The 113,693-nt window shown below is 39.8% G+C and overlaps 1 protein-coding gene across 2 annotated transcripts; it reads left to right on the top strand.

Moving 5' to 3' along the window:
* Positions 1-11,954: 11,954 nt before the first annotated feature.
* Positions 11,955-61,294, top strand: LANCL1 (LanC like glutathione S-transferase 1). Of its 2 annotated transcripts, none has more exons than XM_049888085.1 (10): positions 11,955-12,007; positions 12,314-12,410; positions 15,684-15,801; positions 46,209-46,416; positions 53,804-53,939; positions 54,477-54,623; positions 56,666-56,848; positions 58,134-58,310; positions 58,741-58,813; positions 59,355-61,294. In XM_049888085.1, the coding sequence occupies exons 2-10, from the start codon at positions 12,330-12,332 to the stop codon at positions 59,429-59,431; spliced, it is 1,200 nt and encodes a 399-aa protein (XP_049744042.1). In that variant the 5' UTR covers positions 11,955-12,007; positions 12,314-12,329; the 3' UTR covers positions 59,432-61,294. The 2 variants fall into 2 exon arrangements, with proteins under 2 accessions (XP_049744042.1, XP_049744041.1); XM_049888084.1 differs by lacking the exon at positions 11,955-12,007 and adding an exon at positions 12,014-12,102.
* Positions 61,295-113,693: the final 52,399 nt, after the last annotated feature.

The raw sequence follows: 113,693 nt of genomic DNA, 5'->3' as shown, positions 1-113,693 counted from the left end.
AGAGAAGTGAGACAGGCGGCTTGAGCAGAGGGAGAAGCTGACACACAATGCACTTGGGACAGTTGCCCATCCCATCCCACGTGGAGCTCAGGATCTATCTAAGACGTCCCTTCAGAATTGTCCCAGCCCAGATGAGGCAAGGGGGACAGGCCCCTGTACTCCCATAAATAACCAGTCATTAGATGGTTTTCAAAAGAAACTGTTAAGAAAACAAAAAGAAAAGCCACAGCCTAGGAAAAAAAAATTTTGCTAATTGCATTTCTGATAAAGGACTTGTATTTAGAACATACAAATCTCTCTCAGAACTATTAAGAAAACAAATACCCTAACAAGAAAGGGGAAATCCTGGTGGCATAGTGGTTAAGTGCTACCGCTGCTAACAAAAAGGTCAGCAGTTCACATCCACCAGGTACTCCCTGGAAGCTACGGGGCAGTTCTACTCTGTCCTATAGGGTCACTATGAGTCGAAAACGACTCAACGGCCACAGATTTGGTTTGGTTTGTTTTTAATACAAAAGGGAAGCAAAGGATTTGAACAGACATTTCAACAAAAAGATGTATGGTTGGTTGGTAAATAGGAGCCATGGTGGTATAGTGGTTAAGAGTTTGGCTGCTAACAAAAAGGTCAGCAGTTTGAATTCACCAGTTGCTCCTTGGAAACTCTATGGGACAGTTAGGGTTGCTACGAGTTGGAATCGATTTGACTACAACAGGTTTTATTCATTTATTTTTTTGGTTGGCAAATAAGCATATGAAAAGTGTTCAACATCATTAGTAATTGTTGTGTGCTTTCTAGTCGGTTCTGACTCATAGTGAAAACATATGACAGAGTAGAACTGCTCCATAGGGTTTCCTAGGCTGTAATCTTTACAGCAGCAGATCGCCAGGTCTTCTCTCCTATGGAGCTGCTGGTGGGGTCGAACTGCCGACCTTTTGATTAGTAGCCGAGTACTTAACCACTGTGCCACTGTTGTTGTTGTTAAGTGCCCTTCAGTAATTCTGACTCATAGCAACCCGACAGGATAGAGTAGAACGGCCTCATAAGGTTTCTAAGGAGCGGCTGGTGGATTCAAACAGCCAACCTTTTGGTTAACAGCCAAGCTCTTAACCACTGTGCCACCAGGGCTCCATTGTGCTACTAGGGCTCCTTATCCATACACTAGGATGCATATGCCTAGAAGTAAAGTGATGACCATACCAAATACTGAAGAGGATGTGAAGGAACTTGAACTCTCATGTACTCCTGGTATGAATGTACATTGGTACAACCACTGATGAATAGCTTAAGAGTTTCTTAAAATTAAATATACATTTAACATACTACCCAGCCATTTCAGTTTTTATCCAAGAGATATAAAAGCATATATCCATACAAAGACTTGTACAGTGATGTTACTAGCAACTTTATTTGTAATAGCCAAAGACTAGAAATAACCAAACGCCCATCAACAGGCATACAATGGTACGCTACTGAACAATAAATAGGAATGAACTGTCCATACACACAACAGAGTAAATCTCAAAATAATCATGCCATTTACATAAAATTCTAGAAAATGCAAATTACAATATATTACAGAAAGAAAATCAGTGGTCTCCAAGGGCTAGGGGGGTAGAGGGGCAGGAGGCAGGAGTTGTCAAGGAGGGGTAGGAAGGAGGGATTACGGAGTGGCATGAGGAAATTTTGGAGGTAATGGACATAACCATAATTTTGATTGTGGTGATGGTTTCATGGGTGTATACCTAAGTCAAAACCTATCAAATTGTTAACTTTAACTATGCTGTTTAGTGCACGTCAAAAAAAAAAAAAAACTATTTAAAAACTCATTCCATGGTTCCTCATTTTCTTTAGGATAAGATGTAAGCTCCCTGCCATGTCTTATAGGAACTTCAAGGACCAGCTTTTCTCTGCAGTCTCTTCCTTCCAGGCCTCCACTCCCTTCTTCTTCCCTCCAGGTGGGTACTGGCGTTTGCTGAAAGTGTTGTTACCTTGTGCAAAGACTCCATCTTTGCATAAGTTGATTCCTCTGACTGGGATGATCACCCTCTTATCTTCTCTACTTAGCTCATTGCTATACTTCCTTCCCATGTCAGCTCAGGTACCACCTTCCAGGAACCTTCCTTACTACTGCCCCAGGCCTGGTTAGACACCTGTCTCATGAATTCTATAGTTTCCTGTACATCTATAGAGCATTTACTTATCTGGTAATCATCTGTTTTCTTATTCATTTTCTTCATAGAAACTGAGATACCTTATATCAGAAATCACACCTTTTATTGTTATATTCCCCAAACCTAGAACACAATAAGTTCTCCATAAACACCTATTTGAAACACCTGCTTGACGACTGAGTGGGTGTACGGGTGAATGAATAAACAAAAGAGCCAACAAATTCAGAGACATTTATAGAGACCCAACTCCTACCTATCCAGGCAGAGGCAACCTTGTGTATAAACAAGGTACATGGAAGCAGAAATAATGTGATTCTTGCAGGCAAATTTACAAAGTTTGTCTGCTGCCACGCACATCTCTATCAGTTTATTTGAATGCCATTCTTAAATATTCAGAACGAGGGTTCGGAGCAGGTTTACAGCAGAAACGATAGAAACAAATGGGGAATTTGTAATAGGTTGGGGTAGAGAGTGGGGCATGAGTAGCCAAGTGGCAGCACGGGAGTCTTGATGTCCATCAGCGGGAGGGTGGGTGTAGGAAATACTGACTACTAGAGCTGCCTGAAGAAGCCCTGATGGCACAGCGGTTAAGTGCTCAGCTGCTAACTGAAGGGTCAGCAATGGAAACCCACTAGCCATGTCAAAGGAGAAAGACGCGACAGTCAGCTTTGGTAAAGATTACAGCCTTAGAAACTCTTTCAGGCAGTTCTACTCTGTCCTGTAGGGTTGCTATGAGTCGGAATCAACTCGACAGCAACGGGTTCGAAGGAGCGCAAGTGGCACATTAGTTAAAGCAATAGACTGCTGCTAACTGAAAGGTTGGCGGTTCGAAACCACCAGTGGCTCTGTGGCAGAAAGATGTGGCAGTCTGCTTCCATAAAGATTCAGCCTTGGAAACCCTATAGGGTCACTATGAGTTGGAATAGGCTCGATGGCAGTGGATTTGGTTTGGTTTAGGTGGAAGTAGCCCTACGACAGGCAGTTGAACGTATTGGCTCTTGAGTCAGAAGTTTTGGCATCACCACTCGCTTGGTAATGACCTTGGAAAAGTTACTTAACTTTGTAAGTATTGGCTTCCTCAACTGTAAAAGTGGGAAATGCTCAAAATGGCTACAAGAATCAAAGGAAATAATCCAATGAAAGCGCCTGGCACACAGTAAAGGCCCTGTGAACAGTAGATGGTGTTTTTAGGAAAGGGCTTTGGACCAATCTTCCCTTCTTTGCCTTTTTGTGGTCCTGCCACAACACAGGATGCTTTTGACAGTTTATGAGCCTTTCCACACAAAGAGGCAGCAAGCTTCTTGTTAGCTTTACTCTACCTAGCCCCTGGCTTCATGACAGAGTTTTATTAAAACAGTATAAACTGAGCCAAGTGATGAAAGGATGAATTAGTCTGCCTGAAGAAAATAAAGCTACAGTTTTGAAACATATAAAAACTTGTCATGACTAGTTGCTCTCCACCCTGCTCAAAACGTGTTTAAACGTCTGGTTGAGACATTCGGTAATAAGAAATAATTGGAGACCTGGTGGCAAAGCAGTTAAAAACTCAGGCTGCTAACGAAAAGGTCGGCAGTTCAAATCCACCAGGCGCTCCTTGGAAACGCTATGGGGCAGTTCTACTCTGTCCTATAGGGTCACTATGAGTCAGAATCAACTCGACGGCACGCAACAATGGCAACAGAAACAAAAGAGATTGGAAACTCTAACTGACTTCCAAAAGGAGTTACAGATGCTCCTTCTTTGAAAGTGTTTCAGGTGAAGGAACCACCCAGAGATGGAGACTGGTTAGCGATCACAAGACTTCATATTCTTTCTTTGTCCCAGAAGATTCTACCTACCCCCCAAAACAAGAACCTGAAAATCAGGCAAAAGCTTTTCATTTTTATTTTTCAGGAAGGATCACATCTTCTTGTGGAGAAATACACTATTTCTTTTTCAGCTCAAAGAAATGTAAAGCAAGAGTTATCTCAGCTTGAGTTTAATATCACCACGCTGTTGGTTTAACATCCAGCTGGGACTGCGTAATACTGAAGCAATTTTCTAATCAAATATATCTTTATTTTTTTAAGCAGTGTATTAGTTTCCTAGGGCTGCTGTAACAAAATACTACAAAGTAGGGTGGCTTTAAAGAACAGAAATTTATAGTCTCACAATAACTTCTAGGGGCTACAAGTTCAAATCAAGGTATCAGCCATATTGATTCTTTCTGGAAACTCTGAGAAACTATTTCATGCCTCTCTCCTAGCTTATTTTTTAAAAAAAAAAAAAAAAGCATATTCAACAAAACCTCCTGAATCAGAATTGTTGGCAGTGAAGTCTGAGAATTTGTTTTTGAATAACCTTCCTGAGGTGAAACAATGTTTGGGAATCACTGTTCTAGAACTTGGAGTTTCCCCAGGAGAAAAGATTTGCATAACTCCTTAGATCCCAAGTCCTGTCCAACAGGGGGCAGGAGCTTAGGCCTAAGAATCTGACCCTCCCTTTCTTAGCCAGCTCCCAGAGCAGCCTGGACCCAGGTTTCTGACAATGGCAAAAGAGCCTGCTCCTCCCTATAACTATAACCCTAGCTGTGCAGCCACTGCAGCCCCTGACTGACCAGAATGTGGCCCCTGGAAGATCATCTTGCATGGCAGAAGCAGAATGAGCCAGTTGAATTCCTGAAGTTTCCTTCTAGGCCTGTAAGTTACACTGCAATATTCATCTTGCCCTGAAGTAGCAGCTTTTCCCATTTCTTATGATAAACTACAGCCTACTCACATAGTCACTCATCTTTATATTTGAACTCTTGGCTCTTATGGCCATCAAGGCTCCCTTACGGCAAATAGAAAGAAAAAATGAAGTACAAATAACATGGCTACTAGGCAAGTCAGAAAATTTTTAAGTTTTTCCTTTTAAATGATTGGATACCTGCCGTGAGGCAATTGTGAAGCTCAAAAGAGAGGCTGTGTGGGCCAGAATGTTTCTTTGTTGGCTATTTTCCCCTGCCAGGGGGAAGGACTGCCAGATATGTCAAAAGAACATCTCAAAATGGAACTTTCTTGGTAAAACATCATCTCATTGCATGGATGAGTTTTGTGTGGTTGGGTAGGGATAGAAGCAAACGTAATACATCTGATTATATGCTGCTGTGGAATCGATACCAACTCATAGCAACCGTATAGGACAGAGTAGAACTGAGTCATAGGGCTCCCAAGGAGCAGCTGGTGAATTCCACCTCCCGACCCTTTTGGTCAGCAGCCAAGCTCTTAACCACTGCACCGCCAGGGCTCCACCTGATTAATGACTTATTATTTTGGAAACCATTCATTGTCTTGGATAAGGGACACTTTCAATCTCTACTGACGTCATGCATTCTAAGTATATAGAGATGTGAGGATCTACATCATTTCCTTAACACCATGTAGGTACATGTTTTCAATAATAAAGAGGAAAGACTCTTTTTGCTTATAAAGCCATAGACTAAGGGTGTTGATCAAGTTACCTTCTCAAACGTTAAATGTAGAGAGCGGGGCAGAAAAGTTAAAATGTTTGTATATTTTTAACCAACTTTCTGTACTCACTGTCCTTTTAATCTCTCAAGGAAATCCCAGCACACCTGTGTTTCACATAATAGCGGTTCTTACCCAGCAGGTAGATTTAGAGAAAGGAATCTGTCAACACACTAATAACAGTCCTGGTAAGGGAGGAGGAAATGCTGCTGGCACCATAGGAAACACTGTCTTTGGGAAATTAAAGTGTATACCAGAGAGCCCGTGGTGTACGTCTGTTTATGTTCTTGTTTCCTCCACTGGCAATAAAAAAAAAATAGCTCCTGTCAATCCATGAATTCTACACTATGAGCAAAAAAGAAAATTGTTTCAGTATTACATAGTCCCAGTTGGATGTTAAACCAACAGCACGGTGATATTAAACTCAAGCTTAGATAACGCTTGCTTTACACTTCTTTGAGCTGAAAATGAAACAGCAAGAAGATGTGATACTTCCTGAAAAATAAAAATAAAAAGCTTTTGCCTGATTTTTGGGTCCTTGTTTTGGGGGGTAGGTAGAATCTTCTGGGACAAAGAAAGAATATGAAGTCTTGTGAACTGTCTACTACCATTGGCCAACAACCCAGCTACCAAAGCTTAAAGGAATATGTAGAAGGAAATAGAAGAGCCCTGGTTGCTGAGGTCACAGGCAGAGAGAACACCAAAGTTGATCCTCCCCTTTTCTCACAGCAGCAACTGCTCAGCAGAAGACTTATTTTCTGTGTAGTTAAAGGAGCCATGTGACTAAATTCTCCTGAGTGGAATAACAAGGGAAGTGACGAATTCCACTTCCAGGTCTAGGGCTGAAGACATCAGCTGTGCACTTCTCCCTGTTTTCCTGACTGTGGCAGTCTGCTTCTGTAAAGATTACAGCCTTGGAAGCCCTATAGGGCAGTTCTACTCTGCCCTACAGGGTTGCTATGAGTGGGAATCAACTCCACGGCAATGGGTTTGGTTTTTAAGTTTGGCTTTGTGACTACAACTTAGCTTTCACCTAACTAATATGACATTATTGAAATTGAGGTTTTAGAATGGAACTAAAGACCCTTCAGACGGTACGTCTCTGTTTGATATAAATCCTCCTTGATTTCTAGAGGTATTCTGTTTTAAAGGCAATAATACAATTTTTGTTTCCAGAAAGCCTACGCAAGAAGGAATGACAAATTCAACAAAGGAACATTATAATTTTTTTCAAAGAAAATCGATCTATTTATATTAAAAAGGGAAGGTCCTTGAAAAATTATCAACAGTCAAACCTGTTTTACTAACAAATGTGTTCAGCCACAGTAGCCACAGGTGACAGCAGAAGTTCTTAAGTTCAAACACTTTTTTTTTTTTTTTTTAGCAAGAGTCAAGGAAGAATTCTCTGTGTTGGTTCCCTAACAAAGAAAAATGAGCTCTATATGATTTCCAGTAATTTAAATACTTGGGTTTTTTCCACTAACATAGAGAAGACTTGTTCATGCTTTGACTGTATTTGAAATTTGAGTAACAACTCCACCTCCCTTCCCAAAATCATGCTGGATCCATGCCTTATGCTGTATCAAATTCCAGAGAGACTAAAGACTTAAGTGTAATGATAAGAAGCTACTAAAATAAAATGTAAGAGGTCATATTTACAGCCTATGAGTGGATAAAGACTTCCTGATGCCAAATCTTCAAATGATGGGCTTAACTAAATCAAAACAAAGGACTGTGGCTCAACGAAGGATACCATAGATAAAGTTAACGGAGTAGAGAAGATATCAGCAATACCTAAAGCCAATGGAGATTAATATGTAGAATACCAGCTAAAAACTGTTGCCATCAAGTCAATTCAGACTTATGGGGACCCCATGTGTGTCATAGTAGAACTGTGCTCCACTGCGTTTTCAGTGGCTGACTTTTCGGAAGTAAATCACCAGGTTTTTCAGTCTCTGGCTGGACTCAAACCACCAACCTTTTGGTTAGCAACAGAGTGTTAACCATTTGCACCACCCAGGGACTCCCAAAATAGATACCCTCCCCCAAGTAAAACAAAAACAAGTCAAAATGAATCCCTGTAAATCAGCAAGAAAAAAATGCAACACCTAATAGAAAAATGGGCAAAGGATATGAACCGGTAAATCTCAGGTGATGCCCAGGTGTTTAACAAGTATGTGAAGAAAAGCTCAACACCATTAACAATAAGAGAACTAAAAGTTTAAACATTAAAAATAAATCCACATTGCCCATTACAATGGCAAAAGTTAGAATGATAGATAATATCGAGTGTTAGAGAGAAGGTGAGAATGACAGAAATTATTAGGTACTGCTCCAAGGAATATAAATTAATCCAGTGGTTATAAAAAGTAACCTAACAGTACTGAGGAAATTAAGTAAGTAAATGTCCTATGATCCAGCAATCTGACTTCTGGGTATATAGCTCAGGGATACTAACATTCAGATTATAAAAGAATTGCACCTAAATATTACCGGTATTATTTCTAATGTGGAAGTTAGAGACAACATCCATCATTAGGGAAATGGATAATTAAAACGAGATGGAGGCATACTATGAAAATAGTGTAAGTGTACAACTATATGGCACAGTGGTTGAGAGCTACAGTGAGCTATGGCTGCTAACTAAAAGGTTGACAGTTTGAATTCACCAGCCACTCATTGGTAACGCTATACAGCAGTTCTACTCTGTGCTATAGGGTCACTATGAACAGGAATCAAATCAACAGAAACTATTTTGGTTTTTTTTTTTAATCTTTTTTTATTGTACTTTAGGTGAAGGTTTACAGAGAAAACTAGCTTCTCATTAAAGTTAGTACACATATTGTTTTATGACATTGGCTAACAACCCCACCACATGTCAACAGTCTCCCTTCTTGAACTTGGGTTGCCTATTGCCAGCTTTCTTGTCCCCTCCTGCCTTCTAGTCCTTGCCTCTGGGCTGGTGTGCCCCTTTAGTCTCATTTTGTTTTATGGGCTTGTCTAATCTTTGGCTGAAAGGTGAACCTCAGGAATGACCTCATTACTGAGCTAAAAGGGTATCTGGGGATCATACTCTTGGGGTTTTTCCAGTCTCTGTCAGACCAATAAATCTGGACTTTTTCTTGTTAGAATTTTTGTTCTACATTTTTCTCCAGCTCTGTCCAGAACCCCCTATTGTGATCCCTGTCAGAGCAATCAGTGGTGGGAGCTGGGCACCATCTAGTTGTGCTGGACTCAGTCTGATGGAGGCCATGGTAGTTGTGGCCCATTAGTCCTTTGGACTAATCTTTCCTTTGTGTCTTTAGTTTTCTTCATTCTCCCTTGCTCCCAAAGGGGTGAGACCAGTGGAGGATCTTAGACGTCCACTTATAGGCTTTTAAGACCCTAGATGCTACTCATCAAAGTAGAATGTAGAACATTTTCTTTATAAACTACGTTATGCCAATTTAGCTAGTTGGTCCCTGAGATTATGGTCCCCAAAGCCCTCAGTTCAGCAGTTCAGTCCCTAGGGAGTTTGGGTATGTCTACGAAGCTTCCATGACCTTGCCTTGTACAAGTTGTGCTAGCTTCCCCAGTATTGTGTAAATCTAAAACAACAAACTGAATGTACATAAAGCAGCATAGATAGATTTAAAACATAGGTTGTTGAATATTTACAGCACCATTCCACTTACTAAAAAATTCATACCCACCAAAACATGACATATTTTCCAAAGGATATATTAATTAAACATATTGTAGTGATTGCCCTCTGGAGGAGATGAATAAGTGGGAAAAGGGAATTAAGGGAGAAAAAGAAAACAGAATAGTCTCGCATGTACTGATGATACTGTACTAAAATAAAAGAGTGTAATTAATTCTGCATCTGAATTTTAAACACGCACACGTACACACACAACCTAAAAACACACAACCTAAAAACACACAACCTATTCCTCCTATATTCTTTGCAGCACAATATTCTAGCAAGCCACATCTGCAATGGGAACACTGGAATAAAACCGTCTAGACTTTTTTTGTGGTTGTTGGCTGCCGTCAATTCCAACCCATGGCAACCCCATGGATGCAGAGTAGAACTGCTCCATAGGGTTTTCAAGGCTGTGACCTTTCTGAAGTATATTGTTAGGCCTGTCTTCCCAGGATCCTCTGGGTGGGTTGAACGACCAACCGTTTGGGCAGCAGTTGAACGCTTAACCACTTGCACTAAACTTTTTTTTATTACATTCAGGGTTCTCATCAGGGCCACTTTTGCTCCACCCTCACCCCCAGGAGACATCTGGCGATGTCTGGATACATTTTTGATTGTCATAACTTGGGGGATGGGGACACAGGGGGAGTGTTATTGGCATGTAGCAGGTAGAGGTCAGGGATGCTGCCAAACATCCTACGATAAACAGGGCACCCTTCCCTTCCCCTGCCCCAAAAACGTACCAGTCCAAAATGTCAATAGTGCCAAGGTTAAGAACCCCCACACTATCTTAACCTTATGTGTTTACTTCTGTGGTCTTCGGAAAGCAGTCCTTCAAGTTGACCAAGAAGCTCCAGTTTTCCTTACTCCCCTGTTGTTGTTGTTGTCAGGTGCCTTCGAGTATTTTTTTGACTCATAGTGACTCCATGAGTCACTCCATGTGACAGAATAGATCTGCCCCCATAAGGTTTTCTAGGCTGCAATCTTTACGGAAGCAAATTGCCAAGTCTTTTTCCCGCAGACTGGAGCGGCTAGCTGGGTTCCAACCACCAACCTTTGTACTACCATTGTCCCACCAGGATTCTCCCTACTTTCTTACTTTCTTCCCACCTTCCTCTTCCACTTTTTTTTTTTTTTTGCATAAGTACAACCTACTGTCTTATGATGCCACACTCTCTTTGCTAGTCACGAATTTACTTAAATATCACACTCATTACTAATCGTACATATAAAGACTGTGAATGGGATAAACTGATAGTAAGGCTGCAATAATTAAAGAAAAATAATTGACAAAATACCTCTCACTTCTTTTACTTTAACACAACTGCTCCTCAGCAGACTCATCTTTTAGAATATGAAGCACATCCAACTGAAAATTCATTGAGAGCATCTATTAAATCTCCACAAATTTGGTAAAGAAAAAAGAAGCTAAGAAGTTTCCTGGGAGAGCTATAATAGTCCAAAACAGTTAAAAAGACCAACCGAGCCTGAGAGTGGGGTCAGAAATAGAGTCTGGGATGGCAACTACAGAGGGACAAACTTGAAAGGGGCGATTGAGCTTCCACAATTGGAGGTTTGGGGTTAGGCTCCTGCGTTGAAAGGAGGAAAGGAAAGAGAGGAAAGAGTGACTTTTTTTAACTGAACGCCAAAATTCTCAGAACAACAGAATGGGCCTTATCTGTACCAGGTAGGATTTAAGTTTAAAAGAAAGGGAAATTTTTCAGATAACAGAGATTATTAAACATTGAAATTGAATGTTGTGAACCTCCTGTCTTCTTTGTCTTATTTTTTAAAAGGGGTCAATATTCAGGATTATAGTCCAATTTAAGCTAAAGAACAGATTTTTTAGGAGGTGTGGTTTGTTTTCATATACAGTGAAACCTGTGAAAGCCGAAACCGGACAGAACTGCCTTATTTTTCCAGGTCTCACAAGTTTTCCGCCTTTAACAAGGTACAGTCTTACCACTTTTCTATCGCTCGTTTTAGTAGAAAACATTTGCGTTTTCCTTCTCTGACAAGTTTCTGTCTTACATAGGTTCTGGCTTTCACAGGTATTACTGTATTTTCCCTGAAGTTTTATCAATTGCCATTTGATATCCGTCCTCTTGAGTGCCCTTGAGTATAAATTGCCATTTGGTATCAGTCCTCTTGAGTGCCCTTGAGTATAAATAATCCCCAAAAGTCTTGTTATTCCTCTTTTCAATATACCCTGGTTTTTGTTGGTGGTGGTTTTGTTTTCCTGTATTTGCTTTGTTTTTAACAGAGGAAAAAAACGTTTGGAAGCCTCTAAAAAGAAATTATCCTTCCCAATTATTTAGTCCGAACAGTGGTAGTATTTTTCCTTCTCCAGGTTTAAAAAAAAAAAAAATTATTAGTAATCATCTGGACTTGAATATAAAATATCTTAAAAATAAAAAAAAAAGACAGGTAGGGAATATTTGGCACATTTCCACGTTGTTTTAAGACATGTCCCTTCTCCAGGTACGCAGGAATTCACCCTGCAACTACCTTTTAGAAATCATACTGCTGTCTCTTTAACAAACTGAAAGTGAGAAGGGGGTGGGCCTCCGGAGCTACGGAGGCTTTGATTGGTTCTGCTAGCGGGAAGTGGGCGGTGAAAGCGCCGCTTCTGTTGTCGTCCGAGGCTGCAGGGCCAGAGGTCCGGCTGGGTGGGGCTGCGTGAAGCCGAAGCCGTAGTTGCTTCAAATCGCAGGCGTGGGAGCGTGGGGTGTAAAACGGGTCCCCCTTATACCGGTGGGTGCGGGGCCCTGGCAGCCTTTATGCGGTGGTGCCGGGCCCCAGGGGCTGGACCACGATGGGCCCCGGGTCCACTAGGACTGCCGAGGCCGCCCCGTGGCCTGGGATCTGGAGGGAAGGAGGTGTTGCCCAGGCGCCGGCAGCCGCCCTCTCAGCTCCCCCACCAGCCCCATCTCAACCTGGGTTCTCTTTTTCCCCTGTTCTGCAGGTTCGCTTCCGGCGTCATGGCTCAAAGGGCCTTCCCGAATCCTTATGCCGATTATAACAAATCCTTGGCTGAAGGCTACTTTGATTCTGCCGGGAGGGTGAGTTTAGGATATATCTGCCTCTATCCCCACCTCCCCTGCAGTATTCAGAGAGGATCTTGATTTTGCCTAAAAGGGATGAGTATCCCTTTTAAAAATATGTATAATTTGGGGCAAAATATATAAAGTGTAGTATATAAAATACATATTAAATATACAGTTGGAACTCTGGCATAATGTTGAATTTCTATGAGGCAAGGAGTCGTTGCTAATGTTAGTGTTAATTAATAATTGAGGGAATAGCCATTGATAATATGAATTGTAAAAATTGGTAGCTACGCAGTTCACTGTGTCATTTTGGATTTTCCATCTATTCTGATTTGCTTCTTAAAAAGAACTGAGGAATCCTAGTGGTAGTCACACGTATTTCTTTATGATTCTACATGTTTATAGAAGTGCAGGTATGGACCAGGTAAGGACAAGAGTAAACTAAGGCAGGTGTAGGACATCCTTAAAAGGAAGGTGCTAAAATTTAGCACATAGGCCTGAAATCCTCTATAGCATTGACACTCTTCCCAGGACATCCCCACAGCTTAAAAAACTAGTAAACTGGGTAGCATCTCACAAGCCATTGTGCAAAAGAAAACCTGGATGTGAGATAGCAAGGGGCCTATGTTTTCTTGTGCCTCTTTGGGTGAACATAATTGCTAAGAGGGAATACAGTTCTTTTTAAGCACACCTCATTTCGAGAAATTCTAAGAGCTAGTTAGGTTGGAAGAGTGATCTGTAAGTTTTAGCATGCATAGTTCTTACTTTTACCAGCTTATATTTCTCAACTTGCCAGTCATACAAAAAAGCAGTTCACGTGTGATATAATAGCTTCACAGATTCCCTGTCAAGTTAACTTCACGTGGCTCTCTTAATTCTTTCTTTAAAACACTTGTCATTATAGTTTAACTCAGGACAGGAATGCAGGTAGGAAAGATGAAAGAGATGGAGAAGAGCTGTAGGCTAGATGGCCACCAACGTGTAAACGGAGTTAGGGGCAATCTCATTATTTTACAACCAATATCGGACTGCCCAAGCAAAGCTTTTTGCAATTATCTTGAGGTAGATGGCTTCCTCTTGGCCATATGAGGTTGCATTTTGCTAGCTCTACAAATTCTGAAGCCAAAGTATAGGTCTTTTCTTGTTGGAGGAGGACGTGCTGCTTCATGCCAACTTCACAAAGAACACTGGAGGGTGTGTCCTAATGATAGAGGCTTTCAGTAAAATGGAGCTCACAATTTAGGCTGCCTACAACTAAAATGCTTACAAATTTAACTCTTTTATTTCTGAGGGGTTAAAAAGGCATTCATAAATTTCAACTAGTGTCCCCTGACCCAGAATAAAAATAAAATTTATTGCCTAACACATGTTTTTTTTGACAGATCCTAAAAACTAGCATACCAGTTCTAAAATTGTTTGAAGTTGAACACAAAAGCTCGGACCCCAGAGATCTGTCCTCCTTAATTTGTTAACACAAAGATTTCAATAAGGAAATCTGTCTTGTTTTCTGGCATCTATCAGAAAAAAAGCTTTTAGAGGTTCTTGAAATTATTGCTAGAGTTTGAATAATTTGGTGGTCTGCCACAAGCAATCCATTTTCTCGGGCAGGTCACCTTTGTAAATGTAGTATATGCCAAATAGTAGAGCACACTTCCTTTCCTGAGGCATTCTCATTATTCTTGGTCTCTTGAAGAAAGGCCAGGCAAGATGATAAATTTACATGATCTATGTACAGAAGATGGCATGCTCTTATGTAGATGCACTTTTCTATCTAGTTGAGATTGAAAGACCTTTTATACTAACGTGGAAGTATATTGTAACTTACTAAATGAATTTTCAAGACTTGATGAAATCTTGACCTCTTGGCAGAAATGGTTAGATAATGAGAATGTGTCCCTCAAACCTTGTGGTTCCTTCTTCACATAGTGAAATATAAGAGATCATAGGAGTACTTGAGAATAAATGAGCCAACTGTCGTCTGCCTTATCAGACATTCTTCATGCGTGAAACTTAATCTGCTGTTTTTTATTGTTATTTATTAATTCTGATACTGCTTTCTTACTACTTTCAGTGTTATGATGCCCTTATTTAAAAATGAGATTCTGTTGCTAACAGATAGTGGTTAGGTTTGTCCTTGCAGTCCTTACGTGGTAAAATAAAATGTTTGTACCTTTGTAACATTTCCCTACATTGTTTTTGAAATTTTACTGCTTTATGAAATCCGAATCCGGGAACCACAAAAAATTCCTAAAATTATTGAGGAATACTTTAAGCGACCTTTTAAGACCTACCAAGTCAGAAAAATATTTTTAATCACTTTTAGGAAGATGAATATAATAAATGGGTGGACCTCTCGGTTTGCCAGCATCTGCTGGGCCTTCATAGGGATGTTTCTAGCCCCCAAGCCCCAAATCCAAATTATTACTTGGTTTTTTTTTTTTTTAGTAAATCCTTAGGCTACATTGGAATAGTAGAAATATCTTACATCCCCAGATGCCAAGTACCTGGGACACATCTCATTGGATCTTCCAAATACTCTTTGAGATTAGTGGGCAGGTGTCATTATTGTCATCATCATCCTGACTTCATGGAGGTAACTGAGGCATAAAGAAGTTATGCATTGAGCAAGGTCAATTAGCTAATACCGTTAATAGCCAGGTCCATTCACTGAGCAGTATTTATTAAACCCCGTTCTGTGCCAGGCATGGATTTTTGACTCTAGATCTGGCATTCCTTCCACTCTGCTTGAGGCTACCTGATAGCCATGAATTTGTTTTTCTTAGGATACCTCTTGAATTATTTTTTTTATTTTTTTTTTAATAATAAAAACAATCAGAATGTTTCTCTAGGAGATAAACATTACAGCTGCTTGAATACAAAAAAATGCAGTGGCTTGAAAACACCAAACATCTTCTAATTTTTGCTTAATTTAATAAAACTCATTATTGTACAATTCTAATAAAAAACACTGGTTGAAATAATAGATCATCCCCATTAGATGGAAAATTACTCTGAGCCAGTTTATCATCAGCAGTCCTTTTTAGTATTTAACTAAGAATCTTGTGTAAAACATTTAAGCTACAACATAATCTTTTGTGCCTTAAATGAGAAGGCATAGTAGTCCTTTTAATTTTTGTTGATTTGTGCTGCTTAGGAATAAGTAATTGTCCAGGTCTCCCAGCTAGAAAAATGTGGCCTGAGTACCCCCATATTTTTGCTAGTTTGTAGTCCAAGAAGTTGGCTGGCCTATATTTTTTGATACTGTTTTTCCCTTAATATCTACAGCTGACCCCTGAGTTCTCGCAACGCTTGAACAATAAGATTCGAGAGCTTCTTCAGCAAATGGAGAGAGGCCTAAAGTCAGCAGACCCTCGGGATGGCACTTGTTACACTGGCTGGTCAGGTATGAAGTGCCGGCCATGAGCTGAAATAAAGGGTGTATATGGGGCCAGAGCATTGCTTTTTGACAGCTGTGCAACTGAATGATACACTCTTAAATGCTTCTGGCATCTGCATATGAGTAACTGCTTCTGGAAGAGAGCCGCGCTCTCCACCTAGCCTTGGTATCTTAGATTTTCAACAGTGCCCTGAATTCCGGCCATGGCAAGCATGTTCATGGAGTTCACACCCGCCATAAATTTGGATTGTTGCTATATTGTGGGGAGAAAAAAATGAGGTTCAGCAATTACGTAGTTAATTTGGAGATGGAATTCCAGTGGAAAGAGCTGGGAAGAGTCCCAAAATGCAATGTGGGAAACAGAGGTAAAGAGGATTTATCCACAGAAAAGAAAACATGTCCAGAAGAATCATTTTTTTCAAGTTACCACGTAACTTTTAAAACAGGGTGAAGAAAGCCCAGTTTAGAGAGGCGGTGCTTGCCATTCATTTGACAAGTAGACAAGGCGAAACAAGTTTGCAGCTTAACATATTTGAATTTGAATGTAAGGCAATGGTATTTGTCATAAAAATGCAGGTAGGCTTCCTGGGCCTGATACAGGTGGCAACCTATGGAGGACCCTACTCTGAGGAATTGTTATATGAGAAATTCACAGTAGCAATCTCATGGCAGTCCTCCATTAATAATGGCAAGGGATTCTGCCTTTCCTTTTGAGGATGGGAAGGGCATTAAAATTAGAGTAAAATAATAATCTCAAGGATGTTGAAGGCCAGTATTTTTTAAAATAAGAAGAATGGACTAGATAATGTGTGGTCATCCTTCTCGTTCAGTAAAACCTGCCAAAGCTGGGACCTGTGTAAGGTGGAAATCTGTCAGAGACAGAAAACTCAAATATTTTCCATTAAAACAAGTGATAGAGAAGTGGTAAGACTGCACCCGGCCAAAGGTAGAAAACTTGCAAGACCTGGGAAAACAAGGCAGTCCCGTCAAGTTCTGGCTCTCGAAGGTTTCACCACAGTTTAATTTTATCATGTTTGTGGATTTTAGAAATTTAGCACAAGAAATGTTAAGATGAGAATAAAGTGAAAGTATTTTGCTTTAAGAGGGAAGTTATAACAACTGATTTATTGAGCATCTACTGTGTCCCAGGTATGGTGTTACTGGTAGATTAATCTCAGTGAAAAGTACTATCTGTTTAAAAGTACGGGGATTTGAATAAAGCAGGACAAGTACATGGTTGTCTTTAGCTTTCTTCTTGATTGCCACATTGTAATAATACATAAGGCCTGGACTTTTAGGTCTCTTCCTAATATATTTGGAGTTTCTTATTATCTTGATGGAGACCCTGGTGGCATAGTTGTTAAGTGCTACAGCTGCTAACCAAAGGGTCGGCAGTTCGAATTCACTAGGCGCTCCTTGGAAACTCTATGGGGCAGTTCTACTCTGTCCTGTAGGGTCACTATGAGTCAGAACTGACTCAACGGCACGGCACTGGGTTTGGTTTTTTTTGGTTTTATTATCTTGATATCCTTGGCAAAAAAAAAAAAAGAGACCAAGACAGATGGCTAGACTCGATTTCAGGACTGATGACAAAAAGAATGACTTAACCTCAAACTACCCATTGAGATGAGTTTATATTACTGTATATTATAAGGTACCTTGCTTTAGGGGGAGAAGAAATGAGGTTTATTTCAAGTTTCAATTAGTAGTTTGACCGTGTTAGGAAAAGCTCTTAGGCCCCTATATCTCTAAAGCTATTTGAGAAACTAAAACTTAAACTTTCCTTGGAACTAGAAAAGAAATTTCACTCCAAACTAAAACGCAGTTTTGATTGTCTTGCGTTTTTGGCAGCATGGGATTTATGGCATTTTCTGCTTTGAATGCTAATGTCCTTCAACCATTCATCCTTAAGCACCCGTGATACTCATTCCTGAGTACTAAAAGCAGCTTATGTAGTAACTGTCTGAGGCAAATTGACATTCTAAGCAGTTTAGGGTGTCTTCAGTTGCTGCTTGTTTTATGATGTAGCATAAACTGTTTTAGATAAATTTGCTAATGGCTTTCGAGGCAAGGTTCCTAATGTCTCCTAATCGAACACTGTTAAAAAGCCATTATTCCCACATAAAATGGACTGTCTCCTCCAGTGTTTTGATAAGTAAGATGCTTCCCTGTGCCAGTGTTCAGACAATCTGAATAGCAGGAAACTGAGTTGCATAAGAATCTAAAGCAGATTCCACCACAGAAATTCATAATTTCTCCAATTATCTGACATCTTACCAAGTATCATCTATTTGTAACTGCAACTTTATTGACACTGACAATGCAGTGACAAACATCTTAACACAAACTACTCAGCATTGTGTGCCAAAGCAGTCTTTATGTAATTAAGTGCAGATTTATATGTTAATTTGGTATGTGTTCCATTTTATCTTTCAAAAAAGGTGCTGTGTAGGAGACAGGGACTGTATTTGTTTAACTTTGTTCAGCAACAAATTCGGGGCCATGTTTTTATAAATATTAATTTATTGTTTGCTCTTGTTGCTAACTTGTTCAAAATTATATTACTTCGGTGGTGGTGTTGTGGCTCCCAACTCATGGCAACCCCATGCACAATGGACCAAAATGCTGTCCAGTCCTGTGCCATCCCCATGATCAGTTGTAGATCACACAGTTGTGATCCAGAGGGTTTTCATTGGCTTCATTTCAGAAGTAGATCACCAGGCCTTTCTTCTTTAGTCCATCTTAGTCTGAAACCTATTTAGCATCGTAGCAACACTCAGGCCTCCACTGAGAGATGGTAGCTGCGAATGAGGTGCGTTGGCTGGGACTTAAACCAGGGTCTTCCACATGGAAGATAAGATTTCTACCGCTGAACCACTGCCTCATAGGTCAGCTAAATGCAACGAGGATCCACAGAACCTAGGCAAGAAATTTCCCCTCCTGGATGAGGAAACTTCCTTCATGAGAAGGAACTGAAGTTAATACAAGAGCTACAGTAAATGTTGGATTTCTGTTGACATGATTATACTATATCATTGGTTAGTAATGTTGGCTTAGTTCTATAAGAATTACTGAACAGTTGTTCTCAACTCTTTTGTGGTCTTTTAAATCCAGATTAAATTAATTCCTTTGGGCATTTTTTTTTTTTTTTCAATATAAAAATAATTTTTGAGGTACCCCCACCACGAGACTGTGGCACCTGGACACCCATCTAACTCAGAACTGAAGCTACTCCCAAAGTTGAGCTTTCAGCCAAAGTTTAGACAGGCCTATAAAACAAATAACACACATGACAAAGAGTACTGCTTAGTTTAGTCAAGTAAGTACAAGACCAAATGGGCAACGCCTGCCCAAAAGCAAAGACAAGAAGGCTAGAAGGGACAGGAAAACTAGGCAAATGGACATGGAGAACCCAGGGTGAAAAGGGAAAGGGGGAGAGTGCTGACACATTGTGGGAATTGCAACCAATGTCACAAAACAATTTGTGTATAAATTTTTGAATGAGAAACTACACTGTAAACTTTCACCTAAAGCACAATAAAGTTAAAAAATAAATTTTATTTAAAAAACAAAACAAAATTATATTACTTTGGGAAACACTGACTGACTGTAGAAAACCTTTTAAACTTTATTTCCTTCTTCAGCGTTGGCGTTTATTGAACATGTATTGTCAGTGTACCATGAAAGCTTTTGCAATTACCATCATTATTACTCATTACAGGGTTTGTATGAGAAAACTGCATAATGTAGAACTAGTTAGAACTTTAAATTACCATCTTATTGTGTCAGATTTCATTTCCCAGTAGAAGTATGGCCTGAGAGTTAATGCAGTTCACTTAGGAGTATGATTAGGAATAGGATTAGGTTCAGTTGATATACTCATTTAAAAAAATAATTAAATACCAGTGGCTTAAATAAGATAGGTTATCTTTCTATCATGCAGAAGGTCACCAGGAGGCAGTCCAGGGCTGATATGGTGGCCTCAGCATGTCAGCAGGAACCCAGGCTCCTTTCTGCCCCATCATCCCACAGCTACTAGCTTCCAGCTCTTTGACAAATAGGCCTCTGAAGATAGTCATTACATCAGCATTCCAAACTGAAGGAAGGAAGACGCAAAGAATGCATTCCCTCCTTTTAAAAAGACTCCTGGGAGTCCTACCCAGCATTTCACTTGTGCTTACTTTTCACTGCCCAGAACTTAGTCACGTTGTCATACCAGTTAGCAAGAAATGACAATGATTATAGTCTCTTAGCTGGTGTTCTGTTACTAAAGGAATGGGGAGAGTGCATTTTGGGATGTTGTTGTTAGGTGCCATCCAGTCAGTTCTGACTCATAGTGACCCTGTGTGCAACAGAATGAAACACTGCCCGGTCCTGTGCCATCCTCATAACCGTTGCTATGTTTAAGCACATCATTGCAGCCATTGTGTCTGTCCATCTCCTTGAAGGTGTTCCTCTTTTTTGCAATCCCTCTTCTTTGCCAAGCTTGATGTCCTTCTCCAGGGACTGGTCGGTCCCTCATGATAATACATCCAAAGTACGTGAGCTGAAGTCCATCATCCTCACTTCTAAGAAGCATTCTGGCTGTATTTCTTCCAAGACAAATTTGTTCGTTCTTCTGGCAGTCCATTTTGAGATAGGATCTACCAAGCTCTGCTAAAAGTCCTGTATGACAGGAAAGATGATTTTCGTCTTTATTCCTACATTTTGCACAAGGCATTTGGATGGTGAACTTTAATTTTTCCATCTTCAAAAAGATCTTTAACTTCTGTCCACTTTGGGTGGATTTTTATAGGGATGAATTGACCAACCCCTATAAAATATTTGGAAATTTGGTAAGCAGTGTTTTACGGGCTCTTAGTTTCCAGGGAGACTCATATTTGGATTTTGATTCAAAGTACCTTTATTCTCTTGTTTTTTTTTTTCATTTTAATAATTGTCTTCATAAAGCTTGCCATAGTAAGCAAGTATTACAGAAATGCCAAAATCAGAAATAAATATTCTAGTGGTAACTGTAACTTAAACGTAGGAAGGGACTGCGGTTGACTAAACTAAAATGTGAAACATTAATATTTCCTCAGCTTGGTTAAACAGCTCTCCACCTCCCCTTTCTGCCCCAAACTCTTTCTCTCAAATGCTTGTTTGCTTGTCATAGGATAATAAAGTCCTTTGTTTGCCTGTAGCATGTATCAGTCCTACTCAACCCCATAGTCAGCTGCGTTTCTAGTTCCTGACTCTAAAACTACAAAACTAGGTTGCACAACTTCGTAATGCTTCATTCATTCATGGTATGTCTAGATTTGTCTCAGTTGATCTTGAAACTGAAAGGTTCTGGTGAAGAGAGAGAGCACCGCTGTGTGTCTCATGTTACATACATACTTGGCAACGGAAAAACTAGACTTCGTTATTTTTCCCATTTCTGTCTTTTCAGCAAAATCGAGACTAGTGGCAATAGGACACTTATTAGAATTTCTGCCAGAACACTTCTTTGTGTTGTATGTGCTTTGAAAAACACCCACATACAGAATGCTTTATTAGTAATGTGATAATTTTAAATAGAAATTTAAAAGAAGCAAATAATTGCTTTAAGAAGTACTTTAAACTCACTTTACAAACTATTTTACACTTGAAATTATCTTGGCTTTTATTTTAAGACAAAAGCAGAGGATACTATAAGGCAGTGACAGTGAGGTTAACATGGGCTTTAGTAGCATTCAAACATTATTTCCCCCAAAACCTGACATTTTTAGGCCTATGGGTTGTCACAGTGAGAGTTTACAGGCTGTATACCTGACTTTTACATTTTTTTATTCATAACAGAGGTGAACGCCCTGGCCCTAGAAAAGAAAGGACGGAGGAGTTTATGAATTACCACAGCGGTATCATGTTGTCAAATGAAGCAGTTATTAACATAAATTCCTCTCATCACCCTCATTTTTTCTCCATGAACAAGGTGTTGTGCAAATAATCAGTTTTTCAGACGGTAATTAATAGTTGCCAAATTATCGCTGTATACTAATGTTCAAAAACAACAATTCAGTAACTTAATAATAAACTGTTGAATGTAATGGTGTTCCCAAGGAAATCGAGGATCATCAGTATAAAGGTTCATGACCGTTTAATCTTTGCTGTAGAGATTAAAACACAGCTTCTGTTGATAAAATGTTACCGTGATTGACATTTCAATAACGAAAGCGAAAATGTATGTGCATGCATGCTAATAATTAACGTTACATGTCAGGCACCGTTCTAAGTGCTTCACATGAATTAACTAATCTAAACCTCCCGACAACTCTATGGAATGGATACTATTTGTATCCTCATGACACACGTGAGAAACCTAAATTAAAGCAAGGCTGAGTATCTTGTTTAAGGTGGTTGTTAGCTGCCATCGAGTCATCCCCAACTCATGGTGACCCCATGTACAACAGAATGAAATGCTGCCCAGTCCTGTGCCATCTTTACAATCAGTGGCCGAGTCTGTTGTTGCAGCCACTGTATATTTTTCACGGCTTCCAACCTGGGGGCTCATCTTCCAACACTGTATTGGACAATAGTCTATTGTGATCGATAGGGTTTGTGTTGGTTAATTTTCAGAAGTAGATCACTAGGCCTTTCTTCCTCACCTGCCTTAGTCAGGAAGCTGCACTGAAACCTCTCCACCATGGGAGATCCTGCTGGTATTTGAAATACCAGTGGCATAGTTCCAGTATCATAAGCAACATGCACGCCCCCACAGTATAACAAACTAGTAAATGACAAAGTTAGGATTCACCCCCAGTGAACCTGGCTCCAGAGTCCTGCGCTTTGCCCATGGGTATGTATGTGTGTGTACTCTCAACTTCCACATTTGGAACTATTTCATACATTTTATAAGTGAAGACAATATATTATAAGCTATAGTATGGGATAGTTTGAGCACTTATAACATGATAGTCATGTTTTACAAAACCTAGAAATGGCTAATTACTACTTAGATTTAAGTGTTTTATATAAAAGTAAGAATAAGCCCTGATTAAGCATGAAAGGAATTTGGAAAGAAAGAGGGGAAAGGTGGCTTGTTAGGCAGGAGTAATTACTCTTTAAAAGTCTGTCGTTGTTGTTGTTAGGTGCCGTCGAATCGGTTCCAACTCATAGCAACCCTATGACCACAGACCGAAACACTGCCCAGTTCTAGGACATGCTCACAGTCGTCGTTATGCTTGACCCCATTTTTGCAGCCACTGCATCAATCCATCTCTTTGAGGGTCTTCCTCTTTTCTGCTGACACTTACTTTACCAAGCGTGATGTCCTTCTACAGGGATTGATACCTCCTGACAACATGTCCAAAGTATGTAACATGCAGTCTCGCCATCGTTGCTTCTAAGGAGCATTCTGGTTGTACTTCTTCGGGACAGATTTGTTGGTTCTTTTGGCAGTCCATGGTATATTCAGTATTCACCAGCAACGTAATTCAAAGGTGTCAATTCTTTGATCTTCCTTATTCATTGTCCAGCTTTCATATGCATTTGATACAGTTGAAAATACCATGGCTTAGGTCAGGGATACCTTAGTCTTCAAGATGATATCTTTGGTTTTCAACATTTTACAGAGGTCCTTTGCAGCAGATTTGCCCAATGCATCTTTTGATTTCTTGACTGCTGCTTCCATGGGTGTTGATTGTGGATCCAAGTAAAATGAAATCCTTGACAACTTCAATCTTTTCTCCGTTTATCATGATGTTGCTTATTGGTCCAGTTGTGAGACTTTTTGTTTTCTTTATGTTGAGGTGTAATCCATACTGAAGGCTCTGGTCTTTGATCTTTATCAGTAAGTGCTTCAAGGTTGTGTCATCTGCGTAACACAGGTTGTTATTGAGTCTTCTTCTAATCCTGATGTCCCGTTCTTTTTCATATAGTCCAGCGTCTCGTATTATTTGCTCAGCATACAGGTTGAATAAGTTTGGTTGAGGGTACAACCCTGATGCATACCTTTCGTGATTTTAAACCTCACAGCATCCCCTTGCTCTATTTGAATGGCTGCCTCTTGATCTATGTACACGTTCCTCATGAGCACAATTCAGTGTTCTGGAATTCCCATTCTTCACAATATTATCCATGATTTTTTACGATCCACACAGTCAAATGCCTTTGCATAGTCAATAAAACACAGGTAAACATCCTTCTGGTATTCTCTGCTTTCAGCCAGAATCCATCTGACATCAGCAATGACATCCCTGGTTTCCACATCCTCTTTTGAATCCCATCTGAATTTCTGGTAGTTCCCTGCCGAAATACTGCTGCAGCTGCTTTTGAATGATCTTCAGCAAAATTTTACTTGCATGTGATATTAATGATATTGTTCAATTATTTCCACATTCTGTTGGATCAACTTTCTTGAAAATACATATAAATATGAATCTCTTCAATCAGTTGGCCAGGTAGCTGTCTTCCAAATGTCTTGGCATAGACAAGTGCGCACTTTCGGCGCTGCATCTGTTTGTCGAAACATCTCGACTGATATTCCATCAATTCTTGGCACTTGTTTTTCGCTAGTGCCTTCAATGCAGCTTGGACTTCTTCCTTCAGTACCATCGATTCGTGATTGTATGCTACCTCTTGAAATGGTTGAATGTTGACCAATTCTTTTTAGTATAATAACTGTGTATTTCTTCCATCTTCTTTTGATGCTTTCTGTGTCATTTAATATTTTCCCCCCAGAATCCTTCACTATTACAACTCGAGGCTTGAATTTTTTCTTCAGTTCCTTCACCTTGAGAAACGCTGATCGTGTTCTTCCCTTTTGGTTTTCTATCTCCGGCTCTTTGCACACGTCATTATATTTTGTTTTTTCAAGCCGTCCTTTGAAATCTTCTGTTCAGTTCTTTTACTTCAGCATTTCTTCCTTCCATTGTAGCTGCTCAATGTTCAAGAGCAAGTTTCAGAGTCTCTTCTGACATCCATTTTTTTTTCTTCTTTTTTTTTAATTGTGCTTTAAGTGAAAGTTTACAAATCAAGTCAGTCTCTCATACAAAAACTTATATATCTTGCTATATACTCCTAGTTGCTCTCCCCCTAATGAGACAGCACACTTCTCCTCTCCACCCTGTATTCTCCGTGTCCATTCAGCCAGCCCCTGTCCCCTCTCTGCCTTTTCATCTCACCTCTAGACAGGAGCTGCCCACATAGCCTCATGTGTCTACTTGAGCCAAGAAACTCACTCCTCACCAGTATCATTTCCTGTTTATTGTCCAGTCCAATCCCTGCCTGAAGTGTTGTCTTTAGGAATGGTTCCAGTCTTGGGCTAACAGAAGGTCTGGGGACCATGACCTCCAGGGTCCTTCTAGTCTCAGTCAGACCATTAAGTCCGGTCTTTTTACGAAAATTTGAGGTCTGCATCCTACTGTTCTCCAGCTCTATCAGGGATTGTGTGTTGTGCTCCCTGTCAGCGTAGTCATCGGTTATATCTGGGCACCATCTAGTTCTTCTGGTGTCAGGCTGATGTAGTCTTTGGTTTATGTGGCCTTTTCTGTCTCTTGGGCTCATAATTACCTTGTGTCTTTGTTGTTCTTCATTCTCCTTTGCTCCATGTGGGTTGAGACCAATTGGTGCATCTTAGATGGCCACTTACTAGCATTTAAAACCCCAGATGCGACTCACCGAAGTGGGATTTTGTGACATCCATTTTGGTCTTTCCTTTCTTTCCTGTCTTTTTAATGGTCTCTTGCTTTCTTCATGTATGATGTCTTTGATGATATAATTCCACAACTTGTCTGGTCTTCAGTCACTAGTGTTCAATGGGTCAAATCTGTTCTTGCGATGGACTCTAAATTCAGGTGGGATATACTCAAGGCCGTAATTTGGCTCTCGTTGACTTGTTCTCATTTTCTTCAGTTTCAACCTGAACTTGAGATAGGAGCAGTTGACGGCCATTCCACAGTTGTAACTGATGAATATCGAGCTTTTCCATCGTCTCTTTCCACAGATATAGTTGATTTGATTCCTGTGTATCCCATCTGGCGAGGTCTGTGTGTACACTCGCCGTTTATGTTGAAAAAAGGTATTTGCAGTGAAGAAGTCGTTTTCTTGCAAAATTCTATCATTCGATCCCTGGCATCATTTGTGTCACCAAGGCCATATCTTCCAACTAGTAATCCTTCTTCTTTGTTTCCAACTTGCCCATTCCAGTCACTAGTAATTATCAATGCATCCTGATTGCATGTTCAATCAATTGCAGACTGCAGAAGCTAGTAAAAATCTTCAATTTCTTCATCTTTGGCCTTAGTGGATGGTGTGTAAATTTGAATAATGGTCGTATTAACTGGTCTTCCTTGTAAAAAAAAGCCTATTGCTGTCAAGTCGATTCCAACTCGTGGCAACCCTCTATAGGACAGAGTGGAACTGCCCCATACAGTTTCCAGGGAGTGCCTGGTGGATACGAACTGTCGACCTTTTGGTTAACAGCTGTAGGTCTTAACCAGTATGCCACCAGGGTTTCCAAGGTGTTCCTTATAGGCGTATGGATATTATCCTATCACTGACAGCTTTGTACTTCAGAAAAGATCTTGAAATGTTCTTTTTGAGGATGATTACAGCACCATTCCTCTTCAAGTTGTCATTACCTGCATAGTAGATCATATGATTGTCCCATTCAAAATGGCCAATATCAGTCCATTTCAGCTTACTGATGTCTAGGATATTGATGTTTATGCATTCCATTTCATTTTTGACAATTTCCAGTTTTCCTAGATTCATACTTTGCACATTCCAGGTTCCAATTATTAATGGATGTTTGCAGCTGTTCCCTCTCACTTTGAGTCATGCCACATCAGCAAATGAAGGTCCCAAAAGCTTGACTCCACGTCATAAGGTCAACTCTATTTTGAGGCAGCTTTTCGCCTAATCATCTTCTGAGTGCCCTCCAACCTTGGGGGGCTCATCTTCCAGCACTATATCAGACAGTGTTCCGCTGCCATTCATAAGGTTTGCACTGGCTAATGCTTTTCCGAAGTAGACTGCCGGGTCCTTCTTCTAGACTGGAAGCTCAGCTGAAACCTGTCCGCTGTGGGTGACCCTGCTGGTATTTGAATACCGGTGGCGTATTTTCCAGCATCACAGCAACACGCAAGCCCCTACAGTACGACAAACTGACAGACACGTGGGGGTAAAAGTCTATGGGAAATAGTTATTTAGGCTGGTCACAAAGTAAATGGTGGAAAGATTTATGGTCATTTACAGCTAGAAAAATAAAATTTCCAGTGTTTTATAGAAGATGTTTTTCCCCCTTCCTAATTGTGTATTAATGTATTCAGCATGGTTTCAGGATAGAAAATTAATCGGGCCAAGACAGAAGTTTTTCCTCATAATTGCTTGTAGTTGAAAAGGCTTGTTGAGGATCTTCTTGAGTGAATTACCACCCGTAGTCTGAAATCAATCGGTTGCTTTTGCAGCTGTTAATAAGCAATATTTGAAATGAACAGCCTCAGTTCTTTTCACCAAAATCCTCCTTTAAAAAATTTAGTATGTTGGAGTATAATGCATCATGATGTTGATGTATGACATATGCTAGCAGTAAGCATTGAGTTGTTCATTTTTAGCTTTAATCCTTTCCCAGTAGATTTACAGGAGTTCTTTATAGCATGTGCTCACAGCTTTGGAAGCAAGGGAAGCATTTTGGTTATTTAGGTGTCCCAGTTTGGTTATTTAGGCTTTATACATGCCTGTACACAGAGCAGACAGCGTAGAAAAATAGCAGGCACAGGGCCCTCCTAAGATCAAATTAGATTGTCACCTACTGAGTTTCCCTAGCTAGTGTCCAGGGTCCTGTGGGGACTCACCAGAGAGCATAATGCCACCAGCCACTGGGCTGGTCTGAGTTTTGTTCCAGGTAAACCTTGGCTCTGGGAAGAAGGGGCAGGAGAAGATTTTAAAGTGCTTTATAAAATGGAAAGCACAAAACAATTGTGAAGAATTATTATTATAAAGAATTAAATTACCAAATGAAGTGTTCTTGTGTTAGAAATAAGCATTCAGTAGAAAAGATTGCTTCCCTTGCAGATAACATAGTAGAAAAGTTAAGTAAACCCAAGAGATGGCTGATCTCACTGGTATCTTTAAGAGAAAATGAGGGAGAGTGCTAGCCCTCATTTAATTTCATTTTTTTTCCCCACTCTTAGCTATGATGATTCCTAAGGGAAATGATGACCAGCTCACACTTTAAAAAAAAATATACACAGGACCCTAGGGCCTTTAGTTCTAAAGACATGACCCAATCTTCTATAACCGACTTAAAAAGTTAATGAGGCTAAGACCGGCATATATTTCCTCCTTTCAAGTATTAGATAACATTTTAAATAAGAGGATACGCAGCATAGTCCCTAGAGTAATATTAACTTGCGCTCTAAATGCAAGTCATTATAGTGTTTCAAGATGTCCTTCCTCTGATCTGCCTACTGTGTAGTCTTTGAGCTACAGCTTTAGCTTCTCGGTCTTAGTTACTGCTGACACCAGACTTACATGAAAGGCATCACTCTGGCCAGGTGTTTTCTTTTTGTAATTTTACCTCTTTTTAAGTAGCTCTACATTAGAGCCAGCATTTCAATGTCTAATTTGAGTCCTGGCCAAATGTCCTTCACCTTCATGAGAAGCACCTATCACTCCCAGCCAGAGGTGTTAGGACAAACTGAAGTAATCAAGGACATGGTTCTCTACCGAGTTTATTGGAGCATGTTGCAGTGGCCAAGTAGATAGATGAATACGCCAAGAGTGTCATTTGCTTTCTGACTCACTTAATATAGTGTCGATGTCATTGCACTCTAGGTTAAACTGCTAAGACACAGGTTGGAAGTGACTATCGGGTTTAGATGCCACCAGTATGCTTGGATGAGGCACAGAGATCAGGCTGAGGGTGTCTGCAGACAGAAGAAACGACAGTAGGGACAGAAGGAAGGCTGGAGCCACAGAAGACATATCTAAGCAGTTTGGCTTTTGCAGACAACAACAAGAAGGCTGGGGCCGTGTCTGTCATTTTCATTTCAGTAACTTCAGCACATAGCACAGTGCCAAGTACACAGTTGGTGCATAATAAGTATTTGTCGAATGAATGAGGAGTACCCTGCTATTGCTATCTAGCTACCACCTACACAAACTAAAAAGCAGTAACTTAAAATTAGGTGGGATGGGGAAAGGACAGAAATTAAACTCACTTAAGATCTCTTAGGATGTGAAAGGCAGTCACATCTCTCACCCCTTCGACCTCTGATCCAATTGACAGATGATCTCAGAAGTTAGATAAGGTTCAGACTATCAGTTTTATAATTGATAAAGCTAGATAAGACCTGAGTCTAAAATGGGCTTTCTCCATCTTGGCCCCCAATTTGAACTACCTCCCCATACTCAAATGGAGCATCTGAACAGCCCAAGGTGTGGGTTTACCACAAGAGAATAGAGGAGAAAAGAGCCTGAGGACAGGGCAGATTCCCAGAAGGCCTAAGAGAGACACCAGATAGCACCAATCAGAGTAGTCTCTTCCTCCCCTGAGAGAAGTCAATGAAGGAGGAGAGAAGGTGGGGACACAGGGAGAGGGTGAGTATGGTTCCCTCTATGTGCTGTACATTCAGGTCAGGGATCAGAGATGGGACAAAGTGACTTTCATCTAACACAGATTCACAGTCTAATGGGGTTGGGCATTAATTGAGCAGTTACTATGTGCCATGACTTGTGATTAGCATGATTAATCTCACAATAACTATGTAGTAGCTACTGTTACTTCCATTTTACAGCTAATGATGCTGGGGCACAGAGAGGTCTAGTGAATTGGTTAAGATCACGCAGCTAGTAAGTGGCAGATCAGGCTTCATTCCCACACAGTGATTCCTGAGCCCATTCTCTTAACCACTACTATGCTGAAGGATTTGGCACCATTATGCAGTCTGAACAAAAGACTAAGAGTGCTTCCTGATTTGCCAATTATGAAGCAATGGACTTCAGGGCACTGAGGGAAGGAGGAGGAAAGTATGTCTCCTTTTGTTTTTTAAATTGTACTTTAGGTGAAGGTTTATGGAACAAACTAGTTTCTCATTAAATAGTACACATATTGTTTTGTGAAATTAGTTGTCTCCTTTTTTTAATCTTTTTCTGTTGGACTCTCAGCTCTGGACATAGATAAAGGAGAAAAGACACATCTTCATAGTACTTCTTTGTTTTCTTTCCCACTCCTTTTTTTGGGGCAATATTAAAGGTGCAGAGTCACAACTAACCCCCTGCCCCCAGATTACCTGTATTAAAAGTGCTGGAGTACCCCCCAGACTTTCTGGAGCCATGGAGGCAGGATGAATTCCTGAAACTGTTGCCCTGAGATAATCTTTAAATCTTAAACCAAAAATATTCCCTAGTGTCTTCTCAAAACCAAACCATAGGTTAGCTTAACTAGTAAAAAAAAAAAAGTCTACTTTGAGCATTATGCTTTTTTAAGAGTTACTTATATGGGATCAAAGTGACAACAACAGCTCAAAAGATTAGCTAGGAACCTTAATGGGCAGTGAGTTTATGTTAATGGGGGAGAAATAACTCAGAAAAGGCGGGTGGGAATGGTTGCACAACTTAAAGAATCTAATCAGTGTCACTGAATTGTACATGTAGAAACGGTTGAATTGGTGTATGTTTTGCTCTGTGTATTCTTAACAACAAAAGAAAATTTAAAGTACTGGAGTATGTGGAACACCAGCAGTTCAAGGTGCCCAGCTTTAATCTGCTTCCTGAGCAGACATACTATTTACTTCACAGTGTTAATCTAAAAGAGTTTGTGGAGGGTGCTGTGCACTCCGACTACAGTGAGTGAAAATAGGAATTCTGCCCTAAGGACAACTGTAATTTAATTGAAGACACGGAACGCGCACATGGTCAGACACTCACACACCAAATTGAGAAACAGTTACAAAACAGTGTACTGGAAAATACCAACCTGGTTTAGAGAAACAGTTGATTGTACTGCATGGGGTTAGTCAGGGAAGGCCTGCACTTACTATATTTTCATAAATGAAGGGAAAAAACGTAGTAGTTGATGTACTTTTTAAGTTTCAACGAGGGAACAGTTTATTTGAAACTTAGAACGACCAGCCACCCCTCTTTTAGGGAGTTCTTATCTCCATATCATCCAAAGCTCCGAGATCTACTCTGGGGTGCTAGCCAAGCACCTCCAGGACTCCTGCAGTGTCTATAATTTGAACATGATTTTTCCCACAAGAATACATGAAGGGAGTCTTTAAAAGCCTCGACTCAATACAACCTCAGTCAGGAAATACCTTGCAAAGCTGTAGTATCCCGGCAAAGATTTTTACATCAGTGTGGGCTGGTTGTCAAGTAAATGAGTAATGTTAAGGAGTGGTCTCTAGAATGCAAAATTACAGAAAAGTGTTTGAGCTGCTCATAATACCCATGGAGATTTTTATCATCTCCATATACTTTTGAGATGCTGCAAGGTCTTGATTGGTCAAAATGAATAGGACTAATGATCCCTCAGAAATTCAAAGGCTTAGTATTAATTATTTCTCAACAGCTGGCTGTGTTTACAGTACTACTGGGGAGAAGTAGCTGAGTAAGGAAATTGCAGATTTAGAAGTGTCCCAAAACAGTTTAGCCTCCATTCCCAGACTAGTAGCTACAGAAGGAAACAGGATAGAAAATTCTAGTTCAGAGCTTCCATCCTGAAAGCCTAGGACTAGTACCTGTTGCAGAGTTTTATTTGGTCCTTGTCTTAGCTATCTAGTGTTGCTATAACAGAAATACCACAAATGGATGCCTTTAACGAAGAAAAAGTTATTCTCCCACAGTCCAGGAGGCTAGAAGTCCAATTTCATGGTGCCAGCTCCCAGGGAAGGCTTTCTGTTTCTGTACGCTCTGGGGAAAGGTCCTTGTCACCAGTCTTCCCCTGGGCCTAGTAGTTTCTCCGCACAAGGACCCCAGGTCCAAAGGATGCACTGTGCTCCCCGTTCTTCTGTCTTGATGGTATGAGGTCCTTCTCCTCTCTGCTCACTAATCTCTTTTATATCTCAAAAAGAGATTGACTCAAGATACAACCTAATCCTGTAGGTTGCATCCAGTTTTATTAACACAACTGTCTCTAATACTGCCTCATTAACATCATAGAGGTTAAGATTTACAATGTTGTTGTTGTTAGCCGGAAACCCTGGTGGCGTAGTGGTTAAATGCTATGGCTGCTAACCAAAGGGTCGGCAGTTCAAATCTGTCAGGCGCTCCTTGGAAACTCTATGGGGCAGTTCTACCCTGTCCTCTAGGGTCGCTATGAGTCAGACTCGACCGGGTTTGGTTTTTTTGTTGTTGTTAGGTGCCGTCGAGTCGGTTCCAACTCATAGCGACCCTATGCACAACAGAAAGAAACACTGCCCAGTCCTGCGCCATCCTTACAATCGTTGTTAATCTTGAGCTCATTGTTGCAGCCACTGTGTCAATCTACCTTGTTGAGGGTCTTCCTCTTTTCTGCTGACCCTGTACTCTGCCAAGCATGATGTCCTTCTCCAGGAACTGATCCCTCTGAAGACATGTCCAAACTATGTAATACACAGTCTCGCCATCCTTGCCTCTAAGGAGCATTCTGGCAGCACTTCCTCCAAGACAGATTTGTTCGTTCTTTTGGCAGTCCATGGTATATTCAATATTCTTCACCAACACCACAATTCAAAGGCATCGACTCTTTTTCGGTCTTCCTTATTCACTGTCCAGCTTTCACATGCATATGATGTGATTGAAAATACCATGGCTTGGGTCAGGCGCACCTTAGTCTTCAGGGTGACAGCTGTGCTCTTCAACACTTTGAAGAGGTCTTTTGCAGCAGATTTGCCCAATGCAATGCATCTTTTGATTTCTTGACTGCTGCCTGCATGGCTGTTGATTGTGGATCCAAGAAAAATGAAATCCTTGACAACTTCAATCTTTTCTCCATTTACCATGATGTTACTCATTATGAGGATTTTTGTTTTGTTTATGATGAGGTGTAAACCATACTGAAGGCTGTGGTCTTTGATCTTCATTAGTAAGTGCTTCAAGTCCTCTTCACTTTCAGCAAGCAAAGTTGTGTCAGGTGCATAACACAGGTTGTTAATGAGTCTTCCTCCAATCCTGATGCCCCGTTCTTCTTCATATAGTCCAGCTTCTCTTATTATTTGTTCAGCATACAGATTAAATAGGTATGGTGAAAGAATACAACCCTCACGCACACCTTTCCTGACTTTAAACCAATCAGTATCCCCTTGTTCTGTCCGAACAACTGCCTCTTGATCTATATACAGGTTCCTCATGAGCACAATTAAGTGTTCTGGAATTCCCATTCTTCACAGTGTTATCCATAGTTTGTTATGATCCACACAGTCGAATGCCTTTGCAAAGTCAATAAAACACAGGTAGACATCCTTCTGGTATTCTCTGCTTTCAGCCAGAATCCATCTGACATCAGCAGTGATATCCCTGTTTCCACGTCCTCTTCTGAAACCAGCCAGAAGTTCCGGCAGTTCCCTGTCGCTATACTGCTGCAGCCATTTTTGAATGATCTTCAGCAAAATTTTGCTTGAATGTGATATTAATGATATTGTTCTATAATTTCCACATTCGGTTGGATCACCTTTCTTGGGAATAGGCATAAATATGGATCTCTTCCAGTCAGTTGGCCAGGAAGCTGTCTTCCATATTTCTTGTCACAGACAAGTGAGCACCTCCAGTGCGGCATCTGTTTGTTGAAACATCTCAGTTGATATTCCATCAATTCCTGGAGCCTTGTTTTTTGCCAATGTCTTCAGAGCAGCTTGGATTTCTTCCTTCAGTACCATCGGTTCCTGATCATATGCCACTTCTTGAAATAGTTGAATATCGACTGATTCTTTTTGGCATAATGATTCTGTGTATATCTTCCATCTTCTTTTGATGCTTCCTGCATCATTTAATATTTTCCCCATGGAATCCTTCACTATTGCAACTCGAGGCTTGAATTTTTTCTTCAGTTCTGTCAGCTTGAGAAACCCCGAGCATGTTCCTCCCTTTTGGTTTTCCATCTCCAGCTCTTTGAACATGTAATTATAATACTTTGTCTTCTCGAGAGGCCCTTTGAAATCTTCTGTTCAGTTCTTTTACTTCATCAGTTCTTCCTTTTGCTTTAGTTGCTGATGCTCAAGAGCAAGTTTCAGAGTCTCCTCTGACATCCATCTTGGTCTTTTCTTTCTTTCCTGTCTTTTCAATGACCTCTTGCTTTCTTCATGGATGATGTCCTTGATGTCATTCCACAACTCGTCTGGTCTTCGGTCACTAGTGTTCAATGCATCAAACCTATTCTCCAGATGGTCTCTAAATTCAGGTGGGATATACTCAAGGTCATAACTTGGCTCTCGTGGATTTGCTCTGATTTTCTTCAGTTTCAGCTTGAACTTGCATATGAGCAATTGATGGTCTGTTCCACAGCCGGCCCCGGCCTTGTTCTGACTGATGATAATTGAGCTTTTCCATCGTCTCTTCCCACAGATATAGTCAATTTGATTTCCGTGTGTTCTATCTGGCAAGGTCCATGTGTATAGTTGCCGTTTATGTTGGTGAAAGAAGGTATTCGCAATGAAGAAGTCGTTGGTCTTGCAAAATTCTGTCGTTCAATCTCCAGCATTGTTTCTATCCCCAACGCCATATTTTCCAACTACTGATCCTTCCTCCTCATTTCCAACTTTCGCATTCCAATTGCCAGTAATTATCAATGCATCTTAAGTGCATGTTCGATCAATTTCAGACTACAGCAGCTGATAAAAATCTTCTATTTCTTCATCTTTGGCCCTAGTGGTTGGTGTGTAAATTTGAATAATAGTCATATTAACTGGTCTTCCTTGTAGGCGTATGGATATTATCCTCTTACTGACAGCGTTGTACTTCGGGATAGACGTTGAAATGTTCTTTTTGACGATGAATGCAGCACCATTCCTGTTCGAGTTGTCATTCCCAGCATAGTAGACTATATGATTGTTCGATTAAAAATGGCCAATACCAGTCCATTTCAGCTCACTAATGCCTAGGATATCGACATTTATGTGTTCCATTTCATTTTTGACGATTTTGAATTTTCCTAGATTCATACTTCATACATTCCAGGTTCTGATTATTAATGGATGTTTGCAGCTGTTTCTTCTCATTTTGAGTCATGCCACAGCAGCAAATGGAAGTCTCAAAAGCTTGGCTCCATCCACATCATTAAGGTTGACTCTACTTTGAGGAGGCAGCACTTCCCCCGTTGTATTTTCAGTGCCTTCCAATCTGAGGGGCTTATCTTCCAGCACTATATCAGACAGTGTTCCACTGCTATTCATAAGGTTTTCACTGGCTAATGCTTTTCAGAAGTAGACTTCCGGGTCCTTCTTCGTAGTCTGTCTTAGTCTGGAAGCTCAGCTGAAACCTGTCCTCCATGGTTGACCCTGCTGGTATCTGAATACCTGTGGCATAGCTTCCAGCATCACAGCAACCAAGACTTACAAAACATGGGATAAATACATCAGGTCACAAAATGGAGGACAACCACACAATACTGTGGGAATCATGGCCTAGCCAAGTTGACACATATTTTTGGGGGACACAATTCAATCCATGACATTCCACCCTTTGGCCCCCAAAATTTACATCCTTGCCACATGTAAAACACGTTCATCCCATCATATCATCCCAAACGTCTGAAATCAACTCCAAGTCCAGCCCAGAAAAAATAGAAGAGGAAAGAAATGGCAAGTTCTCTCCATTCAAGAACATTTTCTGGAAGTTACCTTCACTACTCCTACTATGTCCCATAACTTAGTCAGACCCAGCTGTAAAGGAGACTGTTCTAGGCAGCCATGTGACCGGCTAAAATCAAGGGGCATTATTGTTGAAAAAGAAAGAGACATTTGGGGGACCACTTACCAGTGTCTGTCAAAAGAGCTAAATCCTCATCGCTCAGAGTAGAATGTGTCAAAAACATCTGAAACAGATAAAATAAGAAATAGCACATAAGCATGTTATTAGAAATATGAAGGCAAATACTAGAAGAAATAGCTAAAATGGTTGAAAGTGGTTGCTCTGGGAGGCAGAAATCGGATAGGGGACTGATGTTTTGTGTCTTAAGACTAGCAGTACTATTTGACTTTTTCAGTGAAGAACATAGTTATTTTGATAACAATTTGAGAAGTGTTGGTTAAAGCAGTGGCTGAGGCCAGGCCTTTGAGGACATATAAGGACTATGAATGCATTTCCCCTGCACAGTCCTTGCGTTGATCAGACAGCAGTAGGAGATGGAGGACAAAATGAGAGGGTAATAATTTAAAGCGGGTCGCCTGCAGATGAATGAAGATGAAGCCCAGTAAGGATCTAATTCTAGACAAAGCTCTTGACATTGATCATTTATGAAAAGGAGATTTTTTTTCCTTACCCATATACTACAGTTGTATGCTTCTATCTATAAACCATAAGCATTGGTACATCTGATCAAGGTTCCCCACCTTGCCCGCTGTCTCCAAGCCTAAGCTCTTGGTGATTTAGGCACAGGTGGCGTTCTATACACGAATATTGTCAAGTGTTGGAGGATCAAGTTTAAGACATTTGGCCACATGTAGTCCCCCCATTTTTTATATTATTAAATTAGGGCCCATGGGTATAAAATATTGATGAGGCATAGACTCCAGACTTCCTGGAGCCGTGGAGGCTGGATGAATCCCTAAAACTAGTGCTCTGAGATAATCTATCAACCTTAAACCAAAAATATCGCCTGAAGAAGTCTTCTTAAAATCAAACAATAGAGGCGGAGCCAAGATGGCGGACTAGGCAGACGCTACCTCGGATCCCTCTTACAACAAAGACACGGAAAAACAAGTGAATCGATCACATACATAACAATCTACGAACCCTGAACAACAAACACAGATTTAGAGACGGAGAACGAACTAATACGGGGAAGCAGCGATTGTTTCCAGAGCCTGGAGCCAGCATACCAGTCAGGTACGGCACAAGCACAGAGACCTGCTCCACCCCCCTGAACTAACCCCGGGAGGGGGACTAGCCGGTTCCACGGGCGGCGTGGGACGCAGCCGTTAGGAGAAGTCCCCGGGAGGCAGTGACTGATCTTGGAGCACAAAGAGCAGCATCCGAGCCGGGGAACCGTCCCACAGGGATTTGGACTGCACGCAGGTACGCCATAAACACGGAGAGTTGCTCCACCCCCTGAACTAACCCCGGGAAGGTGACCATCCGGGTCGCGCAGGCGGCGTGGGACGCAGCCGGTAGGAGAAGTCCCCGGGAGGCAGCGACTGGTATTGGAGCGGGGAGAACAGCGTTCCAGCCGGGACACTCAGTCGCGGCACAAGCACGGGGAGCTACTCCACCAATCTGAACTAACCCCGGGAGGGGGCCCACCTGGTTCACGGGGGCGGCACGGCCACGCGGCTGGAGGGACGAGAAGTCCCCGGGAGGCAGCGACTGATTTTGGAGTCGAGAGTGCACCGTCCCAGTAGGGGAGCCTTGACGCTGGGCGTGGGACTGGAAGCGGAGGATCTGACCGTGACTCCAGCGGGCCAGACCCCCCGGGGGCAATCTCCACACAGACAGCACACATAGGCGACGCGCCCGCGGGAATCTCAGATATAATAGTCATTCCAAGCAAGACAAGCAACTCTGGCTATATTCTGAGGTGCTACTCTCCTATCTCTCTGTTCCCTCCCCCACCCTCCCCAGGCGGCTTCATTAACATCTGAATAGCCTGAGCCAGAGGGAGAACTCTGATAGGGATCTGACTGCAGTTTTTTTTTAGCGGATTTTCTGGAAAAACTAGTTTCCCAGTGATGGCTCGGAGACAACAATCCATATCAAACCACTTAAAGAAGCAGACCGTGACAGCTTCTCCAACTCCCCAAACAAAAGAATCAAAATCTTTCCCAAATGAAGATACAATTTTGGAATTATCAGATACAGAATATAAAAAACTAATTTACAGAATGCTTAATGATATCACAAATGAAATTAGGATATCTGCAGAAAAAGCCAAGGAACACACTGATAAAACTGTTGAAGAACTCAAAAAGATTATTCAAGAACATACTGGAAAAATTAATAAGTTGCAAGAATCCATAGAGAGACAACATGTAGAAATCCAAAAGATTAACAATAAAATAACAGAATTAGACAACACACTAGGAAGTCAGAGGAGCAGACTCGAGCAATTAGAATGCAGACTGGGACATCTGGAGGACCAGGGAATCAACACCAACATAGCTGAAAAAAAATCAGATAAAAGAATTAAAAAAAATGAAGAAACCCTAAGAATTATGTGGGACTCTATCAAGAAGGATAACCTGTGGGTGATTGGAGTCCCAGAACAGGGAGGGGGGACAGAAAACACAGAGAAAATAGTTGAAGAACTTCTGACAGAAAACTTCCCTGACATCATGAAAGACGAAAGGATATCTATCCAAGATGCTCATCGAACCCCATTTAAGATTGATCCAAAAAGAAAAACACCAAGACATATTATCATCAAACTTACCAAAACCAAAGATAAACAGAAAATTTTAAAAGCAGCCAGGGAGAAAAGAAAGGTTTCCTTCAAGGGAGAATCAATAAGAATATGTTCTGACTACTCAGCAGAAACCATGCAGGCAAGAAGGGAATGGGACGACATATACAGAACACTGAAGGAGAAAAACTGCCAACCAAGGATCATATATCCAGCAAAACTCTCTCTGAAATATGAAGGCGAAATTAAGATATTTACAGACAAACACAAGTTTAGAGAATTTGCAAAAACCAAACCAAAGCTACAAGAAATACTAAAGGATATTGTTTGGTCAGAGAACCAATAATATCAGATATCAGCACAACACAAGGTCACAAAACAGAACGTCCTGATATCAACTCAAATAGGGAAATCACAAAAACAAACAAATTAAGATTAATTAAAAAAAAAATACACATAACACGGAATCATGGAAGTCAATAGGTAAAAGATCACAATAATCAAAAAGAGGGACTAAATACAGGAGGCATTGAACTTCCATATGGAGAGTGATACAAGGCGATATAGAACAATACAAGTTAGGTTTTTACTTAGAAAAATAGGGGTATATAATGAGGTAACCACAAAAAGGTATAACAACTCTATAACTCAAGACAAAAACCAAGAAAAACGTAACGACTCAACTAACATAAAGTCAAACACTATGAAAGTGAGGATCTCACAATTTACTAAGAAAAACGCCTCAGCACAAAAAAGTATGTGGAAAAATGAAATTGTCAACAACACACATAAAAAGGCATCAAAATGACAGCACTAAAAACTTATTTATCTATAATTACCCTGAATGTAAATGGACTAAATGCACCAATAAAGAGACAGAGAGTCACAGACTGGATAAAGAAACACGATCCATCTATATGCTGCCTACAAGAGACACACCTTAGACTTAGAGACACAAACAAACTAAAACTCAAAGGATGGAAAAAAGTATATCAAGCAAACAATAAGCAAAAAAGAAGAGGAGTAGCAATATTAATTTCTGACAAAATAGACTTTAGACTTAAATCCACCACAAAGGATAAAGAAGGACACTATATAATGATAAAAGGGACAATTGATCAGGAAGACATAACCATATTAAATATTTACGCACCCAATGACAGGGCTGCAAGATATATAAATCAAATTTTAACAGAACTGAAAAGCGAGATAGATACCTCCACAATTATAGTAGGAGACTTCAACACACCCCTTTCGGAGAAGGACAGGACATCCAGTAAGAAGCTCAACAGAGACACGGAAGATCTAATTACAACAATCAACCAACTTGACCTCATTGACTTATACAGAACTCTCCACCCAACTGCTGCAAAATATACTTTTTTTTCTAGCGCACATGGAACATTCTCTAGAATAGACCACATATTAGGTCATAAAACAAACCTTTGCAGAGTCCAAAACATCGAAATATTACAAAGCATCTTCTCAGACCACAAGGCAATAAAACTAGAGATCAATAACAGAAGAACGAGGGAAAAGAAATCAAATACTTGGAAAATGAACAATACCCTCCTGAAAAAAGACTGGGTTATAGAAGACATCAAGGAGGGAATAAGGAAATTCATAGAAAGCAACGAGAATGAAAATACTTCCTATCAAAACCTCTGGGACACAGCAAAAGCAGTGCTCAGAGGTCAATTTATATCAATAAATGCACACATACAAAAAGAAGAAAGAGCCAAAATCAGAGAACTGTCCCTACAACTTGAACAAATAGAAAGTGAGCAACAAAAGAATCCATCAGGCACCAGAAGAAAACAAATAATAAAAATTAGAGCTGAACTAAATGAATTAGAGAACAGAAAAACAATTGAAAGAATTAACAAAGCCAAAAGCTGGTTCTTTGAAAAAATTAACAAAATTGATAAACCATTGGCTAGACTGACTAAAGAAATACAGGAAAGGAAACAAATAACCCAAATAAGAAATGAGAAGGACCACATCACAACAGAACCAAATGAAATTAAAAGAATCATTTCAGATTATTATGAAAAATTGTACTCTAACAAATTTGAAAACCTAGAAGAAATGGATGAATTCCTTGAAAAACACTACCTACCTAAACTAACACATTCAGAAGCAGAACAACTAAATAGACCCATAACAAAAAAAGAGATTGAAACGGTAATCAAAAAACTCCCAACAAAAAAAAGTCCTGGCCCGGACGGCTTCACTGCAGAGTTCTACCAAATTTTCAGAGAAGAGTTAACACCACTACTACTAAAGGTATTCCAAAGCATAGAAAATGACGGAATACTACCCAACTCATTCTATGAAGCCACCATCTCCCTGATACCAAAACCAGGTAAAGACATTACAAAAAAAGAAAATTATAGACCTATATCCCTCATGAACATTGATGCAAAAATCCTCAACAAAATTCTAGCCAATAGAATCCAACAACACATCAAAAAAATAATTCACCCTGATCAAGTGGGATTTATACCAGGTATGCAAGGCTGGTTTAATATCAGAAAAACCATTAATGTAATCCATCACATAAATAAAACAAAAGACAAAAACCACATGATCTTATCAATTGATGCAGAAAAGGCATTTGACAAAGTCCAACACCCATTTATGATAAAAACTCTTACCAAAATAGGAATTGAAGGAAAATTCCTCAACATAATAAAGGGCATCTATGCAAAGCCAACAGCCAATATCACTCTAAATGGAGAGAACCTGAAAGCATTTCCCTTGAGAACGGGAACCAGACAAGGATGCCCTTTATCACCGCTCTTATTCAACATCGTGTTGGAAGTCTTAGCCAGGGCAATCAGGCTAGACAAAGAAATAAAAGGTATCCGGATTGGCAAGGAAGAAGTAAAGTTATCACTATTTGCAGATGACATGATTATATACACAGAAAACCCTAAGGAATCCTCCAGAAAACTACTGAAACTAATAGAAGAGTTTGGCAGAGTCTCAGGTTATAAAATAAACATACAAAAATCACTTGGATTCCTCTACATCAACAAAAAGAACACCGAAGAGGAAATAACCAAATCAATACCATTCACGGTAGCCCCCAAGAAGATAAGATACTTAGGAATAAATCTTACCAAGGATGTAAAAGACCTATACAAAGAAAACTACAAAGCTCTACTACAAGAAATTCAAAAGGACATACTTAAGTGGAAAAACATACCTTGCTCATGGATAGGAAGACTTAACATAGTAAAAATGTCTATTCTACCAAAAGCCATCTATACATTTAACGCACTTCCGATCCAAATTCCAATGTCATATTTTAAGGGGATAGAGAAACAAATCACCAATTTCATATGGAAGGGAAAGAAGCCCCGGATAAGCAAAGCACCACTGAAAAAGAAGAAGAAAGTGGGAGGCCTCACCTTACCTGACTTCAGAACCTATTATACAGCCACAGTAGTCAAAACAGCCTGGTATTGGTACAACAACAGACACATAGACCAATGGAACAGAATTGAGAACCCAGACATAGATCCATCCACGTATGAGCAGCTGATATTTGACAAAGGACCAGTGTCAATTAACTGGGGAAAAGATAGCCTTTTTAACAAATGGTGCTGGCATAACTGGATATCCATTTGCAAAAAAATGAAACAGGACCCATACCTCACACCATGCACAAAAACTAACTCCAAGTGGATCAAAGACCTAAACATAAAGACTAAAACGATAAAGATCATGGAAGAAAAAATTGGGACAACCCTAGGAGCCCTAATACAAGGTATAAACAGAATACAAAACATTACCAAAAATGATGAAGAGAAACCCGATAACTGGGAGCTCCTAAAAATCAAACACCTATGCTCATCTAAAGACTTCACCAAAAGAGTAAAAAGACCACCTACAGATTGGGAAAGAATTTTCAGCTATGACATCTCCGACCAGCGCCTGATCTCTAAAATCTACATGATTCTGTCAAAACTCAACCACAAAAAGACAAACAACCCAATCAAGAAGTGGGCAAAGGATATGAACACACATTTCTCTAAAGAAGATATTCAGGCAGCCAACAGATACATGAGAAAATGCTCTCGATCATTAGCCATTAGAGAAATGCAAATTAAAACTACGATGAGATTCCATCTCACACCAGCAAGGCTGGCATTAATCCAAAAAACACAAAATAATAAATGTTGGAGAGGCTGCGGAGAGATTGGAACTCTCATACACTGCTGGTGGGAATGTAAAATGGTACAACCACTTTGGAAATCTATCTGGCGTTATCTTAAACAGTTAGAAATAGAACTACCATACAACCCAGAAATCCCACTCCTCGGAATATACCCTAGAGATACAAGAGCCTTCATACAAACAGATATATGCACACCCATGTTTATTGCAGCTCTGTTTACAATAGCAAAAAGTTGGAAGCAACCAAGGTGCCCATCAACGGATGAATGGGTAAATAAATTGTGGTATATTCACACAATGGAATACTACGCATCGATAAAGAACAGTGACGAATCTCTGAAACATTTCATAACATGGAGGAACCTGGAAGGCATTATGCTGAGCGAAATGAGTCAGAGGCAAAAGGACAAATACTGTATAAGACCACTATTATAAGATCTTGAGAAATAGTAAACCTGAGAAGAACACATACTTTTGTGGTTACGAGGGGGGGAGGGAGGGAGGGTGGGAGAGGGTTTTTTTATTGATTAATCAGTAGATAAGAACCGCTTTAGGTGAAGGGAAAGACAACACTCAATACATGGAAGGTCAGCTCAATTGGACTGGACCAAAAGCAAAGAAGTTTCCGGGATAAAATGAATGCTTCAAAGCTCAGCGGAGCAAGCGCGGGGGTCTGGGGAACATGGTTTGCGGGGACTTCTAAGTCAATTGGCAAAATAATTCTATTATGAAATCATTCTGCATCCCACTTTGAAATGTGGTGTCTGGGGTCTTAAATGCTAACAAGCAGCCATCTAAGATGCAGCAATTGGTCTCAACCCACCTGGAGCAAAGGAAAATGAAGAACACCAAGCCCACATGACAACTAAGAGCCCAAGAGACAGAAAGGGCCACATGAACCAGAGACCTACATCATCCTGAGACCAGAAGAACTAGTTGGTGCCCGGCCACAATCGATGACTGCCCTGACAGGGAGCTCAGCAGAGGACCCCTGAGGGAGCAGGAGAGCAGTGGGATGCAGACCCCAAATTCTCATAAGAAGACCAAACTTAATGGTCTGACTGAGACTGGAGGAATCCCGGCGGTCATGCTCTCCAGACCGTCTGTTGACACAGGACAGGAACCATCCCTGAAGACAACTCATCAGACATGAAAGGGACTGGTCAGCGGGTGGGAGAGAGACGCTGATGAAGAGTGAGCTAATTATATCAGGTGTGCACTTGAGATTGTGTTGGCAACTCTTGTCTGGAGGGGGGATGGGAGGATAGAGAGAGAGGGAAGCCGGCAAAATTGTCAAGAAAGGAGAGACTGAAAGGGCTGACTCAAGACGGGGAGAGTAAGTGGGAGTAGGGAGTGAGATGTATGTAAACTTATATGTGACAGACTGATTGGATTTGTAAACGTTCACTTGAAGCTTAATAAAAGTTATTATAAAAAAAAAAAAAAATCAAACAATAGCTTAGCTTAACCAGTAAACAATGTCTGCCTTGAGAATTATGCTCTTTTAAGATCTATATGGGATCAAATTGACAACAGCAACTCAAAAGATTAGATAGGAAACCTAGGGGGCAGTGAGTTTATGTTAAAGGAGGAGGAACAACTCAGAAAAGGAGGGTGAGAATGACTGCACAGCTTGAATGTAATTAACATCATTGAATTGTACATGCAGAAATTATTGAATTGGTGTACTGTGTATATTCTCAACAACAAAAATAAAATAAACTCTTTTTAAAAAATTGAGGCATTAAATGTCTTAGACTTAGGCATTTTGTCTTAGGCATTTTCCTGACCTTGGCAAATTCATAATAAACTTGTCCAAGAATTTTTTACAGATTAATATTGGCAGCAGCATTCCTTACTTGATGCCCTTTTCATCTATGGGTGTTGTGTGACAGGGAAGGTAAACACCATAAACTACAGCCCTCAGAAGTTTGCTTGTACACAGACACCGAGACCCAGAATAAGAGTGAAGAGAGATGGAACCTGAAGCTGCAGAATCCCACGACAGCCCTACTGGGGGGAAACTTAGATCAAAAAGAAAAAAAAAAAACAACAGGATTTTTCATCCAAATGAAATATTGTGAGACTTGAGAAATGATTATGTGTTTTTCCTGAGAAATGTATCAAATTTTACGGTTGCAAACCTTAATGTGTTTTGTTTGTTAAATATTTAGGACAAGAGGAACTGTTGATAATGAGAGACAAAAGGTCTGAAAAGGAAAGCAATCACTGGACTTGTATTTAATCACTTTTTATTTTTGCAGCTCTCAGTCATGTCATTATCTGGCTATGGTGCTTGCATAACTTAATTAGGGAGTTCAGACAGCAATGGGAATAGGAGGGCAACATGGAAGGGTAACAGTTTAAAATGGAGCGCCTGCAAATTCGTGGCACGGATGGAGATGAAGCCCATTAAGGACCTAATTCAAGAAGAAGCTCTTGACATTGATCATTTGTGAAAAGGAGATTTTTTTTCCTCACCCCTATACTGCAGTTGCGTACACTTATATCTACAAACTGTAAGCATTGGTACATCTGATCATCAGCTTGTAGAATTACTAACACAGAGCCACTTTGAAAGAGCAGACAAGGTTATTAACTTCGGCAGGAAATGAAAATTTGGCCTTAATATACATGTGAAATTGAATTGTCTGTAGCACAAAGCTTTGAAGATTACCCATGCAAAATGAGAAAACTATCTAAATTTAAAATTGTCCTCAGTACAGTGAAAAGTAATTTTGCAAGCAACATTTTTACTGCATTGAAATCCGTGAAGAGATTAGCTCTATTAATTTAGATTTAAACATAGGCTCTGTGTCTTCTAAAAATGGTAAATGAGATGGAAAATGTACTTTAAGGGGAAAAATGAGTTTCTGAAAATGCTGCAGGCGGGCAGGCTCCCTATTCCACATCTCTGAGTCCACCCTGAGACCAGATGGCTTCAAAGGGAAGGCTGTATCTACTGTGACAGGCATTTGGAATAAGGACATGCAGACACGCCTCAATTACACATCCCAGGCTTCCAGAGTGGCATACAGAGCCCATGGGGAAAGACCCAAAGCAAAAGTCTCTGACAGCTTTCACATTATAGCTCCTGAAGTGGCTCGGCTCTCAACAGACAAAAAAGTAAAGGAGAAGCTGAGTATATTTTCTCAAATACCAAATAACTTTGTTTTCTTATAGTTCCTGCCTGGAATGATACTGGAGTGTGGATTTGATGACTCTAACTACCTTCTCACACAGGAAGTTGTCTTTTATATAAAAAGAAACTAAAGGTTTTCATCCCCTCGTCTAAATAGCTTTAGCTCACAAGAACAAAACAAATTCTTTTCTTATCAATTTGTTGTTCATTTAATAAATGATTATTTGTAACCATAGTTTGATGACTTATTTAACCATTACAAAGAATACAGTAACACAATAGCCAGTGTACAACAGGGATTAATACTCAACTCTTTGTCTCTTTATTGGCCAGGGTCTTAGAGTTCTTATTATTAAGAGTTGTAATGATGGAGGAAGCTGAGAACAAGTGGTGTGCCTCTTCTAGTTCTTAGAGCTGCTTAGTAAGAGCTGACTCTCAAACTGAGGTCACCTGAACTCCCAGATAAGTTCTGTGTTTGCCATAGCTTATCAAAAGACACACCAGGATGATACAGTCCACTGGGCTTTCCTCATTTTTCTCTTTCCTCCCGTACTGTGTTAGGAGATGCCTTGTTTTCCTTTTGCTTTCCAGGTATTGCTGTGCTTTACTTACATCTCTATGATGTGTTCGGGGACCCTGCCTACCTGCAGATGGCACATGGCTACGTGAAGCAGAGTCTGAACTGTCTGAGCAAGCGTTCCATCACCTTCCTGTGTGGGGATGCAGGCCCTCTCGCTGCGGCTGCTGTACTGTATCACAAGATGAAGAATGCGAAGCAGGCAGAAGATTACATCACGCGGTAATCATTGTCCTTTCTGAGGACCGTTATCTAGACATCCTTATACATTCATTCTCCTTGTGTAGCAAAAGAACAGTCTAGTGAGTTTCCTTTTCTCCCAGCAGATAAATCTTCCTACTGTCATTTGATCAATTCTCACATTATTCCTATGTTTTAGTTAAGGCACAGCCATTATCATCCCTATTTTATTACAGAATACAGGACCCTGGCATGTTCCAGACCAGACATCAGTTCAGTAACAGAAATGAGATCAAGAGCCTAATCATGCAATTGCTAATAATGTAAGGTGCTAACTAAGATCAGTAATTTGAAAAAAGTACTGTTTACTTCCAGGAGAGGCCTGCCTCGTAAGAGCTACAAATTGACTCAAAACTGACTTCCTTGGGGGCAAATGACACATAAGTTCAGATCTGCAGTTTTAATATAAATATGGGTTGCCCACTAGAAGCTTGTGAACAGGTTTCAGCAGAGTTTCCAAACTAAGATGGACTAGGAAGAAAGACCTGGTGATCTTTTGAAAATCAGGCAGTTAAAACCCTATAGATCACAGGCGTCTGCCAAAACCTGTTCAGCATCATAACCACCAGGTAAATCTCTGGACAGTTGGGTGGTGGCTGCACATGGGGTGCATTGACTGGCCGGGAATCGGACTCAGGTCTCCCACATGGGAGGGAAGAATTCTACCACTCGACCACCACTGTCTCAGTAAGGCAGTATTGTAGTTTATTAGTCCCAACATTTAGTAAATCTTCATATTTGATAAGCATCTAGTGGACAACCTTTATTTATATTAAAATTGAAGATCTGGATTTATGTGTCATTTGCCCCCACGGAAGTCCGGTGTGTAGCTCTAGAAGAGAAGGGTTACTCCTGGGGGCGCGGGTGTGTGTGTGTGTTCATATTAAACTTGTCCTGCCGCTAGTCTGGGTGAGGCAGGGTAAGGATAATAGCTCTAGCTCCTCCTACTACCAGATTTATACCATGTCCATTTTCACCTTCCTTCTACACAGAGATACTCAGTGTTACTACACAAATAGAGAGTACCATCCGTGTTGTAGTCAATTAAGTGATTAACCTGATATAAAAAAAAAAAAAAAAAGCTGATATATATAGTGCCATAAGGTCGCTACGAGTCAGAATCAACTCGGCAGCAACAGGTTTGGTTTTTTGGTTTCATATATAGTGCTTTGGGGTCGGTACTAAAGAATGATGAAGAACTTTGGCTTTCTGGTCAGGAGAACATATACACTCTCCTTTATAGTGTGATGTGTCAGAAAACAGCTTTTTAAAAAGCTACAAACCTTTTGATAATACAAGGCAAAAACTCTCGCTAGTAACACCCTGGGGAAATACTGCTAGGTGTGGTGCAGAACTATCCTGTTTGCATAGGTCTTTATTCCTTCAGTGGCATCTCAGTGACTTGTCTCTTCTAAAGGTTGCTTGCTATTAGTATCAACATATCAAAACAAATAGAGTTGCACGATGTGCTTCTGGGCTTGAGAGTTTCTGAAAACATAAAATACCCATTATGATTTATAAATGCTGTCATTTCTTCATTTTATCTTGAGAATATAACACGTAAAACCTGCTGTTAAAAGTCCTGCCTTTATTGGGATCAAATCGACAACAGCAGCTGGAAAGATGAGATGGAACCTTAGGGGGCAGTGAGTTTATGTTAAGGGGGGAGGAAAAGCTTAGAAAAGGAGGGTTAGGATGGATGCACACCCAGAAGAATATAACCAGTATCACTGAAGTGTACACGCAGAAACTGTTGAATTGGTGTATGTTTTGCTGTGTATACTCTCAACAACAACAAAATAAATAATTTTTTTAAAAAGTCCTGCCTTTAGTAATTATCAGGCCCAACTAGTAAATTTTAGTAGCTTGAATTCAAATCCAGAAAAAGTGCAATACTTCCTTTATTACTCTCAAAGTATTATTTTAATGATATGTTCTGGGCGGTACTTCATTTGCAAGTATTTGAAAGCTATCTGCTACCTACTTTGAACTTTCCAAATGTAAATGAATTTGACTGCAAAAATAATTGGAATGCTAATTATACAGCGCCACCTACTGGTAGTATAGGCCATAACATTGATAAATAAACAAATAGCATTTTCTAATACTGTACCATGGTTCAAACATTTTTTATCTCAATAGGAACATAATTGAAGTTAATGCAATAATTGTTCTGAGTAATATTTCTATAGAACAGTGTTTATTTTAAAAAGTCATAGTATTTTCCCTTTTCGGATAGTTCTTTTGATCTTCCTTGCAAAAGTAAATTTAAAAACGATTTTTTATATATAAATTCTATACAATTGATACATTTCTATTAAAACTTGACAGTAGGTCCTTATCAGAACTTTGAGACACTCATTCTGTTACAACTGTTGAGTTTTGATCTAGTAAGCAGGTTTCATTTTCTTAAGGTTCCAACATGACCAAATCGTCGGTTCTGTCAGGAGAAAAAATAGAATTTTTCTTAAACGTTTTTAAGTTCTTAAAAAATATTAGGTACTTAGGTGTGTGTGTGTTCCACCATGCATCTGTTAGTTTGTCGTACTGTGGTGGCTTGCATGTCACTGTGATACTGGAAGCTTTGCCAGTGGTATTTCAAACACCAGCAGGGTCACCCTTGGTGGACAGGTTTCAGTGGAGCTTCCAGACTAAGACAGACTAGGAAGAAGGACCCGATGGTCTACTTCTGAAAAAATTGGCTAGTGAAAACCTTATGAATAGCAGCAAAACATTGTCTGATATAGTGCTGGAAAATGAGTTGCTCAGAAGGCATGCAAAATAGGGAAAGCTGGACAGTGAATAAGGAAGACCAAAGAAGAATTGACACCTTTGAATTATGATGTTGGTGAAGAATACTGACTGCCAGAAGAAAAACAAATCTGTCTTGGAAAAAGTACAGTGAGAATGCTCCTTAGAAGTGAGATGGTAAGACTTTGTCTCATGTGCTTTAGACATGTTGTCAGGAGAGATGAGTCCCTGGAGAACGACATCATGCTTGATAAAGTAGAGGGACAGTGAAAAAGAGGAAGGCCCTCAACGAGATGAATTGACGCAGTGGGCTGAAGCATAACGATTGTGAGGATGGAGCAGGACCAGGCAGTGTTTCACTCTGTTGTACATAGGGTTGCTATTTGTCGGCACCGACTCAACAGTACCTAACAACAACATAACAATAATGTGTGTATGAGTATAAATATGTGTATATACCCATATGGTATTGTTAAATACAAAAAAATACAAAGTAGAAAACAAACTGGCCCCTAATTCTACCAACCAGATAACCCTGTTGACATTGAATTAAAACAAAAAAAGTCAAACAAGGTATTACAAGAATACTAAAAGCAATCCATGACTAAGATAACCACTGTTCACTATGAGTTTATTGCCTATATTTGTAGAAGAAAAAGAAGGAAAAAAAAAAAAACCTGGCATGAACTGGCATTTGCATGCTTAACCAACTTGATCGAGATTCCTCAATTTTTTGAGCCCAGTTGGCACAGTGGTTATGTGCTTGGCTGCTAACAAAAAGGTCAGTGGTTCAAACTCACCAGCCACTCCGTGGGAGAGAGATGTGGCAGTCTACTTCTGCAAAGATTTACAGCCTTGGAAACCCTCTAGGGCAGTTCTACTCTGTCTAATAGAGGTGCTGTGAGTCGTAATCTACTCAAAGGCCATGGGTGTGGGTTTAGTATATGAAAAATGTAACTTCAGAAACTGCAACCAGCCGTGCTTTTCCAACCCCTCTTTACCACTGGGGAGTAAGTGCCCTTAAGGACTCTCGTAAATAACTTGTTCTCAGTGCTTGTTTCATAACTTTCAGCCACTTTTAAAGTGATTAAAACTATCTCATTCTGGTTATTAAAACATGATCTCTTCATAATTATTTAATTTTAAGTCCTCCCCTCCCCTCACCACAGGCTTGAGGTAGAAGTGGGGGAGGGGTAAATTATTTTCTCTTTCGCACATACCTTTGCTTTGGCTGGGAGAACTGTCTTCAACTGGTGGTAGCAGCTATGAGATTTTTGTTTCCTTGTTTGTTTTTGTAAATATTAGTGTTCTCCAGACGTTAGCGGTGGAGGCTGTATACTCACTCAGTTATAACCTTGCCGCTGCGTGTGTTACAACGAAAGCAAGCAGTGGACCAAATTCTGCCAAATGTACAAACGTTTATTAGCAAGAACACATACACACAACCAAATATAAATACCCCATTGTTACAGCTCAGAGAAAGCTGCATTGTCCTCAGGTACTTCTTTGCCCTTGTTCATCAAAGGACAGTAGAGCCTCTACCATCCCCCAACCTACCACCCCTCTTGAACTATGCCAGTAAAAAGCCACTTTCTGTCATTTCTTACCCAATTAACAAATCCTCTGGCATAGATTTCCAGAAGGTTATTTGAAGTGATAAATCCTCTGGATGTTGATCTTGGTTGTTGTTGTTAGGTGCCTTTCATTCAGTTCCAACTCATAACAACCCTGTGTATAACAGAAGGAAACACTGCCTGGTCCTGTGTCATCCTCATAATCATTGCTATGTTTGAGCCCATTGTTGTACCACTGTGTCAATCCATCTCCTTGAGGGTCTTCCACCAATACCATAATTCAAAGGCATCAATTCTTCAGTCTTATTCATTGTCCAGTTTTTGCAAGCATGTGAGGCAATCGAAAATACCATGGCTTAGGTCAGGTGTACCTTAGTCCTCAAAGTGACATCCTGGTTAGAATATTTCAGATATGACTAGTGACCCCAGAGGTATGATTTCTGATACTTCAAATCTAATTATTCTTGAAAAAAAAAAAAAATTTTTTTTTTTTTTTATAGACTAAGCTTAGGTGACATACTACACTCATAGGCACAGCACACTATTTATACTTAACTGTTTTCAAAGTAAATTTCCACACAGCCAACAAATGAAAGAATTTTAAAATTGGAAGGGGCCATTTATTTTATAGAGGAGAAATTTAAAGTACAGAAGTTAAGTAGCATATTCAGTGTCATAAGCTACCTGTTGCAAAGCAGTTATATGGTAAGGTTAATCTCTAATTAATACGCTTTTCCAGAAATTCCCTGGCTCTTTCATCATACTTTTCTGGTACACTAATATAATAACATCAAGTTCACCAGAAATTAAATTGTTTAACAACTTAAATGGGATCACATTGGAATTTATAGCTGATTCAGAGGAGAACTGTGATGGGCTTTCAGAATTTCTTCAGATAAAAAAATTGAAACCAGCAAGGACATTTTCCCTGTTTGCTGCCAAAAAAAAGTTTGTTGTCAGAATTCAGACTATCAAATATGGTCCCTCTCCTGAGCTCTTCTCTCTCTGCTATCTCCCCCTACTTGCCAGTCCCCTGGGGCTTCCCTTTTTGGGCCTCCAGCAAGAAAGCTTTTGTTACCCTACTCTGCCCCATGAGTGTGCCTGCATCTGGGGCCAAGTGATGGGGAGAGCAGAGAGAGTGAAAAAGCAGTGGGGATTCCACCACAGCTCCTCTATCTGTAAGGAAGGTATCCTTCCCTCAGAGGTTTGGCTCCTGTGTCTCTCCTTGCCACTGCTTCTGCTGCCACCATAAAATTGCTTGGGCTGAGGGGCATGAAAGGATGGAAAAAGAAAGGAAAATAAAAATGGGGAGTTGTCCCCACTCTCTGACCTTAGGAGTTGCCTTTCCTGTTCTTCCTCCAAGTAGAACCAGAGGGCTTTTTCTGGTGGCTCTTCTCTGTTTGGGGCAGTGCTGAGCTCAGGCCAGGACATACCAGAGGGGAAAATACAATAAATTCACCACTGGTTTGGTGGTTCTTCAATCCTGGTCTTCTTTCCCAGTCTACCTGCTACTACAGTGAAACCTCTGAGAGCCAAACTCACTGGGACTGCCTTGTTTCTCCAGGTCTCGCAAGTTTTCTGCCTTTGACAGGGTGCAGTCTTACCACTTTTCTGTTTCTCATTTCAGTGGAAAATACTTGAGTTTTTCTTTTCTGACAGCTTTCGCCTTATATAGGTTCCCGCTTTCCCAAGTTGTACTGTATTTACTTTTCAGAGTCCTCAAACAGCTGCTCATGCCTTCTGTCTGTTTCATAGCTGCATTTAGTGAGTGAGTTGGGGTGGAATGTGCTTACTGCATCTTACCTGGAACCAGAATTAAAAACTTTTTTTGAGAAGCTGAACTGAATTCATCAGCAAAACCCACTGCTGTCGAGTCGATTCCAACTCATAGCGACCCTGTAGGACAGGGTAGAACTGCCCCATAGAGTTTCCAAGGAACACCTGGCAGATTTGAACTGCCAACCAGTTGGTTAGCCGCCATAGCACTTAACCACTATGCTACCAGGGCTTCCTGAATCTATCAATAGAGAGCTAATAAATTATAGCACTATCCTATCAATAGAATACTGTGCGACCATTATAAAGAATGAGACTATTCTGTGTGTACTGAAATAGAGTGATTGTCAAGATACATTGTTAAACAGCAAGGTGGAGAACATTTGGGGGAATTTATAAATGTGTACACTTATGCTTAGGAGTCCCTGGGTGGTGCAAACAGTTAACACACTAGGCCATTAATCAAAACGTCAAAGGTTCCAGTCCATCTAGAGGCACTTTGGAAGAAAGACCTGGTGGTCTACTTCCAACAGATCAGCCACTGAAATCCCTGTAAGCACAGTTCTAGACATGCGTGGGGTCACCGTGAGTCAGAATCAACTTGACGACAAGTGTGATTTTTTTTTTATATGTGTATATTTATGCTTATATGTACATAAAGTAATTCTAGGAATTTACAAGCAATTGGTAACCATGGTTGTTTCTGAAGAGAAGAAATGGAAGGCTGGGAGACTAAGGAGGCAGAGAGACTGACTAATATGTTTGGTACCATTTGTGTGTATTATCAGTTGTGATAGACCAGGCTACTGTACAGATATTCAAATAAGCCTGGTAACACATAAGAAATAAACCAAGGAAGGTGACAGTGGGTGAAGGAAGCATTTCATTTTATGGAAATTGATGACCCTTTGAGTGTTGGCATAGCCCTTTCTTCAGACTAAATGCTGTTATAGCCAGCAGTTCTTGGCCTCTCTAGCCAGGATCGCTAACGTAGTATGGGGCATGCGTCCGTGAGGAACTGAGGAGGCATCAGATAACCTCAGCCATTCACTTGTATTCTTTCAGTCTTTGAATTTCTTGTTTGTCAGCTGCATTGTGAACTTCATAAATTTAGTTGAGAGCTGATTTTTGAAGCCTAACTACCCTTTTAGTTTGGATCAGCCCACTTAATCAGAAAAATATATATGTGTTTGTGTATATGTGTGTTTTAAGATGTATACCACTCAGATCCCTTTCAGATTATCTTAGGCATGTATTTTGTATTCCAGGCTGATTCACCTAAATAAGATTGATCCCCATGTCCCGAATGAAATGCTGTACGGACGAATGGGCTACATTTATGCGCTTCTTTTCGTGAATAAGCACTTTGAAGAGGAAAAGATTCCCCAGAGCCACATTCAGCAGGTACCAGGGTTTTGTGGGGTTTTTAGGAGGCTTTTTAAGATCCCACTTACTTACTTCTGCTTACACTATTGTTTTTGTTTGCCCAGTTAGCACATCCCAAGTAGCGGGAAAGTGTATCTTGCCTTCAAAGAGTTAGGCGTGATCAGAGAACCAGCAGTTGCACCCTGAGCGCTGTTGGACACACTGTAGACAGTGAGTCTGAGTAAGAACTCCAGCCTGCTCCATCTGAGAGCTTATAGACCCTTTCAGAAGAAAAAGAGGGCCCGGTTTCTCCTCCTAGATACAGAACACCCTTTCCTGCCTGAAGGAATGATCCTCTCCTTCGACAGGTGGAGAGTTCAGAATGGTTCACGACTTCCATCTTTTGGGCAGAATGCAGTTGGCGCCCACTTCCCTAAGTGCAGAATTAAACGGCCATTTCGTGGCTGTAAGCCAGTGTCTGATTCACCACGTTCCCATCAGCGAAAAGCTCTCGGCCTCCACCAGGAAGGCTTTTATTCTCATTCTCTCATTATTTGGGTCGGTTTCTCACTGTAGATTTGTGAAACGGTTTTAACCTCTGGAGAAAGCCTGGCTAGAAAGAGAAACTTCACAGCAAAGACTCCACTGATGTACGAATGGTACCAGGAATATTATGTGGGGGCTGCTCATGGCCTGGCAGGAATTTATTACTTCCTGATGCAGGTAAGAGGTGATGATGGTGAGACTTTAAGTTGTGCTTTCTGAGTAGACTGTCTTGGTTAAGAAGAGAAGTGCTCTGGCTCTGTTTTGTTATTCCTCGACCCCTGCATCACTCTCCTTGTGGTAACCATCCTAGATAAACAAAAGTAATACTTCCCAGTGTGTATTTTAAAGTTTGTAAACATAAAGGGCACTGTGCTTTGAGATGACATTTAATTTGTAGCTGACCACACTTAACTACCTTGTGGCATTTGTGCAGACTAAAAGTATTTTGTTGTAGAATTCTGCAGGAAGTGCCTCCTGCTCTTCTCTTCTCTCTCAGCAGATGTCTTGAGTTGAGAATATTATTCCTCATTATAAGGCACAGCCCACTGAAACATAGGCCAGCAGTAAAAACAAAATCAATAGAAAACAAATGAGCACACATTGCCTCAGGCCAGCTTAGAGAGCAAAGCTAAGGGGCCTTCATTGGATTTTGTGTAACTTACCTGAAAAGTAGCCGAATCTGCTGTGCCCAACAGTTCTTAGGATCTGGTACTCCTGGGAGACATCTGCCAAAGTTGAGTAGACTAAGGACGCATAGAATTTACTGCAACAAGCGTAGCTTTTGGGGAGGGGGGAGGCAGTCAGAAGAGAACTTCTCATGAGTGAATCATTTTAATGAGCTTAATAATCTCTCTTTAAGGATTCATGGCAAGAAAAAAAATTTAATGGCAGCAGAGGTACCCCTGGCCCCACAGTATGACATAAAGAAAAGTCTTTAATATGTTCAACATGGGTGCTTGGGTATACACTACTATCATCTGGTTTAGTAACTGGCTATAAAAATACAGAGTCAATGTCGTACCTGCCCGCTACCATAAACAATGACAGTGAAACTGAAAAACTCAAGGTTATTATTGCTTTCGAGTGCAAAGTCACACTTAGGTGTTAGTGTAAGAGACCAACTGTTACATTCATTCTGCACTTCTCAATTAGAAGTTTTATAATTAGGGTGTTTTACCATTTAGACTTAAATTTCTTCCATTTTCCAGCACATTCCTTCAGTGTCTCATTTCGATAAGTAAATGTAGACTCCTAAGTGTTCAAGAAAGAAGAGTTTGCCTTTTAAAGTTGCAGGGTGAGCTGGAGTCACACGTGTCAGTGGCTGAGCACCTCGTTGACCTTGCATTGAAACAGACCATCAGGAGGCATCTTGCCCTGCAGCTTTTTGTTAGCTGTAATAAAGAATCTGAAAACCCAAGTATTGATTTTTCCATTTGCAGCTTATTGCCTATTTGAAATAATTTAATTTTCAGTCCTGAAAGTCTATTATAGTAGGCACCTGTGTGTCAGTGTAAAACAAAACAGTGTTTTTGGCCATGTTGGATAATTCCTGCAAGTTTGAGGAGAATCCACTCATCCTACTCTGATTTTTAAACTGAGTTGAACAGTATTCTTTGGGTAAAGTTGAATCTATATGTCTCCTAGAGAACTAGGGGACATGCCATATCTGTGGAAATTGTGTCATCAATATCTCTTAGTTCCCTGCCACCTCCGCCTCCTGCCTCTGTTTCATACCACTGCCGACCCCTCACTGTGTTCTTCCATTGGAAACATCACCTACACTGCTCTAGATGGAATAATGAAAGTCATGCTTGGTTTGTGTCCGGCTTTGTGGTATTTGAAACATGCTTTCAGTATTGAAACCTTAGGAAAGTTCCGTTTACACTCAGATTCTCAAGCATTGACCCATGAAAATCGGTCTATGTAGGTAGATAAAAACAAATATTGAAAAATGATATAATACATAATAATACATCAGCAGGCCCCAAGAGTTGGCTGAGCTGAATTTTAATTTGATCCATTATTTGAAACCACAAAATGAAATCACAAAACATGGAACTAAAACATCCAGTAGGTGAAAGAAATCGGATGGAATCCAGAAGCTCTTAATGACTCCCAGTTCTTCTTGGTCATGCTTTATTTCTAGTTTAAAACTCAACCCTGAGGCCTAAGAAGGTCTCTTTGCTTCAGCAGAACCAATAACCCTTTCTCATTTGTAGCCAAGCCTTCAAGTGAACCAAGCGAAGTTACATGGTTTGGTCAAGCCCAGCGTAGACTATGTCTGCCAGCTGAAATTCCCTTCCGGCAATTACCCTCCATGTGTGGGCGATAATCGAGATCTGCTTGTCCATTGGTGCCATGGTGCCCCTGGAGTAATCTACATGCTTATCCAGGCCTATAAGGTACTATGCATTTCCTCATTTTAGAAATAGATTGGAACACATAATAAAATTTTATAATTTAAAATTAGTCATCTGTGTAATTCTTAAAGGAGCAATAAATAAATCACCTGTTGGACCTAAGATCACTTTGGTAAATGGATTATAATGCATTTTTACAGTATTCGTCCATAAGCAGGCAATATTTCATGGAATAGATTGTTTCATTGACTTCAGAGTAGCCAAGGTTGTAACATCAGAGGCAGAGCCAAGATAACATTTTTAAATATGCCAAAAGCTCTATTAAAAATAGAAATAAACCAAACTTTTGGTGCCATAAATGCCAAATCTAAAAATTACAAATTTGCATATTATAAATAGACACTGGCATCAGATAACCGAAATAAACTTATAGTATATTCGAACTCTACATCTTAGAAAGTTGGAAATAATAGGAACACTTTCAAAAACTAAGGAAGCAGCTATTTGTTCTGATCATACTATCAAACTCATTAATTCCAGCAGATACTGTAATAAAAGTAAAACTGCCTTATTCTACTTTTAAAGATACTTAGTATTAATACTTAGGTATTAAAAATGTCTACTCAAGAGAGTATCTGTCAAGTCTTTGATCAAGATTTCCAAAAACAAACCAAACCCACTGCCATCGAGTCAATTCCGACTCATAGCGACCGTATAGACAGAGTAGAACTGCCCCATAGAGTTTCCAAGGAGCACCTGGTGGATTTGAACTGCCAACCTTTTGGTTAACAGCCGTAGCCCTTAACCACTACGCCACCAGGGTTAGGAGTCAGCAAAAGATTGTAAAGGTTTGTCTCTATTTTTCTGACAAAGTGTAGTTTACAGTCAATTTGCATATAAATACATGACAGTTTCTTCTCCAGTATGTAAAGAAACTTCCTAGTAGTGAAGGACATCATTGTTACTAAAAAAGATAGCATGTCTTCTTTGGAGAGTGACTGATGATAACAAGTTGGCAGTTAAATAATGCAACTTTATCAATAACACCTGCATACACAAACACACACAGTTTGTAGACTATACAGACAAGGCCATGCCCAGTTATTTAAAAAAAAAAAAGCAAATATAGTGAATTTAGTCATTGGTTACCACCACTATAATACATCTTTCTATCACTAAAATCCTCACCCTCTCTTGGCAAGCCACCTTACTCTATCCACCCCTTCCTTACCGCCCTCTTTTCCTTTTTACCTGTCAGGAAAGAATGTTAGTAGAACTTTCTTTTATATCCCTTATAATAAAACTGAATGTCCCTTACCCCCTGCAGGTGTTCAAAGAGGAACGGTATCTCCGTGACGCCTACCAGTGTGCGGACGTGATCTGGCAGTATGGGTTGCTGAAGAAAGGATATGGACTGTGCCATGGCACCGCGGGGAATGCCTATGCCTTCCTGACCCTATACAACCTCACACAGGATATGAAGTACCTGTATAGGGCCTGTAAGGTAGGCTTCAGAGCTGCCAAAGAGAAGTCTTCTCTTCCCAGGAGGTTGTACAAAGGGCTTCACTTAATCTGGCTTAATTAATTTATTTTTTAAACCAGTACTTAAAAAAACTTTCAAAAGCCTTTAAATTGAATTAGCTTTTTATTTTTAAATGACATAATTCTACCCAACAGCAGTTATGGAGAAAAAAAAAAAAAAGACATAGGATAGTTTTGTTCCTTCTGTCTCTTTGATAACCTTGCAGATGGGTGGCCCAAGTAGCTCATTAAATTCCTCCTTTGCTGCATATTCTCCCTCAGGCTACACATTTTTCTGCATTTATCCTTAACAATTTTTGGCTTTTCAGAGTAATTCTTAGGGAGAGTCTCTATGACTTTTGGAAGGGTCTGGAAGAAATCACTGCAGTAATTTAACTTGGCCTCCTTTTCAGTTTGCTGAGTGGTGCTTAGATTATGGAGAACATGGATGTAGAACACCGGACACCCCCTTCTCCCTCTTTGAAGGTATTCCTCACACATTACTTATTTGCCTTATGATGTTAGCATCTACTTGTCTACTTGGTATTTAATGTACTTGCATTTGAATTTTACCAGCAAATTAATTTTATAGCCATTTCTTAAGCTACTTCTTTATTTCCTAATAAGTCAATATTAAAAATTAATTAGCAGCTGAACTACCACAGACCTAACTAGGAGTCATAATGGTGACTACCATTTATGCAGCCAGGCACATGCTGAGCACTTTGCTGACACTGCTGTTAATCAACTTAGCAAAAACATGTAGGCATTATTACCCCAGCTTGACAGAGGTCGAGACCGAAGGCAGAGGTAAATGGCCCTTGGTGAAAGAGCTCACATATGGTAATGACAGGACGGTGACTTGAACATGTCTGGTTCTACTCTGCCTGCAGTTCAACAGCAACATACATAAATACAGACAGACTCCTAGTTCATTTAAATCATTGCCATTAATATTGTTGATGCTGAAAAAAATGGAGCCATCCTATTTGGTGTAATAAGTTTCTGCCTCTTTCCCTTTCTTCAGGAATGGCTGGAACAATCTATTTCCTGTCTGACCTGCTCGTCCCCATGAAAGCCAAGTTCCCTGCATTTGAGCTATGAAAGGAAAGCATGCACCCCGTAATTCACTGCATGACCCTCTCTGTGTATTCAAACCTGGGCTATGTGCTTTCATTGCTTTTCACTGAAACATAGAGTTAAACTGTGTACTTGATTAATATTTTTCTGAATGTGACATTAGTTCAGTTCCTTCCTTGTCCTTACCATTGGCTTTTATTCGAATGTACCCAAGGAAATATTTTCCCTTTAGTTGCTTTATTCCTAAAGGGAGAGTGGGTGGTATGTAGAATATTTGGAGGGCATATACATACATGTCTGTCAGAACTTGGAGGAATTCTTATTTAAGCTTATCAATATGACAGTCTGTTACTAGTCTAAGAATTTTTAGAAGAAACTAAATGTAGTTAACGATAAATATATGAATCTTACTGGATATTGGCCTCCACCTCTTCTCTTTGTTTTCCTCCCAAGAGGAGGTCAGATGGCTTTATGACTGCCTTTCTCTAAGTGGTTGATTATGAAAGGGGACAAAAATAGAATTTTATGCTTCCAGGAGAAAAATTGCATGAGTTGCACACCGGTCTGGGACCTAACTACCATTTTTCAATTCACGTGGCTACTTAGACTTGAGAGAAAATACTTTCAAATGTGCCCCTTTGTGTTGGTGGTCAATAATGCATCATGGCTCCGTAAGCCAGCATTTTTATCAAAGACTTCTAAAATGCGATGATTGTCTTCAAAATTCTGATCTGAAGGTTGGTTCACGCTAAGCTGATGATAACAACAGATTCGTGCTTTCTCTAAAATAATCTAGTACATTTTGGAAGTATTTATTTAAATTTGTTTGTTTTCGGTGTTAGTTTGAGATCAGGAAGCAAGTTTTATGTCTGAATATTTTGTGACCTAGGACTTGAGTCCACCTGTCCACCTGACTTAAACCTTGATTTGTTGTTTTACTTACTTTGCAATGACTGTGCTTTAGTGCTGACTATTAGCTAAAAGCCATATTTTCTTTCGTATGAATTTATGTAAATGTTGGTCTTTTCACTAAATAAGTACAGCACTCTACTTTTGTTTAAAACAAAAAATTCAGGGGAAAATGATCTGTAGCCAATACCTTGAATAAGAACATTAAGCTTTTGATAGAAATGCTATTTATTTAGAAGGTATTATCCAGTGATGTGTTTGAAACAAATAGCTTCTATATCTTTGCATATCTTAGGCTTAACATTTCATCAGTCTCTGAGACCTCAGAATCTGGAATTTATATGGTAGATGAAAACCCCTGGTGCTTCAAATTCTGTACAAATGTTTTGACTCAGCAGCTCCTCCTCCTCCCACTGCTGCCTTTCCAGGCCTATTTTATCTCTTCTTATGTGTTGACTGATTTAAGAGCACTTTGCGGCTTTTAAAAAAAAAAAAAAAAAAAAGGGTTTAAGAATTTTAAATGTGCCTATTTTCACAGCTCTCTTGGTCACAAAAACATGCTGTTTTTATTGGAACTTTGAACCAAATCCCCACGGCATGTATGCTGGTTCCTGTGGTTAACAGCCCTCTATTATTTTCCATTTAGCACCAAAATAGCTAATATTATTGGAAGTTGTCTGACCTTTTAAAGGCTCCTGACAGCGGGATCTAAAAATCAGCCCGCTGCTCAATTCCTAGGATTAACTTTTTCCTTCTGTTACTTGTGCAAGTCGGGGACTACCTTGTGCCTCTTGGATTTCTGAAGGGCTGCTGGTAAGCTATGTGCACGCTGTGCCTTTGTCATGAACGTTTCAGATCAACGGTGTCGGCATTCAACGGTAATAAGTAACAGTGCTCAGCAAAGCTCATTTGCCCTTGGCTGGGTGTCCATCTTGAAAGAATAAAGCCCAGGTAGTTTAATGTCTTACTGTGTTGTTTCTGCACTTTTAGCTACTGTAGTCACTAACCAAGGGAAAAAGAACAAAACACACCTTTCTCATAGCCAGAGGAGACTAGATCACAGTGTTTCTCCGAGCATCTCAACTAACTGAACTCCAGGAAGATTTTAAGGCAGGGAGAAGTCATAGGAATGAGATTCTTGCCAATATTTGAACTGTGGTTTAGCTACTCTCATCCATTAATGAATTCATCAATACAAATAAAATTCAAGTTCCGTTTGTTTTTCTTTTAATATATTTTTAAAGACGGCTGTTCAATTGGCAGGTTTTTATATTTGTGCCATTGTTTGTTTTGTTTATGCTTAGACACAACAGAAGTGATAGGATTTTAAACTCAGGAGAAGGCTACAAAGCTAAGATCAACACCCTGATACCATGGCAGAGACTGAAAGTACCTTTTACACTAGCTTTCTTAGTTTTAAGAGGAAGAAGCATCTTTGTTTCAGTTCTATTTCTGCATTACCTTTTTCCCTCAGATATTTTTGATAAAAAAAAAAACTTTCCCAAAAGTTGCTTTCCAGAAAATTAAATAGCATGTCTTATTTCCATGCAAAGACTAGGTAGCAGGATCTTAAAAGCTTGTCAGGCAGCATTCATTTATCCTGTCCCATGTTTCTGTTCCTGCAGTGATGAAAAATGGCAGCAGTTAACTTTTCATCATGTGAAAGTGAATTATCTCGACCACTTCCATAGATCCCATTGGACTTTAGTCTCACCTGAGTTGTCAGTCTTTAATCCTTAGTGTCATTTGCTCTTTCGTCATCTTTGATGTCAGTTCCAATTATTTGGCATCAAAACCTTTCTTGGTAGGTAGAATTTTAGATAAAAGTGGATCCGAGGCCATTTTCTTTATTACCACTTCCCTAAATAACTGGATTGAGAGGCATACTCTGCTCCTACATCCTCAGGTTAACTTGTGTCTGATCTTACAATGCCCTGCCTTTAGCTGATTCTGAAATACAAAATGTGAAGAGTGAACATCTATTCATCTACTCATTTGGCTTCTAGAACTCATCTGTAGTTTTTTATTACCCATACTAGATCTGATTCCAGCTCTGGTGCCCCTAAACGGGCCAGAGCACCGCATTTCTGTATTTTCAGTATTGCTGAGCTGTGGAAGAGCTGTTTCTCTTCCATAGAGAAACAAGTTTGTTTGGGATATTCGGGGAGTCCACCCCAATGTTACATTGTCACTTATTGGGAAGGGCTAGGATCGTATGTAGTTCTTTGTTCTGTAAAGGATTTAACTTACTGGTTTGCAATAAAATTTTATTAGCACTATATATTGTCCTATGCTCGGTTTGAACTTTAAAAATATTTTCTTTCAATGGTAAATGATGACTTACATACCACTTTCTCGTTTTTCTTCATACATTTTACCCTCTAGGGTTTATTCCTGACTTTTTCTTCATCATTGAATCAGACATGATATGCAGTCCTTTTTGAAAACAGAGATTTATTGGGGGAAAATATTTTAAAATCTGGTCATTATAAAATTAGGAAGAATCTACTAGGCTTCAAGCAGAGCAGTGTATTAACCATCTCATACATGTGAGAGTCTACTGTGTAGTTAATAACTAGAGGCCTGATTCTAGAAATTGATTTCCCTGCTGACCAATTCTGAAAGGCACTTTGAACAGAGGAGAGCATTAAGTGAGGCCTAATTTAATTGTAAAATGTATATGCAGAGGCTGGAGAGGAGTTGTGAATTGCCCAGGATGCTTTGGCCACTTCTTTTCATGACACAGCTACTTAGCATCGCTTAGCACAATGAAGACTTGCCAGATTATAAAATATTTGTTTCCATCCCTGAGTTACATTTTGTCTTCTAGTACATTATGATTCAAATGTCCTTTGCACCCCTAGTCTATTGCTGAATGACATATTATACTCAGGATAAACACATGGTTATTTTTATCTCACTCCTTTGAATGAAGTAAACGACAGGCTTTAGATGTGGGTAGACTTTCGATGCAGACAGTAAGGCATAAAGAGGACGAGTGTTTTGCAGAGGTCACCTAGGGCCTCCGGGTGATGCTTTGTGCATTCCCACTAACTCCACAAGACCACATTTCAGTTGGTAAGGCCAGCGAGCACTGTTGGCTGGTTTACCATTCCATGGTTCATCCTCCTACTAGAAGAAAACTAATGACAAGCACATTAAGTTGTACCACAGTTGTAATCTCACAAACAAAACCTGAAGAAGCAAATTGTCTCAGATGATTTCCCCATAGTAGTTTGATTTGTTTTTTCCAAGTTTTACATTAGAAAAGACCTTCTCCTCCTTCCTTCTCCCCATGTGCTCTTAATAGAAAAAAAAAAAAATTAATAGAAGAGAATAATAATTCTTATTTCATTTTTCCCATGGTAGTTCCTTCTGTGGATTCAATGTCATTAAAACTCTCTTGTATTTTCTATTTTCATAAGCATTGCTTAAACTGCAAAAAACCTACAAGGCAGTCCCCTGATAATTTGCTTCCTCTTTCTGTTTCCCATCCAAATTTGCCCTTTCTTCTCAAACTATGGGTCAGTTAACAAAGCGAGAGAACACTGGCTTTTTTACAATGGAGAACATATTGGCTTCTTTGGTCCCATTATGTAAACTGTCCAAACACTTCTCCAGAAGCCCTGTACTAGTGCATCCTTGGGGACTTATTTGACAATTTTGTGAGTAATGGGAGAAAGCAGGAAACACAATAAGCCAAGAGGTGAAATAATGAAGATAGAGAAATGGATCTTAGCAGAGCCGCTGCTAGTCGACCAATTTAATTTCGCATTTCTACGTGATGTTAACTTTTCATCCACATGCAAATTACAACCACGGTGACATTAAATCTGCAGCTAATGTTCTATCACTCTGCAAATAAGTGTCAGAGAAAAGCATTTGTGAGGCACTTAGTCATTATGCAGGGAAAGGCAGGATTCTGGATAAATCACTTTAAAAAGTAGTGTCACAATTGCCTGATTTCCGTGATGGAGCTGGTATATTAAGGAAGGCATTTATAACCCAAAAAGCACGATGTGGCTGCCTGTGAAGGTTGATGGTTAATATTGATTGTTGTCTCAGGATTCAGCATTCAGGAATTCACATGTGCCCCCAGGCTGGTATAATCTGAACTGCTGGCACTGTCCGTTTATGTACTGCAGACGTGCCACGAGCAATGCTTTAAAACCGTTTTATTCCCCAAATCCATTAAATGTGTATGTTTATGTGCAAAGCGCCCCGGTGGGGATTCTGTGGGGCATAAGGTAGACATCCCTACTCTTCTCAAGGGTACCTGGGTAGCGCAAACAATTAAGCGCTCAACTAATAGCCAAAAGGTTGGTGGTTCAGACTCAACCAGAGGAGCCTCAGAAGACAGGCCTGGCTATCTGCTTCCAAAAGGTCACAGCCTTGATGACCCTATAGAGCAGTTCTACTCTGCATGCATGGGGTCGTCGTGAGTCAGAATTGACTGCACGGCAGCTAACAACAGTAATTCTTGACAACTCACAGTCTAGGAAGAAGTCAGGTGATTATATAAGTAATTGCAAGGAAATGTACTCTATATCCTGTTAACCCCTAAAATACTCTTCTTGTTCTACAAATTTCAAGTAGACTCAGCTCTCTCAGTCACCTGCAGTTTCTTTCCAAATCTGGAGATACTGGAATTTAGTACTATTGCAGGGAGGAGACGCTTCAACAGCCGCTCAGCCATACCGGAAGCACTCGAGAGTACTTTCAGTTGGACCACCTTGGTGATGGATGAAGTGGAGGGAAATATGAGGAAAAAAATTACTTGCCTCCAAAATACCACGACATTAGCCAAATTCCCAAAAATCCCAAGCATTAGCATTATTAATGGAGTTAGATTAAATTTATTTCCTCCAGGAATCACCTGTTGAAATGTAAATAAATATTTTAGAAGAGACAATTCATGTGTTCTTAGTCATTAGTACTTTAGCAATTGGTACATTGCCTACATAGCAATTAACTTGAACTTTAATCCAAACAGTATTTATTGTGCTACTAGTATATGCTACATATAGCGTCTACCTAGGATTGCTGATGTTGGGTGCCGTCACGTCAGTTCCAACTCATAGTGACCCTGTACACAACAGAATGAAACACTGCCCAGTCCTGCGCCATCCTCACAACTGTTGCTATGCTTGAGCCCATTGTTGCAACCACTGTGTCAGTCCATCTCATTGAGGGTATTTCTCTTTTTCGCTGACCCTCTACTTACCAAGCATGATGGCCTTCTCCAGGGATTGATCCCTCCTGATAACATGTTCAAAGTATGTGAGATGTAGTCTCGCCATCCTTGCTTACAATGAGCGTTATGGTTGTACTTCTAAGACAGATTTTTTCTTTCTTTTCAAAATCTACAGTATGTTCAATATTCTTTGCCAACACCACAATTCAAAGGAGTGAATTCTTCAGTCTTCATTATTCACTGTCCAGCTTTCACATGCATATGAGGCAACTGAAAACACCCTGGCTTGGGTCGGGCACACCTTAGTCCTCAAGGTGAAAGGATACAACCCTGACACACACCTTTCCTGACTTTAAGCCAGTCTGTTCAAAGAACTGCCTCTTGATCTTTGTACAGATTCCTCAAGAGCACAATTAAGTGTTCCAGAATTCCCATTCTCCCTGGTGTTATCCATAATGTGTTATAATCCACACAGTCAAACGCCTTAGCATAGTCAATAAAACACAGGTAAACATCTTTCTGGTGTTCTCTGCTTTCACCCAGGATCCATCCGACATCAGCAGTGATATCCCTGGTCCCACATCCTCTTCTAAATCAGGCCTGAATTTCTGCCAGTTCCTTGTCGATGTACTGCTGCAGCTGCTTTTGAATGATCTTCAGCAAAATTTTGCTTGAATGTAGTATTAATGATATTGTTCAATAATTTCCACATTCAGTTGGATCACCTTTCTTGGGAATACACATAAAATATGAATCTCTTCCAGTTGGTTGGCCAGATAGCTGTCTTCCAAATTTCCTGGCATAGATGAGTGAGTACTTCCAGCACTGCATCCATTTGTAGAAACATCTCAATTGGTATTTTGTCATTTCCTGGAGCCTTGTTTTTCGCCAATGCCTTCAGTGCAGCTTGGACTTCTTCCTTCAGTACTATCGGTTCCTGATCATATATTACCTCCTGAAATAGCTGAATGTCAACCAATTCATTTTGGTATAGTGACTCTGTGTATTCCTTCTATCTTCTTTTGATGCTTCCTGCGTCATTTAATATTTTCCCCCAAAGAATCCTTCAGTATTGCAACTCGAGGCTTGAATTTTTTCTTCAGTTCTTTTAGCTTGAGAAATGCCGAGCATGTTCTTCCCTTTTGGTTTTCTATCTCCAGGTCTTTGCACATGTCATCATAATACTTCATCTTCTTGAGCTGCCCATTGAAGTCTTCTGTTCAGCTCTTTTACTTCATCATTTTTTCCTTTCACTTTAGCTACTTGACATTTAAGAGCAAGTCTCAGAGTCTTTTCTGACATCCATTTAGGTCTTTCCTTCTTTCCTGTCTTTTTAATGATCTCTTGCTTTCTTCATGTGTGATGTCCTTGATTCCATTCCACAAGTTGTCTGGTCTTCAGTCATTAGTGTTCAGTGTGTCAAATCTATTCTTGAAATGGTCTCTAAATTCAGGTGGGATATACTCAAGGTCATACTTTGGCTCTCATGGACTTGTTCTAATTTACTTCAGTTTCAACTTGAACTTGCATATGAGTAATTGATGATCTGATCCACAGTTGGCCCCTGGCCTTGTTCTAACTAATGATATTGAGCTTGTCCATCACCTCTTTCCTCAGATGTAGTTAATTTGATTCCTATGTATTCATTCCATCTGGCAAGGTCCATGCGTATAAGCCAAAGCCACTGTGAAAATTCATGTGTATAGTCGCCATTTATGTTGGTGAAAAAAGATATTTGCAACGAAGAAGTCATTGGTCTTGCAAAATTCAATCATGCTATCTCTAACATTTTTTCTATCACCAAGGCCATATTTTCTAACTACCGATCCTTCTTCTTTGTTTCCAACTTTTGCATTACAATCACCAGCAATTATCAGTGCATCCTGATTGCATGTTGAGTCAGACTGTAGAAGTTGGTAAAAATCTTTATCTTCTTCATCTTTGTCCTTAGTGGTTGCTGTGTAAATGTGAATAGTAGTCATATTAACTGGTCTTCCTTGTAGGTGTATGGGTATTATTCTATCACTGACAGTGTTGTAGTGTTCAGGATAGATCTTGAAATATCCTTTCTGACAATGAATGCAACGCCATTCCTCTTCAAGTTGTCATTCCCAGCATAATAGACCATATGATTGTCTGATTCAAAATGACCAATACCAGTCCATTTCAGCTCACTAATGTCTAGGATAGCGATCTCTATGCATTCCATTTTATTTTTGACAATTTCCAATTTTCCTAGATTCATACTTTGTACATTCCAGGTTCCAATTATTAGTGGATGTTTGCAGCTGTTTCTTCTCATTTTGAGTCATGCCACATGAGCAAATGGAAGTCCCGAAAGCGTGGCTCCATCCACATCATTAAGGTTGACTCTACTTTGAGCAGGCAGCTCTTCCCCCATTGTATTTTCAGTGCCTTCCAATCTGAGGGGCTCATCTTCCAGCACTATATCAGACAGTGTTCCACTGCTATTCATAAGGTTTTCACTGGTTAATGCTTTTCAGAAGTAGAGTGCCGGGTCCTCCTTCTTAGTCTGTGTTAGTATGTAAGCCCAGCTGAAACCTCTCTGCCCTGGGTGACCCTTCTTGTATTTGAATACCAATAGCATAGCTTCCAGCATCACAGCAACACACAAGCCTCCATAGTACAACAAACTGACAGACAAGTCGGGGTAGCTAGGATTAGGAAGATAAAAAAGATATCTGCTCACAAGACTTCCTGTTTAGATGTGGAGATATATAAACAGGTAATTTCAACATGATGTACTAAGTTAAGAGTTAGCAATATGCAAGGGCTTTGCTTCGCCCAGGCTGTGGGTAAAAAAGAGGGACTTATTAAGGAAGATTTTCCTTAAAAAGTGATGAGGCTTATAGCCAATCTGGCAATAGCAATTAGCAAACCCAAGAAATGGGTAAGGTGGCTTTCCAGGTGAAAGGAGCAACAGGCAAAAACAAGAAAGGCGTGGACCAACACAAGACAATTGCTTCTCATTATTGACTTCAGAGGTGATGTGGGGCAGGGAATAACAGGAGGCTGGAAAGGTACGAAACAGCTGGGCCATATTAAGGTTTTTAATCTTAACCAGTAAACAATGAAAAGTCAAGCCATTTAAGAGTTTTAAGAAGGAAATCAGCATGATAAATTTGCATTTTAGATAATTCACTTTGACAGCAGTTTTAAGGGGCAGACTAGAGGCAGGAGACCAGTTACAGAATTTTGCAAGAGATGATGAGAACCTAAACTAGAGATGAAGAAGATGGGTTTTATTTGAGAAATATTTCGAAAATGGAACTGGAGGAAAGTGGTTATATTAATATGTACATAAGAGGTTAAGTCTAGGATATCACTAAAGTTTTGTGCTCTTTTAACTGAATTTATAATATTGTGTTTTGAATTTACTTGAGCCAAGTTAGTCATATACAACCTTTGGGATATTTCTGGTAAATATTGAGATCCTCCAAGTTGTTAGGTGTAGATGAGCTGTGGAGGTCTCCGTGTCTCAGCTTGACTACCAGATTAAGTGAAAGCAAGTGTCAGACTGAATTCTGCAGTTATATGACCTTTATTAACAAGCTGGAATAAAACAGCTGCAGAATGTGTCAATAAACTTAATTAAGACCCAGCAATCTGTCCTTTTAAGTGCTCCAACAGCTACTTGAGTAGAAGGTCCACCCAAGATCATTGAGACAAATTTTCAGCAGCAAGAATTGGCCAATCATCTAGAGAGGCTACCAAGAATCTTCAGATACAGTGGCTAACAAAACCCTTTAGGAAATCAGCCTACAGTGCCATCACTAAGAGTACCTTCTGCGGGGCTTCCTAAATTCTTACATGCTTGCTGTTCATGTGAGGGCAGTACCTCAAAAATATTTTTATTCAGTCTACATATCTTGAACACTATTAATTTCACTAATAAAAGCCCATTTATAACATTCATTATGCTAATTAAAGTTTCTTAAGTTTATCAGAAAAAAAAAAGCTGAAGCACTTACTGTAACTACCTCTGAGTGTAACCTTTAGATTAAATGCTAGCTGACACTACTTCTCATCAGTATGTATTCACAATCAAGACAGTGGCCGATCACAGGGTGTAGAACAGAGCAAGTACAAAGCTCTCACACCATCTATGCTATTATGAATCACAGACCTCAAAAGACACAATGAATGAGATAGGGAAGGGGGCACAGATCCAGAGGCCTGGGTGGGAATGTGGTAGATATCATTTTGGATATATTGAGTTTGAGGTACTTTGAGGACATCTAGATTCTCAAATGTAGAAAGAAAATCAGAATGAAAGATTTAGGGATCATATAGATGGTATATGTATGTTAGCTAAAACCACCTAAGTGTATTAAAGTAAGAGAAGAAGTGGAATAACGCTAGAGCTCTGGGGAGCAATGCCTTTCATGTGTTTCACCATAGAACTCCGTAGGATTTTTTATTTTATTTTATTTATTTTGTCGTTGAGAATATACATGCAAAACATATACCAATTCAACTGTTTCTACATATACTATTCAGTGACATTGACTGGATTCTTCGAGTTAGGCATCTATTCTCACCCTCCTTTCTGAGTTGTTCCTCCCCCATTAACATAAATTCACTGCCCCCTAGGATTCCTATCTAATCTTTCAACTTGCTATTTGTCAGTTTGATCCCATATAGATTGTTCTTAAAAGAGCTTAATGCTCAAGGCAGATATTTTTTACTACTTAAGCAAAAATATTGTTTGGTTTTAAGAAGACTTCAGGGGATATTTTTAGTTTGGGTTTTAAAGATTACCTCAGAGCAGTAGTTTCAGGGGTTCATCCAACCTTCATGACTCCAGGAAGCCTGGAATCCATGATATTTTGAAATTCTGTTCTGCATCCTCCCATCCCCCTTTTGATCAGGATTCTTCTAAAGAATCTTTCATCAAAATGTTCAGTAGTGGTAGCCATGCACCATCCAGTTCTTCTAGTCTCATGGCAAAGGAGGTTGTTCATGGAAAAAATTAGTCACACATTCCATAACCTCCTTCTATTCCTGACTGTCCTTCTTCCTTTGTTGCTCCAGGCAAATAGAGACCAATTGTGCCTTGGATGGCCACTTGCAAGCTTTTAAGACCCTAGACACTATGCAACAAACTAGAAGGTAGAACAGAAACTCTAAACATGTTATTGGGCCAATTAACTGGAATGTCCTCTGAAACCATGACCCTAAACCTCCAAACCAAGAAACCAAATCCCATGAGGTTTTTGGTTGTATATAAGCAGCCTCAGCAGCCATTCTTCTTTTTTTTTTTTTTTGTCATTGTTGTAAATATATCTATCATACAACTTGTGCCAATTCAACTTTTTACACCAAAACAGTGAAAAGACAAGCTACCAACTGGGAGAATATCTTCAGAAACCATATATCCAATATGAACCTAATAACCATCCTATATATAAAACTTTGACAACAAAAAAAAAAAAGACAAATAACCCAATCATAAAATGGGCAAAGGACTTCTTGAATAGACATTTTACCAAAGAAGACATTCGAATGGCCACCAAACACATGAAAAGATGCTCAGCATCATTGCCATTAAGAACCACACCTGTTCCCATCGAGTCAATTCTGACTCATAGTGACCCTATAGGACAGAGTAGAATTGTCCCATAGGGTTTCCAAGGAGCACCTGGTGGATTTGAACTGCCAATATTTTGGTTAGCAGCCGAACTCTTAACCACTGTGCCATTAAAAAAAAAAAATCAAAACCACAATAAGATCCCATCTCACTCCCACTAAGATGGCTAAGATTTAAAAAAAAAAAAAAAAAATGTTGGTGAGGATGTGGGAAATTGGAACCCTTACCTATTGTTGGTGGAATGTAAAATGGTACAGCTATTGTGGAAAACACTGTGGTGGTTCCTCAAAAAACTACAAATGAAACTACCACATGACCCAGCAATTCTACTCCTAGATGTATATCCAAAAGACTCAAAAGCAGAGACTCAAACAAAGACTTATACACCAATGTTCACTGCAGCACTATTCATAGTAGTCAAAAGGTGGAAACAACCTAAATGCCCATCAACAGATGAATGGATCAATAAAATGTGGTACATACCTAAAATAGAATACTACTCCGCCAGTAGAAGAAATAAATTCTTGATACATGCTACAATGTGGCTGGAGCTGAAAAACATTTTGCTGAGTGAAATAAGTCAATCACAAAGGACAAAAATTGTATTACCTCATGTCTTAGTTATCCAATGCTGCTATAACAGAAATACCATAAGTGGATGGCTTTACCAAAGAGAAATTTATTCTCTCACAGTCTAGGAGGCTAGAAGTCTAAATTCAGAATGCCAGCTCCAGGGGAAGACTTTCTCTTTCTGTTGGCTCTGGGTGAAGCTCCTTGTCATCAATCTTCCCTGGTCAAGGAGGTTCTCAGCATAGGAACCCCGGGTCCAAAGGACACACTATTCTCCTGGCTCTTGTTTCTTGGTGGTATAAGGTCCCCATGTCTCTCTGCTCACTTCTCTCTTTTATATTTCAAAAGAGATTGGCTCAAGACACAATTCAATCTTGTAGATTGAGTCCTGCCTCATTAACATAACTGCCAGTAATCCCATCTCTTCAACATCATAGAGGTAGGATTTACAACACACAGGAAGACCACATCAGATGACAAAATGGATAATCACACAATACTGGGAATTGTGGTCTAACCAAATTGATACACATATTTTTAGGGAACATAATTCAATCCATGATACTTCACTTATATAAAAAGACAAGAAAAGGCAAATGTACAAATTTATTAGTGGTTACCAGGGGTGGGAGGGTTAATGGTGATGGGAATATCATATTGATTCAGGGTAGGGTTGCACAGCCAATTATGTTATTGCTGTCAATAAGTTGTACACCTGTAATTTATTATGCAATCATTCTCACTCTTCTGAGTTGTTCCCCGCCCATTAACATAAATTCACTGCCCTGTAAGTTTCCTATCTAATCATTCAAGTTGTTATTGTCAATTTGATTCCACATTCATAGTTCTTAAAAGACCACAATGCTCAAGGCAGGTATTCTTTCCTAATTAAGCTAACTACTGTTTGGTTTTAGGGCGATTTAAGGGGGTATTTTTAGATTAAGGTTGAAAGATTATCTCAGGGCAATAGTCTCAGGGGTTCACCTTCCATGGCTCCAGAAAATCTGGAGTCCATGAAAATTTGAAATTCTGTTCTGCATTTACCCCCTTTTGATCAGGATTCCTCTATAGAATCTTTGATCAAAACATTCAGTAATGGTAGCCAGGCACCATCCAGTTCTTCTGGTCTCATGGCAAAGGAGGGAGTTGTTCATGGAGGCAATTAGCTGCACATTCCATATCCTCCTCAGATTCATGACTTTCCTTCTTTCTCTGTCACTCCAGGCAAATGGAGACAAATTGTACCTTGGATGGCTGCTTTCAAGCTTTTAAAACACCAGGCAAAAGCACTAAACACATTATTAGGCCAATTAACTAGGACGTCCCATGAAGCCATAACCCTAAACCTCCAAACCAAGAAACCAAATATCACGAGGTGTTTGGTTGTACATAAGCAGTCTCAGGAGATGCTCTTTTTGTAGTTGTTTTGTTGTAAATATATGTATTACACAACTTTTGCCAGTTCAACCTTTATAGGTCTACAACTTATTGACGGCCATTAATCAGCTGTGCAACACTACTTTTAATCAGTGCAATTTTTCCATCACCATAAATCAAAACTCAGTGCTCCATTAGCAATAACTACCTCTTTTCTCCTCCCTTCCACCCCTGGTAACCACTAATAACCTTCAGTCTCTATACATTTGCCCATTCTTGTCTTTTTCTATAAGAGTGGTCATGCAATATTTGTCCTTTTGTGATTGACTTATTTCACTCAGTATAATGTCTTCAAGCTCCATACATGTTGTAGCGAATATCAAGACTTTCTCTTTCTGGCTGAGGTTCCAAAGGGTTTTCAACGGCTATGATCTTTCAGAAGTAGATCTCTAGGTCTGGCCTCTTCTGAGGTGCCTTATCAATGTTTTGGGTAGTAGCAGAGGCACTTAACAGTTTATACCACCGGAAACTGAGGGGAATACAAAGGAAGTTAAAAAAGAAAAGGTATGTTCAGCCCACTGTGATTGGAGACCGTTAATTTACATTATTCAAACATAAAATAACCATGTGAAGAAGCATAGAATATCAATTATAGAACTGCACCAGGAGGACTTTTGGTGAGTAAGCAATGGGGAAAGATAGAAATGTACAAGAGTCAAGGAAATTTGTTAAAAAACAGTGAGGTCAGGACTTCTCAACAATCAACGTGCATACATATCACATAGGCATCTTGTTAAAATGAGTCTAAAATGCAGGTTGGTGTGCATTCTTGATTCAACATTTCTCACAAGCTCCCAAATGATGCCCTTGCTCCTGGCCGTGAAACATACTTTGAGTACCATGGGATTAGATAATTCATCATGGAATCCCAACCAAGTAGAGAAAACGGAAGTAAAGCTTGAAATTGGCTGCTTAGTTGAAAGAATTGATTGACTTAAGCAAAATCAAAGAGCACTTGCTGTAGTAGCAAGAGAATGAAAGAGCTGGCATGACTGGAATCTGATTTCTGATGTGAAGCAATTCCATCTAATGTCAAGGCAAAGGGTACGATCCTGAAGGGGCTGATTTTCTGTGGTGGTGATTGTAGCAAGTGAAAAAAAAGGACCTGGAACAGATATGTGTTTATAATGTTAATGAGGAAATAGCCAAAGGATTTGGAATTGTTTTCAGTACCAAGAAGTACCAAGCTTCTAGTAATAATATGAGAATCATACGGAAAATGTACATACTAAAGAATTATTAAGTCCTCTGGAATCAACGCTTATCCAGAGAAAATTAAATCTTTCTACCCCTTGTTTAGAATTTGTAAGGAGCCATGATTAGCTAGCCAACTCCTTAAAGATGTTAAATACAAAAGCAGGTTAATCGCATTTCTTTTCCCCAAACTTGTTTCCCAAACAAAGTGTCATTTGCCATCATCTATCATTTGGAATGTGCCCACATGAGAATTTTACAAAGTAATGTGGGTCTGTAGTAGCTCAGTGGTCATCTATCCCGGGACATTCCATTGCTTAAGATCAAGGCCGGAAGACAACACGCAATATATGGAAAGTCAGCACAACTTGACCAAGGCAAAGTTATAGAAGTTTCCCAGACATGTCCAAACACCCTCAGGGACCAAATTCCTGGTTATGAGGGCTGGGGACCAGTCTCAGGGGCCATCTAGGTCAATTGGCATAACATAGTTCATAAAGAAAATGTTCTACATCCTAGTTTGGTGAGTAGCGTCTGGGGTCTTAAAAGCTTCCAAATGTCCATCTAAGACACATTTATTGGTCCCATCCTGTCTGGAGCAAAGAAAACTAAAGACACAAGGAAAGCATTAGCCCAAAGGACTAAAGGACCATATGAACCACAGCCTCCACCAGCCTGAGCCCAGAACTAGATGATGCCTGGCTACTACCACCAACTGCGCGGACAGGGATCACAATAGAAAGTCCTGGACAAAGCAGGAGGAAATTGTAGATCAAAATTCAAATTCAGACAAAGACTGGAGTAACCCCAGAGACCATGGCCCCTGGACACTTGCTAACTCAGAGCTGAAACCACTCCCGAAGCCCACTTTTCAGACAAAGATTAGACAGGTCTATAAAACAAACAACACGTATGAGGAACATGGTTCTTAGTTCAATCAAATACACCAGAGTAAGTGGGCAACTCCTGCCCAAAAGCAAACACAAGAAGGCAGGAAGGGACAGTAAAACTGGACGAATGGACACAGGCAACCTGCGGTAGAGAAGGGGAGAGTGTTGTCACATTGTGGGGATTGCAACCAATGTCACAAAACAATTTGTATATAGGTTTTTGAATGAGAAACTACCTTGAGCAGTAACCTTTCACCTAAAGCACAATAAAATTATTAAAAGAAAAACAAGTCTGACCAAGGAAGCTTGGGTTCTTTATTATAAATAGGAAAGACCCATTAGATCTGCACTCCTAAAATTGAAAACCCAATACAAATGAATGTGGTCATTGATATCCCTGTACTCCTGATCACCTAAGCATATTCTCTGGGTGTTCTCTACTAGGAATTGATCCAGTTTTAGATGGCTCACATATCCATTGCACTTCCTACCAATTATAATAGTAAATGCACAGCATTTCTTACAAATTCAGCCCAGTTAAAAATTAAGTTGTTTTCACATTTTATTGAAATATTAAATTCTCTGTAGTCCTGGCTTTCATGACTTTTTCTTCTGTTTCATTAAAAAAGCCAAATATATCATCTTCTCTACCTCTCATTTCCCCAAATTGCCCCTTCACCTAAATTCTCTAATTGAGTTAATGGTTTTACCAACTACCCTGTGTTCAAGCCAGATAAGGTGAATGTTATATCAGGCCATTAGTTCTCAAAGTGTCATCCCCAGACCAGCAACATTAATTAGCATTGCCTGGAACTTATTAGAAACTCAAATTCTAAGACCCAACACAATTCCAACTCATGATGACCCCATATGTGCAGGATAGAACAGCCCCATAGGGTTTTCAAGGCTGTATCCTTTCAGAAGCAGATCACCAGGTATGTCTTCTGAGGCAACTCTGGATGGATTGAAACTGCCAACCTTTTGGTTAATAGTTCAGTGTTTAACTGTTTGTGCCACCCAGGAACTCCTGCTAAGTCAGGAACTCTGGGGGTGAAACCCAGCAATCCACTTTAACAACCCTCTGTCATAGATCGAATTGTGTCCGCCTGGAATATGTGTATCAATTTGGCAAGGCTATGACTGCCAGTATTGTGTGACTGTCCACCATTTTGTCATCTGATGTGATCTTCCTGTGTGTTGTAAATCCTACCTCTATGATGTTAACGAGGTGGGATAGGCAGTAGTTATGTTAATGAGACAAATTCAGTCTACAAAATTGGATTGTCTTGAGCCAAATCTCTTTTGAGACATAAAATAAAGAAGCAAGGGGTTGTGGGGAGGACAGGACACGACACCCTCATAGTACCAAGAAAGCAGCACTGGAAGCACGTCCTTTGGACCCAGGTTTCCTGTGCAGAGAAGCTCCTAATCCAGGGGAAGATTGATGAAAAGGGCCTTCCTCCAGAGCAGAGAAAGCCTTCCCCTAGAGCTGATGCCCTGAGTTTGGACTTCTAGCCTACTAGGCTGTGAAAGAATAAACTTGTTTGTTAAAGCCATCCGCTTATGGTATTTCTTTTACAGTGGCACTAGATGACTAAGACACCCTCCAAGTGATTCTGATCACGGTCAAGTTCAAGAACCACTGTCTTAGACTCACTCATCCCTCTGATCCAACCCTATCTACAATTAATCATACCTCTGTGCCTTTGCTCACACTTCCCGCTCCTGATCGAGACACTGCCTTAGAGTACACACCCACCCAAATCCCTTCTCTTGGCTTCAGTCTTAGTTCAACTACGAGGCTGTTAAAAAAAAATCATCATAAGCTCTCCCCACATCATCTCAAATACAGTCAATGCATGCACATTCCACTTTAATTTTTTTCTACAAAAACTTTTATGAATTTTTAAAAGATTTTTATAATTTTTCTTTTAGCAATATTGGATACAAGTAATGGTTTAATGCATTCAGCAGGTGGCTGAGAATTTTTTAGAAGCCATCACACATAATCAGGAATTTCTGAGAGGTGAGGGTGTCTAATCTAAAATTTGTGTTCAAGTGTAATAGCTTTTTAATGAACACTACATTTAAACTTAGTGAGGTTAGCATTATACATTTTGTAGATATTTCATTTAAAATCTTGATTTCAATTTGCTGTTTCCTTGTATTTTAGAACACACAGATTTGTAGGCTGATGACAAGTCCCTGAGCCGAAGGCACTGTCTATATTGCCTAATGGACGAAACAGCCCTGCTCTAGTTTATTCCCTCGACAAAGATGTTCTTGGAGCAATGGTTTCAGTGCAATCCTCTGTACTGCTGAGATACAGAATACATTCTGAAATAATCTGTATAAATGCATATCTTCCTCACCACACACTTGGCTCCTTGTAAGGAAGAGCCTTGTTGTTCTGTACCGGACCCACTGTGCCTATACAGTCTCTGACATATAGGGGGCGCTCCGAAAATGTGTGTTAAACCACCAAACTGAAATATAGTTTGACTAGCTGAAGAAATGGACTTAGAAATCTTTCTTTAGACTTATCACAAACTAATTAATGATCTTATGTTTAGCTTAGTTCTATTTCCTATTTCATTTATTTTTCCTCCCAAACCAATCAATAGCAACCACCTAGTTTGTAAAACCTAAGCATTACTGAGTTGACAATACACCAAAAAACAGATTTTGTCCAGTAGATGTCAGTAAAGATCAGTTTAATAATTCCCATTGTTAATGAACTTGAAACATTAAAGCAGATGCTGGGAGAGAAAAAACTTGCAACCAGAATAGCATTTATTTGTTGCCATTTGAAGAAATGGCAACTGTGTCAAAAAGTTGGTATAGTCATGTCCCAATCCACATGATTATTCAGATATACTGGAAACACTACAAGTATTGGCTTCAAAACCAGCATAGTGTTAATGGTGAATTTCTTCCACTTCGAAGTTCAAAGCCATTTAAGCTGTGTTTCAGGTTATTGTTTTTTTTTTGTTTGTTTTTTTTTTCAGGTTATTGTTAGCTAGAGCCAAAATCATGGAAGACAAGGTAAGTACAAGGTGGGAGATATAAGAATATTCAATTGTGGATTACGATCCCTGTTAAGACTACCAAATACCAGAATTTTATTTCCATTGCCACTAAATGGTTAATGCGTTTGACTGCTAACCAAAAGGTTGGGCATTCCAGTCCACCCAGAGGCATCTCGGAAGAAAGGCCTGGTGATCTAGTTTTGAAAATGAGCTACTGAAAACCCTATGGAGCACAGTTCTGCTCTGACACACATGGGGTCTCCATCAGTCAGAGTGGAGAGCAAGTGGTTGATTCTTTCTCAAAAGTAATATTTATACACCCCTTTATACTTTTTAGAAAAACAAAGGCCTCTCCATGGGTTTAAATTTAAAAGGAGGGAGGATCGAGGCACAGAAGAGCCCAAAGTGTTGCTTTTTTTTTTTTTTTACTTGAGGTAAAATTCACCTAACATAAAATGCACAAAGTCCAAAGCATTTTAAAGAGACTCATGAAGCCACCACATTGGCAAACTATGATAATTATCATCATGATTATTAGGCTTTTCCTAGCACTGAATGTCTAACTTGTTTATACATAAGAAAAACTAAGATACCCTTCAAGTAATCCTTAAAAGATATATCCTGTTGAGAAGAGGGTCCTGGAATCAGGCCTTGAATCATTAGGCCCTAAAATGCTTCTTCTCCCCTCCAAATCTTTCCACTCTCTTTTCTGCAAATTTTTTTTTTTTTAACCATACCTTCCTATCAGTTCCTTGAGAGCAGATACATGAACGCCCAGAAAAGCACCTCTGCAGTCCTTGCATGAAGGTATACCCCAGAGTATACCTCAGGAATGGGGGTAGAGGAATGGAAAGGAAGGTGGATCAAGAGCCCTTCAGGCTTCCCACCACGCTTTAACTAGGGCATGGCCATTTTAATTGAGTGGCTGTTACAGTAACTATTGCCATTTTTATTCCATTCCCAGCCCAAAATAATGAAATGGACTCTTGATGCTCAATCCCCTCCAACACACACACACACAATCTCAAACTCAGATCTCTGTCACAGTCTTCTTCATATCCTCCTTCACTCTCTCCTACTTACAGTCCCACCAAGCCTCAAACTGCCTGAAAAATCCCTGCTGTACCATTCATGATAAATAGGTCACTTATGAAAATCACCTTCCTCGGCAGTAGCCCGTGTACCATACTTTTAAATTACCATTTCTTAATGGGGAGAGAGGAAGTTTATATTCTCAGCAATATTAGAGGATAAAAAAAGACAAGAAGCAACTGACTTTTATTAATAACTTTGCTGGAAAGTGGCAAGGCAACATCTGGAATACTTATTACCCATTTGGCATGCCGTTCATCTCCATGGATAAGATTCAACATGACAAGCTCTGTCAAAAGGAAATAAGCTCCATCTAGTTAAATTAGAATGATTAGGGTCATTTAGACAGAGGAAGTTTAATTTGTATGAATCTAGAAATTTTATACAAACTGGAATACCTAAGTATTTAATCTTCCCTGAAGCTCAATTTAAAATTGAAAGAGACTATTGCAGAGAGCTATAATGAGATGAGACATATTAGAAATTAATTTAACTATTACAGCACTGTGAGCAGGTAGCTCAAGAAATCAAAGAAGGTTTCACTTGCAGTTTTTACACAATGATAGAAGGAAATGTTTTGCTGTAACTCATTAACCATTCTGTTTTTTTATGAACTCCTTAAATGGAAACTCCGGCATCCCAGAGGGAACTTTAATTTTTCTGCTGCCTTTTTAATTTTTTAAGTCCTCTTCTGCCTTTTTAAAAAAATTCTTCTTTGTAAAAAAAAGTCTGTATACGTTCACTTTTAACCTTTAAAGTTATTTTTACATTTAAACTCATAGCATGTTAGCACTATGAATATTCTTAGAGATTTTTCCAACACTTCATTTTGGAAAAGAATAAATGGTTCAAAAGAGGTTAAGTAATTGTAATTTACTTAAAAAAAATTTTTTTATAATGGCGCACAGTAAATGTCAACATAATTCAGTCCCAACGTTACCTTCTACATTAAGGTTTCTTAACCTTTCTTGTGTCATGGACCCCTTTAGCAGTCAGTTGAATATATGGATCCTGCTTCAGAATAATGTTTTAAACATATAAAATAAAATACATACAATTACAGAGGAAACCAATTATAGTATACTGAAATACAGATATCAAAACATTTCTTTATGTGTAATATAACGTACGTGCCTCTTTATTAGCACATTTAATAACAAGATCTAGTGATGCATCTAATAACTACTGTGATTTTGAAGTAATGATGAATAGAAATAACACTGCAGTGAGGTAAAAAATATGGTTTATTTCTATCACTGACCAAGTCTCAGGTACTGAAAACACGGCTATTTATTGCCCACATCCATAATCAAGTAAATACTTCATTTCAGGAAGAGGTTACTGAAAAGTAGTATGTGATTGTTTTCCATCCGTGTTAGTGAACCATCAAGTCTATTCTATATACCTCAAGGGTTGGTTAAGAACTTGGTTCTACAGTTAAGTAGATGGGTATGATGTAGTTAAGAAGATTAAGGGTGGTCACTACAGCAGCTGGCATGTGTTGACAGCAAAAATGGGGTGCAAAGGGGGATTGGCAATTCTTTCGTTAGCTGATTAACAGCCCAGGCAGATATGAGGGCTGAATTACCAGTTTAGATCTCAACAGAATTGCCAAATCTCCATTTCACTTTGTGTCATGTTGCCAGACCATGGAGGCCCATCCCAGACTTGTGAGAGGATCTGATTCTAATTACTTGGTTTAAATAACTGATGAGGTCCCTAAGTTGTTTGGCCAACTCTGTATCTTAGGTTACTGTCTAATTGAAAATATCCTTTCTCCTGAAATGTAATAGTAATAAATCTTTCAGGGTCCTTGTAAAACCCTTATTACCCTCTTAAGAGTACAGAGCATAATACCTTCTTGGAAAGGGCTGTGTCCATTCAACAACATTCAGGGTCTATTCCGTACTGGATACCCTGAGGCAGGAAACCAAAGCTAATTAAGACCTGCCTTTAGAGAACTCAGTCACAAGCTACTAGGAGAATCAAATGAGTAAACAGCTAATCTAAAACGAAGTGATCAGTTCCATAATAGAGTCTTGGGCCAAGTGCTGTTGGAGCCCAGAAGGCCGAGACTTCTGAGACTGGAGAAATACGGAAGACTGCAAGAGGGGAGCCAGGATAGTAGTCTGGCAATGTAGAAAAATGTGGGAGACAAAGACTGGGCAGACCATTAGCAGATTAGAATGTGCAGAGGTCATGCAAAGAGAAAGACAGGATGTTTGAGAATAGGGTGGAGAGAGGTAAATCTCTAAAGGACCTCATTTTGAAAGGGTCTTAGATTAATTATTAAGCAGTTAGAATATTTCCTTGTTGACCACCAGTTTTCAAAGTGCGAAGTCCAAGCCAGTATTACCTGGGAACTTGTTAGACCAGCACATTCTCTGATTCCATCCCAGACCTCTGAATCTGAAATCTTGGGATGGTATCTTGCAAGCTGTGTTTTAAAAGGCTCACCAGGCAATTCTGATTTACATTAAAGTTTGAGAGCCACTGGTATAGGCATTAGGAAGCCAAATCAGGAATGACGGTTTCAGAAAAACCACCCAAGTGTAGAAAAACCACCTTCTTCTGGCTTCAACAATGTGAATGATAAGGTTGGATTTGCAGATGGAAAGTTTACTCATGCATCCATTCAGAATATGAGCTGGAGAAAGGAGATACTTAAGGCAGGGAGACCAAGAGAAGCTGTGCAATGTCCCAGAAAAACTCTGAGAAGGAACTGAACCAAGGAAGTGGCGGTGAAGATGAGTGGAAGGATGGACTTGAGACAGAGTGGACAGGTGGAGACCAGATAGATGTGGAGATGAGGGAAGGAAAATGCCATGGATGACATATTTCTTCAGTGACTGCCTTAAAAGGTTTGCTTGGAAGTCCTGCTAGAGCCTAGCATACCTGGCCTTTGATAGCATAGCCAGAGCTCACACTCACAGCTTTTTGTTTGTTTTTCATTTCCCATTACAGTTTAGAAAAGGAATGGTTAGGCCCACTTTTAGTGATTGATTATGAGTGTATTTGAGGAATGCATCTTGAAAATAATTCATTCAAGGCCCCGAGTTTTAGGAACAAAGAGAAAAAGAGCATACTCATTAAAATGACCTGATATTAGGCTTCTTGGGCAAGTGGTTGATTCCAGGGCTGGTGAAGGAAAATACAAGACGAGCCTGAAATATCTTATGGTGCCACAAAGCAAAGAAGTACTTATAAAATGAAGAGGGCATGTTGATATGACACAAGAGCTAACCTGAAGCAGTTCCTGAAAGCACAATGCTGAAAAAATTTAGCAACAAATAATGATAATATCGGAACACAACATAATTTCTGTGGTATTTTTGCCGAAATTGTATACCCTTAATCTCATCATAAAAAAAAAAAAAATCAGACAACGCAAATTGGGAAACATTCTGGAGAATACCTAAGTAGTACTCTTCAAAGGTATCAAGGTTGTGAATGTCAAGGAGAAACTGAGGGGCTGTCACAAATAGGAAGAGACTAAGGAGACGTGAATTAACGTAATGTGGGGTCCTGAATGGAATCCTAAAACAGAAATAATTTAGTGGTGAAAATTCAGGGAAGCCTGATAAATTTTGAATTTTAGTTAATTTAGTTCATATCTGAATTTAGTTAACAGTATTATAACTTAATTTCCTAGAGCACTATGGCATTATAAGATGTTAACATTAGGGGAAATTAAATAGAGAATATACAGGAACTCTACATACTATTTTGCAACTTTTCTGTAAGTCTAAAATTATTTCAAAATAAAAAGTTAAAATAATAATAACACAAAATAATTGACATCACTTGAATCCTCTTGCTGATCTGTAGAATTGTTCCAGATGGATGAACACCACCACCTGCTCTTTTCTTGTGAGGCCTAATGTTCAGAATCCACTATAATCCATTTAAAGGTGTGTCTTAGTCATCTAGTGCTGCTATAACAGAAATAACACAAGTGGATGGCTTTAACAAAGAGAAGTTTATTCTCTCACCGTCCAGTAGGCTAGAAGTCCGAATTCAGGGCGCCGGCTTCAGGGGAAGGCTTTCTCTCTCTGTCAGCTCTGAAGGAAGGTCCTTGTCATCAGTCTTCCCTTGGTCTGGGAGCATCTCAGCACAGGAACCTCAGGTCCAAAGGATGTGCTCTGCCCCCGGCACTGTGTTCTTGGTGGTATGAGGTCCCCAAGTCTCTCTGCTCACTTCTCTCTTTTATATCTCAAAAGAGGTTAGCTTAAGACACTACCTAATCTAGTAGACCTCATCAATATAACTGCTGCTAATCCATTTTACTACATCGTAGTGATAGGATTTACAACATATAAGGAAATCACATCAGAAGATAAAACGGTAGACAATCATACAAGGGAATCATGACCTAGCCAAGTTGACAGATATTTTGGGGGGACACAATTCAGTCCATGACAGGGTGGGAACCTTCTTTTATGTATCTTGATTCCCTGGGGAACTTACATAAATGGAGGCAGATTTACCTAGAAGCTTCACGAAGGTTAAGCTTTGGGGCGTCTCACTTGCACTGGTCCCGTTGAGTTCTGGGTGTTGCTGGGAGCTGTAGAACGTTCTATCTAGGTGAGGAGGGGAAGCCAGGACTCAATCGGAACCGTTTCTTTGTAAGCAATTCTGGTCAAATACCTAAAGAGAGCTCAGAAGAAAAAATGAGTCTTAACTCTCTAAACCTTTAGTAACTTGTTATGATTTCTTTTCACATTCTAAATAAATACTTTTATAATTTTTTTTTGTAAAGAGGGCCCCCAAAATCACATAAGATTCAGACCCAACAACCTGGGTAAGCTCCTGCACCTAGCATGAGTGCTTGATAAACATTTCAATTAAATTATAAATTATCTAACAGCAGAGTTTGAAAGGGCTAGTTTTGGAAAGATTTTTATGTAATAACAATTCTGTACACAGCACTTTTCGACACTTTAAACTCATAGCATGTTAACACTATCAATATCCTTAGAAATTTCCCAAACCCTTCATTTTTCAAAAGAGTGACTGGTTCAAAAGAGGCTAAGTAATTCAAGGACACATGGCTAGTGGCAGATTGATTAAGGACTGGGGCACAGGACTACTGATTTCTAGGGGGGGGGGAAAGGGTGTCAGGATTTCTGTACACTGCCCTAGATCAAAGTCTTCTGTTATTTTACTGGTCACTACCATCCCAGATCCCAGAACAGTAAAAGATAGCTTTCTCCTCTTTGGACTTTCTACAGCAATTTTAAGAGACAATGATTACACATTAAGCTAGCCCAATAACCATCAGCCAAACTCAGGACTCTTAAGTCTGAGCAACCATGCTTCTGTGTTAAAAGAAGAAAGCAGAGCAATGTGGGATAAGAGTTGGTTTGAGGTTAGATAAATGTTCCCCGGGGAAAAGGGAATCTCCTCTAGGCATGTATGTGCTCCTGGGAACACTACTGCCAGTAGACTTTTGCAGTGGCTGCAGTCTGTCACCACCTCACAGCGACTCCAGGCTGAAACCAAATCCACTGTCCGTTCATCCCCCATAAATCTGGAGCCAAGCCTAGAAATAGCTCCACTGCTGCCTTAATGGCATCTGGGGTGGGAGCAAATGTTCTACATGGTGGCGCCTGTTGGCTCTGATCAAAGAAATTAAGGAGTTGAGCATGTTTCCACCATTTGGTTTAGTTTTATTTTCGTCCCCAAGTCCCTTTGCTCCCATTTTAAGGCCTGGTACTTTCTCACTGGCGAAGGCCACACTGCCTTATCACTGAGCGAATCTTCCTCAAGTAGAAGCGCCACATGCCATATCCGTCCTCAGGGACACTCAGTGCCCAGCAAACCAATTGTGCAGCTGTTCTGTACCGTCACAGAGGCCATCTCTTTGTCTCAGCATGCTGAAAATCATCTCACTCCAAAAATAAGTTCATGAAGTCTGCACGACAGAGTACACTAGGTTATTTTTGAGACTGAAAAGGGTTTTTTTCAAGACCAGGAAGCAGAGGTTGGACAAATAGACTCGGGCTTTATTTACAGAGCTAGCATTTGGAGTTAAAGAACAATACCTGAGCTAATCTTTGAAGACAGTTAATACTCAAATCACAAATTTTCTTCCTCTGCAGTTATCTGCGGTTGAACCACATGACCTTGCTGATCAGCTACTGTGTTTTGACCCCCAAAACCACAATTTTATGTAGTTCAAATTAGCATTCATATCTCCAGATAATTGTTTCAGCTCTCTCTTCTTACTTCCCTGTATAGGCGCCCCTTGGAATTCCTGATAGAAGGAAAAGTCCCAAAGACACAATAACTCTAAATGACATGGTCCTGGGGTTGCTGGGAATCTTCTCCTACAGTTAAAGTTCATCCAGTTCTGACATGAAATACCTTCTCTTTGCAAGTTCATATATCAGCCTCAAAAAAGATAAAGAAAATGTAGGCAAGTGAATAAGGAGAAAATGAAGAACAGGGGAATGCTGTTTGGTATTAGCTTTGTCCTCTCCCTCTTCCTATCTGCCTAACCAGCTATGAACTGCAAACCAGTGCTATCAGTTGGAGAAAATCTATGCCAATCAAGTTATTTCACCAGTGATTCATCTGCCAAGAGCTCTTTAGATCATGGGGAAGTTAAAAGCATTTCCACATGAAAACAGAAACAAGCTGTATTTGGAAGTAATGTATAATGCCTTGTTACTAAAAAACCAAACCAGTTCCCACTGAATCACTTCCAACTCATGGTGATCCCATGTGTTTTAGAGTAAAGCCGTGTTCATGTTTTCAAGGCTGTGACCTTTAGAAAGCAGATTGCCAGGGCAGTCTTTCAAGGTGCCTCTGAGGGGGTTCCATCAGCCCCAGTTAGTAGCCAAGCTTTTACAATTTGTGCCACTCAGGGACTGTGCTTTGTTGCTAGCAACAAAGAAAAGCTCAATATAATTATTTATCCATAAAAGTTAGTACAGAATTAGTGAAGAACAGTTTTCCCCTCACCTGCTAGCCCAGAATCAGTAACTGCAGAAGTATCTCCACTTAGTCTCTATTTGTAGACTAGCTAAATAGTATACTTTTACCCACGTAAATGTACAGCCTGACCTCACTACAGCCACTGAAGCTCTACTTCCACACAAATCTCCTCTCCCAAACCAAGCTCCTTGCAGGGGAAGCTGGCTGTGGCTTATGAGCATCACATTCACATATCAAGCTCTGCACACAGTAGGTTTTCAGTAAATAGTTACTGAATTAATTAGTTAATGCTAAAAAAAAAAATAGTGTTGTTTGTATGAGGTACTTTTCAGGAAGATTCTTAATGACCTATTTTTATTTATTGACTCCTGAACTCGCCCATTAACACATGTTGCAGACATTTCTGCCATTCATCAGAATTTACAATTGAAGAAACTGAGCATTTTTGCGTGATTGGGCAGTTTATTCCAAGGGCACAAATATATCCATGACTGGACAAAGTTTGACTTGTTCTTTTTCTCATTGTGGACTCTATCTACCTTCAACAAACACTAACTGTTATTGACAGAATGGCTGTGTAATTTATCTACCAAACTGGAGCACTTTTGACACTGTAAAGGGGCACTTAATAGTTAAACCAGAACAGCAGGCATAAATCAGGACATTCCTGAACAAACTGAGTTGTATAGTCATCTGACTTCTCCGCCCCCTACTATATGCTGACCACTGTGTTAAGTCCTGAGGATACAAATCAAATGCATTTACCCTTATAGTTAACAGTAGGTGGTAAGATTCCTGGGCAAAATGGACCAGCAGAATATAATTCATATTTTCATTTCATTCACCTCCAAATTCCCATTTCCTCCACCTGAAGCTGTCACTCTAGACAGGAGGGTTGAGAAGCATTATTTTTCTGAGCCCTGCTCTATTCCCACTTCTGTGAAATCTTTATTAATTTTTGAAATCTTCACCCCAATTCACTCAAAAATATGAAGTCCATTAAATGAAATGATAGTAAGAATTAGAACCTATAGCTCCTAAAATGAATCCATTTCTTTAATAATTTAAAAATTGAGAAAAATAAGTTTCTAAGACAAATACAAAGAAAGGCAGCCTTTTTTCTAACTTACTTTTATATTCAAGTGTAATGTATATAAAGAGTTCAATGAAGCTTTACTGCCACCTAGATCATCCCGTCAGTCAGTTTGTTACTGTGGTGGCTTGCATGTTGCTAAGATGCTGGAAGCTATGCCACCAGTATTTCAGATACCAGCAGGGCCACCCACAGTGGGTAGGTTTCAGCAGAGCTTCTAGACTATAAGACCAGGAAGAAAGCCCTGGCAATCTACTTTTGAGGTGCCCTGAGGCTGATATTATAGTACTCTAGTGGCAGGATCATTAACTTTCCAGTCAGGGCAGGAAAACAAATTCCCTGTTAAGCTGTGGAGTCCAGAGTACCTTTAAAACAGTTTGGGGTTGTAAGGCAAGGTCATGGAAGCTCCATAGATATGTCCAAACTCTCTGAGGTACTGAATTACTAGACTGAGGGCTGTGGGGACCATGGTCTTGGGGAACATCTAACTAAATTGGCATAACATAGTTTATAAAGAAAAGGTCCTACATTCTACTTTAGTGAGTTGCGTCTGGGGTCTTAAAAGCTTGTGAGCAGGCGTCTAAGATACTCCACTGGTCTCACCCCATCTGGAGCAAGGGAGAATGAAGAAAACTAGAGACACAAGGGAAAGGTTAGTCCAAAGGACTAATGGACCACAACTACCACAGCCTCCACCAGACTGAGTCCAGCACAATTAGATGGTGCCCAGCTACCACCACTGACTGCTCTAATGGGGATCGTGATAGAGGGCCCTGAACAGAGCTGCAGAAAAAAATTCTAACTTACAAAAAGACCAGACTTATTGGCCTGACAGACACTGGAGAAACCCTGAGAGTATGGCCCCGGGACACCCTTTTAGCTCAGAAATGAAGTCATTCCTGTGGTTTACCCTTCAGCCAAAGGTTAGACAGGCCCATAAAACAAACCAAGACTAAAGGGGCACAGCAGCCTAGGGGCAAGGACTAGAAGGCAGGAGGGGACAGGAAAGCTGGTAATAAGGAACCCAATGTTAAGAAGGGTAAGTATTGACATGTTGTGGGGTTGGTAACCAATGTCACAAAACAATATGTGAACTAATTGTTTAATGAGAAGCTAGTTTGTTCTGTAAACCTTCATCTAAAGTACAATAATTTTAAAAAAGAGGAGGGTAGGTTTGGGGTTGTTTGTTCCTCCCTATTTTTAAATCTCTTTCTAGAGGTACCTACTCTACATTTCTAGCCAATCCATCTGTCCTTAACACAATGGATTTTACCATTGAAAAAGTATCTCTAACTTTCCTCATGCAAAAAATGAACTCTTTAGTGTGGGTTTAGAGAGCAACGCTTAAAGTACTTGCTGCCTCTGGAGTGCAGAGCCCTGAACAAACCCTTGCTGTCAAGTCGATTCCAACGCATAGCAGCACTACAGGACAGATAGCTGCACCATAGGGTTTCAAAGGCTGTAATCTTTGCAGAAGCAGACTGCTACACATTTCTCCCATGAAGTAGCTGGTGGATTAGAACCGATAACTTTTTGGTTATCAGCTGAGCACTTAACCACTGCACCACCAGGCTCCTTTGAGCCTTGGGTAGCATTTTCAAAAGCTAAAGAACCACTGATGCAATGAACATTCCTGACTGTTGTTAATTGTTTTCCAGTCTATTCCAACTCATGTACTTCAAATATTAATTAACTGCTCCTGGGGTATATGTTGGAAACCCTGGTGGCGTAGTGGTTAAGTGCTACAGCTGCTAACCTAAAGGTCGGCAGTTCAAATCTGCCAGGTGCTTCTTGGAAACTCTATGGAGCAGTTCTACTCTGTCCTGTAGAGTCCTATGAGTTAGAATCGACTTGACTGCAATGGGTTTGGTTTTTGGTTTGGGGGTATATGTTAAAATGAACTATGCACACACATATAAAAGAAATGGAACACACAAAGATCAATATCCTAGGCATTAGTGAGCTGAAATGGACTGGTATTGGTCATTTTGATTCAGACAATCATATGGTCTACCATGAGGGGAATGACAACTTGAAAAGGAATGGTATTGCATGCACTGTCAAAAAGAACATTTAAGATCTGTCCTGAAGTACAACGCTGCTAGCAATAGGAAAATATTCACATGCCTACAAAAAAGACCAGTTAATAAAACTATTATTCAAATTTACGCACCAAACACTAAGGCCAAAGATGAAGAAATTGAAGATTTTTTTATCAATTTCTGTAGTCTGAAATTGATCAAACATGCAATCAGGATGCACTGATAATTACTGGTGATTGGAATGCAAAAGTTGGAAACAAAGAAGGATTTGTAGTTGGAAAATATGTCCTTGGTGATAGAAACGATGCCGGAGATCAGATGACTAAATTTTGCAAGACCAACGACTTCTTCATTGCAAATATCTTTTTTTCACCAACATAAATGGCAAGTATGCACATGGGCCTTACCAGGTGGAATACACAGGAATCAAATCGACTACATCTATGGAAAGAGATAATGGAAAAGCTCAATATCATCAGTCAGAACAAGGCCAGGGGCTGACTATGGATCAGACCATCAATTACTCATCTGGAAATTCAAGTTGAAATTGAAGAAAATTAGAACAAGTTCATGACAGCCAAAGCATGACCTTGAGTATATCCCACCTGAATTTAGAGACCATCTCAAGAATAAATTTGACGTGTTGAGCGCTAATGATCGAAGACCAGATGAGTTGTGGGATGACATCAAGGACATTATACATGAAGAAAGCAAGAGGTCATTAACAAGACAGGAGAGAAAGAAAAGACCTAACTGGATGCCAGAAGAGATTCTGAAATCTGCTGTTGAACATAGAGTAGCTAAAACAAAAGGAAAAAAAGGTAAAGTAAAACAGTTGAATGGAAAATTTGAAAGGGTGGCTCAAGAAGACAAAGTATTACGATGATGTGTGCAAAGACCTGGAGATAGAAAACCAAAAGGGAAGAACACGTTCAGCATTTCACAAGCTGAAAGAACTGAGGAAAAAATTCAAGCCTCGAGTTGCAATACTGAAGGATTCTACAGGGAAAATATTAAATGATGCAGGAAGCATCAAAAGAAAGTGGAAGGAATACACAGAGTCACTATACCAGAATGAATTGGTGAATGTTCAACTATTTCAGGAGGTAACATATGATCAGGAACTGAGGGTGCTGAAGAAAGAAGTCCAAGCTGCACTGAAGGCATTGGCAAAAAAACAAAGCTCCGGGAATTGACAAAATACCAATTGAGATGTTTCAACAAATAGATGCAGTGCTGGAAGTCCTCACTTGTTTATGCCAAGAAATTTGGAAGACAGCTACCTGGCCAACTGACTGGAAGAAATCCATATTTATGCCTATTCCCAAGAAAGGTGACCCAACTGAATGCGGAAATTATCGAACAATATCCTTAATATCACATTCAAGGAAAATTTTGCTGACGATCATTCAAAAATGGCTACAGCAGTATATCAACAGAGAACTGCCAAAAATTCAAGCTGGATTTGGAAGACGACGTGCAGCCAGGGATATCATCGCTGATGACAGATAGATCCTGGCTGAAAGCAGAGAATACCAGAAGAATGTTCACCTGTGTTTTATTGGCTGCTAAGGCATTCGACTGTGTGGATCATAACAAATTATGGATAACATTGGGAAGAATGGGAATTCTGGAATACTTAATTGTGCTCATTAGGAATCTGTACATGGATCAAAAGACAGTTGTTCGAACAGAACAATGGGATACTGCAAGATTTAAAGTCAGGAAAGGTGTGTGAGGGTTGTATCCTTTTACCATATCTACTCAATCTGTATCAACCTTTATGCTGAGCAAATAATCCAAGAACCTGGACTATATGAAGAAGAACTGGGCATCAGGATTGAAGGAAGACTCATTAACAACCTGTGGTATGCAGAAGACACAACCTTGCTTGCTGAAAGTGAAGAGGAATTGAAGATTTACTAATGGATATCAAAGACCACAGCCTTCGGTATGGGTTTAAAAAAAAAAATTGCCTCCCAGTCAATACTGACTTATAGCGACCCTCTAGGACAGAGTAGAACTGCTCCTTAGGGTTTGCAAGGTGAGCCTAGTGGGTTCGATACTGCTGTAGCACTTAACCACTACACAACCTGGGTTTCCAGTATGGATTACACTTCAACAGAAAAAAAAAACAAAAATCCTCACAACTGGACCAATAAGCAACATCATGATAAATGGAGAAAAGATTGAGGTTGTCAAGGATTTCATTTTACTTGGACCCACAATCAACACCCACGGAAGAAGCAGTCAAGAATCAAAAGATGCATTGCATTGGGCAAATAGGCTGCAAAAGACCTCTTTAAAGTGTTGAAAACCAAAGATGTCACCTTGAGGACTAAGGTACATACCATGTAAAAGCTGGACAATGAATAAGGAAGACCGAAGAAGAATTGATGCCTTTGAACTGCAGTGCTGGTGAAGAATATTGAATATACCATGGACTGTCAAAAGAAGGAACAAGTCTGTCTTGGAAGAAGTGCAACCAGAACGCTCCTTAGAAGCAAGGATTGTGAGACTACGTCTCACATACTTTGGACGTGTTGTCAGAAGGGATCAGTCCCTGGAAAAGGACATCACACTTGGTAAAGTGAAGGGTGGGTGAAAAAGAGGAAGATCTTCAACAAGATGGACTGACACAGTGGCTGCGACAATGGACTCGAGTACAGAAACAATTGTTAGGATAGCGCAGGACTGGGCAGTGTTTCATTCTGTCATACATAGGGTCGCTATGAGTCAGAACCGACTCGACGGCACCTAACAACATGCACATACATATGATATGACATACAGATCATACTCTCTATGCTTAAGTAGTTAAAAATTTTTAATTATAGGCAATAAAACATTTGGTATGTATTCTGCATTACATTTTCAAACACTCAGCTTGTACAGTTGAGACAGTGATACAAGTGACCGTCCAAGGCTCTCTACTGACTTCTCCCACAGTCCCACTCTCCTCTCTTCCACCCTTCTCCTAATGAGCAGAAGCTCAGATATAACCTTACAGAAAATGGAGTCTTCAGGAACACATACATGAGACACCATACTGGGGCATGAAGATAGTGGAAAGGCCCTAGGTCAAACACTTTCTTATCAAACTCTGATTCTCTCAGAGTTATTTTTTATATGGTGTTTTTTCTATGGCTCTCCTCTCTTTCCCTTATAGCTAGTCGGTATGGTAATCGGGAGCCTGGTGATGTCTTCTATCCCCTGTTGGATATCAGACAAGGTCTGGATACAGCTAGGAGAAGGGAAGCTGAGGTTCCAGCCAGCTTTGTTTGAGAAATGAAGGGTGTCTCTTTTGTTTTGGTTTGTTGTATTTTTCCTTACTTCCTTCTCTAGCAAGTAAAGGTAAGATCCAAAGCCTCATAAGGACCTTGACAAAAGGGAAATAAAAGCAGCCTCCTTTCACCTGCATCAAATCTAGGGCGTAACATAAAAGGAGTCATTAAAACTGGGCTTAATCCTAGTCAGTAAAGTAAGGTAAGAAAGCAGAAGGGATTTGGGGCCAAATCCTTGGAGGGTAGTGTGGAGCACACGTGCCTGAAGCATCTCTTGGGACTCTAGCGGGGGTGGCCAGGCAGGGGTTTTCAAGATCCAGGTTTGCACCTGTAGCCTAGTATAGTTCCACACACCTTAGACACTCATCTCCGTCAATGATTAATAGTTCTTGCCGTTTAAAACTGCCTGAGCAAGAGGTATGACAAAAAAGAGAAAAAAATTAACTGGTGGAGATGCTAATAAAATTCATACTCAAATTTGCCAGAGCAGGTACATGTTACACATTTTGCAATCGTATCACCATTGCATTTGTTAAAATGATGATTAAATGGGTGGCACTAGGGTCCAGAATATATTCCACTGAGATCAGGCAGTTAGTAACTTCCAAACTAAAGTATATTTAAGAGATAAAACAATATATTATTGACCCATCTAGATTTCTAGCAGGAAACTCTTCCCAATTCCAGACATCTTATTGCTATGACTATTCCCCAGCATCATTTTCTTGGATTTCTCCCTTTATTCATTTCATTCCAGGAGAAAAGAACATTGTCCACCTAATGCCTGAGATGGAGACTCAGAAAGGAGAGTTCAGAAATAATCCACTGGTTATCATTTTAATACCATGGCTGAAACTTTGTCCCTTTCCCCGTTTAATCTCGCTCATAGTCAAGATGTAGTTTAGCACTAATTACACAAATACCAGTTTAAGTCCCATTGTATTCTACAATAACCTTCAATCAAACACAATGGTACTGTATTTGGAAGAGAGCTTTGTTCTGCCTTAAAACCTCCAATTGGAAAGAGAATGTTGTGTACAGAGGGTTCCATGCTACATATTAAGTATTAATGTTTTCAAAGAGACTTTCAGAACCTTACAAATCTTTATCATCACTTGTGGTTATTAAAAGCACTTTTTGGGTGTTTTAAAAATACTTAAATAATTGGAAATGCACATGAATGCTTATTACATGTTACCTATATTAACTAGTCGGAAACCCTGGTGGCGTAGTAGCTAAGTGCTACGGCTGCTGACCAAAGGGTCAGCAGTTCAAATCTGGCAGGCGCGCCTTCGAAACTCTATGGGGCAGTTCTACTCTGTCCTATAGGGTCGCTATGAGTCAGAATTGACTCAACGGCAATGGGTAATGGGTTTTTATATTAACTAGCGATATTTTCCTAAATAAAAGTTGCCTTCAAGTTGATTCTGACTCACGTGTATTTCAAAGTAGAGCTGCACTCCATCGGGTTTTCAGTGTTTCTTATCTGTCAGAAGGAGATCTCTAGGCCTTTCTTTCCAGGCAACTCTTGGTGGATTCAAACTGCCAACCCTTCAGTTGTAGCCAAGCTAGTAGCCAAGCCCTTAGCTGTTTGTGCCACCTAGGGACTCCAAAGAAATGTATTTAAAGATATATTTAAAAAGAAAAAATACAAAACTACCACCTTGCAACTGTTAGACATAGAATCATTATGAAATTAATTAAGGAAACCCTAAGAATTCTAATCAGAAAACTGTCAATAAGTAAAGATGAATGGAGCAATTTTCATGAACTGGCAAGTCCTCCAATAGTACAGGAAACCCTAAGAAGGCTTAGCCCTCTGCAGCTACTCTAATTAGAATTCATGCATCCCTTACTCAGCAAATACTGATTAAGCACTTACTGCCAGGTTTTTCCTAGTTCCAGCACATACGACACAGTCTGACAACAGTATTGCTCATAGCCTGGGACACCTGAGGCATTTCTAGTGTATACGAATGACAATTACTATTTGGTCATCCAAAAAGGAAGGATTATGGTCAACTACATATGAATTGATGAATTGTGGGATAAATTTTACATCCCAGGCCTACATCTTTTAACTTCTTTTGTCCCCAATTTCCCACTGAAGTTATTTAACCAATGAAATGGGAAAACTCCTATATTTCTGAGGCAAATTAGGGTTCCACCCCAAACATGGCATTTTTAGTAAATTCTGCAGAAAACATAGCAAGTAAGAAAATGTAGGGGAAGCAACAAGCAGTCCCAATATATCACAGTCGGTGGAGAAGACAAGCTGAAGGAAAAATGTAGATTGCCTTCTTGTTCCTGCCATTCAAGCTAAAATCTCCTTATTCAAAACACGGGACGGAGATGAGAACCAGGCGATGGAGCAATTACTGTGAGGAGAATCTCAATCTTGCTAGAAGCTCCATATTGCAGGAATCTACAGTGGAAGGGGATCCCATGAACTTCTCACAACTCTCATGGTTCCATAATGTTGCCAGAAATCTTATTCTAAAATTTTTACTGAAGGATATGAGCCATCCAAATCAGAATAAACTTGAGGAAGGCAGAGGGATAAAATTAAAAATTAACTATCCAATTAAGAAATTTTTTAAGAAGAGAAAATGTATATTAAGTGTCCAGGTTTCTCAGGGAGAAATCAGTAGAAACTGCTTAATTGTTGAAGCTGATAGTGAAATATATTTGTAAGTAACCTCAATGTAGTATTATCCAACAGTAAATGTAAATTTTTCAAGTAACAAGGAAAAAATGAAAGAAAATGTAATCAACTCTCAAAGACAATAAGGTTTGTATATATTAGATTCACTCTTTCATAAAGTTATAGTGAGATAAAATATATAAAGTTGTTGCCAGTGATACAAACCTCTCTTCTTTAATGGGATTTTATTGGAAACAGTTAATGCTACCAGAAAGCACTACAAGGTTGGCTTCTGGAATATTTTACAATCATGTCACTTAGCACTGGCATGTTGTGTGAATACTAATAGCCTGATTCCAGGTTGTTCATCAGCAATGACCTTCAAGCATGCTAAGTACTCTTTGCAAAGCTTGAAATTAAATAGATTCTACAACTGGGAGTGTAATTTCTTCTTTTAAAAAAGGTATAAAAATGGGGGAACTGGAGGCAATAAGAAGGTGCTGGGTCTCTTCTATGGATTATACAGTTACTAAATACATCATACAAATGTATTTCAAATTAATCATGACAATCAATGTACGTAAAGATATCTTCCTAAAATGGAATCCTTAGAGTTGTTTCTGTTTTATTCTAGCTTTGTTTTGTCTTTAATCTAGTCTACTCTAGTCTTTAGTCTTGAGCTCCAATTTTTTTGCAGAAGGGGGAGGGATGTTTCATGCAAAAACAAAGGAAAATTATACAACATTAAGCAAAATTGCAATTAATTTGCAAAGTCTGGAAGAGTTACTGTTCTACATAAATAAAAATGAGATACTTGTAGTCGATGCAACATTAGCTTAGTCCCCAACCGACTCACCATTTTATGAGATCTTTAGAAAGAAACTTAGTCTATACTATCATCATTAAGGTTAATGAGATGATTATAACATTCTTGCGATCTTTTTGAGACATCCAAAGCATCTGTTGCCCATTATATTTGATCTTCGCCAGAGGCCATAAATATTGTAAGGTATTTGTTCTTTTAAGAGACTAAAATAAAATTGACACATTAAACAACAGAGTTTGCATTTTAGGGAAGTCACTGGTAGGTAATGATTTTTTTTTTCTTTGTAATGTAACTGGAATACATATTCAAAGTCATTTAATTCTGTCTCCTGGAACAACTTTCAGAGCCATACAGATAAACCAGTTTGTGACTTAAAGGCTCTTCATATTTCTCCTCTTTCCCTCTTATACCCTATCATTTTCTATCGCTAGTGATAGAGAAGAAAAATCAGAAAATGAAAGAAGGATATATAGATAGATAGATATAGATATAGATATATATTCACACACATATATATACATACACACACACATATATATACACACACGCACACACACACATAAAGAGAGAGAGAGATTTATCTCAAGGAAATGGCTCATGTGGTTGTAGCAGCCAGAAAGTTCCAAGTCCGTGGGTCAGGTATCATGCTAGAGGCTCTCTGACTCGCACAGCTCTAAGGTCTGACAAATCCAGGATCAGCGGGTCAGGTGGTAAGCTGCTGGCTCACAGCTTGCAGAGGCCAATGAAACCCAAGGTCAGCAGGCAACATGGCAGGATGCTGGCTCAAGTCCCAAGAACTGGATGCAGGGTCCAGACTGAGCAAAAGCCAGTGAGCTTTGCCAGAACATCCATATATATTTGATGCGGGCCACGCCCGAGAAGACTCCCCTTACAACTGATTGGCTGATCACATCAGATCACATCATAGAGGTGATTACATTGTACCACAAAATAGAGGTAACTACATCATTACACAACTGCCAAACCACTGAGAATCATGTCCTAGCCAAGGTAACACACAACCTTAACCACCACAAGTACTAAAGACATCCACCTACCTGACGGACCTGCTGAATCAGGATCTCAGAGGTGGAACTAGATCATATATATTTTTAAAATCTCCATAACGTAATTCTGATGCATATTCCTGGTTATTCACTACTACTGCAACATTGTTTTACTCTATATGGAAAAGTTATCATTAACCTAAGCATACATGCATACTTTTTGTCATTTAAGTGAAAAAATTGTTGAGTATATTGTCATATTAGTTACTGGTTTATGTATAGTACAATTCCAGATATTGATGAGATAAGTGTTTTACTCATTAAGTTAAAACAAGGAGTAATCCTATCCCCCACTCAAAAATCAAAAAGTAATAAAGAGGAAAAAGTTAATAAAATGGAAATGAAAAGTACAGTTGAGAAAAACTAGTTTATTTTTAAAACTAATAAGTTAGACAACTCTTTGGTAACATTGATCAATAAAAATAAGAGAAATGGCACACAAATAAACAGTATTAAGAAAATGAAACATAATAAATCAGAGATTCAAAAACTATAAGAAAATTGTGTGAAAAGTTTTATGACAGTAATTTTAAAATTTAGATGAAGTTGTCAAATAGAAAAATATAACATCAAATCTTACTCTAGAAGCAACAGAAAACCGGAATCAACTCATAATCATTAAAAAAGTTATATTCGTAGTTTAAAACTGTCCCACATAAATCCCCACATATGCATATGCACTACACTAGTAGATAAAACACACACACACACACACACCCCAAATAAAAATAGCAGCCTCAGGTGCTACAATGAGCATATTTTTTAAAAATATTCAAAGGATTATTATTGCTTTTAATCAAGGGTAGGAGTCCCTGGTTGGTATAAACGGTTAAGTGCTTGACTACTAGTTCAAAGTCTGGCAGTTCAAACCTACCCCGACAGGACTGGAAATCTGCTTTCAAAAGGTCAGAGCCTTGAAAACGCTATGGAGCAGCTCTACTCCGCACACATGGAGGAGTCACCAGGAGTTAGAATCGACTGGTCAAGCATCAAACTTAACTGTGAAAAATGATAAGCCTCCCCTTTAAAGTCAGGAACAAGTCAAGAATGAACTCTGTCAGTGCTTACAATTAATATTGTGCTGGAGGTTTTAGTGCATGCAATAAGATAAGGAAAAGAAAAACCAGTATAAGGATTGGAAAGAAAGAAAGAAATGACTATTAATCACAGTTAACATGATTGATTGTCATTAAAACTCAAGATAATCTATTGACAAACAATTAGAACTAGTAAGAGATTTCAGAAAATTCGCTGCATATAAGAATTACATAGAAATATTTATTGCTGACCTGTACATCAGTAACAGATGAGAAACTGTAATTTTTAAAATGTACCATTTATTAGAGCAATAAAACACATAAATAACCAAGGCCCAAAAAACCAAACCCATTGCCATCAAGTCAATTCCAACTCATAGCGACCCTACAGGACAGAGTAGAATTTCCCCATAGGGTATTCAAGGAGCGGCTGGTGGATCTGAACTGTCAACCTTTTGCTTAGCAGCCGAGCTCTTAAATACTGCATCACCAGGGCTTCAAAATATGTAAAGAAGGAGGAATTAATTTAATAAATAATGTGCAAGATCTTTAAGAGTAGGAAAGGGAGGGAGGGGAGAGGGAGAGGAAAGAAGCAGGGGAGGGATGAAGGAAGGAAGGAAGGATGTAAGGAAGGATGGAATGAAGGAAGGAAGGGAGGGAGGGAGGGAGGAAGGACTTGGCTGTCTGACAGATCTGAGTTTGAACTGCACGTGTCTAGCTATGGCTCCAAGTCAACTTCTCCGAGTTCCATTCCAACACTTTTTTTTTTATTAACTTTTATTGAGCTTCAAGTGAACGTTTACAAATCAAGTCAGACTGTCACATATAAGTTTATATACATCTTACTCCGTACACCTACTTGCTCTCCCCCTAATGAGTCAGCCCTTCCCGTCTCTCCTTTCATGACATTTTTGCCAGCTTCCAACTCTATCCTCCCATCCCCGCTCCAGACAGGAGATGCCAACACAGTCTCCAGTGTCCACCTGATATAATTAGCTCACTCTTCATCAGCATCTCTCTCCTACCCACTGTCCAGTCCCTTTCATGTCTGATGAGTTGTCTTCGGGGATAGTTCCTGTCCTGTGCCAACAGAAGGTTTGGGGACCATGACCGCCGGGATTCCTCTAGTCTCAGTCAGACCATTAAGTATGGTCTTTTTATGAGAATTTGGGGTCTGCATCCCACTGATCTCCTGCTCCCTCAGGGGTTCTCTGTTGTGCTCCCTGTCAGGGCAGTCATCGATTGTGGCCGGGCACCAACTAGGTTTTCTGGTCTCAGGATGATGTAGGTCTCTGGTTCATGTGGCCCTTTCTGTCTCTTGGGCTCTTAGTTGTCGTGTGACCTTGGTGTTCTTCATTTTCCTTTGCTCCAGGTGGGTTGAGACCAATTGATGCATCTTAGATGGCCGCTTGTTAGCATTTAAGACCCCAGACACCACATTTCAAAGTGGGATGCAGAATGTTTTCATAGTAGAATTATTTTGCCAACTGACTTAGAAGTCCCCTTAAACCATGGTCCCCAAACCCCCGCCATTGCTCCGCTGACCTTTGAAGCATTCATTTTATCCCAGAAACTTCTTTGCTTTTGGTCCAGTCCAATTGAGCTGACCTTCCATGTATTGAGTGTTGTCCTTCCCTTCACCTAAAGCAGTTCTTATCTACTAATTCATCAGTAAAAAACCCTCTCCCTCCCTCCCTCCCTCCCTCCCCCCCCCCGTAACCACAAAAGTATGTGTTCTTCTCTCCAACACTTTTTAAAAGAGAATATTACAGTCTTACAAGAGTAGCTAAAATAACATATGTAAGAACCTGGTTCCCAGTAGTTACTCAATAAATAACATCTTAAAATAAATATAACAATTATTGAATGCTTAATATGACAGTCTCTCTACTAGGTATTGGGGCTATAAAGACAAGTAAAACATGGTCTCTTGTTCCAAAGGAGCTTGTTTACTTGGTATTTTCTAGCCATATAAGCAAACAATCACAACAGAACACGAAATGTTCTTAATAGAGCTGTGTGTGAATGACATACACCACTTTCTCAGAAACCGTCAGTGGTTCTCCATTCCACATCAGACACCAGCTGCCTTGGCCTTCCATTTAAGCAGCTCCATGATCTAGCTTTGTGGTAACTTTTGCAGCTTCATGTTCTACCCTCTCCCTCTGTACTTGTATTCTACTCTTTTATTTCCTTCAATGTCTCACGCCCTCTTAGGATTAGACACTTTAGCTCAGACTTTTCCCTCCAGCCTCTCTCTTTACCCACTTTCGAAATCCAACTCAACCTTTGAGTTCTAATGCAGATGCACCTCCTTCTAGACACCCTTCTCAATCCCCTCCATCAGAATTAGTCCTTTGCTTCCTCTACCTGGGCCGCTTGTGTAGTTTAATGGCTTTGGATGGTAGTTACTCCTGTATTGGGCTATCTCCTGCACCAGATTGCTGTGGACAGAAACGGGATTTATTTTTACACCACCCCTGCACCATAGCATATGGTAGGTATCCAATAATGTTTATGCCACCCTTCCAAATGGAATTGGCCATTATTTCTCTGAGTACAAATAAATAATCACGACAATAAAAACCTTTCGCAGGCTAGTGCCTGAGGGTAAAGTTTTGAATTGAATTGAGATATGAAAACTTGACATGCATTTTTGTGCACTGAGTGGCCCAGAATTGGCAATACAACATACATCAGTGTGAATGGAAAAAAAGCCAGTATGTACCATGAACTAAAAAAAGAAAGTTGTAAAGCAACATGTAAAATACAATCTTGTTTTTATTTTTAAATGCTGCTATTATCATCAGTATATGTGTTGTTATATGTAAGGAGCCCTGGTGGTGCAATGGTTAAGCACTCAGCTGATAACCAAAAGATCAGTGGTTCAAATGCCCAGCTGCTCCATGGGAGAAAGATGTAGTAGCCTGCTCCCATAAAGATTTACAGCCTTGGTGGTGGAGCCAAGATGGCGGACTAGGCAGACGCTACCTCGGATCCCTCTTACAACAAAGACACGGAAAAACAAGTGAATCGATCACACACATAACAATCTACGAACCCTGAACAACAAACACAGATTTAGAGACGGAGAACGAACTAATACGGGGAAGCAGCGATTGTTTCCAGAGCCTGGAGCCAGCATACCAGTCAGGTTCGGCACAAGCACAGAGACCTGCTCCACCCCCCTGAACTAACCCCGGGAGGGGGACTAGCCGGTTCCACGGGCGGCGTGGGACGCAGCCGTTAGGAGAAGTCCCCGGGAGGCAGTGACTGATCTTGGAGCAGAAAGAGCAGCATCCGAGCCGGGGAACCGTCCCACAGGGATTTGGACTGCACGCAGCGGATTTTCTGGAAAAACTAGTTTCCCAGTGATGGCTCGGAGACAACAATCCATATCAAACCACTTAAAGAAGCAGACCGTGACAGCTTCTCCAACTCCCCAAACAAAAGAATCAAAATCTTTCCCAAATGAAGATACAATTTTGGAATTATCAGATACAGAATATAAAAAACTAATTTACAGAATGCTTAATGATATCACAAATGAAATTAGGATATCTGCAGAAAAAGCCAAGGAACACACTGATAAAACTGTTGAAGAACTCAAAAAGATTATTCAAGAACATACTGGAAAAATTAATAACTTGCAAGAATCCATAGAGAGACAACATGTAGAAATCCAAAAGATTAACAATAAAATAACAGAATTAGACAACACACTAGGAAGTCAGAGGAGCAGACTCGAGCAATTAGAATGCAGACTGGGACATCTGGAGGACCAGGGAATCAACACCAACATAGCTGAAAAAAAATCAGATAAAAGAATTAAAAAAAATGAAGAAACCCTAAGAATTATGTGGGACTCTATCAAGAAGGATAACCTGCGGGTGATTGGAGTCCCAGAACAGGGAGGGGGGACAGAAAACACAGAGAAAATAGTTGAAGAACTTCTGACAGAAAACTTCCCTGACATCATGAAAGACGAAAGGATATCTATCCAAGATGCTCATCGAACCCCATTTAAGATTGATCCAAAAAGAAAAACACCAAGACATATTATCATCAAACTCACCAAAACCAAAGATAAACAGAAAATTTTAAAAGCAGCCAGGGAGAAAAGAAAGGTTTCCTTCAAGGGAGAATCAATAAGAATATGTTCTGACTACTCAGCAGAAACCATGCAGGCAAGAAGGGAATGGGACGACATATACAGAACACTGAAGGAGAAAAACTGCCAGCCAAGGATCATATATCCAGCAAAACTCTCTCTGAAATATGAAGGCGAAATTAAGATATTTACAGACAAACACAAGTTTAGAGAATTTGCAAAAACCAAACCAAAGCTACAAGAAATACTAAAGGATATTGTTTGGTCAGAGAACCAATAATATCAGATATCAGCACAACACAAGGTCACAAAACAGAACGTCCCGATATCAACTCAAATAGGGAAATCACAAAAACAAACAAATTAAGATTAATTAAAAAAAAAAAAATACACATAACAGGGAATCATGGAAGTCAATAGGTAAAAGATCACAATAATCAAAAAGAGGGACTAAATACAGGAGGCATTGAACTGCCATATGGAGAGTGATACAAGGCGATATAGAACAATACAAGTTAGGTTTTTACTTAGAAAAATAGGGGTATATAATGAGGTAACCACAAAAAGGTATAACAACTCTATAACTCAAGACAAAAACCAAGAAAAACGTAACGACTCAACTAACATAAAGTCAAACACTATGAAAGTGAGGATCTCACAATTTACTAAGAAAAACGCCTCAGCACAAAAAAGTATGTGGAAAAATGAAATTGTCAACAACACACATAAAAAGGCATCAAAATGACAGCACTAAAAACTTATTTATCTATAATTACCCTGAATGTAAATGGACTAAATGCACCAATAAAGAGACAGAGAGTCACAGACTGGATAAAGAAACACGATCCATCTATATGCTGCCTACAAGAGACACACCTTAGACTTAGAGACACAAATAAACTAAAACTCAAAGGATGGAAAAAAGTATATCAAGCAAACAATAAGCAAAAAAGAAGAGGAGTAGCAATATTAATTTCTGACAAAATAGACTTTAGACTTAAATCCACCACAAAGGATAAAGAAGGACACTATATAATGATAAAAGGGACAATTGATCAGGAAGACATAACCATATTAAATATTTACGCACCCAATGACAGGGCTGCAAGATATATAAATCAAATTTTAACAGAACTGAAAAGCGAGATAGATACCTCCACAATTATAGTAGGAGACTTCAACACACCCCTTTCGGAGAAGGACAGGACATCCAGTAAGAAGCTCAACAGAGACACGGAAGATCTAATTACAACAATCAACCAACTTGACCTCATTGACTTATACAGAACTCTCCACCCAACTGCTGCAAAATATACTTTTTTTTCTAGCGCACATGGAACATTCTCTAGAATAGACCACATATTAGGTCATAAAACAAACCTTTGCAGAGTCCAAAACATCGAAATATTACAAAGCATCTTCTCAGACCACAAGGCAATAAAACTAGAGATCAATAACAGAAGAACGAGGGAAAAGAAATCAAATACTTGGAAAATGAACAATACCCTCCTGAAAAAAGACTGGGTTATAGAAGACATCAAGGAGGGAATAAGGAAATTCATAGAAAGCAACGAGAATGAAAATACTTCCTATCAAAACCTCTGGGACACAGCAAAAGCAGTGCTCAGAGGTCAATTTATATCAATAAATGCACACATACAAAAAGAAGAAAGAGCCAAAATCAGAGAACTGTCCCTACAACTTGAACAAATAGAAAGTGAGCAACAAAAGAATCCATCAGGCACCAGAAGAAAACAAATAATAAAAATTAGAGCTGAACTAAATGAATTAGAGAACAGAAAAACAATTGAAAGAATTAACAAAGCCAAAAGCTGGTTCTTTGAAAAAATTAACAAAATTGATAAACCATTGGCTAGACTGACTAAAGAAATACAGGAAAGGAAACAAATAACCCAAATAAGAAATGAGAAGGACCACATCACAACAGAACCAAATGAAATTAAAAGAATCATTTCAGATTATTATGAAAAATTGTACTCTAACAAATTTGAAAACCTAGAAGAAATGGATGAATTCCTTGAAAAACACTACCTACCTAAACTAACACATTCAGAAGCAGAACAACTAAATAGACCCATAACAAAAAAAGAGATTGAAACGGTAATCAAAAAACTCCCAACAAAAAAAAGTCCTGGCCCGGACGGCTTCACTGCAGAGTTCTACCAAATTTTCAGAGAAGAGTTAACACCACTACTACTAAAGGTATTCCAAAGCATAGAAAATGACGGAATACTACCCAACTCATTCTATGAAGCCACCATCTCCCTGATACCAAAACCAGGTAAAGACATTACAAAAAAAGAAAATTATAGACCTATATCCCTCATGAACATTGATGCAAAAATCCTCAACAAAATTCTAGCCAATAGAATCCAACAACACATCAAAAAAATAATTCACCCTGATCAAGTGGGATTTATACCAGGTATGCAAGGCTGGTTTAATATCAGAAAAACCATTAATGTAATCCATCACATAAATAAAACAAAAGACAAAAACCACATGATCTTATCAATTGATGCAGAAAAGGCATTTGACAAAGTCCAACACCCATTTATGATAAAAACTCTTACCAAAATAGGAATTGAAGGAAAATTCCTCAACATAATAAAGGGCATCTATGCAAAGCCAACAGCCAATATCACTCTAAATGGAGAGAACCTGAAAGCATTTCCCTTGAGAACGGGAACCAGACAAGGATGCCCTTTATCACCGCTCTTATTCAACATCGTGTTGGAAGTCTTAGCCAGGGCAATCAGGCTAGACAAAGAAATAAAAGGTATCCGGATTGGCAAGGAAGAAGTAAAGTTATCACTATTTGCAGATGACATGATTATATACACAGAAAACCCTAAGGAATCCTCCAGAAAACTACTGAAACTAATAGAAGAGTTTGGCAGAGTCTCAGGTTATAAAATAAACATACAAAAATCACTTGGATTCCTCTACATCAACAAAAAGAACACCGAAGAGGAAATAACCAAATCAATACCATTCACGGTAGCCCCCAAGAAGATAAGATACTTAGGAATAAATCTTACCAAGGATGTAAAAGACCTATACAAAGAAAACTACAAAGCTCTACTACAAGAAATTCAAAAGGACATACTTAAGTGGAAAAACATACCTTGCTCATGGATAGGAAGACTTAACATAGTAAAAATGTCTATTCTACCAAAAGCTATCTATACATTTAACGCACTTCCGATCCAAATTCCAATGTCATATTTTAAGGGGATAGAGAAACAAATCACCAATTTCATATGGAAGGGAAAGAAGCCCCGGATAAGCAAAGCACTACTGAAAAAGAAGAAGAAAGTGGGAGGCCTCACCTTACCTGACTTCAGAACCTATTATACAGCCACAGTAGTCAAAACAGCCTGGTATTGGTACAACAACAGACACATAGACCAATGGAACAGAATTGAGAACCCAGACATAGATCCATCCACGTATGAGCAGCTGATATTTGACAAAGGACCAGTGTCAATTAACTGGGGAAAAGACAGCCTTTTTAACAAATGGTGCTGGCATAACTGGATATCCATTTGCAAAAAAATGAAACAGGACCCATACCTCACACCATGCACAAAAACTAACTCCAAGTGGATCAAAGACCTAAACATAAAGACTAAAACGATAAAGATCATGGAAGAAAAAATTGGGACAACCCTAGGAGCCCTAATACAAGGTATAAACAGAATACAAAACATTACCAAAAATGATGAAGAGAAACCCGATAACTGGGAGCTCCTAAAAATCAAACACCTATGCTCATCTAAAGACTTCACCAAAAGAGTAAAAAGACCACCTACAGATTGGGAAAGAATTTTCAGCTATGACATCTCCGACCAGCGCCTGATCTCTAAAATCTACATGATTCTGTCAAAACTCAACCACAAAAAGACAAACAACCCAATCAAGAAGTGGGCAAAGGATATGAACACACATTTCTCTAAAGAAGATATTCAGGCAGCCAACAGATACATGAGAAAATGCTCTCGATCATTAGCCATTAGAGAAATGCAAATTAAAACTACGATGAGATTCCATCTCACACCAGCAAGGCTGGCATTAATCCAAAAAACACAAAATAATAAATGTTGGAGAGGCTGCGGAGAGATTGGAACTCTCATACACTGCTGGTGGGAATGTAAAATGGTACAACCACTTTGGAAATCTATCTGGCGTTATCTTAAACAGTTAGAAATAGAACTACCATACAACCCAGAAATCCCACTCCTCGGAATATACCCTAGAGATACAAGAGCCTTCATACAAACAGATATATGCACACCCATGTTTATTGCAGCTCTGTTTACAATAGCAAAAAGTTGGAAGCAACCAAGGTGTCCATCAACGGATGAATGGGTAAATAAATTGTGGTATATTCACACAATGGAATACTACGCATCGATAAAGAACAGTGACGAATCTCTGAAACATTTCATAACATGGAGGAACCTGGAAGGCATTATGCTGAGCGAAATGAGTCAGAGGCAAAAGGACAAATATTGTATAAGACCACTATTATAAGATCTTGAGAAATAGTAAACCTGAGAAGAACACATACTTTTGTGGTTACGAGGGGGGGAGGGAGGGAGGGTGGGAGAGGGTTTTTTTATTGATTAATCAGTAGATAAGAACTGCTTTAGGTGAAGGGAAAGACAACACTCAATACATGGAAGGTCAGCTCAATTGGACTGGACCAAAAGCAAAGAAGTTTCCGGGATAAAATGAATGCTTCAAAGCTCAGCGGAGCAAGCACGGGGGTCTGGGGAACATGGTTTGCGGGGACTTCTAAGTCAATTGGCAAAATAATTCTATTATGAAATCATTCTGCATCCCACTTTGAAATGTGGCGTCTGGGGTCTTAAATGCTAACAAGCAGCCATCTAAGATGCAGCAATTGGTCTCAACCCACCTGGAGCAAAGGAAAATGAAGAACACCAAGCCCACATGACAACTAAGAGCCCAAGAGACAGAAAGGGCCACATGAACCAGAGACCTACATCATCCTGAGACCAGAAGAACTAGTTGGTGCCCGGCCACAATCGATGACTGCCCTGACAGGGAGCTCAGCAGAGGACCCCTGAGGGAGCAGGAGATCAGTGGGATGCAGACCCCAAATTCTCATAAGAAGACCAAACTTAATGGTCTGACTGAGACTGGAGGAATCCCGGCGGTCATGCTCTCCAGACCTTCTGTTGACACAGGACAGGAACCATCCCTGAAGACAACTCATCAGACATGAAAGGGACTGGTCAGCGGGTGGGAGAGAGACGCTGATGAAGAGTGAGCTAATTATATCAGGTGTACACTTGAGATTGTGTTGGCAACTCTTGTCTGGAGGGGGGATGGGAGGATAGAGAGAGAGGGAAGCCGGCAAAATTGTCAAGAAAGGAGAGACTGAAAGGGCTGACTCAAGACGGGGAGAGTAAGTGGGAGTAGGGAGTGAGACGTATGTAAACTTATATGTGACAGACTGATTGGATTTGTAAACGTTCACTTGAAGCTTAATAAAAGTTATTATAAAAAAAAAAAAAAAAAAAAAAAAAAGATTTACAGCCTTGGAAGCCAGATAAAAAACTCAAAGATTTATGACAAACTATTATTGCTGAGAATGAAATCATGGAAAATTTACCCTTTCTATGTATGGTGAAATGAGTTCCTTTATGTGGCCTTTTGCCTTGGTTCTTTGGAAAAACAGCTTGAGAGATTTTTCTTCTAAGCCCTGAGTTACCTTTTCCCTAGTTTTCTACCCCAGAGGGTTTATTATGCTTGTCCAGGTTGATAGATGTTTCCTGGGTAAATTGTAAACAACTTGATGGTTTGATACTTTTTTCTGGACCTGAGCTGCAGCCTGCACTGTGATTGATCTATTTTATGCACCGTGCAAAGATTGGTCAATATACTTATGCAAATGAGGTGACTGTGGCCTACCAAGAGGGAACTGATCAGTTCGTGACCCTGGTGGGAAGGTCATGCCTTGAAATTGACCAGGAGTTTGTTAACCAAAAGGTCAGTGGTTCAAACACATTCCTCGGGAGAAAGATGTGGCAATCTGCTTTCGTAAAGATTTAGTCTTGGAAACCCTATGCGGCAGTTCTACTCTGTCCTATAGAGTCCCTATGAGTCGAAATCAACTTGATGGCAATGGGACATAATGACATTAGGTATCATGTAAAAGCCAAAAAAGGAAATCAACAAAAAAAATTCCTAAAGTTTTTTAATTTTCCTGCCCTCATTATTTGACATTATTTAACTTAGACACTTCATTTTTTTGTCTGATCTTCTTCCATGTTGGTTGAAAAACAGTTCTCTAATACTACACATAATGAGTCAAGTGGAAACCAGTTAAGTACAGTATTGATTTAGCAGAGGGATAAGGGAATCAGGCACTTCAATGTTTTCCTGCATCTCTCAGGAGGGGTAAGGAGAACTTAATTTAACCTGAAGTGGTATAAATATCCCAAGATGAAGCCCCTTTTCACATGTGCACTACTGAGCAGAACTGATGTAAGGGAGCTAACTGCTATCTCAAAGCTAAAGCACATTTTCTGTGAACAAGTTTATGGCTGTTCGAGGCAGCGGGCAGGACACAAGCTTGGAGAAGTGGGGCATGGAACATGCTTTCTGAGCTGGTAAAGAAATTTAAAATAGCCCCAGAACTATCATTCTTCAAATGCTGTTTTCAGTACTTATGGTATTGCTGAGGAAGTAAAAAAAGGAAGCATATATCATCTTGAAATGTCCTGGAATGTTCAGTGTTTAATTTTATTTTGGGAGCCTCTTGATCTTGGGACAGGTGTGAGGAAAGAGCCTCCTTCTTCTAGCCTCCTGGAAGAGAACTCAATGATAGGCGAATTCAAACCAGAACTGAGACAAGCAACAATCTGTTTAGGATTAGGGAGAATAAACATTACAAAGACATGTGTTCCTTTCCACAGATGTCAAGGAGTAAATGGAATAGAGATAGGGGGCTCTCAACTTCTTTATTTCAGAAGTGCTATAAAATTTCTAGGTGGTTTTAGTTCACAATCATGATTCTTTCACTGAGCATTCCTCTTACCCAGTGTTTCCTTCTTCTTTTTATTTATACATCCATTTGTTCAACGAGTATATATTAAACTCTCACTGTGTCAAAAGCCTATGGATTGAAACGGTCCAATTCACAACCAATCGTGGGGATGGTGCACAACCAACCAGGCAGCATTTTATTCTGTTGTGCATGGGTTCACCATGAGTAAAGGGCCAACTCAATAGCAGCTAGCAACAACAACGACATGTGAATGAATAAGTTCTATTACAAGGATCAGCACAAAGCTGGTTCCTCTGAAACGGAGGTTAAAGATGTCCCAAATAGTCAGCTTTTCCAAACTGCTGTACCACACCATCATCTCTAACATCAACTACTCCTCTTCCCCTCAGTATTCTCCCTCCCATCTTGGGTTCTGTAATTCACTGCAAGGAGCCCTGGTGGCTCAGTGGTTAAAGCACTTGGCTGCTAACTGAAAGATCAGCAGTTTGAACCCACCAGCTGCTCTATGGGAGAATGATGTGGCAGTCTCCTTCTGTGAAGACTTATAGACTGGGAAACCCTATGGGGCAGTTCTACTTTGTCCTATAGGGTCACTATGAGTCAGAATTGACTCAATGGCAGTGGATTTTTGTTTGGGTGGTGTCTTAGTCGTCTAGTGCTGCTATAACAGAAATACCACAAGTGGATGGCTTTAACAAAGAGACATTTGTTCTCTCACAGTCTACTGGCTACAAGTCCAAATTCAGGGCATCAGCTCCAGGGGAAGGCTTTCTCTCTCTGTCAACTCTGGGGGAAGGTCCTTATCATCAATCCTCTCCTGGACTAGGAAATTCTCCACACAGGAACCTTGGGTCCAAAGGACGCACTCTGCTCCTGGTGTTGCTTTCTTGGTGGAATGAAGTGCCCATGTCTCTCTGCTCGCTTCTCTTTTTTATATCTCAAAAGAGATTGGCTTAAAACACAATCTAATCTTATAGATTGAGTCTCACCTTATTAACATAACTGCCACTAATCCCACCTCCTTAACATCATAGACATAGGATTTACAACACATAAGAAAATCACATCAGATAACAAAATGGTAGACAATCACACGATACTGGGAATCACAGTCTAGCCAAACTGATACACATATTTTGGGGGAGCACAATTCAATCCATGACAGGTGGCAATGGTTAAGCACATAGCTGCTAACCTAAAATTTGGTAGTTGGAACCCACTAGCCACTCAGAAGAAAGATGTAGCAGTCTGCTTCCATAAAGATTACAGCCTTAGAAACCCTCAGGGGCAGTTCTACTCGGTCCTAGACGGTCGCTATGAGTCGGAATTCACTTGAGGGCAGTGGGAAATGGCTTAATTCACTGCGACATCTCACAGAACTCACTAATAGTCAAGGAGATGACTCATACAGTTGTGGAGGCTGGCAAGTCCCAAATCTGTGGGTCAGGCCTCAGGCTGCAGGCTTGTCCTGACTCACATGGTTGTCAGGGCTGATGAACTCAAATCGGCAGGTTTGACAACAGGCTGCTGGCTTACAAGGCTGTGGAAGCTGGTGAATCAGGTCAGGTGACAGGCTGCTGGCTCAAGTTCTAAGAACCTGAAGTCAGATGATGATGACCTGGATGCAGGATCCACAGCAAGAAGTGAGAAATTTGCCATAGCATTCATACATATTGGATGTAGACCATACCCTCAAGGAAGGTGGTGCAAGGGTGTGACTTGAAAAAGGGTATTAAGTGTGGTGGCTGGGGTAAGGGTGGTGACTTGAGTCACACCCTCTTGTAAGGCAGTGACTCAAGATACATTCTACTCTAGTCCTGCCTCATTAAAATAATGGAAGACTCACTTCCAAATGGGACCATAACCACAGGCACAGAAGCTAGGATTTACAACACATCATAGAGAATTACATCAGATCACAAAATGGAGGATGACTACATCATTACATAACTGCCAAATCACTGAAAATCACAGTCCAGCCTGGTTGACACAATCTTAACCATCACAGGTTCCATAAACATTATTTGCATTAGCAGCAAGCTGTCCAATCCCTCTGGTGGGCTATAACCACCTTATTTGCATAGTCCCTCCTGTTATGGGTTGAATTGCATCTCCCCCCCAAAATGTGTGTCAACTTGGCTAGGCCATGATTCCCAGTATTGTATGATTGTCCACCATTTTGTCATCTGATATGATTTTCCTACGTGTTGTAAATCCTACCTCTCTCATGTTAATGAGTCAGGATTATTATGTCAATGAGGCAGGACTCAACCTACAAGATTAGGTTGTGTCTTGAGCCAATCTCTTTTGAGATATATAAGAAAGAAGGAAACAGAAAGACAGGGGAACCTCATGCCACCAAGAAAGCAGCATTGGGAGCAAAGCATGTTCTTTGGATGCAGGGCTTCTGCACTGAGAAACTCCTAGTCCAGGTGAAGGAAGACTGACGACAAGGACCTTCTCCCAGAGCCAACAGAGAGAGAAAGTCTTCCCCTGGAGTTGGCACCTGAATTCAGACTTGTAGTTTCTTGGACTGTGAGAGAATAAATTTCTCTTTGTTAAAGCCATCCACTTGTGGTATTTCTGTTGTAGCGGCACTAGATAACTAAGACACCACTCAATCATTGGGTGGGAGTTACAAAGACTATGGCTAGAAGGACCATATTATTCACTGCACTGCAACACAACTAAAGCACTGGTAGGAACGTTCATAATGCCATTTCACAGATGCTTAACACCTAAAAAAAAAAAACACCCAAGGATAATGTTAATTAAGGCTTCTGCTTCTGCTCATACAAGAGGAAAGAATGGACATTACCCTGGCTTCCTTGCATTCTAGTTGCCCGGTCTCACATCTGTCTGCATAGGGCCTGGCTCTGGATAGCATCAGCCTTTAATAAGTTACCTTTAATCTGCATAAACTGACTCAACAGTGGTTGTGACTACACGTAAGTTGGGAGTTAATAAGTATCGAGTCACACGTTGAGGACCTCTCATACAGAAAAAAAACAATTAAAAACAATTTAACGTATTGGTTCATAAAGTTGACTACAAAGGTGTTTAAAAATCCATATGCCGGGGCTGTATCCATACCAAATAAATTAATGCCTCTGAGAGTGAAACCAGGCATCAGTATTTTTGTATAAGTTCTCAGGTGACTCCAACGTGCAGCCAGCATTGAGAACCAATGCTTTAATGAACTATATGTCCTTGCCTCTGGGACTTTTTTTTTTTCCCCCTTATTCTCTAGGTGTTTTTTGTTCTTTTTTGGTATGTTTTGTTTTGCTATGTTTCTGACATCTGGGGTGGCTGAAAATTTTACTCTGTGATCAATGGCGTGTCATTTTCTAAAGATCATAGATACTTAGATATAATCATTAGAACTTAGAGTGGCACAGCCATTCCAAGATAGCCAATGCCAAGCATCAACACCAATATTTCTCCAGCTATGGGTAGGAATCTCAGAGGCCGTATGAGGGAAATTCCAAAGCACTTACAGAAATTTAATCTGCAAATCTCCAAGCACTCACATGGTTGTTTAAGTGGCAGCAACTATACCACATACAGGAAAAAAATTAGCCTCCCTCAGAGTTTTTGTCCCTTCATCTCCCCCTCCATTCCTTTCCCTATATTCTTTTGCAACATTACAAGGCAAACAGAGAGAGCAGAAGAGCTTCAAATGATTGTCAAGTACCTGTATTTTAAAGATTATGTAGAACATGTGGAGGAAGCAGTTTATAAATTCTTAAGAGGTTAATCCTCCCTTTTATGAACGTAGATTTATTTCTTAGGCCCTTATTTTTAATACTCAAATTTTTATACCTAAGTCAAACAATGTATCACAGCCACAATTTCTCTAATGCAACCAACTCATTTTTACACATGAAAGACTAACTTGTGAGGGAGGGATAATCTAATTTTACACAAAATTATCACATGGGTAAAAGGTGAAAGCAATTTTGGAAGTAGTTAAGGTCCTTATTAAAAAATATGGAAACTCTAGTAAAAAGTATTGTATAATTTTTGTTCTTTGCATGTACACATGTTGAGTATTGTTATAACTCTATTCCAATTCTTCACTATCAAATGAGATTATAGTTCTCAGAACATTTCAGCACTTCACTTAGATTTCCTAATTATGAAATATTCACCAAAATATAAATAATAAGATAGAAACCCATATACCTATGCTTCAGCACAAGAAATAAACCATTAAAAATACAATTCCTCTACACTCGCTTTAGATCCCATTTC

This window comes from Elephas maximus, chromosome 6 (genome assembly GCF_024166365.1).
Source record: "Elephas maximus indicus isolate mEleMax1 chromosome 6, mEleMax1 primary haplotype, whole genome shotgun sequence".
Lineage (NCBI taxonomy): Eukaryota > Metazoa > Chordata > Mammalia > Proboscidea > Elephantidae > Elephas > Elephas maximus.
Note: the sequence above shows the minus strand (reverse complement) of the source record. Positions and strands in the feature narration are given on the sequence as shown.

Coding starts and splice junctions, on each gene's coding strand:
- LANCL1 (XM_049888085.1), top strand. CDS start 12,330: ATGGCTCAAAGGGCCTTCCCGAATCCTTATGCCGATTATAACAAATCC. Junction 15,802..46,208: donor TTGTTACACTGGCTGGTCAG/GTATGAAGTGCC, acceptor TTTGCTTTCCAG/GTATTGCTGTGCTTTACTTA. Junction 56,849..58,133: donor TGCTTATCCAGGCCTATAAG/GTACTATGCATT, acceptor TACCCCCTGCAG/GTGTTCAAAGAGGAACGGTA.